General features: G+C 28.8%; 13 protein-coding genes, 1 long non-coding RNA gene and 1 pseudogene across 25 annotated transcripts; 8 read left to right on the top strand and 7 right to left on the bottom strand.

The window, feature by feature from the left end:
- Positions 1 to 4,609: 4,609 nt before the first annotated feature.
- On the top strand, positions 4,610 to 16,868 carry LOC114929479 (uncharacterized). Its single transcript, XM_029301034.2, has 15 exons — positions 4,610 to 4,694; positions 5,646 to 5,775; positions 8,613 to 8,728; positions 9,459 to 9,549; positions 9,627 to 9,768; positions 9,840 to 10,082; positions 10,163 to 10,407; positions 10,505 to 10,630; positions 10,760 to 10,850; positions 10,940 to 11,891; positions 12,435 to 12,878; positions 13,384 to 13,515; positions 14,154 to 14,339; positions 14,440 to 14,585; positions 14,702 to 16,868. The coding sequence occupies exons 2-15, from the start codon at positions 5,713 to 5,715 to the stop codon at positions 14,812 to 14,814; spliced, it is 3,090 nt and encodes a 1,029-aa protein (XP_029156867.2). The 5' UTR covers positions 4,610 to 4,694; positions 5,646 to 5,712; the 3' UTR covers positions 14,815 to 16,868.
- Positions 16,869 to 17,151: 283 nt separating this feature from the next.
- On the bottom strand, positions 17,152 to 31,192 carry LOC114929491 (cilia and flagella-associated protein 47). Its single transcript, XM_085483152.1, has 25 exons — positions 30,945 to 31,192; positions 30,230 to 30,367; positions 29,931 to 30,156; positions 29,186 to 29,283; positions 28,927 to 29,078; positions 28,651 to 28,707; positions 28,214 to 28,476; positions 26,858 to 27,243; positions 26,259 to 26,646; positions 25,901 to 26,186; positions 25,332 to 25,657; positions 24,494 to 25,008; positions 23,881 to 24,160; positions 23,263 to 23,546; positions 22,452 to 22,697; positions 22,203 to 22,377; positions 21,831 to 22,066; positions 21,424 to 21,766; positions 20,855 to 21,013; positions 20,463 to 20,676; positions 20,031 to 20,249; positions 19,160 to 19,356; positions 18,710 to 18,935; positions 18,059 to 18,220; positions 17,152 to 17,294 (listed from the first exon to the last, which is right to left on the bottom strand). The coding sequence occupies exons 1-25, from the start codon at positions 31,190 to 31,192 to the stop codon at positions 17,152 to 17,154; spliced, it is 5,967 nt and encodes a 1,988-aa protein (XP_085339278.1).
- A 2,435-nt stretch (positions 31,193 to 33,627) lies between these two features.
- Positions 33,628 to 38,757, bottom strand: LOC146723112 (modular serine protease-like). 4 transcript variants are annotated; one of them, XM_085483045.1, is made up of 8 exons: positions 38,563 to 38,757; positions 38,034 to 38,279; positions 37,812 to 37,931; positions 36,346 to 36,674; positions 35,938 to 36,198; positions 34,950 to 35,381; positions 34,029 to 34,330; positions 33,628 to 33,736 (listed from the first exon to the last, which is right to left on the bottom strand). In XM_085483045.1, the coding sequence occupies exons 1-8, from the start codon at positions 38,754 to 38,756 to the stop codon at positions 33,632 to 33,634; spliced, it is 1,989 nt and encodes a 662-aa protein (XP_085339171.1). In that variant the 5' UTR covers position 38,757; the 3' UTR covers positions 33,628 to 33,631. The 4 variants fall into 4 exon arrangements, with proteins under 4 accessions (XP_085339171.1, XP_085339168.1, XP_085339169.1 ...); XM_085483042.1 differs by having other exon boundaries at positions 38,034 to 38,250; positions 38,567 to 38,757; XM_085483043.1 differs by having other exon boundaries at positions 36,409 to 36,674; positions 38,034 to 38,250; positions 38,567 to 38,757.
- A 2,306-nt stretch (positions 38,758 to 41,063) lies between these two features.
- LOC114929480 (transferrin-like) lies at positions 41,064 to 48,430 on the top strand. Its single transcript, XM_029301037.2, has 9 exons — positions 41,064 to 41,245; positions 43,623 to 43,859; positions 44,472 to 44,768; positions 45,370 to 45,530; positions 45,826 to 45,935; positions 46,367 to 46,759; positions 46,875 to 47,338; positions 47,698 to 47,813; positions 47,924 to 48,430. Exons 1-9 carry the CDS (start codon positions 41,188 to 41,190, stop codon positions 48,248 to 48,250), a joined length of 2,163 nt encoding a protein of 720 aa, XP_029156870.1. The 5' UTR covers positions 41,064 to 41,187; the 3' UTR covers positions 48,251 to 48,430.
- A 1,052-nt stretch (positions 48,431 to 49,482) lies between these two features.
- On the bottom strand, positions 49,483 to 50,876 carry LOC114929495 (uncharacterized). Its single transcript, XM_029301060.1, has 4 exons — positions 50,693 to 50,876; positions 50,426 to 50,588; positions 49,975 to 50,188; positions 49,483 to 49,886 (listed from the first exon to the last, which is right to left on the bottom strand). The coding sequence occupies exons 1-4, from the start codon at positions 50,694 to 50,696 to the stop codon at positions 49,614 to 49,616; spliced, it is 654 nt and encodes a 217-aa protein (XP_029156893.1). The 5' UTR covers positions 50,697 to 50,876; the 3' UTR covers positions 49,483 to 49,613.
- A 1,798-nt stretch (positions 50,877 to 52,674) lies between these two features.
- LOC114929484 (uncharacterized) lies at positions 52,675 to 54,622 on the bottom strand. The gene is made up of 4 exons (XM_029301043.2): positions 54,465 to 54,622; positions 54,172 to 54,321; positions 53,791 to 54,076; positions 52,675 to 53,226 (listed from the first exon to the last, which is right to left on the bottom strand). Exons 1-4 carry the CDS (start codon positions 54,599 to 54,601, stop codon positions 52,798 to 52,800), a joined length of 1,002 nt encoding a protein of 333 aa, XP_029156876.1. The 5' UTR covers positions 54,602 to 54,622; the 3' UTR covers positions 52,675 to 52,797.
- On the top strand, positions 52,964 to 54,910 carry LOC114929486 (uncharacterized). Its single transcript, XR_003819253.2, has 3 exons — positions 52,964 to 53,027; positions 53,808 to 53,902; positions 53,997 to 54,910. It is a non-coding gene; the product is annotated as an uncharacterized LOC114929486 (long non-coding RNA).
- A 2,692-nt stretch (positions 54,911 to 57,602) lies between these two features.
- Positions 57,603 to 61,011, top strand: nmdyn-D7 (nucleoside diphosphate kinase homolog 7). Of its 3 annotated transcripts, XM_029301058.2 has the most exons (11): positions 57,603 to 57,857; positions 58,049 to 58,126; positions 58,212 to 58,338; positions 58,406 to 58,572; positions 58,666 to 58,824; positions 59,218 to 59,422; positions 59,490 to 59,610; positions 60,242 to 60,366; positions 60,445 to 60,558; positions 60,648 to 60,755; positions 60,822 to 61,011. In XM_029301058.2, the coding sequence occupies exons 3-11, from the start codon at positions 58,222 to 58,224 to the stop codon at positions 60,852 to 60,854; spliced, it is 1,149 nt and encodes a 382-aa protein (XP_029156891.2). In that variant the 5' UTR covers positions 57,603 to 57,857; positions 58,049 to 58,126; positions 58,212 to 58,221; the 3' UTR covers positions 60,855 to 61,011. The 3 variants fall into 3 exon arrangements, with proteins under 3 accessions (XP_029156891.2, XP_085339218.1, XP_085339217.1); XM_085483092.1 differs by having other exon boundaries at positions 57,603 to 58,126; positions 58,222 to 58,338; XM_085483091.1 differs by lacking the exons at positions 57,603 to 57,857; positions 58,049 to 58,126 and having other exon boundaries at positions 58,133 to 58,338.
- A 2,328-nt stretch (positions 61,012 to 63,339) lies between these two features.
- LOC146723111 (uncharacterized) lies at positions 63,340 to 66,702 on the top strand. Its single transcript, XM_085483090.1, has 7 exons — positions 63,340 to 63,410; positions 63,639 to 63,842; positions 64,103 to 64,225; positions 64,399 to 64,583; positions 65,156 to 65,285; positions 65,663 to 65,961; positions 66,043 to 66,702. Exons 1-7 carry the CDS (start codon positions 63,382 to 63,384, stop codon positions 66,237 to 66,239), a joined length of 1,167 nt encoding a protein of 388 aa, XP_085339216.1. The 5' UTR covers positions 63,340 to 63,381; the 3' UTR covers positions 66,240 to 66,702.
- A 969-nt stretch (positions 66,703 to 67,671) lies between these two features.
- Positions 67,672 to 89,582, top strand: Oatp26F (Organic anion transporting polypeptide 26F). Of its 3 annotated transcripts, none has more exons than XM_029301012.2 (13): positions 67,672 to 67,915; positions 71,186 to 71,238; positions 77,678 to 77,897; positions 78,958 to 79,126; positions 81,152 to 81,290; positions 81,652 to 81,829; positions 81,933 to 82,035; positions 85,636 to 85,757; positions 85,895 to 86,158; positions 87,137 to 87,338; positions 87,448 to 87,598; positions 87,707 to 88,089; positions 88,193 to 89,582. In XM_029301012.2, the coding sequence occupies exons 2-13, from the start codon at positions 71,194 to 71,196 to the stop codon at positions 88,377 to 88,379; spliced, it is 2,163 nt and encodes a 720-aa protein (XP_029156845.1). In that variant the 5' UTR covers positions 67,672 to 67,915; positions 71,186 to 71,193; the 3' UTR covers positions 88,380 to 89,582. The 3 variants fall into 3 exon arrangements, with proteins under 3 accessions (XP_029156845.1, XP_029156848.1, XP_029156847.1); XM_029301015.2 differs by lacking the exon at positions 67,672 to 67,915 and adding an exon at positions 75,736 to 76,008; XM_029301014.2 differs by lacking the exons at positions 67,672 to 67,915; positions 71,186 to 71,238 and adding an exon at positions 76,015 to 77,244.
- A 287-nt stretch (positions 89,583 to 89,869) lies between these two features.
- Positions 89,870 to 92,650, top strand: LOC114929470 (uncharacterized). The gene is made up of 2 exons (XM_029301016.2): positions 89,870 to 90,274; positions 90,466 to 92,650. Exons 1-2 carry the CDS (start codon positions 90,203 to 90,205, stop codon positions 91,585 to 91,587), a joined length of 1,194 nt encoding a protein of 397 aa, XP_029156849.1. The 5' UTR covers positions 89,870 to 90,202; the 3' UTR covers positions 91,588 to 92,650.
- LOC114929489 (uncharacterized) lies at positions 91,874 to 95,400 on the bottom strand (annotated as a pseudogene). The gene is made up of 8 exons (XR_014924761.1): positions 95,194 to 95,400; positions 94,455 to 94,607; positions 94,111 to 94,338; positions 93,775 to 93,948; positions 93,523 to 93,653; positions 92,971 to 93,068; positions 92,165 to 92,447; positions 91,874 to 92,049 (listed from the first exon to the last, which is right to left on the bottom strand). The product of XR_014924761.1 is annotated as an uncharacterized LOC114929489 (transcript).
- A 1,675-nt stretch (positions 95,401 to 97,075) lies between these two features.
- LOC114929468 (uncharacterized) lies at positions 97,076 to 121,320 on the bottom strand. Of its 3 annotated transcripts, XM_085483025.1 has the most exons (14): positions 121,176 to 121,319; positions 119,930 to 120,119; positions 119,123 to 119,473; positions 118,653 to 118,902; positions 118,232 to 118,345; positions 115,595 to 115,684; positions 103,845 to 103,934; positions 103,217 to 103,339; positions 102,638 to 102,964; positions 102,103 to 102,327; positions 101,107 to 101,922; positions 99,624 to 100,217; positions 98,438 to 98,575; positions 97,076 to 98,147 (listed from the first exon to the last, which is right to left on the bottom strand). In XM_085483025.1, exons 2-12 carry the CDS (start codon positions 120,112 to 120,114, stop codon positions 99,969 to 99,971), a joined length of 2,820 nt encoding a protein of 939 aa, XP_085339151.1. In that variant the 5' UTR covers positions 120,115 to 120,119; positions 121,176 to 121,319; the 3' UTR covers positions 97,076 to 98,147; positions 98,438 to 98,575; positions 99,624 to 99,968. The 3 variants fall into 3 exon arrangements, with proteins under 3 accessions (XP_085339151.1, XP_029156844.2, XP_085339152.1); XM_029301011.2 differs by lacking the exon at positions 98,438 to 98,575; XM_085483026.1 differs by lacking the exons at positions 98,438 to 98,575; positions 103,217 to 103,339 and having other exon boundaries at positions 121,176 to 121,320.
- A 1,734-nt stretch (positions 121,321 to 123,054) lies between these two features.
- On the top strand, positions 123,055 to 133,051 carry LOC114929477 (uncharacterized). Of its 2 annotated transcripts, XM_029301029.2 has the most exons (4): positions 123,055 to 123,338; positions 125,375 to 125,886; positions 125,983 to 126,483; positions 127,168 to 133,051. In XM_029301029.2, the coding sequence occupies exons 2-4, from the start codon at positions 125,549 to 125,551 to the stop codon at positions 127,466 to 127,468; spliced, it is 1,140 nt and encodes a 379-aa protein (XP_029156862.1). In that variant the 5' UTR covers positions 123,055 to 123,338; positions 125,375 to 125,548; the 3' UTR covers positions 127,469 to 133,051. The 2 variants fall into 2 exon arrangements, with proteins under 2 accessions (XP_029156862.1, XP_029156863.1); XM_029301030.2 differs by having other exon boundaries at positions 123,055 to 125,886.
- On the bottom strand, positions 132,293 to 136,202 carry noi (splicing factor 3a subunit 3 noi). The gene is made up of 3 exons (XM_029301044.2): positions 136,104 to 136,202; positions 135,805 to 136,017; positions 132,293 to 133,703 (listed from the first exon to the last, which is right to left on the bottom strand). The coding sequence occupies exons 2-3, from the start codon at positions 136,015 to 136,017 to the stop codon at positions 132,414 to 132,416; spliced, it is 1,503 nt and encodes a 500-aa protein (XP_029156877.2). The 5' UTR covers positions 136,104 to 136,202; the 3' UTR covers positions 132,293 to 132,413.
- Positions 136,203 to 144,179: the final 7,977 nt, after the last annotated feature.

The following is a 144,179-nucleotide window of genomic DNA, read 5'->3' as shown; positions in this document are numbered from 1 at the left end:
ATTTCAATAAATGCATGCAAAGAAAAAAAATAAAATTCACAATTTCCCTAATTACATTTAAAATCATAAATTGCAAAATAATTCTATATGATTCTATATATCATAATAATCTTTTTTTTTTTAATTTTTAAAAACGCCCTTGCAAACTCGTATAATACGGTAGTTGTACGAAGACATACACAAGTGCTTCCTAGAAAGTTCAATGGTAAATAGACGAATATGGATATATGTATACCATGCTGAATAGCGATTTGCGTTGTTGTTGATCTTTGTTGTAACACACATTCGCTTGAGTCACTATACGCTTCAGTTTCATGTAAACGCGCATATGCGTACGTAGCTTAAGATTGCGTCCTTCTATCCTTGTAATACTAGTGGATTAAAACAACATGTATCGTGAAATGTGAGCACGGTACTCGCAGTATGAACAACAGTGTGTGATTTATCTCATCTTTCTCTCCTCTACGTAGTTAGATCCCGTATTTACCGGTTACCTACATGCTCCATTTGTACTAAAATTTAGCAGCATCGTTTCGCCATACAACATACAATGCTCATCATGCAAACAATGATTCGCAATTTTATGTGAACATGAATTAACGTAAATTAACTTAGCGTTGTTAAATTAACGGATATTAACCTAGTATGTTTTATTAATTATTCTAAACTTTTTAAAAAATTTAATAAGAAAATTATTTTGAAAATAGGCAAATTTTAAATAGCTGTAACTTTGTGTCAAGAAATGAGAATTTCAATTCTAAAGAAAGATTTTAAAAGTTGAAATATCTACTTTTGAAAAGTCACAGCTGTTTTTCATTTAATTCTTTCAATTCTAGTATTTTTTATATTTTACGTTTTACAGAAAACGACGTACCTAATGAAATGAAAAATTTTTTTCACTTTGTAGATGTGTCGCATACATAAGAAGATTTGAAAAAATTTTTCGACATTTTCACATTAAAGTCTGAAGTTTTCCCTGCAAAATCATTTTTTAAGATTTAAATTTCAATGTTTCCTTATGAAGTTATCGCAAATTGAAGAGAAAATGTCATTTTCACTTTTATCGTTCGTAACTCCGTTAAAAATCATCGTACAGCAGTTTTAAGAATGGATTTTTAAAGCTGAATCTTTGCTCTATAGTATGATATAGTGACTGAATTTTTTTGTAACTCGTTAACTTTTTACAAATAGGTGAAAGTAACGAAGAAATTCGCGACTTTTCACGTAACTTTTTTCAACGTTTAAACAAATAGCAGAAAGCAGAAAGCGAATTTCTTTGTTATTTTCACTTATTTATATAAAGTTCGTGAGTAAATTATAGTAATTATATATGTATATTTATATATAGTAAATTTATTAAACAGATTAAAAAAATTTAACAAATACAATATAAGCAAAAAATTTTTCACATAACACAAATTTTTTATTAAATTAACATGCAAAGAAAGAGATTAATTAATAAAGAATTGATAATCTGATTAAAGATGTGAAAAAGTGATGTAACTATATATATTTTAAATATATTTATGAATTTATTGAAAAAAATTATAATTTTTCTTTCCTGTGCAATTATATTATTTAGAAATTTTGTGATTTTTTGCAATCTGTAATATTAAAAATTATTATTGCTATTATGAAAATCATTATATTTTTTATCAATAGTATAATTTAAATATTTTGAAATTATTATATATTGTAATTAATATTTTAATAAGAGAAATACATTAAAAAATGTATATAAAAATTTGTAATTTTTGAAAAAAATATAGAAACAGGTTACTTATAAAATCAATAACAAATTACTGTACAAAAAAAGAATGATAAATTGCTTTAATAAATTTATTTTCCAAATCATGATTAGGAATTAACGAAATACAATATTAGGTACGGTATATATTTAAGAATTTTGTAATACAATATAATTTAGTGTAAATCATATGAAATAACAGTAATATTATAAGTATTATTATTAATTATATCCTTCAAAACAAAATCGTTTAAATCTTTCCTCGAAATATGTACATATGCCCGCAGGTATGATTCATTTCAAACTGATAATGTGAATTCCTGGAATAATTAAATGATTGAATTACTTATTATGTATTTCTATCTTGACAGCATTTCTAGACTAACACAATGATAACTAAAATAAACTAAAATTAAAATATATTGGATACAGATGCAAATACATATATGATTACAAATAAAACAAATTACTATTTGTTTATTCAAAGATACTGTAAACTAGTATTATTTTTTAAGATAATAAAAAATGACATGATATATTTTTCTCATGTCATACTGAATGATTCAATTTTAATATTTAAAAATAAATACAGAATGTTTGATACAATATTATTTATTTTAAAAATATTATTAGAAAAAATTGACTGAAACTAAACGACATTCCATATGTGTAAATAAAATTGATGAATGTCTTCTATTAAAAGTTTTTTTATTTTTTCTTCTTTCTATCTCTATATAAACATGATAGCTGATTATATAATTTCAACAACTTCCAATAGAACATTATATATACATATATATATATATGCTATGTTAAAATTGTCATAAAATAATTGCAACATCGTCGATATAATTAGAACTAATCAATTATTACATCAAATGCTTCATAATATATTATATAATATTAAATGCTTAATAATTATAACATCAAATGCATAAAGCTTGTTTTCAATAAAAGTTGTATAGCAAAATATATAAATGATAATTTGTTATATCTATATATATTCAATCAAAATGAATATATATGGATATAGAAATTCGCTATTATAAATTTTGCATTATGTTATGAATATTTCATCTCGATATTTATGCATACAATATGATTTAACTAAATAAATCTAAACGATATTAATAATTTACTAATATATAGTAAACACAGTATCAAAAAATTACGTAATTTTATATATATAATATTTTGCATGCTCTTCCTTTTTCTCTCTTTTCTCTTCTTTTTTTTTCTTTTTTTCTTGTTTCTCATAAATAATACTGTAGAACAGCGAGAATATTTTACGTTAAGAGACATCTAACTTGTGAGAGCTGTTAAAGAATCTAGATTATATGCTTACTGGCGGCACACCGTGGCTATTTGCTGCAATTCAGAAGATTGGAAGTTTTCCAACAAGAAAACAGGTAAATACACTGTTATGCAATATTAGCTATTGGAGAATTTTTTTTAAGTTCTGTGATTTTTTTATTTGATAGCCAATTATGTGACATTGTGTTTATGAGTTCTTGCTGCGTGTTGCTATTATATATACTGCTTTACATAAAATTTACTTAAAAAATTATATATTTTAAATTATATAATTTTATAATTTTAAATATATACATATATGGTATTTTATTGACATATATGAATACATAGTGGAACTTTAATAATATTATTTTATATAATATGATATAAAATAGTATATAAATATGGTATTACATATTATTAATGTTAGATCATTAAAATTTTTTTAAGTGAAATTGTGTACTCTCTTAAATTTTTAAATTAAACTATATTTAATTAAGTGTTTTACTTATCTAAAATATCTTTTTTATATTGAAATTGAGACAAAATAAATATGTTTTCTTTTTATTCTTACGAGAAGTGGCAGATATAAAAAAATTATCGCAAGACTTATTATTAACATCTAAAAATTATATTTTTCAATTTATAAAAAGTTTTATATCATTTTTGTAACAGTTTTATTCCCTTGTACAAATCTCTCTCTTTCTCTAATATATATTAATTTCAGGAAAATATATATGCTACTGATTAAAGTCTGAATCGCATTTATTGTTAATTGTTAGACTTCTTTGTCTTACTGCGCTTGCGTAGAGAAGAAAATCCTACAGTTCAAGAACAATAGGGTACAGGCAGGACCGATCCTAGCGAAGGTCAAATGCGTGCCCTACTTTCGCATTTTTTTTTTTTAAGACAGGATATGACCGCACTGTACTGCGACCGGCTCCTCAGGGAGAGTCAGCCTGCGGGCTTTGAGGGACTTGGTCCTGATTCGAAGGCCAGGACTGCATACCAAACGCTAAAACCTGTCTATAGTTCTTGACCGTTTACGGGATATTGTTCACACGCAACTTTTCTCGCATTACATCCGTAGCCTGAATCGTTTCCAGTCTCATTCCTCGAGGAGCGAACCTCTGTCCAACACCCGCGCTTCAAAGAGAGAGCCGGGTTATTAGTTCACCTCTCTTCATCCCTGAGGTGACGTGCAAAGGGATCGGAGCACCCGCACCTTTCCCTACCATCTCGACCTTTGCGGTCTTAGGCCGTGCACAAGATCTCTCTCTCTCTCTCCCTCTTCGGTTTAATATTTAATATTTTTCCTATTGTGCACAGGGCCTTAAAGTTTTACAAAAATTGAAAAACAAAATCCCAATTTGCAAAATAATAATATGTAAAAATAATGAAGAGAAAGTGTAAAATTGTTAGAATTGAATTTGAACGCAACAACGGGACCAAATGTGGATTTAGGGCATGGGCGACGAGCGACGAGGTATCCAGCACTGCGCGCATGCGCAGCGCTCGGAGCGTACGGTATAAATGTGTGTTGGAGGTAACCGCGTCAGATACGTGCGGGCTGTGCGTTGGTGCGCGTGGATTCTCTGGATGAGTCTTCGCAAACGTGGTTATCACGTGTACTCTCGCCGGTTGCGATTCACATGTGTGTGCAAAGTAATTGGAGGAAAAGAGATAGTGTTCTCGCTATTATTTACGAAATATTGGTGCTAGCGCGTCGCGTTACGCGAACGAACGTTATTTATATCGCAGTGCCCGTGCTAAATTATACGTGGGAAGCCGAGGGCTGCCGGTTATCCGTTCGACAGGCTTGCTCCTCTCGGCCGCATTATACACGCTGCTAAACGACGTTAAGCGACGTTAAGCGACGTGCCGAGTGAAACGGTAAACGATGATCCATTTGTACCATTCCGCGACATCGAATCGCTGCTCTAATTTTGGTGAAATACCGCCGTTGATTTCTGGAGGCGTGGCATTTGGACGCGCGACGTGGATAAACGCCGGCTTTTCTTTCTCTCCCCCTTTCACTTGCTATATGCATATACATATATACACGACGCAAGCGCGCGTGCACGCAGAGCATACACATACGTTCTCCTTGCATGTGGAGTCCTCGCGTTCGTTACTTACATATCGCGCGTGTACATATATATGTATATATGTCGAAATTATGTAGCGAGTTTTTGACATGAAATTTTGTAAGGGCCGCAAGTGTGTGTCGTGTGTCATTCGGCATTGATATGTATCGCCGGGGATATAACGGTATCGCCGCTCTTGTTCCCACAGCTGGTTCGCTCTGGCACGAAACGGTGACCCGTTGGCGCGACGAGTTTAGCGCAACGTGCACGCGTTTATATTGTAAAATACGCAACATCGACGCGTACTTTGGCCATCCCTGTACGCGTGTCCGTTGCCAAAGTGCGTCCGACGTTCACTGTCGATAGTGTCGATCGGTTTAAGCCGAACACGTGTGTTCTCTCGCGTCACGCTTACATCCTACGTTGCACATAACCTAAAACGAACGCGTGATTCGAAACGTGCCCGAATCTCTTTCACCGTATACCGACCAGATTGTTAACGAATGTTTCTCTTTTAGTGTGTTATTTGTATCGCGGATACATCGCTCAGTGACGAAGCTCCAATCTGAATATTGTGTGTGTGCCATGGAAACGGAATTACAATTCTTAAACGACTACGATTATAACTACAATTCATTCGAGCACGAGGTAAGATTTTCAAGCCGTTGATTCATTTTTTACCGTCTACTTCTCAATTCGAGATGATATTTCATCTATTTCAATATTTTATTTTTAAAGCGATGACGAACAAATCATTTTAACATTATGATAGTTCGTTTTATCCTATTATCAAGAACTACGAATAGCTTTTCTTAACTAGCATTACGATTTTACAAAGGACGCTATGGCATATATCTTTTAGAAGAAGTATTAAATTATTTTACTTTATTTGTCTCTATATATGTTTTAAATAACATCATCTCAAAAAGAAAAGGGATTTATTTATTTCATTCATTTCATATGTTGAATAAAAATTGGATTTATATGAAAACACACACACACACACACACATATTGTAATATAATTTTAATAAAAAATATTTATGTTTTTTTATTGTATTGAAAAAGTAGTTCTTATGTATGATAGAAAATTAACAAAATTACATTTACACTCGCGATTATAGAGATAAAGAATGCACATGGATAGAATAATATGCGTTTATAAAATTACGCGGTAATAAAAATCAAAAATAAAAAAAATAAATAAAAAGAAGATAAAAAGAATAAAAAGAAATATTCCGGTTATATTTACAATTCACATTCTTTAGATATATATTGTATCATGCTGTGAGGGAAAAAAGCAAAACTATAATAGAAAAGAGAAAAGTTTCACTGTTTGAAGATTAAGATTGAGAAAATTTACTTTGTCTAATAAAGATAAAAAGAACACAGAAAAATTTTATCTTTGTTTGACAAAGATAATAAAATCCATCCGTTCACAAAATTGTACAAAAATATATTATTTTAATATATTCATTTGTTAAATATATTTTCTTTCTACAAAAATAATATCAAACAATTGAACCAACAATAAAAATAAATCATGTATGTATTCTATAAAATTTAGTTCTTTCATATTATATTTCAATTTCAGATTAAATTTTTTTAATTTAAAATTAAATGTTTTATTCATGAAATGCAATATAATTGTTTATTTTGCTTATATATTTGCATCTTAAATATAATTATAGAATATACAAGATATATTTCCTAATAAAAATTTATTTGAAACACACTTAATATATAATATATCAATAAAGATGATACAATTGAGAAGTAACATCGATTGATATTTTATATTATGGAAGCAATATAACGCGTGCTCTCTCCAAAGGCATGTAGATGCATTCAGAGAATCATCACTCATTTACGTTTTAGTCATACAATTTTTCTCGAAACTTTCTAAAAATGGTAAAAAATACAACTTCTAACAGAAGACAAAGAAATTCGGGGGAGGGCTAAGCTAACATATTTATTGCACAGTTGGATACTTCTTACAATTAGAAGTCGTTTTTTAAAAGAAAACATTTTGCCTGTCGTACTTTGCATTCGGTTATCCATCATTTGTTTATTCTAGATAGACATCCATTGTTCCATTTGAAATGAATGACTTTTGGTTCAAAAAGGATCCCATTCATATATACATAGACACTAAGGCAGGTCCTTTGTGAAATGGTCATAGGTTTAGAAATAGACGTTTGATGGATATCTGAACGTGTACCATGTGCTGGACATATGTATATAGATTAGATTGTACTAATCATATGTACAATATATATATATATATATATATTTAAGTACTTTTGATCTTCTCCTGTACATTACTCTAATTATATTATATTCAAATTCTTTACATATTGTATATTGTATCAAGGATGTATATCTGTAGAATATACAATATATTATATATAAATGTATATACATAATTGTATATACACAAGTATATTTTAATGTTTTATGGAATATCTCCGTGTTCACATAATACGTGTAAAGCTATAATAATAAAGATAATAGTTTTTTAAATTGAGAATCAAGTTATTGATTAAGCTTATTAAAAACTAAATCAATCTCCAATTGTTACTAAAATTCAGTAATCTAAAGTACTTGTATAATAGCTTTGCAACTTGCGTATAGATGCATGCTCTACTTTGTTGTGATACGCGTGATTTGACGCAAGTCATAACACTACGGTGTCTTTTAATTTTTTATTGCTAGTTAGATTTTAGTGTGTATTAAAGTTATTGCGAGTGATTGAAAATAAAAAGTATATAAATATATATAAGTTTCTCTGCTTTTAATTAATTATATATTTTTTATTATTTACAATAATTTTATTTAGTAATAATTATTTACTCGAAAAACTTAATTGATTTTGATATAAAGTAATAAATGTTTTAATTATAACATAAAATAGGATATTTATGAGATAATTTGAAACATAGTATTGCCAAAAATTAGACAATTTTGCTAAAAATGTGTTTCAAAATAGAATTAAAAAATTCTTGCAGATGTATTCAGCAAAAAAACTTTATAAACATTTATCTAATACATAATTTATATAAATATCCCGTTACGTTTTATACATAAATTTGTCATAAAAAATATAAAAGATGCGACATGCTGCGTTTCTTGTATAGACAAGAGTAATTTAGAATAAAATAAAAAAGAAAGCATTTTTCTTTATGCACAGTCATATATATAAATTCGGATAGATATCAATAGTTGTAAACTTATTCTTTCTATTGAATGCACAATCAATGATTGCAGTTAAGAAAAAGAAACAAAATAAATTTTATATACAGTTTAATTTAAATAAAAATAAAGTATAACTAAACAAATGCTAGCATTATTACTTTAATAAAATAAAAATTGTTAAATTAAGTAATAAGGCTGATATTCATTTTGAAAATATATAGTAAAAATAAAATCACAAATAGTAAAATACAATAGTAAATACTTTTTATACTATACAAAATTTATTTACAGACTTTTATGGAAAGATTTGATAATGAAGACTTTAAAAATATTATTGAAAATGATTATGATGTAGACACATCTCAGCCTATTACTTTGAATTCCATTTGGAACGACAATGAACAAAAGTAAGTACACTATTCTTATTTAAAAATATATAATGTATAATGTTATGTAACGGATCAATTTATTTTAACTATTAATTGTTTAATAAACGAGACATTTTTCATAAAAAAGATAAATCTTATAAAAATAAAACGTATTTTGCTCGAAAAAATCAGCTTTTTTAACTGGAATTATATGATTTTTGTTATATATATATATATTAATATTTTCGTAATAATTTTGTACATAAAAGTATTAATTTAATAACATTGAGTATTAATATGAAAAATAACACTTTACAAAATGAATAGTTTATGATATATAATTACTTAATTACATTAAATAAAGGTTGCATTTGTGTAAGAATAAAATTCTCACTTCGTTGTATTAATTAGTTTGTAAAAATTTCTTCCAATATTTTAATGAAACAGAATGAATATTTTACAAAATATTTCAAAATATTTCAAAATGAGAAAAAACTGATATATGTTAAAAAAGTTGTATAATTCCATTTAAAACGCAAGATATCGTAATTTTAATAGAAAACAAGATATAATAAAAGTAATTAAAACTACATATATTGCTCTCGAAATAAAGTGATTTTTATTTAAAATTTTATTTAGAAAAATGTCTTTAGTGAGATAATTGGATTTGATTTAAAATAAATTAGTATTTTTTATTTAAAAAATAAAACAATGTACATATTTTATACTGTGATGGATATGTAATATAAATGTATTTAATTATTTACAGTACGGATATAGATGTATCTGCCACAAATAGTGCAGTTCCACAGCAGACTGAAAATTGTGCAATGCTTCTCACAGAAGATCACAATTATAAGGTATGCAAATTTTTTTCTTTACAATCAATATATTTTAAATTATATTTAAAATTATGCAATTTTTTTCTTATTTTTAGACAGCAAATTTAGAATACAGAAATGTTAGAAATATGAATTTACAATATGATCTATTACAATATGGAGAGACTGAAAATTTCTTACAAGAAGTAAAAAATCTAGAACCTGAATTAAAATTAGAAGAAGACAGACAAAGAATCGGTTTGTTATCAGTAATTGTTGTATATTTCTTTTCTTATTTTTTTTTTTTATGTAAAATGCATCTTTTACAGTTAATTTTGAAGAAGAAAGTACCTTTAACATGAATACATATAGACATGGGATTAAAACTGAAAAGAAAGAAATAATTAATGATCTTTTTCTTGGATTATATCAAGAAACACATGAGCTTGAAAAAGAGAGTGCAAATAAGAGTGCAAGGAAAAGAGAAAAGAAAACAAACGAAAATATAAAAGATAAGCAAGAGGACCAAGAGAATTGTATAGATGTCGAAACTATATCAGATGAAAAACCAGGTATGAGAATTATAATAATTCATACAGATACATAAAATTTACTGAAAACGAATAATTTATTAAGAATTATTTTTTACTAGTATTACAAGCTCGTAATATAAAGAGTTTGTTAGAAAAATTTGAAGCCTCTGAAAATCCGCGTAAGAAGCCGCGTAATAAGTCGACCATCAAAAATGATTTTCTACCCGCCATGAAGCCGAACACAATGCAACAGATGACTCAGAAATACCAAAATCAAGTATTAGAGAAGCTTCCTTCCCAAATTTCTAATCAACATAAGCGTACGTCAGATTATGTCTCAAAAGAAGTAATTGATAGGATAAAGGTCATTATTTACTTTATAAATATAAATAGTAAATAGTCTATTGTGATAATATGCAAACAAGTTTAACAATTTTTTTATTCTGATTGTTAAATTTTAGGCCTCAGGACGTAAAAGAGCTATTGCAATAATACCCGCTATGCCAAATGTACAGAATAAAAGCCGTAATAGTAATAATACACAAGAGGTTGGAGCCACGTTTTCTCATAATAAAGTTTTAAAGCAAGTAAGTTTTACAATTAATATTATTACACTGTGGTGCAATATTATACATTTAGCATGTAATTTGGATAACAATTGTTTGTTGCAACTTTTTTAATGAATAAACAATCCATTAATTATAATGCTTTTTTAGGTAACAAGTGATGCTAAGATAGATGATAATTTAGTACAATTGGATCATGATTATTGTATTGGCTCTGCTACTAAAAGCTGTGATAGCAGTAGTAAGTACAATGATGGATAGACAATAGTAATAGTGAAGAGAGAGACTATTTTAATGAATAAAAACAATACATTTATTTAATTTTTGCAGAATTTACGAAAGATACATCTGTATTAAAATTAAACCAGAATAAAAAAATGCTAAAATGTAATGACAAAATTGTAAAATGTCATAACAATAGCAATTTGAAGAAAGACAGTGTGGAAGTAACTGATATATATGATACAAGTAAACTAGCAGTTTGTACTTCATTACAAACTGATAAAGAAACGGATAAAATCAACGAAAATAGATTCGAAAAAGGTCACAAGGACTATCAACAGAAGATTTGTGTAGAACAATCTCATCTCTTAAAGGATTCATTAGCTATTAAATTACCTAAGAATAATGTAATAATTCCAAACAAATCTTCTAATACAGATTCTTCTGTATATATAATTCACTCAGCTTTAGCTAAAAGTATCTTACGAAATGATCCTAAGAATACTTTACAAGCGAATTCTAAAACGCAGATGATTTCTGTATTGAAGAAACCACCACCAAACGCATCACAATCACTAAACAAATCACAATCATCGTTTTTAAAAAGTAACTCTGACGAAACTACAGTGACTACTGCTACAAACAGTTTGAATAATAAGGTGGAGAATATAATTTTACAAGATATTAAAGATTTACCTTCAGACGACCAAATGAAGAAACCACCGTTCCGTAAAAAATTGAATTTGGCAGAATATCGAAATAGAAGGGATCAAAATCGTAGTGACAATAGCAGAACAAATTCTCCGATACAGCCTAAAATGTTAGAGTATGTTCATCATGCTTCGACTACGACAGAACCAATTAAAAATGATCCTGAGAACCCAATTTGGTGTGAGAGGGAAATTGTTCTTAAATCAATCTTCAAACCCAAGTCAGATATAGACGAAGAAAAAAACAAATTAAAACCACTTATGTGCGATGTAGGAATACAGACATATGAAACTGTATTTGAATTTTCTGGAAGATCATTGGTAGATACTGCAAAGAAAAATGATACGAGGTAATATATTAAAATCTATTACACAATTTTTAATAAAAAAGAGGATTTGTCATTTCCTGTAGTTTTTTAATGCTGAATGTCGGCTTCCAAATTGAAAGTCACGATATAATTTTGAGACCAGATTAGAAATTAGAAATTGTTGACAAATCAATTTAAAAAGATTACGAGAAGTGACTAATTTTGTTTGTGTTAAAAAAATTATTTTATGTTAAAGCTGTGATATTAATATATTTATCATTATTATTGTTAGAAAATTTATTAGAAGCTATTTATTAGAATTTATTTATGACAAGAAATGTTTGAAATATCTGTTAAAATTTAGATTAAAGATCTGATTAAAAATCAATTGTCTTAATTAAACTATAAAACAAATTTTTGTATTAGATGTATGCAACAATAAACTGCATGTGCATTTTGGAAAAGACTAGAAAATTGGTTAATTTTATGTATATTTCTTTTTTTCTGGCATCTAAAAAAAATTTGTGAAACTTACAAACTTCTACTTACTCTGCTTATCATAATTTATGTAATATCACATTACAGAGAGGAAAATATGAAAGACATAAAACAAAGATCCTACAAAAAGGATAGATTCTATAGGAGATCAAGTCGGTCCAGATCAAAAAGTAAAAGCAAAAAGAGAAACAACAGTGAAATTAGTAGGAGCAGCAGGAGCAGAAGCAGGAATGGAGACAGAAGCAGAAGTCGGAATAGCAACAGTAGTAGTAGAAGCAGAAGCAAGAGTTGTAGTAGAAATAGAAGTCGAAGTATAAGCAAAAGGAAAAATCACTGTAGAAGCAGAAGCAGAAGTAGATCTTGCAGATGCAGCCGTCGACGAAGAATCCGATCCCGTCGACGCAGTTCTGTCAGCTCGACCAGTAGTTGCTCGTCTCATTCACGTTCATATACGACATCTACAAGATCAAGATACTCTAGCTCGCGTTCTAGATCATCTAGATCCAGATCGGAATATTCTAGCTGTTCAAGGTAAAGAGAAAAGAAATTAATATTACAGATTAATTTATGTAATTGATTATAGAATGAAAACTGTCTAAAAACTGTACTACATACTTCGATCAGTTTACACAATTTTCCACATATACGTTTTAATTTTAATGACAAATACTCTAACGAATATGATTAATATTGCTTTTAAAGTGAAAATAATTAAAAAAAATTTAAGTAACATTTCTTTTAAAATAGTTTTTCCGTGAAAAATTAGCTAAAAAATTAAATTTATTATTTATTTGCTTTTCTAAAGTTTAATAAAATTATAATTATATTAATAATTAATTAACAAAAAAATTTGTTTTTTACTTTTAAAAAGTATTATTGCTTTTATATTTAATTAAGAGAAGATTCTTCGATATCTGATTTATCAAATTCGGCAATTTCTTATTAAAATTAAAGTAAGGGAAATCTTTATAAGTTAAATTTCAGATCAGAAGTTTTAGTAATAATACATAAAATTCTCAAATGAATGTTATTATAGGTCTTCCTCCTATTCGAATTACGGAAGAAGTAGATGGTCTAATCATCAGAGGAAAAGCAGCAGCGATCGCGAAAAAAGTTATGATAGATATAAAAGGCATTCCTACGGTAGTCATCGTTACAAAAATTGGAGGTAAAAAATATATTTTTCGAGATGATTTTTATAGATTTACAAACAAAGATTTAGAATAGTTGGGGCAATGGGACAATTGTCAGCAGTAATTTGGATATTATTCAGAACTTATAAAGTCTTGCTATATATAATCTGGCATACTCGGCAACACGTCAAAGAAGCAGAAATTCTGAAGAATAAGTACTCGTACGAATCGCAAATAATGATGAGATTTTTTTCCAAATTTAAATCCACATTCAAATTACGCATTTACTCAGTTTGTTATTTACGAGTACTTTTATCATTGAAAAATAATCATACTTGATTAGAAACATTACTAAATAATTAAAAAGTTTATTTTTAAATTTATTTGAAAAATACGATTTATTTTTGAAAAAGGTTCTTTAATTTTCCTTTGTTAGTATCTCTCTCTGAATTAGACTATTGAAAATGTAAACGTACAAATAGAATGTAATTTTTAAAAATTTTATTTAACTAGTAATTGTTTCGATTTAAATGTATGATTCAGTGAAAATAATATGGGATATTAATGAATAATCAAAATGAAATATTACTGTAGCCTAGCACTAGCAATAACTAAGAAAATGATTAAAGACATCTTTTATCTTTGACTAAAGACTCTTGTAATTTGTTGTTAGATCACCTGTACGCTCTTATTATAAATCCTACAATTGGTGCAATAGAGAAAAACAAAGGCAAGTGGAAGAACGAAGAGTGATATATGTGGGACGTTTAGATGAAAATACTACCAATGCAGATTTGCAGAAAAGATTTGAGAAATTTGGACCTGTTGTAAATGTCAGTATACATTTACGTGAGCATGGGTATGTATTTATTAATTGCTTTATTATTTTTTTAAGATAATATCTTCCTTGAATTTATAATGTGTTTTCTATTTTATTATATATTAAATATTTATTTCAGCGATAATTACGGTTTCGTTACTTTTAAATATAAAGACGATGCATATGCAGCTATAGAGCATGGCAATGATAATCCCTCTTTACCTACCTATGATTTAAGCTTTGGTGGCCGTAGAGCATTTTGCAAAAACAAATATTCAGATCTTGGTAAGAAGAAAAAAATGCATATATACATATATAATGCACACTTTATTATATGTTTTATCATCTTCAATTTAGAAATTGTATGATAAATTATATAACGAATATACTTTTTTTTATAGATGATACGGTGAGTAGGTCACCCATTAGCAAATCGTCTCCAATAAATGAAGAAAATACTTTCGATTTTCTTTTGGAGGAAGCAAAAGCTAAATTGCGTAAAAGAAAAGTTTGACGTATGTACTATCTAATAGTTATAAATTATAACTTAAATGATAGTATATAAATGTTATTATTGAAATATATCGAAAGAAAAGAGGCATTTTTATTTATACAAATGCATACATGATACAGAGACATACAGAAAACAGTGCATTTTGTTGCTGTTCCTTTACCATAAGAAATAGCAAGTGTTACAAGTATGCAAGTATTTAAAATTTTTGTGCCGGTTAAGAGATAATTGAAAATAAAAACTATTGATCTATGAACTATTGAAGAGATAATTGATTCGGATCTTTTAATACACGAATAACACACGAATAGTTTAATATTCGTGGAATCTTTGTTGCATCGACTTTTCTCCGAATCTTATTCAATTTTCCGAAAGCAATATAAATCAGTTTCCTTTGATTATATCGACTTGAACTAGTGTCCGCACGTTCCTAGCAAATATAATGATATGGTAAAAGGCAATATTTGCCTTGATGTAGTGATATATTATATTTTTCAGACTCACAAAAGTATCGAGAAATAATGAATTTCTTTCAAGAAAAAACATATTTAATTTGAGCTCGCAGCAATGCTAATATCCTTATAAGAATATTTACAACATTTTAATCGGTTTTTATTAATTTTTTGACTTTTGTGGAAACATTATTTATTGTTTATTTCACAGTTATATATTTTGTGATTATTTTAAGTGAGATATCGCATTGCCGTATATTTAAATATCTATTTTTTCATCTCTTTTATTTCCTTTTTGTAATTTAAAATTAATCGAAATATCAGTGTGTATATTAGAGCTCAAATTTATCATTTGTCCAATCGTGATAGGATTTTTTATTCAATTAAATGGTAATAAAGAGGAGAATTAGACAATGGATTTAATTGTATGCATCTAAGTTTGTAATAGATTTGGCGACAGAATTCTTATACTATAAAATGTAGGTTTATATATTTAGAACTTAATTATTTTAAAATATTGATTAATATATTGATTAATATATTGATTAAAGACAGATTTTTTCGATAAAAAATGAAGTTTATTTACAAAGAAAGGATAAGAAATGTGAATTAATCAGTTATAATTGTACATATATACATATAATATACATGATTTTTAATATTTATCTTTAATTATCTTTTAATATCTATCTATTATATATTGACAATAATTGTATATAAATTAATTAAAAGGTAGTTATTAATAAAAAATTCTGTTTATCTCAAAATTCAAATTTTTTTAAGAGCATATTATTAAATTGTTTAATTTTTATCGAAAAAAATCTGTTTTAAATTAATTTTTAATATGGCATAAAATCGTATTTAATTAATCAATACCAGCGCGCGCGCGCACGCGCACACACACACACACACACACACATTTATTTATATAAAATTATCCAATTTATATTATAATGAACACATACAAATTTATGCTTTGATTAATTAAATAGAATTATGCCATATTTAAAACTTTATTAAACTTCTTATTTTTTTTTATTTTTATAAAGCGATTCAATAAATAAAGTAATCTTTATCTTAAAAAAGAAAACAAAAATCTTTACTGCTATAAAGATAAATAGAATTGAGAAAGAAACAATGCTTTATGTACAAAATACAAAATAGAGTTATGATGGCAAGCAAGAGAGCGTGCGCGCAAAAAATAGTTGCGCAAAATTTACACACAAACAAAAGTAAAGCAAAAAATAAACGTGTTCATCAAGAAAAGTCTTAAAATAAAAACCAGTTACACTTTTTTCATAGACTTAAAAAGAGAGGCAGTGTATAATGCAGTTAGGCATTAATTGATGTAATCATAAGTGATTGGTAAATCATCTAATGATTCCCATCGATAGAGTGGAATTAATAAAAGATTATATACGCGCGCGTATATACTTTTTTCAAATGTCATAAACTACATCTTTCCACGTTTTGTTTTGCCATTATAACTTCTTGTTTTGTATAAACAGAGTTTTTGTTACAATTATTTTTTAATAAACTTGAATATGTATATGTACAATTATTATCGTCAATTTAGATATATTAAAAATCATGTATATTATATAATTATGTTTATTATTAATTAATTCACATCATATCTTATCCTTTCCTCGGACACAATTCTAAACATTAAAGCAAAGAATGAATCATAAATTACGATAATAAATAAATCATTCTTACATTAATTCATATATACATAAATAAAAAAAACGGATTAATAAGTTAATGAAAGTCAAAGTTTACAGAAAGCCCATTTTTCTTACTTGCTTTTTTATATTAATCCATATATGTGTATATATATATATATATATATATATATGCAATTATTTATTATAATATTAACTTACCTTTATGATCGCAAGCAATTAATAATATACATCCGAAATTCTTTGCCATCCAGAGATGTGAAAGTAATAGTAGTTTCGTATAATGGAGGAGTCGTTGGTAGGACATGTATGCTCATCGGAACTTGTTGGTAGGACGGTCTTACATCTATAGATTTATATATGTAAATATAAATTAGAAAGGCATCCAAAAGTTTTTTCTACTTATAATATTATATGTATATATTAAGCTTTAGAATTCTGTAAATATTTTCTGATGCAGATAAATGATTTTTTCTGAACACACTTAAAATGATTCAATTCTATTTATACATTTCTTTACTTTTAGGATTGTATTATATTAATTTTTAGCAGAAGAACTTAGTTATTTAAGATAATATATAGAAACAATTTAGGAAAAAATTGTCTATAATTTATATATAAAATTTATTTTGATAATTCTGAAAAGAAATATTGTGCACGCATTGTTATCGTTGATAGATTGCAATAAAAAATAATGAGAAGAATTACTGTATCTATATTATATTTTTCAGAAAAAAATATAATTAGATGATGTGAAATATATAAATTATACATTGTCCGGAATCACATATATAATTATATTTGGGATATTATATACAAGAAAAATATCGTTAGGTTTTTGACAATGGTTTTAATTGTTAAGAAGCTTTGAAAATTTATTTGACAAAATATTTTGGATTTGACGTAATATTTTGGATACTGATAGCGTTTTGATTTGATTGTGCAGTGATTCTTATTTTTTTATTACATTTGTATTTGTGTAACGCTATCGCGTCATTTGATTTTTGTAATCTTAAAAACAATTGATATAATTAAGTGCAGATTTTTAAGTGTATCCTTGTAGATGTATAAATCCTATGCACAATGTAAAAAACATATTTTAAATCTTACCTTGTATAGTGAAACATTCTGGTACAACAAGAGGACTCGATTTGTTTGAAATCGTAACTTTATATGTAACTGTGGTATTAAAGATATGAACAAATTCCAAAGCCGTGGAATCGATATCATTTCCCATTAACCACCGTATTAAACGTAGTTCGATATATGTACCTAAAATTAACAAAAAAGAGAAAAACTGTAGTAAACTGTTACATGCTTGACGTAATGACGGCTAAAAAAACATATTATAAAATGTATATATAGGTTTTTATTTCTTGACCAAACTAACAATAATTATTTATTTTTTTAAAAATACGACTTTTTTACCATGTGGTTGTGGACCTTTTCAAGTAAAATAATACTAAAAATCATACATATAACAATAATTATCTAAAATCTACATAATTTTCTACTAACGACTTATATAAAATATCTAAAGCCATATTATAAAATGTCTAAAAAACGATAAAATGTCTTGTAAGTCATTTTTTTATGTCATCCTTTATAGGAATATGCGTTGTCTGATGGAGAAAAAAATTATATGTATATATATATATATATCTTCCTTATACATATATTTCTTAATATATATATATATATTTAGAAGATCCACTCAATATAGGATCTTTGAATGTTACGTGCTGATTCATATTAGTATACCTAAGTATTTAGACCAGAACTGACGTTCTTTTGAGTTAAGAGTTTTTTGAAACATTTCAGACACACATTTCCAGAGCTGAGCGTTTCGTGATGGTATAAGTATATTAATATTAAACGGACAAGTATCTTTTATTCGATTTTGTTGACCTGAGCAAATACATTCTCCTTGAATCATCCACTCGACAACGATGTGATCGTTGATTGATGTTTGCCAAACGGAATTTATCTGTAATAATTATAATAATTTGCGGATAATTTCATAATTTTAAACTTTATTTTAATCGAATTTTTAACTCACTCTAATTGTAAAATACTATAAATACATTTTGATTTAATCTATATTAGTTCACATTTCGTGCTGCTTATAGATGATTTACAGATGACTTTCGTTTTCATAATAAAACTTGAACTCACACGACTTACAATCAGTCATATTTATTAAGTATTTACTTGAATAATAAAGTCACCAGTTTTTGCTTGAAAGATCAACCAAAATTTTCGTTGCTCGGGTGCAATGCACGCTATACTGATCGATAAATACGCTTTTGATACGCCTTCATCGACGACTATCGAGTTCTGATTCAGGAAAAGCCTTCTCGGTATTTTTCTAACACGCAACTCACACCATCGTGTCATTTTCAGATTTGCTAAGAATATTCAATTTACAACTACATTGAATAACTGCATATATATCATAAAATAAAGAATATAATAAATTAATGTGGAATATGAAATCACTAAAAGATTATGAAATTGTAATATATATTTTGTAAATGGCAAAATAAAGCTTCGCTGACTAATTCAAGTTAGAGAACTTTTAATTTTTATTATGATTAAGAGTCAAATATCTTAATAAAATGATTAAACATGTATATAATCTATTTTTTTATATGTAGCTTTCAAATTTTTAAGTTAAATATTATAGATTATAATAGTTTAAATATTATAATTTTGTTATTATGGTAAAATATGTATAAATAGTTGAAATTAACTAATTAAAAAATTAAGAAATAAAATTTTATTTGTTTGCACTATTTAAAGATTAATTTGTGATAAGCCTTATTTTTAATTGTTCAAAGCAATTGATGTCTTAAAACATATTCAAATAAACACATTTCATATTATTTTAGAGTATTGAACATTGTAAGAATTCTGAATAAGTTTGTAAAAATAAAAGAAAATAATATTTGACAAAAATAATTATTATAATCTTTCGAACTATGAAAATTGTGATAATTTCACCGTGTAATGCAATAATTGCAAGGTAAATTTTGAAGATCTTTGCGATGGCAATACTCATAGATTCTAATTATATTCTTACAAGGATGGCTCGGTTGCTCTTCTGTCATCCATATATCGTATTCTGCCGCATTTCGATAGGGTATATTGATTTGCAAACTTGTGTCAACAATTTCATATAGTTTGCTTTGTATAGTGTATTTGTTAGAAATTTCTAAATTATCGATATGACTTTCCAAAACGATCGTTTGGTTTCTTCCAAAATGTGATCCAACAGCATATCCACAAAGTAATAAATATGCTAAATTCAATAAATTCGATATTAAGTATATGTAAGAATTTAAACTTGCTCTAAATCGATTTTAAATAATTTACAAGATATTTCGCCTAAGTTGACTAAATATCAAAAATTTTTTTAAATATTTCAAATGTTCAAATTAAATGAAACGTTTTCTATAATCTGCAAAAGAGTCGAATACAAAAAAAAATGTTTTAAAAAAAAAGCTTGTTTTACCTCTACTTTTCTTTATTTTTCTGGCATGAAATTGTATTTGTATTTGATCACTACTGCGAGCGTTTAATCGTAAAATCGATACAGGCTTCAAGACTGTAAAAAAATAATTGGTATTGTTTATGAACGAAAGTAAATAATTTACAGTGTTGTCCGTCGGATTCGAAATGCTCAATTGCTTTGTTATAGTATGGGAGAGCGGGCAATTAAATTTAATCTGCAATGATAATAATACAAGTTAGATGCGTTGAAACTATACATTTCTCTATAACACTACCTCAAAATTTAAAGATCTCTGTATATTTTAGTAATGTTAAATATAAAAACTAATATATTAATCTTCACAATTAATTGTTGATATATAAAATATATTAAATTATGAATTTTGTACAAACCTTCGCGCGAGGTACATATGTTGGCAATGTTTGAAAAAGATAAACGACCAACATTAACATTTGCACTTGATTCGGATTAATTAGTTGCATTGGCGTAATCATAAACCCAAGGCGAATCTTTCTCCAAGCAGTGATCAAACAAATAGCATTGTGCAATGCCTGTACATATGAAATTTTAAATATGGAAATTACATAATATGCAAAGTATATATACATAAAATTATATCGTAATTAAAGGTTAATTAAAGACTGAAAATTCTCAGTATCGCTCTAGAGATTCAAACTATTTTTTGTCTTTTGATAAATATTTTTATCAAAATAACTTAATTTTTTGCATTATCTCTCTCATTTCCGAAACTGACTTGTATTTACTCATACATAACTAGATCGTTGCTGGTCATTATAATTGAAAATAAGAAAATTAATTGCGCTCTATTTCAATTTATAAACTTAACTTTTGCTTGTCCTCGTGAGATAAATTACAATTTAAAACAGTTTTTTAAATCATTTAATACGCTGTTAAAAATAATCAAGCTCAAAACTTTGATCATTATTTGATGCTGAATTACCTCTTGCTCGTTCCTTGTACAAATATATAAATTGCCAAAATATTCATTGATCAGGAAGGGACAATAGGCTGCTGTAACCGTGATTAATACTAAGCTATCCGACAAATCACGATGAAAATTTTGGATCGCACGATGTTCGGCCACATCCTTCTTCTCTCGTGGATTCAAAATTACACGGCGATCAGTCATCCAATTTCGTACACGTTGTTGCTCGTAATGATACTGCAACCAACACAATAGAAATCTTTCTTCCAGGCAACAGTTATCTGAAGTGAGTTTGTCATTCGACAAATTTACAATATTCCATATAGCTTTCTCATGGAGTTCGTCCTGTCTTGGCATGCTGTAAGATATAATTCAGAAATAATTGTACATTACATGTACAGATGTAACGTGAAATAATTAACCTGGATGTAGATACAATTGATCCCCACTTTAGTGTGGATTTTCTCGAAGAACGCGCTGCAAAGAATGATATTGTGTCGAATTTATGTTTATGTATTCCGCGGAGTACAAAACACTTATACGTTTGCAAAATTATGTCCAACCAACATTGTTTGCTTCGTGACTCAAATAATTGTGGAGATAATCGTTCGCATTGCATTTCGATATGGCTATTATCCAAAAATTTCCTTTTATATGTCTGTAATATTATTGTTAACAGATTTTTGTAGAAACAATTTTATTTAATTAAAATTTTTATATAAAATATAAATCTTTATCTAAAATATATAATATAATATGATATAGTTTTTATAATTCTGTAGTTAAAAACTCACATTATTTTGTATGATGTCAATGCTAATTAAATAATCGTCGTAACTTAAGAGATATTGCGTCGAAACATGAATTAAATACGCTCCATGATGTAAGAGAAAATCGAGCATTTTATCATATAACTGGATGACATGATTTATTCTTTCGATGTCATTTTCCGGTAACGGTTGTTTTAATCTTGAATAAGCAAGTACAATAATATATCTAAGAAAACACATACATTGAATAAACGTATATATTGTCAATATTACAATTCTCCCAAATAATTATGAATTTCTGATCCTGCGAGTGATTCGAGTACGTCGATAAATGACGGCATAGTAGTTTTAATTTTCTTTTTAGAATTTCTCACACATGACTTTTTGTTTACACAGAAGTTTGAAAAAGCTGTCGTTATTCCATGAGAAATGTTTAGATAAAAATGAAATTTTAACGGGTTCGAATATATCCATTCTTCCACAATCGTCATTACTCTCTGCATATATTTCTCACAAGAGCTGGTAAATACATATAAATAAACATAAATATAAATTATTAAAGTATATTTAAGAATCGCCAGAAAGAAGAGAATTAAAAAGCAATATTCTTCTTTCGACCGTATTGAACAAATAATTTATTTAATCCACATCACAACGTTTCGACCATAGTTTTGGTCCTTATCATTATTATCCTTATTATTATAAATATAAATTTTTTATAACAAGAAATATTGGTAAAGCAAGTCGTTTGAAATTTTATATGATATGTTATATTTGTAGATTGTAGACGAATGAACTGAATTTATTTCATAAGAATTCTAATCAGGAATGTTAAATTAATGTCTTTTAATAATTTTTTAAGTTGTAACGTATTAAAATTAACCAGAAATATAATTATCTTAGTTTTTGATCAGAGTAAATAGGTCTCATTTATATTAAGCTTGAAAAAAAAAACAAAATTTAAAAAGCTTCGAAATAAATTATAATTTATCCTGATTATAACTTGTCAGCTTGTTTTAAATTCTTATAACATATGTGTAAATATAATCTTTCTAGTTTCTATTTTCTATTTTCTAAAATTTACCTATTTTGATCGTCGGTGGGATAATGAGGATGCAGCAATCTTTCGGACTGCCTGTGATTACTCGCTCTGACATCGATAGGAAGTATGGAATGTTTTTTACGAATCAATACGTCGTTATATTCTTCATCATCATCATCCGCTGCCCATTTTCCATTTATGTTTTTATTTATTTTATACTTATTAGAGTTTATCTCTTCATTTTTATGCAAACTGTATCTATTATTTTTTTGAATGAAACTTCTGCTCCGATTATCAAAATGAGAGATAATACTGAATAATTTACTCTGAAATTAAACAAATATAACAGAGCAAGTAATTTTGTTTTTACTTACATAATACTGTAAAATAATGTATAAATCGTATAAAGTCATTTTTATCAATTTTAAAAAGCAAAAAATAGAATAAAATCAATGCAATTTTTGAGAATTCAAAGATGTTGTTTCTGATGTTAAAGTATATAAAAAAAGAATATTAATTGCTGAAAGAGAGGACCGTTTATTCTACAATGTAAGTATAGAGATTATTTTTCAAATATAAATCTGAATTCATCGTAATTGTATTGATTTTAGTTTAAGATTTTACTGTGAAATATTCGTTGTGTAAAAAATAAAAACGCACGCGTCTACGTGTTTGAAGTATTTCTTCATCGGTTTCGGCTATTGTGCTATCCAATGGATATGAAATATGCTCTTCCAAATATTTATCCGTCGTATATGTCTCACCAAAGATGGATGATTTTATGGGATATATATATGTCGTTAACAAATTATTGTCCGCTGTTGCATATACCGTTAAAAAACACATAGCAAGTTCATGATCGTCCCAAAATTTAATCGTCGAACAAAACGATATCGGTTGATCACTTTTGAATATTATTTTTGCTTCAAATTCCACGTATCTTTTTGTGTAATAAAAAACATTATATATATATATATATATATATATATATATATATATATATATGAAATGTTTAGTTGACCGAAAAAATTTTTATGAAATGATAGATTTACAATATAAATATAAATATGAATATGAATATATGTATATACCTACATACAAATATATATATGTATTGTATGTATGTATTATATATTTAATACATTGTATCATATAATTTTTCACTTTATACAATATAACATTGTTAAATTATAATTAGTAAATTAGTTTTTGACATTTCTTTGGAGGTAAATGCTTTGAATGTTTGAAAGCAGAGAATCTACACACAACTTACGGTTGAGGCGAGATGATATTGCCGTTTGGGAATTCGATGCGTAATAACTCATCTTTATAATCACCATTGCATCCTGGTGTCATCGAGAAGTTCGACCGTATAAACGTCATGTTATCAAAGTGTCTTGCTTGGATTTTGAACTTTTCTTCTATCACCGTACCGAGAGGAACAGGCGTGAAATATATCTTCGTCGGCTCGACGTCGATCGAACTGGCGGGAAATTCGCCGTTGAGATGTAATTTATTGAATACGCCGTCGTTGAGTTCACCGTGAACGTATATCGGTGCCTCGACACTAAAGCTGCCACGTTTCCTCGGTTTAAACTTGAGAACGAAGAAGACACTGCTGCCAGGACATAAGATACAATCGATCGAATCGAATGTTTGTTTGATTTCTGCACCATGAGACCACTCAATGGTAAATGGGCAATTCGCTTCGTTAAATTTTTCGATTTTTATTGATATCACTATGTTTCTCGATGTTATCCGATTCTCTATAAAAAATTCTTCGGACATCTAGCAATGAAAATGAAACAATATGTTACTGTGTAATCAACCAAATAATGGTTTTAAATTTTAAATTATGTATTATCTGATAAGTCAACAATTGCAGTATCTTTTATTTATTTTTAATTATCTTTAGTAGAAATCTCATCAATATATATGGTCTTAATAATTTTAATATGATAAAAATGATAATTATTCGATAAAAAATAATTTTATTTAAGTTGTAAAAATTTATTTACTTTTTTCGAAAAATTTTCTATATTCGATCTTTCTCATGTTTTATCAATATATGTATGCATATATATGTATATTGTATATACATATAATCTTACTTTGTTAATTGCAGAGTTGAATTGAAACATAAGCTTATTGAAGAAAACGATACGACCAGCAGTAGTACAATCAATAAATATTGTAGGTAGAGAGAGCTTATCGAGCAATGGTGTTAAAGTAAAACCCGATAAATGTTCGTAATGAGTTTGGCGTGATTTTAGAAACTCCGAAGGTCTCATGCTCTTTGAATTCAACATCGATACCGGACCAAGCAGCTGATTTATCATTATCGGCAAATAAAAAGCGTAGCTGGCCAAATCAATCGGTAGAAAGTGTAAATAGAGATTTTGACTTGCACCTGGGGCGATGGTTATCCCTTCCATACCTTTTTATTCATAAAATACTTAAAAAATTGGAATAAAATAATATTTTATTTATGTAAAATTTTTAAATTTTTATTAAATTGTCTATGCTGTCTATTTATCAAGTCTATGCTGTGTTAAAAGTACTAAAGTAGTTATAAATTGTAAAAGTATTAGGAAAAAAAAAAGAAAAAACATTTCATACGATAGATGTCATAAGATATTGTTCTATATTATTACTTTAAAATATTATAGAGATTGTTTACCTATCTCCGAGTTTTTATCGTTTGCCATCAAGAAGACGCGAAATTCAGGATATTCTTCTAGCAAAATTTGCAGTTTTAATATTGTTGTCCCAATATTTATGGCTGTTATTGGATGAATTTGAAAAGCATCGATGTTGACGCGTTTTATATCTATACGTTGCGGCAGAATTTTCAATCGTGGAAATGATACAGTGCCGTTTATTCTGTACAATAACCGTAGACATCCTTGAATTGTGACAGGGATTGCAATAGAAAAACGACAACAAACGTCGAGCGTAAGACAAACCTAAATATTTATTGTTTATTATTAATGTCATGATATGTCTATTTGAATTTGCTAGTATAGTAAAGAACATACTTCAAGAACTACAATACCCCGCGGCGATATCTTCCCTCGTAATGGATTAACATCGCAGCCACATATCAACGATGCATTATCTATTTCATACGCCATCTCATTAAATTCAAAATTTTGGAGAACGGCGATTACTTTGGTCGGTAAATTGAGAGGTATTTCACCAAGATTTGTACTATCATTTACGAATTCAACCCTCGGTCGAACAAATCGAGGAACATTGAGCTTCAGAGGTACGCAACTTCCGCTTTCGCATATCATTATCGCTTGAGCACTATTAGTTTTAGCGTTATTAGATTCGTAATACACATAAGCGCATAAAGTTGCGTTTCCGCGTACGGAGCCTGATCTCGGTTTTATGTAGAAGCCAGAAGCAGTCGGTATTTCCCATCTGTAATAAATTTTGTAATTTGCATTATATCTTGAACTAAATTTTTATTTAGCAACGCTTATCAAAATCGAAAGTAAAACAGAATCTTTCCCTCTATTGATGTGTCACTCTTTAACTTACGTGAATTCTTTAATTAATTTTCAATAAATACTTCTTTTAGAGAAGTGATTTATTATGATTTATCATAGGTAGAAAAGAGAATACATTTTACCTAAAATATATCTTTGCGTCTAAGTTATTTGTAATTCGAATAACAGAGGCCATTGGTCGATAAACGTCCTCGGCTGACCATTCCTTTTCAAGTTCAATCTCTCTTTTGTCGATGTACAGCTGTTTGCGAACGACATTGGCAGTAATACTAAGTTCGAAGGAGTGATTATCGTTAATCATGTAATTGATGTATCCGTTAAACTTGCCAAGAGCATCTGCTAGATACTCGACGAGTCTCGTTGCCATCGAATTTGGTTGCAAGATCATCAAATTACCTTCCGGGAAACGGATGTACTTGGACGAGGCACTCATTAATCGTATCATTACTGGAATATTGTTTATATTTTTTACAACCAAGCGTTGATAGTTGGAGCTATTCGGTGCTACCTATCAATTACTTAGTGTTCGTCATCAAGATATATTTAATGAACATTTTGTTGGAATCGTCACTCTTGTTCGATTACCATGCTTACCATGCCAAAAGCGAAGGTAGTCGGAAAAATGTGGATGTTATATATTTGTAAGGGCGATAAAGGTATTAATATAATTGCATTTGTTGTAAAAATTGATTTCTCGAGAGAACATCTTTTGAAACAATCCGTAAATTTATCAATTATTTTCGAATAATTTTTATAGAGTGGTTTCCACTTGGGTGGAAGAAGAAGGCGTTTCATGATTTCTTCATCGTCATTTGCTTTTGTGTCTGTGCCTGTTGACGAACTTCTTTCGTCTTTATCAAAAAGAATTTTAAAATATTAGACTTGAAATATTTTAACTTAAAAACTTGCGTATCGATCAAATAATTAAACATGGACTTACACAGAAATTTATTTTTGGATTTGATAATAATATTCACTGTACATTTAACGGAGTAACTTCCAACTTTCATTTTTTCAAGACATCTTCTCGCTCCAGTCAAATTGTAAGAATCCGCTATGACATTGAATAACAGGTTAAACGAAGATTGACCTATAAGAAATATTTTATTCAATTTTGTTAATTTTTTATTTAATACTACAAATTTTAAATATTAACAAAATTAAATTATATAAGCTAGAACAAAATAAAAACATTTGAAACAATACTTTTGCATATAAATATATATAGATTGTATATAAAAAAATATAAGAATATATATATTTTCTTATAAAGTTACACGTTTGAAATAGCAAAAAATTTTCTGCAAAGTGTAACTTCCTTGAAAATTCCACTAACTTTATTGCATTACGCACCGGGACTTGAATATCTGTTAATTGCTAATATTTAAAATTAAATTTATATAAGAGAAATAATTACTACTTTCTTTGCCGCGAACTTTAATAAGAATTTCGATGGACGTGTTCGACTTAAGTTTTACCCGATTCGGGCAACAGTGTGCAGTTGCGCTTGGTACACATTCCACATATATCGATGCAATTGTAGAAGGATTTGTTAAACGAAGTACGCGTTGTGATAGCTGGCCGACTATTAAGTCGCCAAAATAGAGGCTATCAGGTTCAAGATGCAATTGTACCGTTTCCACTTCACCGTAAAGACAAAGCCTTATTATATCGCCGTTTCCTGAATCAATATTTGATGCGCAGGATGGTGACAAAGAAGAAATTTCCATCATTGATTCTTCTGTTAAAGTATGTTAAAATAAATAGTTGAATATTACATGATTATGTAAGAGATTATGTATGAGATTACATGATTATGTCTAGAGATGTTTAAACAAAAATATTTTACAGAAAATATACGAGTTATATTAATATATTTCTTTTAACGCATAAATCATTAGATATCATCACTCACGTATATAAATTCTCTGTGACAAGGTATCTGTGCCCGAGTTCCTTACAACATCAATCCCTGTGAAACATTATTTAAATGGAATTTTATATTATACACACATAAATATTAATGTATAAATATAAGTTTTCATAATGTGCGCATGTATATAATTCTTCATAATCTTAAATATATATTATGGTTATAAATAAAAAAATCAGATGAATATGTAGAACATTCTTTATAACTAGGAGATATCAAAAACTATGAATATAAATTAATAATACAAAATAAACGCACTCATGTTATCATCCAAATCTCTTTCTATACAGTCTACTTTAACTATTTTAATAAATGCCATAAAATCTCTATTCTCTCGGTTTTTGTATACATTTTCAGATTCTTTTTGCTGTTTTTGTCTCCATTGCGATAACATGGTTATTGGTGAAAATCTATAATTTAATATATTAAATATTATTTTCTTATTAAACGGTATATACTGTTTCTTTTCATAACAATAAAGACTTTATATCTATGACAATGCGATAATCATACTTACTTTACTTCGAAAATGACACCTTGAAACGGATTCATGCGCCCTTCAAGCGGACAAATTTCAAAGGCACTGTAAATCGGATTGTGTTTGCGATCGATATCCTGTAAAAATAATACAAATCTATTAAAAACATAATGTAAGCGCGTATCTGTTACGCATGCGACAATCAATTTAAAATATCAAATAATAGAGTATATATCAGATAATATTTTATCTACCATTTAATTTTTAATTTATAAGATCTGTATAAATCTAAAAAATCTAAACTTTTTATTTTTATATTTTTAAAAGTTTTCATCCCAAATTTTTTTAAACAAATGTGTTTCTACATTTTTGTTATTACATTATAATACAGATGACTAGATTGTAAATCCTTCATCCGTATTTGTTTTCCTAATAAATTACTAAGTTCTATGCTAATTTTTAATCATTTTTACTCGATATATTTTTTTATTATTTACATGTTCATATTGCAAAACATAGTAACAAGTAATTTCAAAAAAACAATATTTGAATAGATATTGAAATAACTTTATAACATATTTATTCAAGTTAATTGAGCGAAGAAATTCTTCATTTCTATTTAGACGGTTCTTTCTCTCATAAGTTCTAGATATAAATTTTAAGAATTTTAAATAAGAAGATTGATAACTAGTTTATATCTAAGAGTCTTTATCATATTAATTTTAAAAATTTATCACTAACTGGAATTTCTAATTTATTTAACAAAAAAACATTTATTTCATACTCGAATGCATTTCATTTCGTTATCGAGCTCGCCGAGAACAACATAACTGGAGATTCGAGACGAAAGATTTCGTAGGACGAAAGTATCGTATCTGCTGGTATTTTCTATCGTGGGTGAAAAATCGATAAGGGTGATGTCTCCGGTCGTATTCGGATGATAAACTACTAATCTCGGTATGATGACATGTACTTGTATAGGAACGCGTATATTTGGAGTAGATTTAATCCTATAGGAAAATTCATTTTTAAATATTTCTTACAATAACAAACATTAAGTGATGAGTTCAGAGAATATCTTACCAAAATTCGCTATAAAAAACGCCCTCGTTTCCGCCCATTAATTCGATTTGAAGTTTCACTTCTTTTTGTGGTTTGATTCTTCCATGAAGAGGCTTTACTGTTATGTCCAAATCATTTTGCCCGAGATCGATCAAGAAGCTATTAATTTATTTTCAAATTTATAGAAAACTTGCTTAAAACTTTACTTAAAATAAGTTTATTTGAGTCTCATTATTTTTAAAAGTTTTTAATTTTACTTTGAAGGATTAAGTAAGTTCACAATCAGATAAGAGAAGAATATGCCTATACATAGAATAAATCAATAGTATAACTTGATTCTAAATAAATAATATAATTTTTTGACTCAAAAGAGTTTTATCAAGTATCTTTTAAAAATGTATTCTTATATACTATAGATAATAAAAATTATAAAAAAGATTTTGACGTTGTTCTCTTAAAGAGAACTAATTTGCATTTATAAATAATATAAATTGTTACCATAATCTGCATTTTATAGCTTAATTTAATTTAAAATTTCATGTTTATAAAGTGTATATATATTTATATGTTTATCAAAATTTGTATGTTATATGGACTGCAATATTACATTATATGTCTCAATAAAGAAATTTAGTTAAAACAAAAAGTTATTAAATTACTATTTTGCGCGAAATTTAATTTTATTTCTAGTCTCTAAAAACATTTTCGATATACATATATTGTATAATACGTATACCTGGTACTTTTATTTCCTTCATTATGAATTGTTAATATTTTTAAACCGGACGAATAACCAATGTCAATGGTACCAAAATCTATCGATTTTGGCTCTATGCTGATATGTCCAGTGGCGAGTGTACATATTGCGTGATAATCAAAAATCTTTCCATTGATCTCGATTGGAATTATTGCGTGCAATACAGATGGTCTTTTGAAGGTATAAGTCACGCATGTTGTTATGCTTAGTCCAGGACTTATCCGCATGCCACTAGTTAAAGTTTTTACTTGAAAAGCCTGTTAATAAATTCTAGTTTGATAATAAGTTCTTATTTTGACAAGAATAAATTATAATTTATTTAAATTATTAGTTATTTATTTAAATTTTTAATTATTTATTTAAATTAGATATTTACTAAAGAGCTAGGTTGACGAATTCTGATAAGCGCGGATCTATTTCCAACGTTTTTTATAGTAATACGCTGCCGATATGTCACTCCTTCAAAAGCTTCGTCAAATTTTAAATAACTTGGTGTGATATACACATTATCGTACTTTATACCAATTGCTGATTTATTCATAGCGGATGCTATCTGTATTTCTTCTCCTTCTTGCATAAGAATTGGTTTTGTATTCTAAATGTAATCGCACACATATTTAAATGTAAAACGTGTAAAAATATTTCTATTAGCGTAAAATTGTTACGTTTTTTTATTAAAATATTGTTTAAGATTTGTAAAACATATCAAGTAATAATCAAAGTAATAATCTGTATATCTGAATTTTATTTGTAAATTCTTATACATAATGGTAAGATTTATTTTCACATTTATCGTTATATGTACATATGTTTCGTATAAATATAGAATATTTTAATTATTAATTTTATCGAATGAAATATATTATATATAATGTAATATAATATATATATAAATAATGTATATAGAATTTGTGTTTATTAAATAATATACTCAATAATATAACTCTATAAAAAGTAATTTTTTATTACAAATGTAAAAAAAATTTATTTTTTTATTTGTTACATAAATTCCTTGAAAAATGATATTAAATATAAATGTAATGTACAAATGTTAACTATTTTAAATATATAAAAATTTTAAATACCTAAAAAAATTTGTTGTACCATTTTTGAAAAATTAATTTAAAAACATTTACGAGATATATTTATATCTGTACTTGTCGTATATAAATTAAAATACGATTTCTTTGATTTTATTTTTATTGTGATATTTAGATTCTATCTAGCTTGTGAAAATATTATGTTTTAATGTTTTTATTAGTACTTACGGCTATTAGTGAAAGATTTTTCATGCTGATGTCTAAATGCATGAAATTATAATATCATATATAAGTCCGTATATAATATATAAGTATGTATATATTCACGATCAGATAAATTATACACTATAATGTTTCTAATTGTGAAACTTATTTTTGTTTTGACATATTATCGATATTAATATTATTTATAGTTATATTTATCTAGGGAAATATTCTTTTGTTTCCCAGAAAAACAAATAAAAAGGATATAGACATAGGGAATATCATGGTGTAAGTATTATTACACCATGGAAAATATATTCAACTAAATAACACAAGCGCGCGCTTTGCGCGCGAAAATGTGGATCCTTTCCATCAGATTAATACATCCCACACATCTAACACACTGCGCGGCTCACGCGAGACTAATTTTCGTGCGGGGTATCGCGAGCGCGGGACCGATGGTCACATGACCAGTGGTCACATGATCAGTGGTCACGTGACCATCGGGCCCGCGCTCGCGATACCCCGCACGAGAATCAGTTTCGCGCAAGCCGCGCAGCGTGATGGGTATATGGAGTGTAGAGTCTCGCGCGAGTCTAATGAAAGTGTAGATATTTATTTAATTACAAAAGATTTTTGTAGAAAATTTTATTACTTTGTTTATATTTTCTGTAAAAGATTAAATATTGAATTTTTATGCATTGTATAATTAATTGTTATATTTTTTATGCATTGCTTGCAATAATAATTTTTGCATGCATGCGTCGCAATTTTTGAAATTTTATATTATTATCAAAGAATAATATAACTTCACTTTGCGTGCATAATTATATTCGGTTAGATTGAATGAAATGAGATATATATATAAATTTATAATATAAATATATATAATAATATAAATTTATGTAGCATATATATTATATATATATATATATATATATATATATATATATATATGCTACATAAATTTAGTATTTAATAAAAGTATTTATAAGCAGATTTGTTAATATAATAGAAAGTTACAAATAAAAGTAATTAAACGTATGGAGACGTGCGAGTCTAATGAAAACGTGGGTATTTTGATCGAAAAATTTTTGTCGAACATTTTATTTTTTTTGTTCGCATTTTCTGTTAGATATAAATATTGAATTTTTATGTGCATTGCATAATTAATTAATGTATTTTTAAAGAATAAAAATGTTATTTAATTAATCGATATACATATGTATGTGATTGTATCGATGTATAATATTTTTGTTTTATTTAATTAGTCGATATATATATATAATATATGTGGTTGTATCGATATATATTTTGTTTGTAGTAGTCAAATTTAATTTATAAACATGTTTTATTTATTATATGGTGATAAATTAATTGTTATAAGAAATAATTACATTTAATGTTAATTTATCACTGTTTTTAAATAATAATATCGTCTGTGTTTGGTTGTCGATCTTGGTCAGGTGGACCAATTATTGGTATACTCTCGACGATCTTGTTGATCCAATCGATGTACATTGAGACCTATATTGTTAAATAAAGAGAATGATTTACTATACTAAATGCAAATAATATTATCCGAATGGAATCACATTAATACATATATATATATATATATATATATATATATATATAGTCATATTAATTAATAATATATACATAATATAGGTTTACAAAAATTAGCAGATATCAGACTAAGAAATACAGATTTACGGATAATTTAACATACATGTACAGATGTATTTACATATGTATAAAATCTTGATATAATTTAATATGTTCGATACTAATGTTTGCAATTCTACATTTAGTATACCTTTGTGAAAACAGTGTAGAAATTGGGGTTGCACATACTAGTGCCTAATCTTCGTGGGCTTACAGAGACGACTCCATGAATTTCCCAGATGCTAGAATTCAATTGCTCAAGTACCAATCCTCCACCGCTATCTCCATTGCATACTCCGGTGCCATTTGCCCATCCAGCACAAAAGGATGTATAAGTTAAATATTTCCAAAAATCTCTATTTTGATTTTGGTGACATTTATCATCAGAAATAATTTTCATCGTAGTTACCCTCAAGACTGGACTAAATGTATCGTTTTCCGTTAATCCCATTCCTAGAAAACTTTCAAGATTGAAATGACAGTAATTGTCAGGTAAAAGCTATACATGTAAATAAATATCAGTTCTCAATTAGTAATTTTTATAATTGTATGCAATTTTTTCAAATACTAATAGAAATATTGTATCTTTTTACAAGACTAATGCGTCACAATTGATTCTTAATCAAACAATTGTATATTTTCTTAAAATAGTTAAAATAAATTTATTTAATATAATTAACGATATATAATAATAATTGATTGAAATGATACATGACAATAACTTTTTCAAATGATTTACCTATTAGTTGTGCTTTATTTATAATTTTTTTACTAAAAATTAAGAAAACATTTAAAAATTAAATATATTAAAAATGCTAAACTTAACATGATGATACCAATATGATCAGTAAAAATGAAAAAAGATAATCAATTTTCTTTTTCTTATTCATCAAAGGATACATACTTACTTTTGATATGCAAAAATTAGACGGTTTTATTCATTGTGCTTTGATATTTGCGAACAAAAAATAAGAGTGTATATATCAATAATTTTATTTTAATATTTGATTTTATTTTTAATTGATTTTTTCTAATTAACATCTATCACATTTTTAAATTAAAATAAACTTACCTGCCACCAATCCAAATTTGCCGCTTTGCTGATATTCCATCAATGTCGTGTCGATGTATGAAGGAACGCAAACGGGTCTAACAACCGAGTTAATGATCACAGCTTCTTTTAAGATTAGCAATGCAATGTCTGAGCCGTAATTACTCTCGTGATCTTGATATGCACTTTGCAATTTGATACTTTTTACATCTATCACCTGTGCATTTTCTCCTGCTTGATTTAAATCACTCGAAAGGATTCCGAAAGCAACGCGCACTGTATCCGCCGAGGTCTTCCAAATACAGTGACCAGCAGTTAACACAACACGTTCTGCTATTAACGTGCCACCGCAAAAGAACCTCCACTGACCATTATCGTGTGAAAAGAGGGTGGCTTGCCATGGTAGTGTCTCTTCTTTCTCGACGCGCCATCCCTTAACAATTAGTGCTGCCGCTAAATATTTTTTCATAGATATAAAAATTAAACAAGCCTGAAATATTATATATTTTTATACAAAGATAACATTTTTTCTTTCATATTAAAATTAAAATTAAAAAGTTAAAACTGAAAAGTTAAAATTAAAAAGTTTAGAAAAAAATGTATTCTATTTAGATACTAAATATCAAATGTGTCAAAAATAAATAAATACATGTAAATATTAAGATTAACAAGATATACAATTTTTATGTATAATCCTAATTGCAGAACTATTTAATAAAAGAAAATCTGATTAATTTTGACCTTTTTTACAACGAATTCTTTCAAAAAAAGTTTAAGGGTATATTTTGAATACAATTAAACTTTTTCAATACGTCACATGCTGTAATTAACTTTAAATAATCTTTTTTATAATTTTAATTTTAAATTTCTCAAAATTGTAACTTGATAAAGCACACACATTTTAAAGGTCAAAATTATATTCAACATCAAAGAAACTACAAAGAATGGTTTTGTTTTTTAAATTGAATAATATTTCTGGTAAAGTTTTCTAATATATCGATTGCTGAACCTGTAGAATCCCTTATTCCACAAATAGGAATGCAATTCAAAAATGGTTGACTCCAGGTACCATCGTGAAGGCACATAACACTAGCGGACCCTTTGCTACGCTTATAGAATGTCGGACATTCAAAGAAAACCCGTGTGCCGACTGGGAGAGCTCGATCGCAAGGCAACCATCCTTTATGAGAACCCCACATCGCCTTACATCGTTTAATCGCACCGTATGCTTCAGAAGGTGCCGGACATGTCATTTCTTCTATTTCGTTTTCTGAAATATAGTATGTACATATATTTTTAGTTGTGTCATAATTTCATACTATAATGCTATATGTAGAAATAAATCCTTAAATATGAATTATATATTAAATAAAAAGTAATTCAACTATTTTTTGATTAATAAAAAATATGATATTACTAGAAATACAATTTGGGACACTGGGAAACCAGCGGTTATCCTGGCAATAAATCCTATCGGCACCTTGCAAAGAACCTTCAATGTCACAAGTATAATCGAGCCATGTGAATTCGGGAACAATCTCGCCCGGCCGACATCTTAAACATCCGCTCACATTATAATGCGTTCCTGCTTTTGCAGCAGGCAATCGACAGGCACCTTCGGGCAGCGTTATCCCGCATAAAGACTCATCCTCGTCACTCCAGTCATAACAATTTAACCGAGAATTACATATAAATTCTGGTCGAATACATCCACCGTAAGTGCAGCGAAACCAATTTTCAGGACATCTATATAAAGAATTTTAATAAAACTATTTTATAACATATAGAGGGTTTGTCCGGAAAGTAATGCGTCGCATTTTTTTAAAAAAGAATTTATTGATCGCATAGGTAAAACAACTTAAAATTGTTCGAAGTATGACCCTTCTGCGTCAATACATTTTTGCCAACGCGATTTCCATGCGTCATAAGATTTCTGGAACTCCTTGACTGGGATGCTGTTCAGGGAGGCCGTCGAAGTAGCTTGTACGTTGTCAACCGACTCGAGCTGTTGTCCTTTGAGCTCCCTTTTCAGCCGAGGAAATAAAAAAAAGAAATTGGGATTATCTGCACAGAGTTGCTTGAGTTCTTCACAAACTTCCACTCGGTGTTGCTTTTGCGCATCGGTCAACACTCTGGGCACAAGTTTTGCGCAAATCTTCCGCATGGCCAAGTCTTCCGATACAATCTCGTGAACAATCGTTTTCGGCAAGTTCAATAATTCCGACATTAAGCGAACATTCATTCGACGGTCTGAATTCAATAATTGGCGCACACGAGTCACATTGTCGTCCGTTCGCGATGTTGACGGGCGTCCTGCGCGGGCCTCGTCGGCGACCTCCTTCCGACCTTCTCTAAACATCTTGTGCCATCTGTTTGACTGCGATTTGGAAAGGCAATCGTCCCCGAAAACTTTCTTGAGCATTTCAAAAGTTTCCAGCGGCGTCTTGTCCAGCTTCACGCAAAACTTTATCGCATAGCGTTGCTCTATCGTTCTCTCCATCACAAGTTCGACGCGACCACTAAGCAGAGGTTCACAGAATAAGCCGTCCTAACCCTCCAAGCGCATGGAAACAATTGAGCGACCTACCGTTGGAAAGCTAAGGGTACCCCCCTTCCTCCCCAACCGGTCCCATCGCTCTGCGATGTATAGTCGCGTCACAAAAAAATGCGACGCATTACTTTCCGGACAAACCCTGTATGGTACATTCTAAAGGTTGGATGTTTTGCTATAAGCTCTTTTATTTCTATACAACAATGGATATTGTATATGAATATTTTATCTTTGATATAACATAATTGATTCTAAAAATTGATTCTAAGAATTTGTGAACGGGATATTGAAATTATTCTACTGGATTTAAATCAAATATTTAAAATACGTACTCACGTATTTTACACATTTCCGGATTTTCATCAGATGCATCTATACAGTGTCGAATACCGTCACATATTTTATCTGTTGATAGACATTGCTGTCTATTCTCACATGTAAATTCTTCGTCTCTATGCAAACAGAAAAAAAAATAATCTGAATTTTTATATATGTATGTGTGTGCTAATATAATTATTAAATTAAAAAAAAAATTAATCAATTAATCAACTAACCGGCATTTATATTGTGAACATTTATCACCTTCGCAATTGATAGCCGCGCACATATTTGAATCTTCATCGGTGCTATCGATGCAATCTTTGACACCGTCACAAATCACTTCTTGTTCAATACAACCTCCATATAAACATCGAAATGTATATTCGGGACATGGATACTCGTGACAAGTTATTGCATTTTCATCGCTTTCATCCGAGCAATCTTTATATCCTGATAGAAAGCGGAACATATAGGTTTGTCTTTGCCAAATATAAAATAAATTTTTCTCAAAATAGACTTATTTCCAATTTTTATAATTTATTAATACTCGCACGCAAGTCAGAGGACTTGAAGACATCGATTTTATATTTGGTCAATTAAATCAATAAAAATCTAATAACGAATTTAACTAATGCGTATATAGTATTTCTCATGCGCATTGTTATATAATCAGTAAAGATGTTAGAATAAAGATTTTGGAATATTTTTTTTTCGGCTGAAATCGAATAGTTACAATATTATTAAAATTAATGTGACAAATACAGACCGTTGCACACATCATCGAGAGATATGCACTCTCGATGAATAGAAGAACATTGAAATTCTTTATCGGAACAAATGTCGTTAGAATCTCGATCACAACCGACCTCATCACTAGCATCTATGCAATCTATTAAACCATTGCATCGCGCCGTACGATTCACGCATGCGCCATAGCTGCATCTGTACATATACATGGGACAGCTGCAAAAAAGAATTTTTCATAATAACATGTGGAATATTTCTAAAATTTATTATCTAAATATTTACAATCAATACATTTCATTAATTGTATTAATGAGAAAATATGATATATAAATATGAATTTCACATTTTCTTCGATATTAAAAATTTATTAAAAATATACTTATATATGTATATCTTTACAGACTTACAAATATAAAGATACTTTAGTGGAAAGATTTCGATATAAACCGTTAAATACGAAGAAAAGTTGATAAAGATTATTTTTGAGATATATGTATGATATCAGAACATAACTAATCATAAAATTAAATATTGAATGATGTATATATAGATATGATTTACGTACAACTTTAAAAAACTATAGAGAAAACATTTGCAATCTTTATCTCTTTTATCTCCAGTTAAAGGAATATGACACTTTACGATATTCTTTATTTAATGGCAATGAAAATTAATAATATCTTCTTACACAATATGACGGCACAGTGTTCCAACTTCATCTGAAGAATCAGGGCAATGTGGAATTCCATCGCAAGCATTCACTAATGATATTACATTGGCGTCCACGCAAACAAATGTCAATGATGAATACATTTGGTCACTTTCTTCCGTAGTAACATATATTCTGCTAAATCCTATTTGCAAATGTTAACAATTGTCGTAATTACATTAACATACTTTAACAATACCATTAATAGTATCGTTTATAATTATACGTACAATTAGTACTATACATTTTATTATGTACAATCATACCGAGAATCGCTATAATCAGCATCATTAATGCGATCATTTTTAAAGAATTTGTATTTCTGAAGATCAAGATTATTCTTTTCGTAGACTTACGCGAAAATGAGTAAGCGTTCCTATATGTACGCGTAATTACACCTAGCAATTATTCTGACACTCGTCTGTGCATAATTTTTATAGTATTATGGAAAATTGATTTTTTGTTTTTAGTAATGGAATATTTTATGAATGTTATCTTGTTATTATCAAGAACAAAAAGGTCTAGGGTTACAAAATATACGTATTTGTAATTCATAAAGATATTTGCATTTTTTTCATCATTTTTTAATCAACTTTGTTAGAATATAATTGAAGATTCAGAATTAAATGGATTAAATTTATAAAATAATATATATGATCGAATTTTTTTGTAAGTGTAATTTCATACTTGTAAAATAAATTTTATATTATAAATTATAACTTTAGTGTATATATATATATATATATATATATATATATATATATATATTGCTTCAATTGTCAAAACTTTATCTTTTATATTTTATTATGTATGTACATACATACATACCTATAGTTTCGTAAGAGTTTACTCAACTATCATGTATTTAATCAAAAAAATTACACGCATACCTATATTTGTAATTATTGAAAAATTGTTTATATTGCCGATACTCTTATTAGCCAAAATGTTGTAGATTAGACCTGTATAAATGTAAATACATCTTAAAAATATATTAGAAATATATAGTACATTGTTTATCTTGTTTAGATTACTAATCTAGAAGTCTTGTACAGATTTAAATTCAATTAATGAATGTTTCTTTCTCAAAGAAGCTCATCTAGTCATCAACGTGTATACTAACTTTCGCGGAAAGTTATCGTCATTTGATAAGTGGATAATACGTTGTTCAGTATCTGAGAATATAGTATCACGTCACATTATGAATCAGCGTCTTTCGTCATAAAATAATTAAAGCTAATGTGTACACGGGAAATTCTAAAAATGTTTATTGATAATTCTAAGAGAGGAAAATACAATAATAAATCTAAAAATAAAAAATCGATAAAAAACCGATTTAATTATACATTTTATGTCTGGAATTATATATAAATAAAATTATAACTTTGTGATTATATAAGAGTTTTCTCTTTTATATACATATATATATATATATATATATATATATATATATATATATTCACAATTTATAATTCGACATAAAGTTATATGAATAACATATTAGAAGAAACTAATATATATGCATATATATAAGATTTGTTTTTATATATATATGATATAAAAGTATAAAATTCTATACATCGGAAATTCTACATTGAGAGAGCTACAGGCTATAGAATTATAAATTATAAAATATTTGAAATAGAGATTTATGAGATAAAAGCCACATTGTTTTCACGATTATTGCTTCACACTTTGCGTCAACGATTCGATTGTCGAAGGATAGGGCAATGCGATTGCAGAAGTGATCATATAACAGTATATCTATATACAGGGCGTGTGCGTTCGTTATCGCAGGTTTCTTATCATTTGGTTCGTGTGAAGAACCAAACGACACACCTAGTTCCGCTCTTGCTATTCGCGATAGAAAGAAGATTCGATTGCTGCGGCAGTTTGTATCAAACTGTTGCTGAATTGTCTTCAAATCGGAGATGAGAAATATCGTTTGGATTATTCTGCTTTTTGGGGTTGCATGTGCGCAACAGGATTGTAAGTAACCTAATTTATTGTATACTAACTAATATATTATGTAATATAAAATATTTTTATTTTATATTTTATAGCTCAATTTTATGACGATAATATATAGAATTCTATGTCAATTCTAAAAATATAAAAACTAAACTACACTAATTAAAATTAAATAATAAATGTCGTATGTTTTGTGCGCGTCATGATTTCTACCAACGAAATTAACTTTTAGAGAAGTATTTATAATAATTATTTGCTTATACATATCATATTATAAATATATTTATGTACATTTAATCTTTATCATGTTTCTCCCAAAATATTCTAAAAATAAAAAATTGCTTTGCGTTTTATAAACTATTATATTGAGAGAGAGAGAGAAAGAGAGAGAGAGAGAGAGAGAGAGAGAAAGAGAGAGAAAATAGCAAAGTTGATAAGAAATTCGCGATTATATTGCTTGTAGCATATAATAGAATCATACAGCAAAATATGGTTCACATTTTAAATAATTTATGCTAAAAATACATTATTTAATAGAATTCTTTAAATATTCTACAAAGGAATTCTTAATTATTTTCCTCCAAAAAATAAAAGTCAGAATTAAATATATATATACATATATATTTTTCTATATAAAAAATATATTTTTATAGCATTATATTAAAAGTTATTAATATATTAATGTACGATTAAACTCCAAGAAGTTTTAATCAACTTGTGATAACGTTTATGGCATATTTTTTTGCATTATTAGACACTATCAAGTATCAGATAAATAAATATCTTGATAGTGATTGAATGATTTCATTAAAATTGAAGTACAGAGTCTCATCAATGTACGATTATATTAGATTCAGTTATTATTTTATGGATATATTATAGATATGCTTTTAATAACTATATAATATATTTTACATTTCGATGCTTTTATCACACATACACACATACACGTATACACAATATTACGCAAAATCTCTAGGTAATGTATGTATATGTGTAAAAGATTTGATATATCAGTATCACTGCAATAAAGTTAATCTGTATTTTTTTGCTAGCTCTATCGATTTTTTATATAATATATAGATTACAGAAAATTCTTGAATTTTTATAACTTTCATAATGTACGTTTATTACAATATATTATATTATAAACAGACACAAAATTAGACAACTTAAATTTATACGGTAAATACGTAAAATTAAATTGTAAAGATAAAGATAACGAAAAAGACTTTAATAAAAGAAAGAATACGAAGTAAATTATGAATCATACATTTTTTCCATACATTAGAAGAGGAAAATGTCGAACTCGCGATCTTAAACCACGTTCACGTAAACGTCTTCTAATTGTTTGATCACTGATTCTGTGAGAGAGATCTTCATTAGCAATTTGTCGCGCAATCATCGTTGGTGTGCGTTGAATATCGCGCTAATGCTGATGATACTTGCAAAAAAATGCATAGATAACTTTGATATGACGTAACTCTGCCAAAACAAAAATTGTACGAACTTTGCTTTTTTTTAAATTTGTATAGGAAAAAATCTATATTCTATGAAAATTTGGATAAGATTTACGAAAAAAATTTATTTCACCCCGTAGAGTTCGTCAAATTTTGTAATTTTTTGAAAAAAACACATTGCACCTTCCTTTTTAAAGGAACAGTGGAGAGAGGGGGAGAAGATGAAATCAAAATCGAATAAAAGTTTCTTAAAGTATAGAGACTTTACCTTTTAAAACAAAAAAAATTTGTTCAAATACGATAATTTTTCGCGAAGATACGCTTATTTGAATTTACGCGAAATTTTGATATTTATTGCGTGTTGTGATAATTTTTTTGACCAATGTATGTATATTACATTATAAAATTAAAATGTAATTTTGCTTAAGTAATTGTTTAAAAATTTATTATATCATTATTGTTATATGTTAAAAATTTAAATTTATTTTCTATATACTATTTTTACAATTGATATATATATAAATAAATATATTTAATGAAATACTGATATACTGATTGTAAATAAAAATCAAATATTTCTATTCTCGACATAAAAATTTTCCACAACATAGATAAATAAAGAATTATTTGTTTTTACGTGTTTATAAGTTCAGAAAATTAGACAACTTTTATTTTACTTTTATGTATTCTCATAATTTTTCATAAATATTAAATAGCTTTATATATTAACCAAAAAATTTGAATTGTTATTATGTGTTAATTAATTAAATTTTTATTCTTTTTATATTGTCTTCTTTAATTAAACATTTTTTTTAAACTTTCATAGCACTTTATTAATTTATATTGAAAGTACATGCGCGTTTTTATGAGCTTTAAGAATATAAAAGAATTATTTGAATTGAATTTATATATTAATTAAATTTTAATTTTTTCAGATAAATTATGCGCACCTGTAGATACAGTAAGTGATGACGCGTGTTATGCTTTGCAACGAGGGGAAAGTAAAGTATCGTGTTTGCGCGTAGCGGATAGTGCCGAATGTGCTATTCGCTTAGCACAAGGAACGGTCGATTTTGGCGTTTTCAATGCGGAAGAACTCTTGTTGGCATTTCAATTTTATCCGTCAGACATTCTACCTATTCTTCAGTTGAGACACAAGGATAAGCTGGAAGGTAATAAAAAAACTTAAAAAAATGTGACAAAAAATTATTTTTAATTGTTTTTAAGTGCAGTACTATAATAGATCCCCTTAACCTTGCAAATACATCTTTTGAAGATTATAATGGCATAAGAACTATTAAAAAAATTTAAACTATTGTAATTTTAATACCATTTATAATGCTATCAAATTAGAAATATATAGTATTATTTAAAAAGTATTGAGCTACCTTAAAATTATCTTGATGATGATTACATTAAAAAAATTGTTTATATCACGCATTTATCTTTTCGAACAGTGCAACTTTTTTTAGATATTTTTTTTTTAAATTAACAGAAACATCTTGTATAATCTTTTTTTTCTTATTACAGATTAAATAAGCAAATAAAGTATTACGTCTTTAAATAAAAAATAAACCGTAACATGCTGAATCGTATTTTTTAATAATAATGATATTGAACGATGTTGATATGTATGTCGGCATTAGAAATAATTGCAAAATGTATTTCTAGCAGAAGAAATTCTTATTAAAGGCAAAGTTAGAATTTAATTATATGTCATTACACATTGTAATGATAAAATATATGTATACATATGAGTAAAATGTATTATTTAATTTTTACAGATGAGTTTGAATTCCAAACTGTGGCAGTGGTTCCTGCAGATTTAACGCAAAAGGTCGTTAGCCCTGGAGAACGTCTTAAACTTTTAAAAGATGGTGGCTTTTGTCATCCTGGTTTTAGTAAATCTCAATGGTGGAATGATTATATTCTCAAGTATTTTGAAAAAACGGTAAATCGTCCACATTGCCAAGAAAATGTAACTGTCATCGAAAATGAAATTAGAAGTCTTAGAGATTTTTTTGGAAAAGCTTGTAGGCCGGGTGAATGGTCCGCTGACAATTCTATCGATGAAGAATTAAGTAAGTTAAGAAATTAATATTAAAAAAAAGTTTAATTATAAATTGACATTAAAATATTTACACATTAAAAAGATTATTACAGTTTTTACATATATTAGAGATTGAGATTCTGACAACGAATCGTACTTATTCTTTTAATTGTGGATTGTTTTGTTACGATTTTATATTATTTTCAACAGCCACTGATGATATATGTATAAAGATATAATGTTACATATTTATATTCGATTTAAAGTAATTCAAATTACTGAAGAAAAAGTCAAGCTATCCATGTACAAAGTATTAAGATAAATTGTATTTTAAAAAATATTACGTAAACAAAATACACTCGCGTGTGCAGTAGAAGCAGAATTTTCAACACGTGTATATAAACTTTAACTAACTCTTTAATAAATAAGTGATGATTAAAATCTTTACTCAGAATCATAATTTTGACAATATATGTATATCAAAATAAAGATGATTTGGGCTCATTCCCATTAATATACATATATTATCCTTGTTAACAATTTCAAAAAAATTAAAGTTATTAATATATACATATAAATGTTATATATATATATATATAATAATAATATTTATTTTTTATATTCTTTTACAGAAAATAAGTATCCAGAGTTATGCGCTCTTTGTGATAATCAAGCAGCTTGCAGTTACAATAATAAGGAAAAACACGGACATTTCGGAGCACTGGAATGTCTAGCTCGTCGTAATGGTAAAGTCGCATACGTAGCGCTTAGCTATGTTCGTGAATACCTCAAAGTAAGCGAACATTTCGTTTTTAGAATACAGATATTATCTTTAGATTTAATCTTAGTTTTCAGAATCACTATATAAGAATCGCACTACATTGATATATATATATATATATATATATATATATATATAATTAATATATATAAAAGAATATACATATACATATATGTATATGTATATTCTTTTTACATATATATATATATATATATATAATATATTCTTTTACGATATGTATCTGTATTCCTTATAATTATATTGATTATATTTTATTACTTTACATCCACATTATTCTATGTTTCAGACAAATGCGACATTCCAGTTTTTATGTCCAAATGGTAACCTTCTTCCTTTAAGCAGCGAAACTCCTTGTGCATGGCTCAAACAACCATGGAGCGTAATCGCAGCTAGAAAGTAAGTGAATAATGATATTTATAGTTTGCAGCAATTTATACAAAAAGAATCAGAAGAGAAAAGAATCTTTATTCAAAATTTAGATACTTGAAAGTTATGTTGCTATTTTACATTTAATATTTATCTATATATTTTTAATCTATATGTGTATGCATGTACTTATATATATATATATATATATAAGAATAAGAGAAAAAGATTTATATCGATGATTAAATTCATAGAAATAACCTTTTTTTCAATTTATATTTTAATATATTTATTTTTTACATAATGTAATGGTATTTATATTCTTTTGAAAAATATCTAAAAATATTTATATTTATATCGCAAAAAAAATTAATATGATATAGCTTTTACTGACAATTATTTTACATACTAAAATTTTTTTTTCAAAATAATTTGTTTGATTGTACTTTTAATTTTTTTAGGGAAATTGCAAAACTTCTTAAGAATGATTTGTTGAAATGGCTGAAATCGCCGTTTAAAGAAAATGATTGGGAAATTGTTCTGAGTAAAATTATACAAGAGGATAGCTTGGCTGTCGATCTTACGGAAATGTCTCTGTCTACGTACTTAAGCAAAGGAAGAGAAACCGATATCTCAAACATTGAAACCTGCGGTACAACCATTCGTTGGTGCACGATTGGTGATTTGGAGACCAATAAATGCACATGGGTAGCGAAAGCAGCGAAAGCCCTTGGTGTGGAACCGAACATTTCCTGCATTAAATCAAATTCCACATTTGAATGTTTTCGCAATATAGCTGAAAATCGAGCGGATATAATAACCATTGATTCCAACTATGGTTATCTAGCGCGAACGTAAGCGAAAATAGAATATATCTAGTAAAAAAGAAGAAGAGAAAAACTTTGTTGAAGAATACATATATAAAATTTATTTTAATATTATTTTTGACATTCTCTTTTATTTATGCAGAGTTCATGGTCTATCAACGGTTTTGTATAGCGAAACTGAAATGGACAAGAATAGTGTGATAATTGCGGTAGTGCGCGAGCCTAAGGATGACAATTATCCAGTAAAAAGTTTTCATGATTTAAAAGATCGAAAAGCATGTTTCCCGGAATATAGCGGAATTAGTTGGTTAAGTTTCATCAATATTGCAAGGACGAATAACATTATTTCATCTAAGTCTTGCAATTATCCATTATTGGTGTCCAAACTCTTGTCTGGCGCTTGTACTCCCGGGATAGAAGACGCCGATCACTCGCGCATTACTGTTCCCGCAGATATATCGTCCAAGCTCTGTTCGGCATGTCGGTATCAAAATAATACTTCTTGTGCAGTAAACGAAACTAACCGCTATTATGGTGATAAAGGAGCCATGCAATGTCTCAGCGAAGGAGCCGGCGATGTGGCGTTCGTCGAGGCGGCAAATATCGGTATAAAACAATGTATTTTTATAGATATATAAAAAATGTTATTTATTTTGATAGATATGTTTATAGATATACGATAAAAACGATTGAAAACGTTTATATATTTATTTAAAGTTTTAATTCATTAAAATATTTATAACTCTCATCTTTTTAATTCAAGATCACAGAATTTTACTTATTTTTTAACTTTTAACTTCATTTTTTTGAACAATATTCCTTTGGATTCATTTTTGTAATGTTGTTTAAAAGGCTTATTGCTGTAATTTTTTATTTACTGTTAGGAAAAGTATATACATTTACTTTGAAAAATTCATAACTTTTTTCTATGTGATAATTAATATTTGATTGTTATTATTTTATAGAGAGAAACATCGATTCGAATAGATATCGTATCTTGTGCAAAAATGGAAGTTTGGCTGAAACTCCAGGATTCAAATTTGACGAATTTTGTGCATTATCAGTAACAATTGATAGCGAAGTAAGTCTAATTTTTCAAGAATTATATTAATATATACATATGTATATATGTGCATGTCTGTGTGCGTGCTGTTATACTGTAAAAATAAATAAATTGCAATATTCTTTTAGCTTGTTGGTCGCAAAACTGATATGCAGATTTTTAAGACGGATACTTTCGAGGCTTTGTTGAAGATAGAAGATTGGCTAGGATATCGCGTGAGCGCTCGGAGACCAATTTACATTTATGGTCCATTCAATGGCACGTTAAATCTTCTCTTCAAAGATTCTACATCCGGTTTAGTTTCTACATCATCGACAAAGAAATCAGTGCTTGCCTATAAAGAACTTTTTAGTCACGTAGAACAATGTTCGATTGGTTCTTTTGCGACCGCTAATTTCGTCTTTGTTGCTCTAGTTGTTCTTTATCACTTTCTTTTCAATCACGTACATTATTAATTCGAATTGTATTATTTGAATATGTACGAAATAGATATAATTATTATATATTTTTAATTAATAATTATTATACATTTATCAATTTTTATACCATTTCTAAAAGATAACAACATCAACCACTATTTCTTTACATTACAAAATAGAAAATAAAGACAATTATTACTTTTCTATTCATTAAAATTTCCATTTATTTTTTATACCTTACACCTAATCTTTTCAATGTACATATATGTATATAGTATTTTTTAACTGAATTGCTTCTTCAACTAATTTTATACATATACATGTATATCATTTTGATTATACATGTAAAATTTTGCTTGCTACGATAAATCCATCGTTAAAAAAATATGGTAAAAGGATTTATACAATATAACATAATATATCAAATATGTGTGTGTGTATACGTTAATACAAATGTTTTAAATAAATAATTAATATATAAATTAATTGTACATGATTTTATAGTTTTTTACAGTTTTGAAATATGTTATATGTATAAAATTTATATACTTGTTATACTATTATGCGCATTTTTATAGATAAATTGACGTTTTTCATAAATATAAAATAATTTAGAGATAGATTTCTTAGTGAATTAATTTCTTTTAAATATGAAAACAAAACAATGTTTTGTTAGTTTTTGAAGTTTTAAGGCATATTTAGCTTTGTGTAAACTTAACTCATAATAATATTATTAATAATATAAGAATATAATAATATTAAGTTTCACTATACCAAGCGTATATATAAAATGAATGACGAATAAGAGTTACTGTATAAATGTTAGAACAATGTGAACTTCTTACTTTCAATTATTGTGAACATACTTTTAATCATAAGAGATATCTTAGCAAGCCATAAAAAATTGATGGCACTTTTATGCAAACTTTCGATGCAAACTTAATTCTTAATTAAACTTTATTTAATTGCATGTATCTTATATATATATATATATATATATATATATATATATATATATATATATTAGTATCTTATACATATTTTAAATAAAAAATATAAGCTTATTTATTATATAATTATTGTTTAAACACAAATAATATACACAACACAAATACACACAAAAACACACACATATCGAACTATTTTATCACTATTAGTTTGATAAATCAATCAAGATCAATTGCATATTTTAATAAATAAAAATTATATTGTATCTTCTTTAATTTTTTTTGATAATTAAAAGTATAGTTAAGTTTGAGTAGAAAATTAATGATAGATTATGTATCTTCGTGTTAAAGTATTTTACTCTTAAGCTGTTCGTATTTTCATTTCTAGTTCGCATTTTTGAAAATTTATTTTATCGAAATTATTTGATCACTCTTTGTCTACTTTTTATTTGCTAATGAGTTCTTCTTTTCACATTAAAGGAATGATTAAAACAATCGATATGTTCAGCGTCAAGAGCTTGGATTATCCTCTGAAATGTGGTAGCATCGAGACCAGCGAAAGATCTGTCAGGAGCTGCGAGTTCGCACGAAAGTGAACGACGTCTTCTTCGTCGTCGTCGCCGGCGAAATATATCATCAAAATAATCATCCGTGGTTGGTGGATTTACCTTGGCATAGTAGAGAGCTGCGAAGCCGCTGTAAATTAGCAAAGCCGCAGTCGCGAGCTGATGCAAGCGAGAACACGTTTAATCAAAATTATATTATTATAAAATTGAAAAATTAAAGAGGAAAAATTTTGAATCATATATATACTTGAAAAACAGCCCAGAATTTATAGCTGCCTTCGTTTATTAGAAAGTCATAATAGCCGGCCCAATAATCCACAACTTTCGGTTGACTTATTGCTTTCATGTCACTGTGATCATTCTCGTCATCGTGATTCATGGTGTCATCGCTATAATGGTCTTGATAGTCAGTGTTATCTCCTCTAGTACTGTAATCTTTTGATCTATAAGCCTTGCTTTGTCTGTTAACAAAATGTAACTTATTATTAGTAATAATATAGACTAATAAATCGTTAGTTATCAACTATTATTTACGTGTATGCTTTTATTTTTATTTTTTTTACATTAAAAATTTAACAATTACGCTCGATTAAGAATCAAAGTAAAATGACGAAAAACAATAAAGTTTCATATATATATATATATATATATATATTTATATATAATATATTATATATTTCATATATTTATATATTTACCTTATAGGCTCCGCAATTGTACCTAGCTCCAGATTTTCTTTAGATATTCCTGTTTTTGAAATCAATTCTTTCATATCCTTAATCTCACTCGATACGATAGAGATGTAACAGATGCAAATTAATAACAAAATAAATTTACAGATTAATCCGTTGCTTACCGAATCTGAGAAATTAATATATATTATCCATATAGTGAAAATATGTATAATTTATAATAAATATATAAAAAATAGATTCTCTTACTCTTACTGTAAATAAAATACTGACCCATGTTAATCTTTAAAGTATATGTATCGTATGTTTTCTTTTTAAATACGCGCGATGGGCATCATTTTACTTTAACAATTGTTACAATGCACTCTGTCACACACAGTAAAAGCTTTCACTAATTAAAAGTAAAACAATGCAAAGCTTTGAAGTGGAAAACCTTTAGCTATCAAGTCTGTCGACAAACTAAACGATTTCTGAACCTAGTTTCAGTACCAGTTTTGTTCAGTATTTGCGAACCGATAACTGTATCGACGGTAACGTTAAGTAAATCCCTAAGCGCTAATAGCTCTAATTGTTACAGATCTTATGCATCGCTTAGAGGTAGAATCTGTCAAAATATTTAGCATCGAGCTTGATTGATAGAAGCTAGAATAATGCTGAAGGTATTATTCATAAGGCGCAAAATTCTTAAAATCATACACATACACACATTATCCAATTATTATAGTTATACGCTGCTATATGTGTTATTTAAAATTCGTTACATACTTTTATGACTGTCAATTTCAATTTAAAAAAATCAATGATATACCAAGGAATAAGTCGGATCGAAATATATTTATTATAATCATTCAGATCTTTCTTATTAGCATATTTTTAAATTTTAATTCCGTTGTAATGAAATATTCTAGATCGATGATAAATCTTGTTCTTATTAATAATTAATTGTTTATTCAATCTGTATATATATGTATATATACATACATATATATATACATGTCCTATAATTCGCGAATCACCTTTCATGGGCAGATAGAGCGTGTTAAACTGAATAGAAAAGTTCTGTATCATTTTGCGATATTCGCAATAATTATTGAGTTATTAACTAAAATATCTAAACGAATGAGCGGGTAGATAGCGGTAGGCCGGACTCTGTGTGCATGTCGGATGACTTATTTGTTATATGCCGCTTAGTATCAAAAGTATCATCTTACTTTTCGGCGCTACTACATTGGTCGCCGTTCTTTGCATGACACCGCCTCTCGATCAAATAATGCTTTCTACCTGCTTATTCGTTTAGATATTTTAATAAATAACTCAATAATTATTGCGAATATCGCAAAATGATACATGAATTTTCTATTCAGTTTAACACGCTCTATCTGCCCATGAAAGGTGATTCGCGAATTATGGGACACCCTGTATATATATGTATATACATATATATATTATATATATATATATATATATATATATATATATATTGTTTACATAAATTATTTTAACAACATGTTTATATTTGATGTAGTAGGTATTATAATGCGCGCATTATATGAAAGCTTAAAGAACCGAAAATTTGAATGATTATAAGAATTTAAGAAATCAGAAATTTGATAAATCTAAGAGAATAATATAATTTCACAATTTAAATTGATTATTTAACCATTTCTTTTCATAATAATCTAAGTGAAAAATAGATTTACATATCTGAAAAGCATCGTTTATATTTCAATTATCAAATGCAAAGTTATTATATAGCACCTTGTTTATTTTGTTATATTTGTTTTATTTGTGAATAAATAATTAAACGAATAAAGAACAAAAATCAATTATAATAAAAAAAAAATAATAAATATGGAAGTAATAAAAATAGCTGTATCGTAGCTAATAAGTACAATTTTCTTTTCTTTAGCTCTCTCTTTTTCCGCAATTCATCTCAAAATATAAATATTAACTTAAAATTAAACAATATAAACTTATTTTTAGATACTTAACCATTACTCGATACATCATTAATTAGCATATAGTCTAAAAATGTCATAAGTTATATATGTATATACATTATGCATAAATATACATATATAATAAACAATAATTACATATTTATTACAAACATTATCTCAACGATACATTTTACGTTTTATAAACTAATTTAATTATATCAATTATTGTTCTGTTAGTTTTATTCAAAAGTTTTCAAATATATTTTTACTTTATTCTTTTTAGGAAGAGAAAATAACAAATATTTACACATACAATGGCTTTTTCGGTATTTTTTCACTGGTAATTTATTAGTCTTTGGAATTTTTATGTTTTGGCGAATCGTTCTATTCCTTCAAGTATTTTTCAGTAAAAGACCATCATCCTTCATTCGAATCGCTTCACTTATGTGTTGCAGCTTCTGCTAAATTAGCCGGAAAGTTGATCTTATGTCTGGCGATGCTTTTCAATACAAGCGCAGCTATGTATATGATAAAATAAATGCTAAAGTATAGAGGTATATACCAAAGTTTTTTGCCTATAAAGTAATACGAATATGGTCTTTTATCGAGTCGCTGATCATTCATTTCCGGTTCTTCTGTCGTTGTGGATTCGTGATGATGATATTCAGGTACGTTTTCATATATTAAATCGTGTTCATATGGATCTTTCTCCGTGAATGATGGTGAATGTTCATAATAGTTGACGAATTTCACGGGTTTTGATCCAAGTTCGTCATTTTCATACGAAGAAGCACTGTCGTAATTAAGATAGTCACTTTCCTGCTCGGTGTGATACTTATTCGGTGGTGATTTATAGGAATCTAGAATCTATTCGATAAAATTCAAGTTATATATAAAAAAATATTTAATGAGTATATTAAAATAACCGTAGTTGTGAGTATATACATTACAGAATCTCAATATTCCATATTCTTAATATATTTATTCTTAACATTTATATTCTCAATCTTCTGTAATTCTTAATGTTCATATTAACATTTTCTTTCTGCTTTGCTTTCAATTTTACATTTGTCACTCAATTACACATGCTTAGAATGAAAATACCATGCATAAAGTGACATTTTTATTACGTGATGCATATATTATTATTAGAATAATATATGCATCACGTAATAAGAAAAGTAAAAACTAACAATAAGAGAAAAAATCGAGATTGTTCTTGAGAATTGAGAGATTATTTGGCTCCATTATATTAAGGATATTATAATGTTAACGTTATACATATATTATATATATTATAGTTAATATAATAATATTAACTATAATAAAAAATCAGTAAAAAGAATAAGCTAACTTATTGATTTATCTATTAAGAATAATTATAAATAATAATGATAAATATTTTTGATGTAAAATATTATATTTACATACCTTTTTATCATCCGTAGATGGATATTTGCTAATCATTGGTTTAGATGATTCATCATCGAAAAATTCTGATGGACTGTATTCGTACATACCAGAGAAGATTGGACCGAGAAAGGTAGATGAATTTGCATTTAAGGAATTTTTTGTATCTGATATTTCTTTCTGTGGTTTTCTATTTGCATGTGCAACGTTATGCTCAAAAATTGCAGGTGGATGAAATCGATGTTGAATCAATTTTTTGCTTGTAACGTCTAGCTTGGCTATCATGTCATTATCCAGCGTAGAATATCTACACATAAATATATTAATAATCAATAAATTATTGATACAAGTTTTTATATTACTGTTATATTCGCTGTTATATTTCAATACTTGAATTTTTACTTTGGAGTGATTGAATAATTAATTGCTTCTCCTTTCTGTAATTTTGGAGCCTTGATTGGCATATAAACAGGTGATACTGTGATAACAACATCGGTTATACTTCTCTCTTTATTTTCGTTTTCCACGCTCCTATTGCTTTTCATTGATAGCCTAAGTGCACAAATGTTTTTTGAGATATTCAATCCTTATAAAAATATTTTTAAAAAATATCTGATTACATTTGATTATTAGTAGTAGAATTGAAATTAGTATTGATGTGTGTGTGTGTATACACACACATATATAATATGTACCTAGTAATCCACGGAGAAGTATCATGAGAGCTTCTTGCTAATTGTCCGTTCTTCGATACTCTTGCGTATGACATTATTTCTGATGACATAACAGAAGACAAGTATAGAAAGAGAACCAAAGTTAAAATACGTAACATTATACTTGCTGATCGTTGAAAATGAATGACTATGGTCCTGAAGCGAATGTCCTCTATATAGACTTATAACTGTAACTACTATTTGAGCAGTCGGAAATATATTGTCTATATACATTTAGCATTGTTAAAGACAACTATCGGATGCTTTTGTTATTGTATAAGTTTATACATATATTGTAGATAATATCTTTGTCATATGATACATTATTCATTCTCAGCAAAACGATGCCAAATTAAACAATGTTAATGCTTATCATAAATTATTATTTTATGATTACATGCGCGCGCGCGCGCACACAACGTTATATCTCTGAGACTATATATATATATATATATATATATATATATATATGCACATATGCATATACATACTATGTACATATATATATGTATATGCATATATTTCAACAGTTTCACAGACAAAACATATTCAGTCAGTGCAGTCGTGCTAAACAGCATACATGTCGCTTGACGAAATCGTTCTAATTTAATTTACAAATCGTAACACTCCGGTATGAAAATATTTGTATTTGTACGTAACAATACACAAATTGTTTCTCATTATCAATGTCAGGAAAGAGAATATATTATATCGATATATGATGATAAAATTCCCCTAAATGATATGATAAAATTCTATAGAAATATATTGTATGTATACCTTATGTACAGTATATGTGATGTGATTGTTTTATGTATTTTTATTTTCTTAAATTATATTAAGGTTATAGAAGCAAAGAATATATAACTTATTTTTATTTTAATGCAAGAAATACATTACATTTCGTATAATATTTATATTACATATAACAATATATAAAGCAATATATATTACACACATTATATATTATATTGTATAACATTATATTACATTATATTATATACATTATATAACATTTGTGAAAAAATATATTGATAAATATGCTTAAAAAGGAGTTTGAATTATCTACACTTAATTTATATTATGTATTATTTGTCTGCTTTATTTAAAATTTAGTTTAATAAAATAATTATTGTTCATATTTTGCTTTTTTTTGTTTTTATTTGAATCGTATGCTAAAATTGCTGTTTATTATCAATTTATGTTTTTAATTTAATTTTATTTTATATTACTATAGCTAATACTCTGTAAACTTTGTTTATTTGTTTTTATTGACAACTTATTATATTATCTTACAATTCTTTCGAAAATTCCTTATTATTTAAACCATATCATTTTCCATCGAAATATTTTTGTTCTCCTTTATTCATTCGTTTTGTGGTTTTTCATCGAGATGGATATCATTTTCATGCATATCAAAATTATTCTGTGCATCGATATTTTTTGATTCCTTCATTTCCACGACATCGTCATTTTCGGGTTGAGATCGTTTTTTTATATAAGTCATATTAAATATTAAGAGACACGGTAGTGTCTTGTCTAAGTCCAAAAAAGAAAAAAAAAGACATGCCGTGTCTTTTTACGCGAGTCGAATAGTTGAGAGTACTCGATATTTTCAGTTCACATATAACCACTGAATGGATTGAGTTATTTCTAGGCTTAATCGATAGCTTGAGTATGAATTATAATATGCCGTTATTATTTCCGGTAAATCTTGTAGTTCTTGAAATATATATATATATATATATATATATATATATATATTTATATATATATAGTAGGCACACGTATAGCGACAATAGCATGCTAGTCGATACGGAATTATTGTGCTTGATAAATTTAACACTTTGATAAAACAAATGGTTATACTGATTGTCAAACAATTTACAATTACAACATTACAAAAACGGGGAATAAATAATTATATTGTATTGTGCATATGATTGTACAAAATAAGCTAACTTTCAAAGAAATATATTAAACCGTTACATTATTATTCCTGTTTTAGCACTTTTTTATATTAGTATCATTTTTATAATTATTTATATAAGATTTGTTAAAAATATATATTATCTTTGTGTGTAATCATATATATTATTATTATATGTTATTATTATTGCATGTTCATATTATTATTATCATATATATGTTATTTATAATAATTTATATTAGATATAGCTATTGTATGTATTTTCTTAAATCTTTTTTAGGGCCGGCTTAGGACATTTAAAAACAAAAATAAAACAATGTATATAGCAGCTATTTGCAGGATCTAAGAGATCGACTGCTGAAATCGAATCTGTTTGTGTGTATTGTTATACCTATATCATTATCATATACATATATACATATATAGTAAAATTTATATCCAAAGGAAACCGAATAATATTTCATTTCGATGCTTTTATATCTATCTCTAAATTTTTCCTTGCTCATACTGACAGCTAATTCATATATTTTATATTCAGTTTACGATGTTTCTTTTATTACCATAGTTACTGGCAGATGCTAATACACAACTAGTAAAAAAAACTATCAAAAATTTCCTTTGTTCTGATTGGTCAATCATATGCTATTCTACTTTGACGGTAGATTTTCGAACAAGCTCAATTACATGGTGCATCGAAGCGCCAATCAAAAATCGTTATATCCTGTGTGATGTCTAGAGTCTTAATTCCTATTTAAGGAATTGTAAAAAATGTGTAAATAATAATATTTTATACAATAATTATATTGTTAGAAATTTTGTAATTAGTTATTCTTTAGGTTGATTAATAACTAAATTAATTGAAGTTTGTCAAAGTAATCATAGAAATCGAGTTGTGTAACTTGTATTATTTGAAGTAATGTATTAATGTGTCATATATTAACAATATTATTGGTATGTCATTTCATTATATTATACGCTTATCTTTATTTTTCTACTATTCCTACAGATTTCTATAATTCTATACTATAGATTGCTGCTAAGCAGCGCTTGCGGAATAAAGTTAAGAAGGTTGTGGTAGGGGACGACGGCCATGTTCCAGTTGAAATGTAACAGCGTGTATATGTGTTAATAAAATACTAAGAAATCTGTCGATGTGTTGTTCATAAATGCATTCCCCACTACTATCGCTTTTAGATTTCATATTTGCTATAGTAAATGCTGGAAATCTAGCCTTAGACCATATAGTACATTGACTGCGCATTGCCCTATCTTTCCATTGTTCAGTTATTGCCAAGTTAGGAGAAAGAGACAGAGATAGTTTGATCATATGTGTGACAAGAAAGTTAACCCTTCGAGGGACCAACGTAGCCAATCGCATACTGTCCTTAGGCTTTGTCCCTGAATTCGGCAATAGCCCCCTACCACTAACGCAGTCCAAAGTCCAGGTACTATATGTGAGGTCTGTTCTTTTCAGCTGAACTGGCTACACTAGTTCAGAGGTTGTCTTTTTGTTCGACATTAGAAGGAAAAAGACAACCTCTGAACTAGTGTAGCCAGTTTAGCTGAAAAGAACAGACTATGGTCTAAGGAGCCTAGCCGTCTAGTTATACTATAGAAGTCTTTGTGATTATTTCAGACATTCTCTTGAACACAATATCATTATATATATGAAATAAATAAAATTGTATTGTTTCAATCAAGTTGATCTTATAATGTAAGTTTAATCCATTTGTGATTTCTATGAAATGTTTTTAAGATTTTTGACATATTAATAACAATATATCATCAATATACAAAAGTCGTTTCAAGATGTCTACAGATTACAGCGACAGATATGTATTTGAAGCTGAATGGTACGACAACGTTGCTTGCATACTGAAAAAATTTTATCTATATTATTATCCGTCTAACAATACTATCGAATTGGTATGTATTAAATTAATACAAATTAATTTGCAGAAAAAATTATTTATATAATCTATGTATGTTTTAGTTTGATTTAAAAACGAGAAAAATCTTCCTAAAAAGGACAATATGTGAAGGCATTAAAGTTAAAGATTTTTATATTGGTGCTGTAATAACAATATTTTCAAGATGTATAAAAATTATGGGTTATGCAGATAATTATACTAAAATCAAATTAGAAACACAACTGCAAAAGTAATGGATAAAGGATTTATTTTATATTTTTTATAATTTTATGATTTATCAATTATAAATTTTTATTTTATTGAGACAATTTTATTTTTCTAGATTTTTTATACTTTTGAAACCAGATATTATTAATAAAATGGGTGAAGTAATAAAAGATATTACAAATCATGATTTTCAAATTACAAATATAAAAATGATGCTGTTGACTGCAATTGAAGTTACAGATTGTAATTTTATAAAAGATGCAACTGATAAGATGTAAGTATAATGAAATATATAATCCAACTAAATAAATTGTGATGGATGTACTGGAGGATGTTTAGATATAATCGAAAGTCTAGACATTCAAGTCAGGCACAATCCAAAAATTTTTTTCCTCCAAGTCCCCTTAAAGATGGGTGGAAAAATCGAAAAATGTATTGTAACTTTCGGAGACTTTTTTACATATCGAGAAAAAGATTTTTTCAACGATCTGTGAAAAAATCGAGAATTACAATACATTTTTCGAATTTTTCCCCCAACTTTAGGGAGCATTTTTGGACCCATGTTTATACAAATTTCTCTTATTTTGACCTCTAGAATACGCTCTTAAAATCTCTGACATAGTTTTAGAAACACCCTGTATATATATTATAATGACTAATTTTTTAGGTCTATGATAAAATATCTTACCTCTGGCCCTGTTGTTGGTTTGGAGCTATTAGGGGAAAATGGTATAATGAGATGGCAAGAATTAGCAGACCCAGAAAATTGTAAACAAGCTTATTCAACAACGACATCTTTATCAAGAATTTGTGGAAAAAATGAATTATATAACTCTGTGTATGGATCTAAGAACATTGAAATGGCAATACAAGTATGAAGTTTAATATACAGTTTATAATCTAAGAATATTTTGATTTTGTCATCTGGTATATTTTTAGGAGTTAGGATATTTCTTTCCCAATTTAAAAAATAAAAATAAAGGACCAAAAACTTCTGCAGTTCTTCAAAATTGTACCTGTTGTATTATCAAGCCACATGCTGTACAAGCAAAGCTTCTTGGTAAATTGAACATTTTATTAATATATATTAATTGTGTAGTAATGTAAGTAACATGGGCGTCCGCAGAGAAAGAGCATTTGCACCCCTTTGGAATCAGTTAAAAAATTAAGTATTCATTCTCCTTCAATAAACACTGGAAGTTATTGGCATATATTTAATACACTTCTGTATGTAAAAAATATCAGAATTAAAGAAAATAAAAAAAGCTATGACCTTTCGGAAATAGAGATTTCAAGCTTTAAAATCTTTTTTTAAAATTTTATATATCATTTTTCGTACCAAAGTTACGGCTATTTAAAATTTGTCTATTTTTTGGACAATTTTTTTATCCTTTAATTATTTTGAGGAGTGTATTTAAAAAAATTAAAATAACAAAAAAATTAAATTTAAAATAGTTAAGAAAGAATAAAAAAAAAGAAAAAAATTTTAAACATGTCCCCTCCTGGAAAAAATCTTGTGGACGCCCATGGTAAGTAATGAATCTAAGTAATAAAATTTTCATATTAATCTTTGTAGCACTATATCTGACACACATGATACATATTCTTATAAGTTTAATAATTAGTATTTATAGCCAGATATGGTTGACGAAATTATTACTATATTCTTATAAATTAATCTTACAATATAGGTCCCATTATTGATGATATTCAAAAAGCAGGCTATATCATTACTGCAGTACAACAATTTCGTATTAATTTAATTAATTCTGAAGAATTTCTAGAAATTTATAAAGGCGTGCTTTCTGAGTATACTGTATGTTTTCGCATGCATTTTACATTTTATTATACAGATAATTTTTGAAAAAGAAAGTATTCGTAAATATTTTTATAGGCAATGGTAGTTGAATTACAGTCTGGTCCATGTATTGTTATCGAAGTAAGTCATAAGAATGAGGATTTCAACATTGTTGCTGATTTTAGGAATTTCTGTGGTCCAATCGATCCGGTATGTTATATTACTTTGCTTGTTATTCCTTTGATTATTTTCTTTTGATTATCTTAATTATTTTGTTTAATATTATAAATATTTGATAGAACATTGCGCGACAAATCAAACCGAATACACTTAGAGCCAAGTATGGGAAAACAAAAGTACAAAACGCTGTACATTGTTCTGACTTGCCGGAAGATGGTGTATTGGAGGTAATTAAAGCTTTAATCATTTTTGTCACATATCTTATGTAATTTATTCATATTAGATTTTTTCAGGTTGAATATTTCTTTAAGATATTAGAGAAATAGTTTAAGCGATCAAATACTTGAATATACCACATTTTGTATGATATGAAAAAAATAGTCAATTTCAGAGTTCAATTATTATTAAATTTATATTTAATTTAAAAAAAATATTTTTATACTCTTTTGTATATGTGATGAAATAAATGTATTTCTTTTCACAAAAAAATGTACATAATTTTTTGTTAAAAAAAGTTATTTTTTAAAAATAAATAAAAAAGGCGCATGTTTACAAAATTATACAAAAAATATTATTTTAATATATTTATCTACAAAAAGTTATTGTAAAAAAAGTAACACTTGATATTTCTCATGTATTTTCAACATAAACTGAACTCGTCAATATCACATTTATTTGAATTTTGTAAGTACATCCTGAAGTACATATCTGATAACTATTTCGTATTTAAATTTCTTTTACGTACGCATATAAAGCCTACAAAAAACGACTCATAAGATCAAGTGTTTAGAAGCACGTGCGTAATTTATATCGCATAGGCAGGATAAAAAATGACGCGATAGCCAATCAATTTACTGCTTTCCATAAAAGTAAAAGATTGCAAATGTTCAATATGCAGTTTGAATTTCAAAGGGATCTAGAATATATAATAAATATAAGGTTCTGCCAAGAGAGTAACGAGCAATTAATTTTGGAGACCTCGCACAAAGGGCTGCAAAGTTACAAATGCTGACAATGCGAAACAAATTTTCAATGTTTATATATAGGAGTACATCGATCTATATTACAATTAAACACGGTTTTCTTAAACGGAAAAACTATTTTTTTACGTAAATCGATTTCTCATAATATTCGGCATAAGAAGTTATAAGAGTAAGTTGGCCACAACAAAAAGTGAACAGTTTACGAGATATATTATACTTTACTTTTGACATACCTATATATAATCTTACATGAACTATGAAATATCTCGTAAAATATTTCATTTTTCAACAATCTTATCTTAATACTTGTACAAAATAATGACAGAAATCAGTAAAAAAAACATATAGTTGTTTTTAAGAAAAAAAAAATGCAGTTACTAATTTTAATTCACATTTTATGCAAAAATAATAAAAATAAATTCTTAATATTTAAAAAAATTCTAAATTTGACCTTTAGAAAATTACACAAAATTAAAATATTATTATTCGAAGCATCGCTTTAAAGTGTATGTATTGATTATGTTGTACTTATATATTACAAGTACAGAAAATCTATCATATATGTAAGGTGACTATATAGTATATATAAATTTTACGGACAGTATATATCGAAACACAGCTTAACAATCGAAGGCATAATAATTATTAAACCTATTTTTATTATATAATTTACTATAGATTTTAATAAATTGTGTTTGAAATTGATCAAGCAAACCTTGACAACCAATCTCTCGTGCTAGGCAACGCACGATCATTTGTATTTGTACAAGACAACGTGTTTGACTGGCATGCACGCACGTACGCACGCATGAACGAAATGCGGTTTTGACAGCTCTGACTGATCCAGAGTTGATGCAGAGAAAACGCGCTTTCGTGATAGCTCGTAATTTTTGACACGTGATCACATTTTATAATTGAATTTAATAATTGAGAGTGCCTCCCTTATCAGATAGTATATAGTAATCCACAATCCTGTTTGAAACACTGAACGCGTTTTAATTAATGTTTCTACATGAGGTTGCAAAAATTCTTGCTTCGTTATTTTCCACCAGGTAAGTAGACGACAATATTGTCGAGTGTGTTAATGAGATGATTTGTTTCTTGTCAAAGTTCAAATTTATTAGAGTTTATATCGCTAATTGCGATAATTAATTTTTTCATTATTTTCAGGTCCCAATTTAGATATTGTAACGTTAAGTCATGTGTTTTTCCAATATTTTTTATTATCGAAGGGAGAGCTATTCTGTTAATATTTTTTTATACTTTTAACCAGGCTCTTTCATTTTTTAAAGAGTTTAGATCGCTAATTGCGATAATTAATTTTTACGTTATTTTAGGGTCATTATTTATATATCTTAACTTGACGTTAGATCACGTGTTTTCCTAATATTTTTTTTTATCGAACGGAGGGCTATTAATCTGTTAATATTTATTAATATTATTAACCATACTCTTTCATTTTTTAAAGAACCAGCCAATTAGCATCGCGGAAAAGCGACAACAATAAACTTCAAAACATGCGATTATCGTCATTACATGCCTCTTCTAGAAATGGACAAATTAAAAATGTTACTAGAACCGATCTTGTAAATGTTTCATTAGTTCATGCATGAAAGGATATTGTGCGCAATTTTTACTTTTTAATAGTTTATTAGATATAGTTAATAAAAATTTCTCAATTATTAATTTCACATATCGAAAAAAGCAAAACACAGACATTGTATTTTAAAATATTATCATTAAAATTAAATTAATTAACTTAATAAAATTTTGTAAACTATATAAATTCATTTTATAAAATTTTATTAATTACAAATTTATTTCAGGTCTCGCATTGGAGTATACACAAGGCGGTGATGTCAAAACAAAAATGATCGATTTGTTAGATTTATGTGCTGGGTAATAAAATATTAGTCTTTCATTATTACTGACAAATGTTTTTAAGTAAAATACGATGAGAAATGAGAAATTGGAATTTTATTTAGTATTATTATTTTATTTACTATTACTATTGCTGTTTTATTTTTATTTTTGCTTTTGCTTTTATTTAAATATCGAATTATATCTATGTATATTTGATGTATGTTTTTGGAGTAAAGTGAGAAAATTACACAATTTACTTTACAGAACGGACATAAGAGCATTAGCGGAGAGTATAAAAGCGGCTGAACCTGTAATAACCGAAAGTGTAATGGACCAGTTAGTCGAGACTCTGCAGAAACTACAGTCTAAAGTTTGCAATACAAATTCCAAACGTTATTATAAATACAAAACCTTACAGACCCATCTTTTGCCAGTTACTAATATAGCATTCGATAAACTAGGTAAAAGGTACTCTATATTAAAGTTGCTTAACTGATGAAATATATAAAATTGATAAAATTACAAAATATATGAGGTTTTAATATTATTTATATATTCCAATACATATAATATTTGATAAATCGATTAAAAATCATTAAGAAAGTATAAGAGCTATTTGATATTAAGAGTAAATATATGTGCAAGAATATATAAATAATAAATATAATGCATCAGCTAATTTATTTGAAAGGACAATTACGTAATTGATACATCCGTTTAATCGACAGATGCTTGACAGGCAGCTATGACCGAACTTGTAAAGTTTGGGACATTGACAGTGGAACGGAGCTTTTTACTCTCGAAGGCCATAAGAACGTGGTCTACGCCATCTCCTTTAACAATCCAACTTCGTAAGTTAGTCACGATAATCAAAGTTAGTTTGCGACAATATCGGTTCGAGTTGATAGTAAGATGGCACTTGTATAACTTATAGCAGACTTATTCTTTTTATATGCGCTTTATATCACACGTTCGTTGTAATGCGATAATAATTAAATTAAATCTATTATCAATATTGTTTTAGAGACAAAATTGTGACTGGATCTTTTGATAAAACGGCAAAAGTCTGGTGTTCGCGGACAGGTCACTGCCTCGCGACTATGTGGGGTCACGATGCAGAAGTAGTGGTGGCTAAATTTTCACCGACGGAATGCAAGCTCGCGACTGGTTCTATCGATGCGACGTCAAAAATATTCCATATAGAAACTGGTATTGAAAATATTGCAGTGTTATTTCACATAATAAACACGCGCCGATACATATGGCTTGCAATCGATTGAATGCGACACAGACTACTGTCGAATCTATTTCTCGATATGAGAACAACATGGAAGCAGTTAACGTATCCTCTCGCGCGCGTTTTTATTGCATTTGATTATTACTGACAATGAGTTATTATCTCAATGGCAATCGATTCGATATACTAATCAAGCTAAAATTAAGAGCGACTGAATTGTTGCAAAAAATTTCCGAATTTTTAATTGTTTTTGAAAAGCAATTTGTAGTTTAAAGTTTAGAGTTTAGAGCATTAACAAAATATTAACTGCCATTGATTCTAGGAATAATTTTATAGTGGTATACATTTATAAAATAATTAAGCTCTATTTTTATATTTTTTTAAAGTGAACAATATTAACTAATCAAGTGTCTTAGTTTTACTATCTAATCATTCGTTAATTAAATTAATTTATCTGAGATACGTATATTTTTTAAAAAATAAAGCATTGCTACTGATATATATCCTCTTATATGAGAAACACAAACAGATTTGGATTCGACAGGTGAAGAGTTGGGCACGTTGAGAGGCCATACGGCGGAAGTTATTGCACTACATTATAATGATGATGGAAATCAAATCATATCAGGTTCTTTTGATGGGACGGTGAACATCTGGGATACAAGAATTTTTGCGTAGGTTCTCTTTTTCTTATTTTATACTATCTTATCTTAATACTATGCCTTAAATGCAATGCTTGACTCGCATATTTATTATACAAAATAATATAATTGTTATTATCAAAGATTAATACAACTGCTTGACACTTTTACCGAATCAATCTTTCATTTATTTTAAATATTGTAATATTACTTGTATTTTTTCTTTTGCCGTATCATCTGCTGCTTATAATATTAATTAGTGTTATTATACAAGTCTTATATATTATCTCTATATTTACACATATAGAACTGTATTTTTTAAAATAATGTTTCTTACACGTCAATGTTATATTTCACACGTCAAATGTAGAATTTGATAAAAAATGAAGTTGTTTTTAACTGATGATCAGACGAACGGGTGCGTTAATTGGACATCATGCAGGATTGTCCAACTGCCTTTATAATTTCGATTGCTCGTTAATTGCATCATCTTCGATGGATAAAAGCGCGAAGATATGGGATGTGAGAATGAATTCTTGCCTGGCTACCTTGCTGGGGCATGACGATGAAGTCTTGGATCTCGCTTTCGAGAATAATGACAAGAAACTAGCAACAGCAAGCAGCGATACTACTGCGCGAATTTGGGATATAAGCAGCAATTTCCAACAATTGACGCTGATGAAAGGCCACCGAGAAGAAGTTTCGAAAGGTAAATTTCTTATTACAAATAAACGTCCTGCGACTATCTCATATTCATTCCAATGTATTTCAAATTCCCATAAATTTACAGTTTGCTTCAGTCCAAACGGTCATCAACTTTTAACTGCCTCCTTGGACAGAACAGCCAGACTATGGTCCACAGATGACGGTTCCTGCTTTCAACAGTTAAAGGGACACACCGATGATGTCTTCGCTTGTGCATTTTCATATACAGGAGATAGTATAATTACTGCTAGCAAAGACAATACTTGCACGATTTGGAGATGATTCGATTGGTTTCAAGTATGCGCTTAGTTTTTACTTATCGCTCTGTTTATCATTTATGTTGTATATTTTTATGTCATCTAAATCTTTGATGCATGCAATTTATCGTTTTTCGATAAACAGGCGAACAGGTATATAGCGACATCAAACGCTTCCGCATTCTAAACTAAAGTAATATCAAACATTTTGAAAATAACAAAAAGAATAATATTGTTGAAGAGAAAAAACGTTGATGCAAAATTATCATCATCTTGCATATTGTATTTATACTTGTATGTTTGATATAAAAGCGAGATTAAGTTTTATCATATTATAATTAATTATTAATATTTAATAATAAATTAATAATAAATTATTAATATTTAACAAACAAAATATTTTATTGGCAAAATACAAAATTCTGTCAAGAAAATATAAAAATTTGATGCTAAAATAAAATAACTTATCTTTAGTAAATTTATTTTTTATCAAATTATTGTTTTAATTTCAAAACAAGAGCGAATCAATTTATTATTATAATAAAATAATTTTTTTATTATATTATAACAATAAAAGCGCGCGCTACGCGCGTGCCATTTCTCACTTTTGTATTAACTTATAATACTTTAGAATTTGCCAAAAATACATTTTTCTAATATTAGTTTTAAATGTTCTGATTTGAGAAACTAATAATGCTTGAAAAATTGCTGCAGATAATAGTCCAACATTAACTATTTGTAAGTAAACTTTATACACATTTGCACGTGTATATGTAGATACGATTTGACGTGATGGATATGTAAAACTGCAAGTCATCTTATAAATTCAGTTATATAGCAAGTCATTTTATGGATGCAGTTACATATCATTAATAGAAAAGATAAAATTGAATTTCTGATCTCTTGTAATAGATTTTAATCTCTTCCAAATAGTAGAGTTTAGATTTTAGAATATGTAGTATATCAAATATAGATAATTACATAATTTAAATTTTAAATAAATATGTAATATAAATATATAATTAACGTTAAAATAAATTTAAATATTTGTTACGTAATAAAATAATTATCAAAATAAAAATTATAAAATAAGATAAAAATTACACAATTAAATTAAGTACAAATTTCGTAAAATGTTGCAATAAATGTTATATAAGAATTGTTTATATATGTATATGTAAATAAATAAGAGAATATATAAGAAATAAATAAGAAATATGTAAAAGAATGGGTGTAATTATCACAGAGTTTATGTATAAAAGTAGAATATATATATATATATATATATATATATATATATATATATATTGTCTTATAAATATAAATATAAATACATAAACATGATGTTAATGTATTCAATTGTGGTCACGTATGAGAGATGTGCATATCGAAAGTGTAGCTATCTATGTACACAGCATCCCCACTCTCTGAAGCCATGTCACCGCGACTTGAGACTACGTAATGTTCAGTCAGTGAGAGTCCAAGGCAGTCGTTTCTAACTCGTGATCTCGCTTGTACAACTGTTTGTAAAATATAATGCAATGCGTGAAAATTCTTTGGTTCTTAAAGATAGATATCATAATGGATATCACCTGTTATAACAAAATTTTTAATAAATCATGTGTCGTATCGTATCGATATGGATTATAAAACTTTATTTTTAATCAGAAACAAGATTCATCTCTAGATATCTTTAAATACGTAAGTATGAAGTTATCTAATGGCAAATAATATAACGACATCGTCAGCATTATAAAACATCTTATAATATAATTATAATATTATAAATTAATTATTATATATGTTAGAATTAAAATTTAACATTATTTGCATATATTAAAATTAATGTTACATTATACATATATTAAAAACGCATGCATAAAGTTATGGTAGTATATAATATTATTAATTGTTGACATAATATTTATAACAAATTTACAGCGATGCTAAATATATAATTATAATAATTTTTTTGTAAGTTGTTGCAAAAGTATCATGTCAGACATTGAAAGAAAGAGAAGAGTGATTATGCCATATTGTATTCCACGTTATAATCTTCCTTTTTATTATAAATCTATGGTTACATTAATTAATTATATAACGATGCAAAAAAGACAGACAGATGCAAATTAATTAACGGAAGCGCCAGTATCCATAGAGAGTCGTATAATTAGTATCACTGAATCGGAACCGTTGCGGTACGGCGCGTAACTTACGGTAATTTTTTCAATGCTTTTTCTTGCGTTATTTCAGTATCTTTCATGGTATTATGCTATACGTATTAACAATTACATTAAATCTTCATAGTTTCTTCTTTGCTACGGTTATAAATGTAAACATTAGATCACATTAAAATGCTTTATATTTACTCATGCGAAAATTATTATTAATTAATTGAAATTATTATTTATTAATTATTAATAATTATTCAAATTTATTGTAAGCTTAAAAATTAATGTATAATAATTGTTTCATAGAAATTTGGTTTTATTTAATTAATAGATATATTTGTTCTTAAGGCTGAATATGCTGTATCTTTATAATCTTCCAGAATAGGACACATGCTTAGGTATATAAATTTTATTGCTTAAAATGATATATAAAATCATGCTTGAAGAATGCTGATTATTCCTCCTCAAAGATCTTGGGTATATATACACACACGCATATATACATATCTTAAATATTATACAGGGTGTCCGGTAACTAACGGACCAACGATCACAAATGGATTCTTTGGTCAATTTGGGAACGATTTTTCCTCAGCGAAAATGTCGAAAAAGATCATTTTTTACAACTTTCCAATATTTGTCATTATGTATCTTTATAACTAAGCCTCAAATTAAAATTTTATTATAGTAAACTCTACCTGAAATTAACTGAAGAATGTAATTATGTTAGACTTTTAACTCCAAAACGTTTAGTTTTCAAAAAACCCATTTTTTTTCAATCGCTTATAACTCGAAAATTATTGACTTCTCAACATTTTTGCTAAGGAAAAATCGTCTCCAAATTGGCCAGAGAATCCGCTCTTAATCATTGGTCCGTTAGTTACCGGACACCCTGTATACAGGGTGTAACTGAAAAAAACATATATGGAGTACACTATCAGTGTACTATCAGTATCACACTCTTTAGCAAAGAAGATGCTTTTCCTTCAGCAAAAACTGTTGAGGGTGGTCAAATTATTTTTTGCATGTTCCCAATACTTGTCATTATATATCTTTGTAACTAAATGAGCCTTAAATTAAAATTTTATTAAAATTGACTCTATCTAAAATTAATTAAAAAATGTAGTTTTGTTAATATTTTAACTTCACAAAATTTAATTTACGAGAAGCCTTTCTTTTTCAATCATTTATAACTTAAAAATTATTGGTGTCTTAACATTTTTACTGAAGAAAAATTGTCTCCAAATTAGCCAGAATATCTATAATGGTGTGCTCCATATATCCATATATATTTTTTCAGTTATATCCTATATAATATAAAATAAACTTAAATTTCCGATAAAATATATATTATTTAATTGAACATCCTTTAATGGATGACTATTATATAAATTTGAATTTGATTCATATACCATAAAGTTAAATTTAAATAACATACATTCGCGCAGGGTGCATAATAATTTAATCGTGTATATTATCTTATTACTTTGACTGTTCTGAACGCTATTACGCTTTGTTTGCACCTATCAACGACCGTCTTACTAACAATAAGATCTAAGATGGTGTTCATATAAATATATGATTGATTTATGAACATTTTTTTAACGTTTAAAAAAGGTGTGTGTATATATGTGTGTAAATATCTAATTGTGTGTGTATATGTATATACACAAAGTATCTCATTTTTAATTATATAAACGGTATGTTCAATATTTTATGTATTGGCTAGTCAGGTCGAATTTTAATAAATCACTTTGAAATTTATTCATAATTGGCGACTTTATTCTAATTATTTGAGATTTTAATTATATAATTGAAATTATTATTGAAATTAATTTTTGAAAAGAAGATAAATATATCGATATGAAGATTTATTTTGAAGGACTTTTACCTTAACATAATATATTGTCATAAATGATTCATAATCATAATTCTTAAAAGATTTTAATTGTAGTTTTTATTTATAAAAATTATAAACAAATAAAGCAAAATATACACATAAGTGTTAAATTCGATAACCTGAATATCGAGTACAAATTCTAAATACCTATAAGTTCTAAATATTTCTACGTATATTTATTGTGAAGTGAATGCGTGTGAACAAGGCAAGAAGCTCCGTTCCTCTCACTACATTTCATATCAACTTTCTAACTCAACCTAATTCAATTTTAAAATGAAATTTAAACTTCAAATAACACGCTCAGTGAATCGAAAATAAATTAATAAAGGATTCAATGTCGGAGAAAAGAAAATTAATATACACTTGTGCATACATGTATACACACACACACACACACATGTTGAAGATTTATTTGAACAGAAAAAGTCAAGAATAAATTTTTCAATTTTTTGTAGTAAGCAATGGATAATGTAAGGTAAACATTATTTTTTATTTAGGCTCCAATTTAATCTAAATTCAATTATATTGAATTAAAAAGTATATATAAAGTGTAGAGAATACAGGAAGAGGAACAAAACCCGTTTTTCCTCCACGCATTTACTTTTCAATAAATATAAGAGACAATATACAAGAAATAATTTCATTAAGTTAAAATAATTAATATTTTTATAGTAATAAAATTTGTAGATATATATATATATATATATATATATATATATTTGTACTTCAAATATACAAAGTATATTATTATAGCACTATAGCATTTATAACATAGTCTGTCGTAAATATACGAAGATAAATAATAATAATAACGCTATTTGATGAGTTATTAATAAGGACTACAAATTGTAATAACTATATTAAAAATATTAAAATTTATATAATTATTATGTTGTACAGATTACAACATGACTGGAATAAACAATCTAGGCTACAATGACATCGAACCAATTGTAAGTTGAAAATATATATTAAATAATAATTATACACAATAAATATAGTATATATATATATATATATATATATATATATATATGTACATATATTCAAGATTTCAACATTGAGATATAAGTGTGATAGAGATAATGAGATACATTTTTATGTTTTAAATTTTAAAAAAGATAGACTAGATAAGAGATAAAAATAAAGTTTATATTTAATAATTTAAATTTTATTTTAAACAAAATTATGATTTATAAAACTTATTTATTATTGAAAAATGGATAGTTTTATCAATAATATACTAGATAATATAAAAGACATAGCGTAAGTAAAAATTGACAAAAGTGAATCCAAGTTTAACGACTTTGATTTTGACTTATGTATATCTAGGTCATAATCCTGAATTATTTTCAAAAAGTTATAATTGTTATTTATTAATAAATTATTAACAAATAATGCAAAAAAATAAAAAATAATAAATAATAGTAAATGAATCAAAACAACTTGACTGGCATGTAAATTCTTGAATTAATATCCGATATACAACGTTTCGACCATTCAGATATTCTCATTTACGTTTTTAAAAAAAGAATCTATTTTTTAAAATTTAAAATTGTCACTTCATGAATATCGAGAATTTGATCTACGTTACATAAATTTATTCCAAACGCTAAGAATTGCATCTTGATATATTGCGTAAACTATTTTCTTCAATAAATCAATATTAAATGAAAAAATACACACATCATTACTCTCGCTCTTGTAAAGCTCTATCCTTTATTTTGTCTAACTTAAACTTTTGCTAAACTTGAACTTTATTTTTATCTCATGGACGATAAACCAAGAGTTTACCACCGCTCGCGCGTGTATCGTTTCGCGTGATATTCTTGAAAGAATAAACAACTACTACATAACCCAGCGCATTTTACCTGTCCCAACGATGCTTGCGTCCGTGAAAATTTGCATCCGCGCACTTCGAAAATTTGCATGAGTATATATAATGCGAAGCTGCCGGCAGATTCGAGATATTGTAGCGCTCCTCTTAAGATAAATTCAAAAATATGGCTTAAATTATTGCTGTCGTATTTTTTATTTTTATGCTGTTATAGAAACGCTTAACTTAAAAAACAGCAATTTAGATTACAATTAACCTTACCAACTTTAGCATCAGATTATTAATTCGACGATTGCATTTGTTAAAAAAGTTTGCAATAAATTAATTGTTTTTATCTTTTCTTTAAAACAAAAATTGTTGAGCCTTATGTATTTTTGCAGAAATAAAACAATCTCTGTTAAATCTGTATTCGTATATATCGTAGGATATTATTCGTTTTTCATAGCCATGGGTTGATTGGCTTTGGGATAGTTAATTTCGTTGGTTCTGGTTTTTGCGATTAATGCCTCCGGACTTGTCCGATTGAATGGTTAATTTAAAAAATCAATCTAGGATGAATTTATACAAAAGACGTATTTATTGATAGAATTTTTATAATAAGACATGTGTTAGTTAATACGACAATTGAAAATAACAATTATAAAATATAGCAAAGTTTACTTTATATCTCGTCTCTCTTTTGATTCGGAAGTCCGAAGCTCTTGAATAGGACAAACTGAAGGGAAAACTTGGTTTTGCCTTTCGTTTCTATTGTAAAGCTTTTTTTGATAACATTGCTTGTACGAACGAGACAGTTTTGTGCTAGCTTAAAAAATCCAGAAAAGCGGTCCGAGCTTGATTACGCCGGAATTATGAGAAGTAACGTCGCGCGTCATGATGAAAACGTCGAAGAGAAAAATAATGATGAAAAAAGGAGCTCGCGGAGCGGAAATCGCGGCATATTCTGGCATTGTCTCAATTAATAGGTCGTACTCGAAAGCTCGAAGAATTATGAAAAAGTAGAGAAGCAGAGAGAGAGAGAGAGAGAGAGAGAGAGAGAGAGAGAGAGAGAGAGGTATATAAACGGGAGAAATTTAAATGGCAAACAGAGTCATTTTTATGTTGTAAACAGCCTATTGGCTCTCTTATTTGCTGAGAAATCTTCACAAAACGTGTCGACATAAAAGAATATACGTATATCCTACATGATAGGGAAACGCGTACAAAGCTCTTTTGAGACTCTCGTTTTCACTTTGAACAAGAAAAGACTGAAAAGGAACGCTAACAAAAGTGTATTTTATTATACGCGAGCATCGGTATGTTTGTTGCTTTTTTCGATCAGCGAATAACTATTGACTATTGCACGGCTAGAAAATATTTTACAAACTACATAGGAGTATAAAGGGTTTTTATTTAATCGATAAAGAAATCGACTATACATCGTGACTAGTGACTAATGTCAGTTATTATATAAACGATACAAAGAAGTGAGATGTATAGACCAGTCATTTTTGAATTTTTAGTCACTGTATAGGCTTTATGACGTGACTCGCATTGATACTCGAGGGATTAAAGAGCACAATGTGCGCATTAAGAAGTGCAACGGAAGGTTTTTTCGCACGCGTAAAAGCAAGAGGTAACGTTTGTTGCAATGCGACAAGATTTTATATTATGTATATGTATGTAATATCAGAATTGAAGATTAGTTCAAACTTCTATCTTACTCTTTTGATTTATGTTTATTTGTTGTAATAAAAATTACTTTGCGCTTTTTTTAAATAAATAAAAAAAATTATTAAAAGCTTCCTTTTAGTCTCCCTCCATATAATTCGCCTGAGCTCGCCCACGCCCTCGAGCATCGACACGAGCCGTTGTTTGTCTACTGTCATTGGCGCCGCGATATATATTCTGCACGAATGCTCAAAAGCTTCGCGCAAATTTATTTTAATATTTATTTTATTCAACAAAAATTGCATATTTGTCATTGGATGATTTTTCAAGTACATCAATTGAAAAATTAGTTTTTTTAAGCGCGTTAAAAGTTTTTTAAACTCCGTAAAGTTATTTAAAGAATAAAAAATAAACGTAAAACGTTTTTCTGCACAATACATACATTTTGAAAAAAAACCTCGACGCCTATGGGATGAAACGATCGCGTAAGAGACAACGTCCGTTCGCTCGTCTTTTCGTCGAGCGAACTCATACCCTCGTACCCCGTACACGGCAGTCTCTCTCTGCAAGCGGAAGCCATGAATCTTTATTAAATCCACGAAAATGTCGAAGCGGTCGCGTGGCTCTCGTGAAACGTGTGCCGCTCTCTCTCTATGGTCCCCAAAAAAGTATTTATTCCTCCCTGGCTTCTCTTCTTCGTGCAATGTGCGCGATTTTGATTTACTTTTTTTTTTTTGGTTATTTACATTGTGCAACGCGCCACTCACATATACATATGTTACACATATATTATGCGTCATAATGCGATTTTTTTATTAATTATCTTTTATCATTTTTTTACTTTCTGTGACGCGCTGTTCTCACCGAGCGAATAATCACGAAAATTGTTTGTAAGGCAAAAAATGGATTTATATGATATTTAATTCATTATGATAAATAACCGTTTCCACACGACGGAGATATATTTTTCATTCTAATATTTATATAATTTCTGATTGATTAAAAATTGTATACTTACGCATAATTTGGTCAAGTATTGTATATGTGTGTATATATTATCTCTTCAATTATATTATTCTATATAATTATTTTCTATTTTATTAATCACAAAATATAATATAAAATAATAGAATGTAAAAATGTATCAATATATTTATATCTGATTCATATACACATATAAAGTTGCACGATGCGTCGCTCGATGATCTGTATTTTGTGCCAGTCTCTTTAAAAAGTGATATTATCAGTGATTTATTTCTGATCTTTTTGCCTCTACGCGTGCTGGCGTTATTACCATCATAAATTCAGGCATGTCCACGATGTATTTGATACATATCTGACCTGACTTGACCCATTCGCTTGTCTTCCAATTTTCATCTTCCACGCATTTTAGAAATTCTAACATTTTTACAAAAATAATGAAATTTTTCTAATCAATATCGTTCATTTCTTCCTAGTTATTTTTCACACCGATCGCTCTCATAATATTCCAACAGACATTAAATGGTTGCGATAGATAGAAAATTTTTACAGTAAATAAGATAGATATAGTAAAGAAAATATGATTGATATCTGTGGAAGTCAAAGCTCATTCAATGATAACAGCTGAGACACGTTATTATTTTCATCTATATTGTTTTCCGCATATGATATTGAAATACTTTAACTGATTCAATAAAATTATCAATTTTGTAAATTTTATTAATTACTTTTAATCTCTCTTTATACACATGTACATACATATGTGTCACTCTGATTTTTAAAAATTTAAATACACAAGATTTTGACAAAACAGTTTCTCAATTAATTTTATATTTAACAATATAATATTCATTAAAATAACGAGTTAAATCAAATGAGTGAACGGGTAAAGTATATCGTGCGCTAATTTTATGCTTTATCTATTTCTTGCAATATTTATAATAATAACACCATTCTATAAAAAAGTCATTTTTCTTTAAAGCTGATAACGAGTGTCCGATAATTAATGGCTGAAATGTCGCGTCGTAAAGTCGATCTTGTGACTTATACATCAAACGTTTATTAGACGGCTTTGTATAAGAAACTTTACCTTATTATGTGAGGTACATAAATTCTTGCAAAAGTTAATAAACTTGATCGCATTTAAATGACGGGTGGAATCGGGTGGCTCGTTCGTCTTAACAGTGAAGCAACAGCTAGTAAGGATGGTTTATGGCGAGTCGAAGAAGAGGAGGAAGAAGAGTCTAGAATCTAGGTAGGAGATATAATGATAAAATAGAGAAAGAGGGAGCAGAGAAAATATGTTTGTGTGTGTGTGTGTGTGTGAGAGAGAGGAGGGGAAGAAAAGCAGAGGGAGAAAGGGTATGTCTACATCTATAGTATAAGAGCGTCGGTGGTGATATCAGTGGTAGTGGTGTACACACCGCGTTTAAGCTCACGGGGAAAACTGTAGAAGCGCGAACGCGAGCTTGAAGCGCGGGTGCGGACTTCAGTCGCGTGCGACATACGCTCCCGGTTGCCACGGTCCGTAACGTTCGCGTTGACTACGATTCGATTCAATTGAAAATAAATTGACGTAAAGATGAATGTTACCAATGTAACGTGCAGAATTGATTTATCGTATGAGCTATTAATATTTTCAAATTTTTCTTCATTAAACGGATTATTTACGTAATAAATTTGTACAATACGAACACAGTTTGAGTTGTAATCGGGATTCGGTGAATCGAGACGATAAGCTAAAACCAAAACAATATGTTGCAACAATAAAATACAACGTGAGTGATATACATATGTAAGGATCGTAGCGATAATGCAGAATGAGAACGTTACGTGACTTTCGATTTTTGCACTGCATCGAAATTAACAAGATCAATGAGATGGAGCATAATCCTGGTATAATTTGATGGATTATTTACGTTTTATTAGTGCATCCCTGTAGAACGAAAAAATTAAAGTTTTACACAGATACTGTCAAGAGAGAGAAAGAGAGAAACGAATAAAAAGTGCGAGATAAAAATGAAAGTAAGAGAGCTATGTGGACAATAATCGTGCGAATGGAAGAAAAGTAAACAAATCTCTTTAGCTTTGAAAAGTTTCAGACAACGCGATAAAAATTTTGTATTGCTTTTTCCATTTTTTGCAATAAAGCATTTTATACGTTTAATGATAAAGTTAAACTTGTATCAAAAGACGCGTTTCTTATCCGCATTGACTTCTTTTAATAAAATAAATTATAAAAGTTCTAATCTTTGATTGATTAAATAAAAATAATTTGTTTGATATCATAAATTACATTATAGATGTTAATAAAATATTTTTGCTATACACACTTTAAATTAATAAAGATTTATTAAATTTTCGTATACATAAAATCGATTCTTGCTAAAAGTTTAAACAGTGATTAGTGAAAATTAGTGAAATATATAGATTTTTGTTACACGTCTTGAGGAAATTGTCAATAATTATGAGGAATAAATTTACATTCAGCGTGAGTATTATTTACGTATTTTATAATTACAATTCTTGTTTTTCATAGATTTGTTATATGCGAACAAAATTATTTTAAATATAAATTTTAAGATTTAGTTTGTAATCATTAATATATATTGTATATATATATATATATATATATATATATATATATATAGAATAAAATGCAAATGAGATCGTCGGTCATAAAGATTGTATAATATATTTTTTCTTCTTCTACTTATGTTTTAGTCAATCATGTTATTTTGCGCGCACTGTGATTTCATTGAATTTTAGTGTCACCACTTTACTACTTTATCATTATATTTATTCTATATATCATTTTATAAAAGCTTTATAAGGTTTTTTAAGAAAATGTCACATACATGCATCACCAATAAAACGCAAATTTACTTATGTAATAAAAATAAATAAGTCTCATTAATTTACAGTCTGGAGTTTCGGACATGCACGAGACTCTTTCTAGTTTTCCGGAACAGTTTGGAGATGGCCCGAGAAAAGCAGAAATAAAATCAGAAATTCTGAAGGAGCCTGATAAGATCACGGACAATCTAAAATGCGGTTGGTTCTGGTTCAGACCAATTTATTTACAGAAATTTCGCACCGCAAAATGGGCGCTTTTCTGGTTATGTTGGGCCGGGGCTATGCAGGGTACGTATTATAATTTAATGACTTTATCTATACAAATTGCTTACAATTAGTATGGATTTCATTGCACAAATTTATTAACGGATCTATAAAAGCACTAATAGCAATCAGCATTTTTAATTCATTCTTTCGATTTTGTTATTAGTATTAGCATGTAAAACGTTAATTTTTCTTTGAAATATCTGTTATCCAAGATTTAAAAATTTTTCAAGGTCTTTTGTTTCAGACACAGACTAATAAGAAAATAAAAAATTGCATTTTTGTCGACATAATTCCTTAATAGCGTTCGACGCGATATATTGTAATATTATATACTGTTGACCAACGCTAATAGCCATATGTTTGATTGTAATTTTAGAGTTTTCATACATGCTATTGAAGATAGGTGCAAAAATGTAAATAACTGGTGATAATAAAAAATTGAATTTATTCTATTAATATAAAAGTAATACGTTTTAAATACGTATGTAATATAAAAATAATATATGAATATTAATGAAAAAAAAAAAAAACATGTTAAAACAAATCCATTAATTACTGAGCAACATATAATTATCCAGACAATTTTGCAATATAAAGAATTATTATTGTTATTATTATTATTATTAAAAATATTCTTATTAACATTTTTCTTGTAAAATTATTATTGTGTAAAAAATATTGTGAAAATATTATTGTCTTAAAAATTTGTAATAGATTAAGTGTTTTTTTGACAAAGCATATGATTCTTTTTGGACTTAGAATGTATCTATTAAAATGCATTCTAAGATTGCTGTTTATTTAGTATTTCTAATATAAGAGCGAAAAAACAATGCAATTATTATAATATTAACAAGTTTGTAATATTATATACTTTTATTATATATTTATGATATTATACGCAATATATATAAATTTAAATGTTTATAGCAACATTTTATAAAATTAAAATTTTTCAGCAATCATCAAAGTATCCTTTAATTAAAAATAAATAATGAGCTTTGAGTAATGAATATTGCAAAGTTTCTGCAGACATTGCAAATAAACCATTTGATTCGTTCATTATACTTTCATTATATTTTAGGAATGGTCGTGAATGGATTTGTAAACGTTGTCATAACGACAATAGAAAGAAGATTCGGATTAAAATCGTCAGAAACTGGATTGATAGCGGGTGGATATGATATTGCTAGCTTCCTTCTTCTTGTACCAGTAAGCTATCTTGGTGGCCGTGCAAAAGCATCGAAACCAAGGTACTTACGCATGTCGCCACAACGTCATTAGTCTTATGCATTAATATGTCTTAATACCGACATCTCGCTTCTGTATGATGATTCTCATAAATATTAATTTTTATGTTAGTTTGTTTGAAATTGTCGACGTTAATCTATATTTAGTTCTTATAACGACGCTTTCGAACTTGTATTCGCACAATCGATAATAATGGATAGTTGTATGAAAATCTTAAACTTTGACGGTAGGCATATTCAACTTTTTATAAAATTATTCTACTAATTAAGAAAAATGATATACAAGAAAATAATAAGGGATGGTATATATAAAACTTTTTTTTAGTCTTATAAACTAATATTAAAATACAATTATATACCTGTAGATAATAAGGTATATAAAATTTAAACTAGATATTTACTAAAATCATTATATTATTAAACTTAAATATTTATGAAAATTTATTTTTTCTTATTTATTTAATAATTTCGAGATTTTTCTTTTTATTTTTTAAATTTAATTCTTTAAATTTTATTAAGGAGCATGCATTGTATGCCTTTTAATATTGCAATTTTTAATACAAGATACTTTGTAAAAAATAATATAGGAAACATCAACAAATTTAGTCATATCTTAAATTAAAATACTTAAAACCAATATTACATAGATTAATATAAAAATATTATATAGGTTTACATACAGGAATCGCAGTATATATCGTACTTTACATAACACACACATCTAATTTAATTTTTTAATCACGAGAAAAGTAATAAAGATAAAGAGAGATAAAAGTAAAGCAAATTTCAAAATTTATGTTAACACGAGATTAGTACTATCTTTAAGGATGAATCATAAATAAAATTAAATATACAGGATGTTTCCTAAGTACAAAAAACTGAAGGAGATATTCCTTGACTTATTTTATGAAGAAAATCATATGTCTATATAAATGACTATATATCGACTATAAACGTGTCCTTGTCCTAAACTGTTTTGTTTTCAAAATACAAAATGTCAGAGTTGTGAAAAAAATATATATAAATATTGAAAATTTCGAAAACATTTAAAGATATTTTATATATATTTGGTAGGTATATATAATATTAAGAACCATTTTCCAGTAAGGATAAAACATTTTTAAATCCATTAAAAAAATCTGTACATAAGGATAATCAAATTAAGTTTTTTTAATGAAAAAATGGTATGCTACCGTTGTTCAAGTTATTCAAATTTAATAATTTTTTAAAAATCCTGAACTAAATCTCTACAAAAGTTACCTCTTATGAAACAATAAACTGTTTTTGAGTTAAAGTAAAAAATTATAATTATGTGTACATTGTGAAAACTCATTTTAAAACTGATAATTATATATGTATATCAATAAACCACCTGCTTTTTTCTGTTTGATATTTCGAAGATTCGAAGTTCAGTGTGTCTAGTCAATTTATTTTCGCTCCACTCTCATATTTTTCATAATTTTTCACAATTTTGACATTTTTTATTTATTATTTATTTATTTTTTAATTAATTTTTTATTAAATTAAGTTAAGAGTACATATTTATAGGACCTTTCTTTATAAAATAAAAGTCAAGGAATATCTTCTTCAATATTTTGTACTTATTTAAAAAACAGCTTGTATGGTATATAGAAGAATATTCATTGATTTAGATGAAATAATTTATTAAAATTAAATCATAAAAACTTTCAAATTTTTCAAGGATTCAATACAAATAAAAATAGACAATAAATTATAGGCTTTTGATGAGTAAACTATTGTAATTAAACAGAGCAAGTTAATTTTGATAAATTATAGTATTTAATTATTAAGAAATAAAAAGATGTCGATTTAAGAGATTTATGTTGGTTTATTTTTTTTTACATATATACGTTCTATATATATGTATGTATATATATATAGATTCTTTATGTAGTAATGCGACTTTTTAATTTTATTTATGATTCAACCTTAAAGATAGTACTAATCTCGTGTTAACATAAATTTTTAATTTATTTAATTTGAATCAGATGTTTTGAAATGTCGTAGGTATATCGGCGTAGGGATTCTAGTCTTAGGTATAGGAAGCCTGTTGTTTGCATCTCCGCATTATCTTGCTGGACCATACAGAGGAGGTCAGCAAACAGAAAACGTATGCCAAAGTGTTACTAATATGTCGAGTCATTCGGTAAGTGACTTGAATATTATTTTAATTTAATTATTACAGCACATATCTAAATTTTTTATTTTTATATTCAGTTTATTATCATAGTGATAAGTTATTACATATAATCGAGAAGAGATTAATACTCTTTAATAATAAACGTTTATATATATATATATATATATATATATATATATATATATAAATTTTCATTAAATTTGAAACCAAATTTTCATCATACGATAACAAACAGAATGCATAATTAAAGCGTGCGTGACTGATCGAAACTTGTTTGTAATTTCGTGCTTTTCTCGATTTCCACTTCTATTCATGTAGTTTGCCTAGTGAACCGACGACCAGATTTATCATTATTTCGGCCACTCAGATATCCTGCACGGATCAATCTACCGTTCCAGCGGAGCTAGAACCTTACAGTGGCGTGTACTTAACCATATTTCTGGTAGCTCAGCTGTTACATGGTGCTGGTGCGGCACCTTTTTATACACTCGGGGTGACATATTTAGATGAAAATGTTTCAAAAAAGATGTCTTCAGTGTATTTAGGTAAGATACGATCTAGCGTATATATTTTAATATTATATATACCTATACATATATTTCTTTTATTGATCAATTTCAATATACAAATAAAATATATTATTGTCAGGTATTTATTATACTATGGCCATAATAGGACCTGCATTGGGTTACGTTATCGGTGGCGAACTTTTGAAAATTTACACGGATTTTCTTACGGTAGATTCTACGACGTAAGTATTTTAATATTTAAATAGCTAATAGAGATGTATATGTGCGCGCGCGTGTGTGTGTGTGTGGACCTTTTCTCTTTTTTTTTCAAAAATAGATTTATATTTAGAAAAGAGAAAATTATCAGATGTAAAAAGAAAAAGTAAATGTTCTATATAATTTTAAACGATCATTAAAGAAAAATAGGAAAATACATGTAACACACAGTGCCATTGGAATTCGTTTTTTCTCATTGTCACGCTATAAATGTATTTTCTATTTTTTTTTCTGCTAACACGCGAGAACACACGTTTAGTCGTGCGTCAACGCGGCAACTTTATTAAATTCTCGCGAGGATTTATTGGCTGTTTGCACCAATCTGTCTGACGGCACATACAGCACATATATAACCGTTTATACGGACATGATTACATATATGTGTTGACATACAGTTTTGAACAGAATAACTCACTGATCTGATGATATGCAAATGTGCATATTCATCATTTTATAATTAGTATTCGAAGGACTTATGTGTGATGATCTTTCTCACTTGTAAAAACTTTAATTGCGAAATACTCTTACAATTAGTAATAAAGCATTTCAGTTAAATAATACGAGTAAAATAATAAAATTTAATATAATCAATTGTCTTGATTGCCTTGATTAGCTGATTTCTAAGAGTATAATTATAAAACAATGTAACATTGGCTTCTATAATATTATATATTTGATATTTAAAACAATTTATTATTTTTTTTATTTAATTTGATATTTTATTCAAGAAATATGAAAAACGTGAAAACATATGCTTAACACATTAATGTTAAAAATATTCTGCAAGATCATTATTGCGTATAATGGGCCGATATTAATAGCGCGTGTAATTTCATTGATATACATATAATATATCCCATAGAGAAAATGTCAAACGATGAACCAATATTTGACGATGACGCCGATGTACTCTTCAAAATTGTCGGTTCATCCCCCGGTACTTAGGATACAATCAAGTTCCATTTGTCTACGCGTCTCCCCGTGGATTCTCCCCTACCATCCCCTTCATCAGCTGTTGAGTCACTCTACCGGGCGAGAATCAAATTAATCGTTACCAAAGCAACGATTTTTATACATATGTGTAACACACACAAACACACACATACATATATTATTTATGTATGTATACAGGATGTTCCAAAAAAGTCACGACCCTTAAAATTCTCGAAAAATAGAAGTTTTATAGAAAAATGTTTCAGATAAAAGTTGTAGGGTTTAAAATGATTTATTTAATGATCCTCAGTTTGACCCTGGATGATGTCGCCAAAATCAGGGCAAGGTCACTTTAAGTTTTTTAAATGAAATGCCTTAACTTTTTTTGTGCATATTCTTTTGTAGCTTACCTCGAGAGCTTTTTAAAATACTATAATTTATAGATTTTGCGATATCCGTTTCGAAATTATCGAATCTTTTATGGTAAAATGTCCAACCAACTAAGGCAAGCTCGATCGTGGATCCAGTTAACTAACAATAAGACAAGATCGGTCGTGGATCCAGTCAACTAATTGTAAGACAAGATCGGTTGTGGACCCAGCTAGCTCAAATCTTGCCTTAGTTGGCTGGATCCACGACTAATCTTGTTTTAGTTGGCTGAATATTTTACAATAAAAAATTCGATAACTTCGAAATAAGTATCGCAAAATGTATAAAATTATAGTGTTTTGAAAAACTCGAGGTAAGTTACAAAAATATGCAATAAAAATTAGGGCATTCTATTTAAAAAATGTAAGATGACCTTGCCCTGACCTTGGCGATACCATTCAAGGTCAAATTGATAAGATTATTAAATAGATTATTTTAAACCTTATAACTTTTATTTAAAACATTTTTCTGTAATTAAAAAATTTATATTTCTCGAAATTTAAGAAATTTAAGAGACTTTTTTGGGACACCCTGTGTGTGTGTGTGTGTGTATGTGTGTTTGTATGTATTTTATATATATATATATATATATATATATATTTATATATATATACACATACACACATCTATGAGTTTGCCAATAAATCAAGTTTCGATTTCTTGAAGATAATTTTACAAGAATTCGTCATTTTTTCGAATATAGATTGATGTTCAGAAAAAATATCGGCTATTTATTTTCAAAGCTTAAATTACTGTTTTAGAATTTAATCAAATATTTATTCCATTTATATGTAGAATATAATGAAAGAATGTAATAAAAGTAAATCATGTGCGCAGCTTTACATATTATATGTATACATAAAATGGCATTTTTATAATTGCAATCAACCTTTCTGTTTTACAAACAATGCAAGAAAAAAAACGCAAAAATAAGGCGAAATTATTCGCGTAGGGCATTGTCCTCCTACTGTTGCTCGTGAAAGTCGTTATACATGTGCTGCGTTTAATTTCGCAGGTAAATGAAAAGTTTTGCCGGAGAAACAGCGGCAGATGCAGTTATAGCCTCAAGCTGGCGAGGAGGTGAACGACTCCTCTACGTATATTTTTCCCAGATTTCCGCTTTCTCACTTTCGAGTTCCTTCTATGATAAGTTTCATTGTAACTACATATATTCGCGTACCATTTCAAATATAATAGCTAGTAAATAAATCGAGCGTTATATAAGTTGTTCCAGCTTTTCGGATTGGATATCGATTCTTCCAAATCTATGGAAACATACATTTGTAAATTTTCAATTTTGTATGCTTTTTTGTCCACCATATATTTTGTTAGGAAAACATCATACAATATATATACAATACAATACATTTTACGATTAAAAGATATATTATTTTCATAAAAAATTGATAACGTCCATACAATGTTTAACAGCACACACAATCGCGTTTGTTATCGATCGTTTGTTATTAATATTTATGTAAATAATGTAGGTAATTTGTAAACTTTCTATTTTATAAAATCTTTCACATTGTGAAAAAATGGATGTCTTTTTAACAAATAGAAAATAATTATCTTTTTTCTAAAGAAAAAAATATTTTACATTATTTTTGTTATGATTAATCGATAATTATATACATTAAAAATTTGTTCAAACCTGTTTTCACGCATCAAACTTTAACAAAATTGACAGAATTTTGTTTAAATAATTATGCAAGTGCCACGCAAAAAGAACTTACATGGTTAAAACATTTCGTATTAGCAATTCGTAGACAAAGTGATATAAGCCGCAGTCAAAATTTTTTAAATGCGCATATTTAAAATTAAGTCATTGCCAGACGAAAAATTATGATACATAAATAATAAATTCATAATAAAATATTTTAAATGTTTATTTCTCTCTTTCTCTCTTTTTTAAAAATTATTTCCTTTTTTTTAGTTAAAAAAGTCAGTCAAAAATGTATTTTTGTGTTTGATTCATTAATCAAAAGATACAAAATCGAAGAAACTAATCGATAGTCTAGTTTCGATCTTTTTCTTGAATATTTATATTTATTACTTTTATAAGAACATTAAAAATAAAAAATTCATATAGAATTCACATATATGTAAATAAAAAGAATGAATTTTAAACTTATGTCTAAAAACAAGATTTTCCAATCGATTACAAAATTTTAATATTGCATTTTGAAATTGTTAAATTTTAGAATTGGACTAACTCCTGATAGTAATGTCTGGATTGGTGCATGGTGGATTGGATTTTTGGCTGCAGCTGTTGTTTGCTTCATCATCGCGGTACCTGTATTGGCATTTCCAGCAATTTTACCTGGTATGATTATTTTTATATTTTTTTTAGATATAATGATTTTGATAAAATTAATTTCGATAAAATATCGGTAAAATCTAAAATATTCACGATATAATTTTTTATATGAAAAATATTTAAAAAATGAATGATTTGTGTAGGATCAGAGGAGTTAGCTAAGGATAAGGTGTCAGAGGCACACGACAAATCGACCCGATCTCCCACTACGGAAACGGGAAAAGTATTTTCCAAAATACGAGAATTGCCACGTGCTTTAACCGAATTGCTTGGAAATCCAGCATTTTTTATGCTAAATTTAGCAGGTGCCAGTGAAGGATTACTAATCGCTGGATTTGCTGCTTTTCTGCCAAAATTAATTGAAAATCAATTCAGCGTCAATGCCAGTTCGGCTGCATTACTAATGGGTGAATAATGCACAATTAAATTAGATAAAAATTTGTAAAGCTAGATGCAATTTTCAGTACATGTATTAAGACTTATAAAAACTAATTGTTTTTAAACAATACGTTTGTTTTTAAACATTTTGGTCACAACTTTGAAACTTTTTTCAATAATATAACAAGTATTTTAATTCAGCAAAAAATTAACACAATTAACAAGAAGCATTTTTTTTATAAAAAAAGTCAAGAAATAAAGTAATTGAAATCCAAATTGTATGTCCGCCACAGTGTTCTTCCAAAAACATACATAATTGCATTCATAATGTGATGGAGAAAACTATAAATGTGAAGGTATAGTGAAAAATTTATAAACTTGATTTATCGGTTGATGATGCAAATTTGAAATACACATATATATTATAAAATACGCAAAATACACTTCTTGATTCAATTGACAGTCACTCTTTACTGTACTTTTTGGAAAAACGCTACAGTGGAAACTTAGACCCTAATTATTTTATTTTTTGACTTTCTCAAAAAAATGCTTCTCTGCTGTATTAATTTCCTGCTGAATTAAACTTGTACTTTATCAAAAAAAGTCCAGACCGGTTGCAACTGAAACGTATTAATTATATTTTTAAATAATACTTTTTGTATGAAATCTTATTAATATATGCATTAACGACTGCTGGTATTTTTCTTTTTATCTGACTTATATCTATACATATAGAGCTTTGTTAGATTAACATTATTTTATACAACTAAATTAATAATTATACTAAGTCAACATAAATATAATTCTATGTATGCGCGTATAGTGTCTTGTGGAATTATTTATATAAAGTTTTGGAGATGCGTAACATAATGAAAAAAATAATAAAATAAAATCAAAGAAAATAACGCGCATAAATTAACTAAATAAATTTTTGATAAATCTTAAGAAATAAAATATTAATTATTGAATAATGAAACAATATTTCTCTCTTTCTCTCGTTTTCTTAGGCTTAGTAACCGTACCGGCAGGAGGCGGCGGTACTTTTCTCGGTGGTTATTTGATAAAACGTTTTAATTTATCCTGTTCTGGCATATTGAAATTTTGTCTATTGGCTACGGCTGCCTGCATCGCTTTTACATTATGCTTTGCTCTAAATTGTCCGAATATAAATTTCGCCGGATTAACCGTTCCTTATCAAAATATCACGAGGTTTGTACAATTGATACATAGATTTATCTAATAACTATGTATTGATAGATCATGAAGGTGGCTCATTCGGTTGCATTTTTTATTACTTAAATTGTGATATCTTTTACAGAAAAATTTCATTATCTTTGGAGAACATCTGCAATAATGGTTGCGGGTGTTCCAGATTACAATTCGATCCTATATGCGGTGTTGATGGTATCACATATTATTCACCTTGCCACGCAGGATGTTATCATGAAACATCGATAAACGATGTTAAAGTTAGTGTCCAATTTTATCTTCCTGTGTTAATTATATATATTTCGCGTAAAAATGGCTATATCTTACATTTTAGAAACAAGTTTTATGACGTTTATTTTTTTTTATAGATATACACGGATTGTAGTTGCATACATTCACCCGCAATGAATTTAACAACTGAGAATAGTGGCGACATTGTTTATTATCAAGCTATCAATACCACATGTGAAAGCACGTGCTCGTACCTATGGTTGTTTATCGCTTTGGCATTTTGCAATATGTTCATGACCTTTCTATGTACAATGCCAGCACTCTCATCTACATTGCGAGTCGTACGGGACGATCAAAGATCGTTTGCTTTAGGCATACAATGGATCAAAGTTCGAATTTTGGGAACAATACCAGCACCTATGGTATTTGGCGCTCTTATAGATGATACTTGCATCTTATGGAATGAAACCTGCGATGGTAGAGGAGCATGTCTCGTATATGACAATTATTATATGAGCAGGTAAGCAAATTACACGATGCTCACGTAGCTCGTATGTAAGATTTATGTGTCAGTTTCCTGGATTCAAATTCGATTTGTGTGCTTATACATACATATTTTTTAGATACATGCTTGCTCTAGCCTTTATTGGAAAAGCAGCTTCGCTTCTTTTCTTTTTCTTAGCATGGTGGACTTATATTCCACCAGGAAGTAAAGGCATCGATCAGAATTCGCGGCAGCAAACTACAACTACTTTAACGCTAAGCGATACATCTCAAGAAGTTCAAATAATACCAACTACGATAGCATAAATTTCGATTGCTTTGTGATTTAGAAAATTATTCTCTTAGAACTACTACTACTTTATAAAAATGATAGAAATAATTACAATTTATTACATGGATAAACAAAATGTTTTAGCATATCTTTTTGTAGTAAGACAACTCTGAAGATAAGATAATTCCAGTATACAACGAGTATTATCACAAATACCTAAGTAAATATTAAGATGGAATAAATGTTTATATAGAACATTTATGTTGATAGAACGCACATTAAAACGTGGAAGTATGGAACGCTTTTTTATGTGTTAATAAGGCTCCTGGCTCATTGCCGACTATGTTGAAATTGTGATGTCAGAGCCAAAAAAAATACACGCTGAAAATTCTTGCGTGTCATTTTTAAATAAAAATATATTTTGATGAAACACAATTTCAGATAGTTTTAGCACACTTTCAAAATTGTCCGAAAATTATTTTTTCCCTTGATAGCCAATCAACAACCATAAAATAATTGTGATATCAGATTTTGTCATGCGGAATAACTGCGCATGTGCAAAGACTGGGCCTTATATTACAGTCATATTTTACAGCTATTGATTTATTATAAAGGAAAAAAATAGTTTTCAAACTATCTTAAAAGTGTACTAAAGCTATCTGAAATAATTTTTCATCTTTTAATTTAAAAATGCACGAAAGAATTTTTTGTACTTTCTCGCCTCTGTCATCGCAATCTAACATGGTCGCGGCGAGGATGCTCTAATAGCCTTAAATACATAACAACTTTTGATAATCCTATACTTAAGGTTTAGAAGTCAATCAAAGAATTAAAACGGATTCTGATTACTGTGATAAATATTTTACAAAAACCAAAGTTTTTAACATCCTTCCAAACAAACTATGTGCTGCATAAAAGCATAGACCAATTTGAGCAGACTAATTTTTCTTTTTTAAATGAAAACTTCTAAGCCTTATTTATGATAAATTTGTAAATTTTTGTAAACCTAATGTTTATAAATTGCCAATTAAAAATTAATCCTATATTTCCTATATAATGATAAGTATATATATTGATAGTACTCTATATTTAAAACAAAAACCACCATTTACATAACTTTTGAAGATATACAATATATTACCAATATATCAATACTTATTTGATGGTTATTTTATATCGTCGATTTGATATAAAATTTTTACTGTAATTATTTTTGTTAAATAGAAGAAATATCAATATGTCTAGATTATTTATACATGTCATAAATAAAAAAACTGCTGAGATATATTATCTAGATTAATTTTTTATATGAAATTGAATCTTTTTAAAATCATTGAAAAGGACGAAAGATATTCTAAATGCTTCAGTTAGAGAAAAAATCCGTACATGATGTATTTTAAGGTGGAGTATTTCTAAACTAGAGCATCTAAAACATTCTTTCAATGATATTATACACACACATATTAATATATATATATATATATATATATATATATATATATATATATATTAAGCTGTACTGACTTAAGGCAATAATTTGTTTTTTCATCGATTCTAATTTTTAACATGGATCGATCGTATGCGTATTTGCGAATATATTTTTAAATTATGAAGGCAGGATGAGTAGGATATATCAAGTAGATTGTCAGAAAAGAAAGGTAAAAAGGAGGAGTTGAAAAATGGAAGGAGAAGGGAAGGTTAGAAGCCATAGACTCATCCTCGCGATACTTTCACTTGAACTCCTTCTATCGCCGTGTAAAGATCTTCTAGACGCTGGGAGCTGTATTCTTATTGTATACTTTTTGCGGAAAACCGAACTCGTATAATAATCTTTTAATAATTCTAACATTTCACAAAAATGATATTCTACTGGATTTTACAATTTTATCTTTTACTATTCGTCGTCACTGTTCACTCTAGAGAAGTTTCTGTAAGTAATAATGAAAACTTAAAATATTACGCAATATTATATTAAATTTAATTCTGTATATCAATGTTATAAAAAATGAGAAACTACATAGCTTTAGAGAATGATACTATTACATAATTTCGATTTTCAAGAATTATGAACAAACATATTGTTTTCAAGATGCAATTCAATTATTGTTATTGTGTTCGCAGAATGCCACGCCACCAAATGTTTCGACGTATTTTTCTTGTCTTAATCGGCCTATGGGATTTTATGCCGACATCGAAACAAATTGTAAAGTATATCACACATGCGATGATCATGGAAACAAATTTACTTATCGATGTCCTGAAGAAACGGCTTTTCGCCAGGATGCCTTAATATGTGATCACGTTCATCTCGTTGATTGCCGAACCATCACTTATCTGTCATCACAATTTCAAAACGAGGACGCCGAGGAAAATATGCATACAATGCCTTTGATAAAATCACCAATTGTATCCATTGATACGCTCGATAATCATCGACAATCATTTTCACGCTCCTTTAGAGTGATTCAACAACCCGACAAAGTCAAATCTAATAAAGTTCAATCTGGTTTTGTGTTCAGTGCAAGTTTATTCTTAAGAGATAAGGCACGAAATCAAGCTGAACAAATCACCGATACTTGTACGACGTGCAATCCTAATTCGAAGAATCACATGACAATTTCCACTTCTCGATCGCTCACTGAACAGTTCAGTTCATGGAATTCCCGTAACGACAAGTCAACTCCATCAAGACCATCATTGCCTTTATCGACAGCGGAGAGTCGCGTTTTCGCACGAGATAAAACCTCCAAATACATTAATCATTCATTTGAACCGACAATAAATTCTTCACTCGAGAAAATAATAGCATCAGAAGGTAATCAGCATTCGCCTGCTCTGCATGAAAAGCCTCCTTTCTTACGTCACAACAGTGATTATCATCCATATTCAGAGACTCTAAGATCGATCCAGGCTAATACTCATACGCTCAACACAAAGTCCACCACGGAAATACCCGTACATGCTTTGACGCTCTCCTTAAAGCCGTTAGTGCCAAATGAACTGGAATATGACCCTTACTACCCTAAACAGCCTACGTCTACTGAGACATATTATACACCCAGCAATCGCAATAAGATTAATATGAGCATTCATCTTTCTAATCAGACGCCATCGATAATCGCGCAATCCGATTTTTTCGAAATCCCATCTATACTGCCCGATCTGAATACTTTAGCAGATTTGGTCGATCGTCGGAAATTTTTTTATATCCCGCGCACAAACATCAAGTCGATGCGCCATTAACTATTAAACTATTTAATATTTATATTTATAATATTATGCAAAATTATTGCTTTATTTTGCTACAAAATAAATTATACATTGCATTCAATTATTAATTCAACATGTTGTTAATAATATATTGTTTGTGATTTATCTTATCTACAAGTGGTCTAATAAATATTGAGTACCATGAGACTAAGGGATTCCATAAGAGTTTTCATTTCTTAAAGTGGATAGTACACGAGTATCTTCTATGCTGAAAAAATTATTGATGTTAATTTTATACGAAAAATTTAATTTTAGCATGTTATCGATATTGCCACCTGCTCAAATTTCGATGCCAATTCTCCATGAATGGTGTTAAAAGTTTTCCTGCAATTTGCTGAATGTTTATTGTACTTCGAAATATCTGAGTTAATGCGGTTATTATTCTATTTTTATTGTAATATTTTACTTGTAAGCGTTTAATTGTTGACATAAGCCCTGAAAGTAACTATATCTATATATAATACATGTTCCATATACCAAATTAAAAATAAATAATTAAAAATACAAAAGATTAACTAGGATAGCCTAGATTCTAGATCTATTTTCTCACCGAAATATGTGACTGTGAATGGTAGTATAGTAATTCTTGCAAAAATTTTATTTCTAATGAACAGCGACACTTTTCTATAAGGTATCGAATATATTCATTCTCTTGTTTAAAAAATCTTATATTTTTCTGTAACTCTTTAACTTGCGTTTGCAGCTGTAGTTGTATAACTTCTTCCCTCCAACGTTCAATATTTATATCTTTTTTTAACTTTTGTATGTCATTATACATCTTCGTACTTATCGTTTGATTTGAATTCAAATAAAAACTTAATTCTTCCAACTCACTGAAACGTATATATAATGTAAATGCATTTTGCGTAATTGTTTTGCCGTTTGTTTAGAAAAAGATTATGAAAAAGAATTGATCATGAATATTTTAATCTATATGAGATGCCTAATAACTTTACAGACACTATATTAAGTACTGAAGTACATATAAATTCTTATATTTTTTTTAAGTTTTCGATAACAAGTTGACACTAAAAAATTCGACAAAATCAATACTATAAAAGTATTTAAAAAATGTACTTTACAACTTGTTCAAAAAAACTATATAATTACATGATAAGATATAATTAAACATTGTCAATAGTGTTCATTTTATGGTTACCATTTTACAAAGCAATTATAATTAAGAAATATCATATTGATGAGCAATTATGTTACTTCTTGACATATTTTATAACACCTTGGATAATGATAAATACATATAGAGCTTGTTGGATTAAAATTGAAAAACTTTATATTTATTAATACTTGGCATAAATAGAAAATAAATATTCTACGTTTAAACAACGTTTTTAATACGTTTTAATGAAGTTTTGTTTTAGCATAAACGCTGATTTGATGGAGACTTCGCTTTTGGTTTCACCTCTCACAAGCAATCCACACGCGCATGGACAGAACTAAAAAATAATTCCGTACAATTATACAAATTTCCACGTTTTTCTATAACATACATTTTTTCTATATTTCTTATGCTATATCTAAATTGATCGAATATGCGGTAAAAATTGTATAAAGAATTTCCTATATCATATCTGTGCTTCAATTTAATAGCGATTCTTTTCTATTTTCTCAAGTTAGATTTTTCTTTTATATAAAAGTGAATTAAAGCGAATTAAGATTATATTAGATTGTAACGCCAAAGACGAGGAGATGCACGCTAAAAATTCTTGTGTACCATTTGTATTGTTAGATAAAAAGATATTTTGATGAAATACAACTTCAGATATGGCTTTAGCACACTTTTAAAATACTCCGAAAACTATTTTTTCTCTTAACCATCAATCAACAACCGTAAAATAATTGTGATATTAAACTTTGTCATGCGGACAATAAATTAATAAATTAAATTACCATTTCGTGAGTAAGCGTCGATGCATCTTCAGTGGAAGAAATTGTAGGTGAGCCGTATGCAATTCTTGAATTTTGTTGCGTTAACTTTGTTGGTTTTGACATTTTGATAATATTATACTCATATTTACTGTCTGTATAACAGTCAATAAATAAATATAAATCTATTATGCTTATTGATGGATAGTGCTGCTGATACTTTTATATATTTAGATTATATATTTAGAAAGTAAAATTTGTTTCCTTTTAACTTACCAACATGTCTTAGCATTTGAGTTATATTGTCTTGCCTTTGCTGAGATTCAGTTGGACATACCTGGCAAGCAGTTTTATCAGAAGAAATTTGTACAAATAATAATTTTGATTTTAGTCCGCTTTTATTTGTATCTACCGATTGAGTCTTCGAAATAATTTCTTCTTGTCCTTTTATATGGGTATAAATATAATATATGATTATAAATATAATTATTTATTATGAGAGTAAATAAAAATATTTTATATTTACAAGTAAAAAAGAAATGAGTAAATTAAAAATATTTTAAAAAATAAAAAAATTATTCACAAACATTAAAAAAATTATTGTTGTTTTTTCTTTTTTGGCAGATAACCTAGCTTTGTATAGAGTCATTTTTAAAAAAACGCACTATTAAATGCTTTCAACATAATGTTACAATCGCGATTATGATAGTCTTTTCTTTTTTCATCAAACGCAAGTTGTCCCGATTCTTCCGAAGGGTTCTTTAGGTGAAGTGCAACGCCACAAAGTGCGCAAACCGAGGAGGATGTAGTCGCAAGGATTAATCCTGATTCATAATGTTGCTAATAAAAATTATTTTCAATTAATGCCGTTACATTCTTGATTTCTTTCGATCATTTTTTATCTTTGTCATGCATTCAACACAGATGTACTTATTTTAGAATAAAGCGTTCATTACTTTATCACTCCCCTTGTATCGTTTTGAGTCAGGATAGGGCACTTGGAAATCTGGATCTCTCTTCCATTGCTTATCTATATCATTTACAACCAACTGTATCAATCTTATTGCAGGTTCCTTAATTGCTTGCAGTAAATCATGGATTGCCGTGATCTGTTAGCAGTTCATTATTTTCCTCTAATAGCTCAACTTTAGGCTCTCTCTCTCTCTCTCTCTCTCTCAAGTAGTTATAATTATTAAGTAAATTCAATTAAATAAAATTTAAAAACTAAGAAAAAATCATTATTATATTTTAATTCACAGAACTATTAATTCACAGAAACTGGGCGCTCTAAATCTATAGGAAAATGAAAAAAGCAAGAGATTTTCTACATTACATTTAATAGTATTATGTAATTCTTAATGTAGAAAAAATATTCATTATTTACTTTAACTTACATTACTCTTCAATTCTTTATGATTTGATAGACTATATAACAAAATCTAAATTACATATATATTACAATAGAAAATAAAAGACATAAATTCTTTATATTAAAGTCAATTTACAAATCTTATATTTCAAGTACTTTATATTTACATTTTCTCATTTTTCTACAATAATATTTAACAAATTATTAAACATTAATGTTTTTCTTTTTTGAATTCACAAAGTTAGACATTTTATTTTTAAAGAAAGGGTTAATATTTTATATTAGAAAAATATGTATATTTATATATATATATAAATGATACTTACTTGTTGATCATGATTGCCATCAAACCTAGACAAACGGTAAGGTCTTTTTAATTCCTTACAAAAGTGATATGCAGGACAAAATTGCATTTTAGATAACGAATCTATCGATGAATCACGATTTATTAACACTATGCTTTGTTTCGATGGAATCTCAATGGTAAGAGGATTGTATCTTGTGATATCTTTTATATCGCGTGTCGTTTCCATCGTTTCTAATCTGATATAAATTTAACTTGATTTAATGTAGTAATAGCGATATAATATAGATGATAAGTTGCTCTCGAAGAGACGATAACTAGATGAGTCTCGATAATATCGAGCCATTTTTACATGATTTTATATCATTTACGACCAACAAATTTTATATTATGTCATTTTTAATATTACTTCTGTTGCTTCTTCAGTTGAGTCGGCACAAAATTTGAAACTCGACGAGTTTTATTTTAGATGGCAGATTTCATGATGTAGTTATATTCGTTCAGTACTCTAATCTCATTGTCAATTCTCAATTTGTTAAAATTTTTGTAAATAATGGCTGATTTTTCTAAAAGGCTAGTAATTACTACACTAAATACCGATGTAAATAAATCTGTGAATGAAATCCATAAATCTAATCAAATGAGTTATTGGAAGCAAATATTAAAGAGCTACGAAAAACGGACTGCCTTGTTGGAGAAGAGACGCAGTGTACTCATAGAAAGAATACGCTTCATGGAATGTACGTTGCCTTCTTTGCTTGTGAGTGCCACTGCTTATGGCAAACGAAAAATTTTCGAGGAACAGTCGAAAATCCTTGAGAACACGTTTCAATCTACTATTCCAAAAACTTAGTAGCTATATGTTTGAAAAAGACAATATAGACAAGCAACTATTAGGTAAACAAGAAGAAGTAAGTAATCCATTGTCTAAAATGTGTTATAACTTTAGTTACTGTACATATAAATGCTATAATAATATATAGCATAAATTTATACAATTTTTACTTTATCTTATAATTTTTTTCATATATCTATCATTTTTCTGAAATAATAACACGTACGTATAGTTTCGCGCCGCATCCTCTGTACATCCACATAGCCGAAAAAGTCCATATACTTATACATACTCGTATAATAAATATATACAGGTATAAATAATTATGTCCACATATATTGTCTTTTTTTTCATGTATAGTAAGAAAATAATAATAACAATTGGAAAAACAATTTGAAGAATAAGTTTTACATTATTTTTCAAAGAAAATATTTTTATTAAAAAAAATTGAAAAAATAAAAATATTGTTTATATATATATATATATATATATATATATATAATTATATAGACATATATGTATAATTATATAGAAGTGATAAATTTATATGTAATATTACATATGGGTAATTTTTTCACTTTAAATTTAACATTTTTATAAAAATATAAAATTGATTTTTTTATTATCTTTTATATAACAGATAAAAATTATACAAGAAAACACACACACACACACACACACACACACACATATATATATATATATATATGTAAATATATTTTATATATGTTTGTTTATATTTGATTATGTATTTAATTATATATTTTTTCGGGACTTTTTCGAGGCTGTTAAATGGTTTTCTATGTGCGTAAATAAAAAGAACTTTTACTTTAATTTAAATTATTTGTTTAAAAAATCAATCATTTAAAAGAAAAACAATACCATAAAACAGATGATACATTTTATTTAAGATTGTCTCTTATACACATATGAGAAATAAAATCAACTTTATGATACGAAACAATTTTGAGCGAAACGAATCCTAAAAGATTGATCAATCTTGATTAAATAATTTTCATTTAAAAAATTTATGGAGAATAAATACAATAAACATTTAAATATACACACAAATGTTTAAACTTATTTATTGTTACTCAAAATCAAACATGCTAAAGCATGCACATTATGTCCAACAATCGAACAAAAAGTAAAGGACTAGAGGCACATCCTAATATATAACGCATTAATATACATACATTATACACATACATGTATAGGCGTATATAAATAATTCATTAAAATTAAATGCATAAGCAGAGACGCATATTTTTCTACGTATATATATTTTCTCATATAAAGGCACTCGCGCACATTGAATTGTTAGTTTCATAAGATTTTGTTAAAATTCTACAATATTATTCGACAAATTTGATTACATATATACATACATACATATATATATATATATATACATATATACATATATACATATATATACACTATTTTATCACGTGAAGTCAACGAAACAGCTTTACAAAATAATTCACAAAAAATGTTAAGACAAGCGAACTAATTGAAGAATTATATTCTTTATAATAGATACATATTTATAGAACTAATCAAACAATTCTTCAATAATCGCTGATAAATATATAGTAGAATCTTTGTTTTCAGTGCGAAACGACACTGTACAGATATATTTTTGTTGATCGAATGCATACTAACATTATTAATTGCATATTAATTTGCAATGTATTATATATTTGCAGTATATGTCATTTTATATTTGTTCTTACGTAATCACATTTTTGTCATTTTAGCATATACAATAAATTTCAATGTATGGAAAATTCTATAGATTCTTTATAGATTTTTTGTGTGATTACCGACACAAGAACATGTTTAGCGCAATTTTATATCAATCTGATTTTTTCTAAGCGTATTTTTATCATAAATATTATTAAATGTGTATAAAATTATTTTGCAAGAACTCTTTAACTTATATCCCGCATGGAAAAGAATATTTAATCTACGGCTTATTTGGCACTTGATTTCACAGTTTGTAAATGTTAGTCGTGATACGGTAGATGAAATACGCCGAACCGAGGGTCACCAGAGTTCATCTGTAAGCGCCCTTGTTTTTTTAAACGTACCATTTCTGATCGTCACTTGGGCCACCAAGTAGCGCCAGCCGTATTGTCCTAAAAATAAGAATTAATCATTTACATAGAAATATATAGACAAGCCGTACTTATTGTCAGCACAGAAATTAAATTGTTAGACCAGTAACATCAATTATGTAATATATATGCTTTATTCTGTTTCTGAATATAGATCACGTAAAATTTACGTCGCGTAAATGCATAAATTTAAATTAATATTATTCTCAAAATTCAGAGCCCGTATTTTGAAACGACAACAAAGTTTATTACATTGCTCTACTTATTAATATTAACAAATATTTTGTAAATACAAATTAACGTTAATTTACTTTGTTCTTGCCACGAGTTCGCTAACGGGTTTATTGCCTTTTTCATGGAACTCGTGGATGAATAAATGGAATCGGGAACGATGAGAGACAAAGAAAAGCCTTTTCTCACTTTTATCTCCAACAAAAGTAAATCATTTGCTGTAAAATATATAGTTGATGAAGCAATGTAATATCATTTCTCATACAGCACAAAATCTTTTAACTGCATTGCAGCAATCTTTCAAATTGTATAATACAATTATGATCAGACATTGTAAAAATATAAATATGAGCAAATATAGCAAAATGTTGATAAGATTGCAACAATATTGTAGAAATATTTCAAATATACATTACAGAATATTTCTATAGTAATTTTGGGATTGTTTTGTGTTGTATGAATCTTAATTCTTTCATTATTAAAGATGATACATTGTTAAATATTTATTATATATAAAATTAATTTTATAGTAATTACATAGCGGTTTCTAATATATATATATATATATATATTAGAAACCGCTATGTAATTACTATAAAATTAATTTTTTAGTCGAAATATGTTGTACTATAATGCATTATGGCTAATTGTAATAAAAGAGTTAAACAATATCATTAAATGTTAAATTTTTATGCATATTTTTTTTCAAAGCAAAACAATGCAATTTTAATTCGAAATAAGACTAATGCCAACTATTATTGATACTATTATATTTTTCCAGAAATATGCTCATGCCATAGGGATCAATTTCGCGTGAGATGAAGAAAATAGAAGAGAAGCATTAATCATTATCATCATCAACTGACGCACACACACACACACACATTAATATTATATTATAATATTATATATTATATAAATGGAAACATATTTATAAAGAGTTATTACACAGTTCGAATTGTTAATCGAAATATACTAAATATTGTTATAATTGAAATATATGAAATATTAAAAAATCTTGATAAATATTCCTTAGATACATAAGAGAAATTGTAAAAAGTATATTAAACTTGATAATCTTGAAAAAGTTAATAATAATAATATATTCTCAATAATTATATTGATATGTATATGTATATACATATCAATATCCTTTGATATGTATATGTATATATTATTCTCTCTTTGATACTTTTTTCCTCGAATCGAATCTAATACTCATTGGCTGTCTTATATATGTATATATATATATATATATATACGTACGTTCAAAGACGTAGATATGTAGTCGGTTAACTTGTCTTCTTCTTCTCCCCTCATCACCTCAACATCCATATTTTTTTTCCACGACCTCGGTCTTCTGTTAGTCGTTATTTTTTGGAAGCCGTCGTTTCTTTATCGCGTGAAAGAAGCACGAGTGCTAGCTTCTCTTTAAAATTACACATTAATTCGAGCAAACACTAATTTTCATTTACGACGCGAGCATAATTTTTTTTGGTATAAAAATGAAATTACAGCAAAAACTTATTAGACGTTATCGAATTTTTTAAGTTACGCTTGTCTTATTAAAGTTCCTTATTAAAGGTTTGACATAGCACAGCCGCGTAAAAATTATACGCAAATTTCCTGATATAAGATCAACGGATAACTTTTTCGCTCTAAAGAAACATCGCGAATAAGCTTGACATCTGGCATTCTCGCTGTTTTCGCGGATCGTATTTCGTGTTCATTATTCTTAATTCGTCTTCGTCTAACCTTCTTTTCTAAATTGCTTTTGGCAAGATCAATAACGACTGGTTCATCGAGTTCAGAAAGTTCTGCTTCGACTTCCTTCTTCTTCTTCTTTAGAGATACAAGTTGCTAGAATACAATGTGTGATTATTTACTATTTGTTAGTTTAAATGTATATAAAAGTAGATATTTTTGTTATATAATATATTATATTATATATTTATATATAAAAATAAATAAAATTAACACTTTGCCAATTGCTCTAATTATGCCTTGCTAAGTGTTTGGCACTCCCTCCCCCCTCCTATTTTCTGCAAGCTATGTATAATAATATGTCAAATTTTTAATTTCTATAACTTCTTTAATATAAGGATTAATAAAACATAAAACTCGAAATTCTCCATCTTTTGTCGTCGAAAAATTATAAATTTATTAAGAATTTATATTATATAGGGGGAGTTCCCTTAACGCCGGACGGCACCTAATACCGGACATATATCATGTCTATGTAAGTAAAAACGCGATTGAATGGTTATATCGGTGATAGGGCAGTGGAGGGGATAGTGATCCCTATCACCGATATAACCATTCAATCGCGTTTTTACTTACATAGACATGATATATGTCCGGTATTAGGTGCCGTCCAGCGTTAAGGGAACTCCCCCTATATTTAACTTAAATTTAGTCATTTTATTATATAGTATATATATTATACAGGATGTCTGACATAAGATGTCATACTGAAAATATACAAGTAGATCTTCTTATTTGGAGACAATTTTTTCTTAGCAAAATTATTGAGGCATTAATAATTTTCGAGTTATAAGTGATTGAAAATAAATACATATTGCATAATATATCCGTGAGTAGATCTTTCTGAGCAATTGGCTATGTGTTAAATTAACCAACTTGCATTATCGAAGAATCTTAAAAAGTTTTACAAAAGTTAATTGAATAAAAAAGTTAATTTCAGAAGATTTGAAAAAAAGTTAAATTATAATTGATATAAATTACATACAATGACATTGCATTGCTCCTCTAAAGCAATTTGTTGATCAAAATTTTCGATATTATCTTGATCTTGACATCGAGGTATAATTATATTATTCACCCATGTTTCTATGGTTTGAGTAAATCGTGTGCAATTTGTATCTTTCAACCGATCTTGCATATCTTTCAAATTCTCTGAAATTTCTAGAACTTGATATTTATTATCCTCCTTATTTTTAATTCGCTGCATAATAGAGGTCTCATCTTTATATTTATCGCCAAAATTAGATCCCACTCTATTTCTCAATTTATTCTCCAACCAATATATCTTTTCTGTAAGTCTATAATTTTCATCTAACAACTCCTCTTCTCGTTCTTTCGACAACTGCTTTTCTTTTTCTCGATCTTTTTCGGTTTCTTCGTAAATTTCAAGTCTTTCCTCGAGCTCATGAACGCGCTCTTGGTAGGACGTCAATTGAACTACGGAGTCCATTGTCGATACATCAAAATAGATCTTAGATGAATCGATCGGATGAAAGATTGATGTTGTGGTCTTAGCACGTTCCTGAATTCGAGTTCTTAACTCTTGGAGACGCTGTACTTCCTGAAGGAGTTCGCTGGACGGTACATCCGTCTGAGTACTACGACTGGTAAGCTCAACTTCGAGTTTCTCATCGTCCTCGTGCTCCTCTTCTTCAAAAATACCGCTTTCCTGAAGAGTGAGCGGAGGTTTACGCGATAATACAGGTGACGCGGATTTTACGGGGTTCATCAATGTAGCGTTATTCGTGTAAGGTATTACGGTCGCCACAGCGCGATTTCTCTGTTGGTTTGATAGATGAGCCTAAAATATCGTGCAAAAAAATTAAAAAAGTGTACGTGCAAAAATTATTATTTAATAATAATTCTACAATAAGCAATAAATATTTTTTTATAAGTGTTCGATATTATATGATTTATATTATCTTGAAAAAACTCGTGAATAACTCGATGTAATATTCGAAACAGACATTTTTTAACTCACTCTGTTTGTGTGAATGGGTTCCGGAGAGACCATGCCACTATCTACCACGTGATCGAAACTATCTCTACGCACAGGTACTTCTTCCAGTTCCAGCAGTCGAAATTCCAAAAGCTCATTTTGCTCTCGTATTTCTGAAAGTTCCACTAAAAGTGTTGCTTCTCGCTCTTCGGCAGCTCGAAGTTTATCATTCAATTCATTCATCTCCTTATCATGACCAGCGCATCTCTGCCAATAAAATACAGATTTTTTAAAAATTTTAAGTACAGATATACATATATAATTTTATATTTAATTTTATAAAAAAAATTAATATATTTTATATATATATATTGACTTAAATTATCTATATGTATATATATAATAATTACAAATTAAAAATAACACTAAAAGTTAATTCCTATCATCTTGTGTTTTAGTGAAGAGTAAAATATTCAACATTCCTGGATAATAATTGATCATGTACAATATTATGCAATCTTAGAAACAAAAAAATTATAAAAGATATTGTATATATATATGTAAATAAAAGTTATACCTCTTGTAAGAGTGCTTTTTCCAAGTCACAAATTTGAACTTTGGCACATGAAAGTTCTCGTTGCTCTCTAAAGAATTTGGACTGTAACTCCTCGATCTCAAAAAGAACAGCCTCGTATGCTTCTTTGGTAATACCATTATTCTGCCATTGACCGTAACCTCCAGGCTGTGGTGACATCGAAGATGGAGCACTTGATAAAGCACTGTCATTATCTTCATGATCTTCTTCGTCATCGACTTCGACAACCGGCTCCAATTCAAGCCATTGTTTATAAAATTCCTCCTTCTTTTTCTTATTTGATAATTGCTCCAACTTTCTTTCTCTTTCCTTAACAAAAAAATTTGTTTTTACACTTTCCAAATATTATTTCGAACGAGGTGCCTGGCTTAATGTGTGTCAATAAAAAATTTGTTGAAATATATTGTACAATCTGAAAATATTGTATCGTCTATAGATGCACACCTTCTTAAATATGGTGTCATTAATATTAGTGTACAATACACTATATAATATATTAGTGCAGTATTATTGTGTAATAACATTGATTGTATAAAACCGTATTTAAGAAAAGTACATTACCTTAACTGTTTGTTTAAGTATTTCGATGACTTCCTGCTGTTCAAGTGCAAGTTCACGAAGACGCTCGACTTCAATTTCATTTATAGTTTTGTCGGATTCTACTGCGCGGACATATGACTCCACCTTAAATAATGCACCACCTCAATGGTTTATATGTCATTATAAATCTTTATGATTTAATAAAAGAATTTACTAAATAATTATTAAGAAATAATATATTAAAAATATTAGCTTAGTTTAAATCGATATTTTAATACGCGTACTAACAATATAAGTACTACCAAAGTAGTACTGACCAATTATCGGGCTAATCATTTCTGTAAAAAATGAAATATGTTTATGATTGGCTATAGTGTAGTACTTATGTATATTAATTGTTAGTACGCGTATTAAAGAATAGATGTAAACTACGCCACATATTAATAGAAATTATAATTATAATACAGAAATAATTAACGTTGCAAATAATATTAATTTTACACACATACACACACACACACACACACACACACACACACACACATATATATATATATATATATATATATATATATATATATAAGCATTTATATCAGAGAAATTATTTGTAAAAATGATCGTACATGTTAAGAAGGTGATAATCACATACCGTATGACCATCGTCTGTGAGAATCTTCTTTCTTATATAAGATGCTGATTGTATTGGTTGGTTTTTCTCATTTCCCCGTAATTTCCGCATCTGTAACATTATAAAAGTAATTGAACTTTAACAGAATATTTCTAGGATAATTATTTTTGCAAATGGAAGAATATGTTCTGTATTTCAAGCTGTGCTTTATAAAAAGAAATCTGAACAAATTAATTTTTACAGAACAATTAAATATGTACTAAACTAAATAAAAAGTATATTTTGCAACTTTTGCAAGATATTCTAGACGAAAAATTTATGATTATATTAATATAAAGTAACGATATTCGACATTAATAAAAAATACTATTATATTTTTGAACATTATTTACAATTTCATAATCATTTTTTAGTTATAATCATTTTGCTTTGGTAAAAGTACTATTTTAATTATTTATAAAACATTCTGTTAGATAAATAGCTATTAAATTAAAAAAACAAAACGTTATTATAATGTTCTTCTAAATAAAAAATTAAGTGACAATTCTTAATAGAAAGAAGTAGATCTATTGCAAATGGTTTTAGCGAATCAGTTTTTCGAGTTAATATCATGATCCGACGCGATATATGCAACAAGACGGAAAGGATCGCAAAAAAGAGGAAAGAGAAGCAGATGAATCGCACTGCAATGGGTTACGAGAGAGTCTTAAGTGCCTGAGACTGGACCGTTAGCTTGGCCCCCTGACATACAGCCATAGTCTTTTTCTTCTTCTCTCCTGTATATACTCTCTCCCTCTCTTTCAGCTTCCTTCCTCTTCAGGTGATATCAACCTGCGGCATGTGTATGTAAGAGATGCGCCGAGAACCGATTGCACCTTGTACACTTGCCGACCGCGTTGCACGTGATGATGCACTTTGCGCCATATATGTAAATCGTAGGACACGCGCTCGTTGTGTGTACCAGAGTTTCTCCTCTCTTTGGGCCGGACTATATCGGATATAAGACATATTAGGACAGGTGAAACGAGCGCGTCACGCATTACCGTTATCTGTGCTTCACCGCTCATCTCGTCTCATGTCGTTTTATGTATGCTGACGTTTCCTTATATTTATTTGACATCTGTACAATTATTGAAACCCGCGCTAAAAATAATTAGCAAGTTCAATGAGTGCAATAGTAATCAATGCTACTTTATACCTGCATAAATGATAAAGCTGCATGACTGAATTTTGTTGGCAAACGTACTCGTATAAAAAAGAAATTATCCACATTCTCTGTGAGTCTTATATATGTTTTACATACATGTATATATACAAAATATGTTGTTACAGATAATTTAAAATTTCCTATCTGAATAAAGATTAGGTTTATATACTTTTAATTACCATATAAAAATTTAAATTTTTTTTAAACATTTTTTTTGTATTTGATATTAATCCAATAAACAACATTTCCTGTATATTAATCGAATCGTTGAGCAAAAAAAGTGTAAAATAAAACGACACTATATGTCATATATTTTCATAAAATGTAACTTTATTATAATATTCTTTCGTATGGTTGAAAAAAAAACAAGAAATATAAATATATAAATTCTTATTTATGTAAAAATAACTATTATATCTTTGAAAAAATATATAATTCTTATTTTAATTTTATCTTAAAATTTTATGTAATATATTATCTATTATTTTCATTAACTTATATCATTATTTCACATTCAATGGCCTTGACCATAATGTATAAAATTTCAAAAAATGTTTTATAATATTGAAAATTAAGTGCACAGACACTTTCTAGATTGTACATATAGGCATAACATTTCTAAAGAGAATAACGTATCTATAAAAAGATGGCATGAGCATATCCATAATATCTATAATATTGATCTGTTCAGGATCACACTATTTATTATACATTAATATTTCTGTAAACAAATCAAATTTGAAAAATTAAGTTTTTTGATGAAAAGTCTCGCATGCAGCGTTTTGACTCACACCATTCTCACTATGTAGTCTCCCGTCTCACTTTCACCGATCGTTTCTCACCCCTGCTTATTAAAATCTTCGAGAATCGCGACTACGCATTTTTGAAATGGCTTGTATATTTCTAAGCAATTTTTTGATATAATTCATAAAATTAAACTTCTATGTGTTATTAATTTAAGTGACGAAATTAAATAACGCATAAAATATTGATATTATAAATATTATGTATATATAAGAAGAAGCTAACTTTATATTGCATAGTTATGCAATACATAAACATTTTTTAATATAAATTTTATTGTAGCGTTTTTAGAAAAATGTTCAAAACAATAAAATTTGACTTTAACATTATACAGTAGAACATCGATAATCTTGGTGCTAATAATTTAAGTGTCCCCCCTCTCTCTACAATATGTATTTTCTGCAACTCTAAAATTGTTTCTAACTTTCCAGTTATTCATTTATTCATTTATTTCATTTATTTAGTTATCTTTTTCTTCCGTCTCCTTTTACGATAAAAGATATAACCGCACATATATTTCCCATATATGCGTGACACAAATAGAGACATACATATGTAGATGAAAGATTGGCAGTAATATGCATTTGCGTTTGCAAATATGCGATTAAATAAACTCGCATTGTTTTGAGAGTACCTCTAACTTTTTTTTTCGAGAATTTTTTTATTTCTCTAGTTTACTTCTTGAGCTAAAATTATTGAATTTTTAGTATATACTAAAAATAATGTGTTGAATTATAATTTCTCTTTAATAATTTTTAATAAGAGCACAAGTCTTTCCGTAGTGTAAAATTCACTGATGCAAATTAATCAAATTAAAGAACATTTTTAAATATAAAACAATTATTTCTCTCAAATAATGATAATTAAAAATTATATAATTATGTTCAAATTTTTTAATACAAGTTAAACAGAAATATGTATGACAAGCACTTTATTTTTAGAACATATTATACAATTAAATATACAATTAAAAATAGAAATTCTTTTGAAGAATTTTCATACAAAAATTTTAATAATATAAAAAAATTAAAAGCTTTCATTTTTAAATTATTTAACTTTTTTAATGTTTTTAAAATTAATTTAAAAAAGTAGATTATAATTAGAAACAATATAAAAAAAATTTAATTTTTAAAAATAATCAAAATTGTTTTAGAGAAAATATAGTTAAAAATGGCTATGTAAAAAATAAAATTTTGATTTATATTTTCAGAATTTGTGAATATTCTTTTGTTTTAGATAAGTACAGTAATTTTTATCGCAATAAAGGAGGAATATACATGTCTGCTCTGGCAAGTATCGCATTCATAATAATATACAAATTAAATTCTCAAAAGCAATTAAATAGGTACTAATTAAATAAGTTTTGATTAAGAGCAAAATTTATTTAAAAGTTTTTAATAATAAAATATGTAATTATTTTTTATTTATGCAATCATAATTTGATATTGTTAATGTTAACATTTAAAAGAGATATATTATAATTTTATTGCATACGGGAGCTTAACAAGTACCCACACAAACATAATATATTAAGAGAAAATATATGATTTATGCAAGCATTTATACAAACTTTTAATAAGAGCGTAGTAAATTTTCAGCTCTCTGGAAAACTGATGAATTATATTCATTTTATACTGTACAGAACAATTATTCGTTTCTTGTTAGTTGGAACTATTTAATCTCGTATACGTTTGTTGTATTCAAAGTATAACTTTAGCTTTCAGTATCAGTTTTTTTATGTTTATTGCATATTTTAGCTTATAAAATCAAATATTACTAAAAGGCACAAATGACGCGTATAAACGTATGTAAGTAACAAATTATTCTCTCTATGCATGCGCTCGTTACGTTAAGAAAGGAACCTATTAATTAGGCGTATACGCCCGTCGTTGCTAAGATATTATTAATAGTACAACCGCAATGATTGGATTGGAATTATATAGCATCACATATACATGAAGCTATGTAAGCATTATTTTCTCTCATGCCGTTGCAGTAACAGCGTTCCGTATCTGTGTAAATGTGATGCCTCAAGCATCATATATCGTGCAACTTGACTATGAACTTGGAGCTCTACGTGATTATCCCTTACATAAATGTTTTTCAGTGATGTTTGCTATATACATATATGCGTGTATGTATATAGTATAACAATAATATTTTGTAACAAAAATTATAAAAATATATCCACATAATTCTAATTTATCTAAAGTATAACAGAACGCAGAGGTAGCTACGTGATAGCTACTTTAAAGAGATTATTTATGACCACTCATAAACTTTTATACATCATACCTTTTAGATCACTAATAGCAATACTAAAAGTGATGCAAAAGCAGTCATATCTAATTGGACAAAATATATAGATTATGCATTCAAGTATACTATAAATCATTGGTGTATTTCTTATTTTTATGTGTGTGTGTGGGTGTTTGTGTTGTGTGTGCACATATAAAAATTTATTATATTATTATACACATTTTATTTTTGATTGTTTTATTTTTATTTTAAGATATACATTCATCTCTTTTCATAATAGATATACATTTATCTCTTATCAAGAAAGACACAAAGGTAACGTATATCGAACTCTATACCCAATTGCATATGACTGCCTTTGCGTTACATTTTTCACCATATAGACTTATTAACGATCTAGTATAATATATAGAAATCGATATTGTTCTATTATAATAATTTAATATATAGAATTGTATGTGTGTGTGCGTATGTGTCGAAATATGTATATGAATAAATATGAAAAGTTTATCGAAATATTGTATAACTAATTTCGTGAATACAATTTTTTGTTTGTATATAGTTTTGCAAAATAAAAAATAGCAAAGATTTGTTGAATGTTTGTCGATTATTTTTCTTATCAATTCATTAGCGCAGATTTCTGTATAAAATCAAGGATAAAAGAAGCGAAAGATATGTAATTCGACAGATAGAAAAATCATCGAAACAACGATTCTCCAATCAGTATGATTCGATAACGTAGTCACGATTTCGATATTGTACGCTAATATCGAAACCGCGCGCGTTCGTGCATTGATATATCATATACATGCTCGTATCTCTGCGGTGGTTGTGGAATTAAGAACTTTCTTTCGAAAAGTAGCTCATCGAAAGCGGCGATATCATGCGATAGTGTCGACAAGATACTTGCTTACCAACACGCCGCGTGCTGTCTCCCCGAGCTCTACCGATCCTAGAAAATTCAAGATAGAATCGAAGGGAGAACGTGGTCGTTCCACTTGCAATCGAGACGAAACGAGGAAGCGCATCCGGCGAAATAACAATTCCGTTTAAAGTCATGAAAGAAATACTGCCGCCTTTCTCTCTTCGCCTTCTTTCACGCGTCGCGGAGTCATTGAAATTCATCCCGAATGTTGCCTCGAAGGAGGACAATGGAAGATAGGTAAATGTTTAAGGCATACTTATGTATCCATTTGTGCCTGTATGCATATTAGGATATGTAGATATTCGCTTCAGATAAATAATCGCATAACTGCGGATACGTCTTAATGAATCTATTATAAATTTACATGTTTTTGAATTTATAATTTTAATTATTAGGTGCTAAATCGTTTCTTCGACCTAAAATAATATTTAATCTTTATTGTCTCGATTTATTATTGTCAAACCATATACGTTTTGTTTTTTCTTTAATCAATCTTATTTTTTCACGGAATTAAATTAAAAAGTACTACTATATTGTTCGACACAGCGAGAAATGTTATATTCTATATTTTGAAAAATATTATTGAAAAATACTTTTTTCAAAAGTAAAATTTTAAAATACACAATTATCACTTCAATGTATAAATAAACATAATTATATAAAATATTATAAATTAATAAAGCACCGTGTATAAGCACAATGTATAAACTGGTTTATACACTGAAAACAGAAAGTTGTTAACTAAATTACGTTCAACTAATTACTATTTTGTTAAGTGAATATAGGTATATATAAGTATTTAAGTCAAAGACGTTATATTAAAATTTTAATGTTACATTTAATTTAAATATTTCTGTATGTTTAATTAATAAAACAGTAACAACTTTTTTTATAGTTATTTAATAATTTAACGATAAATCAGTCTTAAGTCTTGCATATAGTTGAAATTTAAGCAAGGCACTATACATAGTGACATTTTATATGTGTCAATATGGAAGTTATCAATTTTTATGTAGCAAAAGAAGTAATACTGCTGCGCAAAATAAATGAAGAATATGCTATATCACATCATGCACGCGTGTGTACATGCAAGTACTCGCGCACACAAATTACATAAGACGTTTTGGTCTCTCTAATATGTCAGTGAAGCTGGCATAGCCATTTTAATACAATTACATTCATACATAAATTCAATGCTCTTTTATTGCTAATTTATTATTCCGTTCCTGAATTTATTATTCCATTCTTAAATTTGTTGTTCCGTTGCTTCAACCGATTAGGCTTAGCAATGTGATATAATACTTGAAATAGCTAACTTTTCTAGAACTTTAACTGTACATTTTTCAAAATTGTGACATGACAAAAAAATTTGGAAGCCAAAATTGTATTTACAAATAAAAAAATTACGAGACATAATTATCCTTTATCTCTAAAGAGAAATTATTTTTTTCTTTAGATAGAATTTTATGTTGAGCTGATGTGTGTTGTATGTTATTCATAAAAAGTAGAATGAAAAACTAATTATTTATACAGATAAACTTAAGGCTGCAAAAATTGAGATATTGTAAAATAAAAATACAGAGCAACAAAATAGAAAAGGCTATTCATAGAGATATTCTGTAAATTGGCAATTTAAAGGTTCTCTGCTGATATTAATTAATTCGGAATAATTTTTAACGTGAAGATATTATTGCAAATGATAAACAATAAAATCAGGAAGACTTTATTTATCGAAATATTCAATAAATTTGCAATGTAAAAAGATTTAATACTTATGTGTAATAATTAGAGGTTTCAGTTTTCGAAAATTGGGAATAAAGCAAACAAAAATTAAAAATATAGCAATAAAATTGTATTGAAGGAATATGGTTTAGTTTTTCATTTTTTAACTTTTTCTGTTCTTTTTTTGTTTAATTTGGTAACGATTAAGTAAATATTTATTTTGATTAATTAGTTAATCTCTTCTAAAACGCTTATTTTAACTAATTGCTTCTTATTAAATCTCATTAAAATTTATTGGAAGCATGCTAATTTATGGATATGGATATAATTAAATCTACTTTTATTCTATTTTGAATTCATAATAATTTCATAAAAAAATTTAATTACAAAAACCATTGTTGCAACCGTTCGCGAAATATCCATATTTTCTACTATTTTTCTTCACGATAGCATAGCGAGATTGTTCCCACGGTACGTCGACAACATGCAACTCAATTTCTCTGAGAATGCGATCGATTCCACGCTTTATTCGTACTCTACTCAGGGACAAGAGAAGGCGCCGATGAGTGAAGTAGCGTGAAAATATTTAATCTCGATGCAGTTTGCATGCGAATAAATGTGTAGGAGCTATCATGGTTAGCAATGCAAATAAAATAATAATTAAGTAAAAAAATTTTACTCAATGTTAATTATTCATAATACTTCCAAGGACTAATTTGCTTAGCATTATAATAACTTCAAAACAATGACGCTTGTCTTATTTTAATAATTAACAAGTAAAATATGTAAAAAGAGTTATCCTTCAAATTTCAATCAAACTTTTAAAGTTTTGTAATTTTTAAAAATTAATAATCTTTAAAAAATAAGTTTTCAGTGTTATCGTTAATTCTACAATATACTGTGTTATTAAATCCCTTGCTACTGATACATGTGTACAAGTTGCATGTACAATTCACACACATATATATATATATATATATATATATGTAATATATATGTAAAATATATGTAAAAGTATATGTGCAAAATATCTCTATACAAAATATTTATGCAGAAAAGAATAATTAATATGATATGCTAAAGTCGCATTCAACAAGAAAAAAAAGTATTATAATATCCTCATAGTTCTCATAGCATTGTTTGTGATGATACATATATATATTTTTTTTCTGCATAAATATTTTGTATAGAGATATTTTGCACATATACTTTTACATATATTGTTGCAAATTGATAAAAAAATTACCAATGTTTTTCAATTACTTAAAAATTAAGCAAATAAAAAAATTATCGTAATGTCTTTATATATGCAGTAAAAAAATTCTGTTGTGATAATTCTATGTATATACCTTGTGTTTTTTATTTTCGTCAATTATTTTTTTACAAAAATTTTTTAATCAATTTAAAATCTATTTTTAACAAAAATGTTAGACAAATTATTTATTGCAGTTCTCCAGAGAATCTATAATATCTTGTAAAATGTAAGTTTTAAATTATTTCTTTAAAATAATTTATATACTTTTTTAAAATAAATTATATCTAAAATAAGATAGACAATAGTTTGACAAGTTATTTGACTGTGTAAATTGCGTGCACGTTTATATGTAACATACTTGATCAATTTAAAATCGAACCATTAAATATGTTTATATATATATATATATATATATATATATATATTTTTTTTTTATTTTTTTTTAAAGAAAATCTATTGTTAAAAGATATTTCCGAGGAAAAGAGAAAACTCAAAAATAATCAGAATTATTTTAAAAACTATTTGATTAAATTTTATATTAACTTGAAAAACTCTCGTCTTCTTTAAAGTGTTCTCCTCTTGATTCACACGTCCCAATGTTTTTTCCACTGCTGCAAATATTTCTAAAAACTTTTTCGTTCGAGTCATGTTTTATATGAAAGAATGAAAGAAAAGTCACATGGAGCGAAGTCAAGTGAATAGAGTGGATGAGGAACCGTTATGTTTCTCAAAAATTTTTTAAACAAACCATCTTTTCATAAAAACAGCTTAACAGTTGTTTCTAATCATTCAATCTCGTTCCAAATAATATAATTTTTGGTTCTCTCGTATGAAACATGACCTAAAAGGAAAACGTTTTCCAGAAATGTTTCCGCAGCAATGGAAATAACGTTGGAACAGATATTGTATCAAGAAGACAATACTTTAAAGATGACTAGAGTTTCAAATTAGTAAAACTTAATAAAACATTTTTAAAAATAATTTTAGTTGTTTTTAGACCCTCCTTCATATACATATATATATATATATATATATATATAATATATATATATATATATATATATATATATATATATATATATATATATATATATTTCAATCTCTCCTCTTTTATTTCATTTAAATAATACTTTAAAATATAAAATATATAATCATAAATACACCTACATTTCCATAAATTATAAGTTCGCGTAAACACAATGCTATACAACTATAAATACAATAAATTTAGTATCATAAATGGATTCCTTACAATCGTATATAAATGAGAATAACAAAAAATGCGTTCACCCTTACCTCGTCCTATACAAACCCCATAAAACGTAAATTGATCTTGAGAATTCATATAATAAATATATGAAAGAGACGAGATATAGGTTTACCGGGGTGTATACATATATCTGTAACGATACGCGAATTTTACAACTTTAATCGTATGTCGCACTCGAGCATACACGGGAAAGCACGTAACACGTCGAAAGACGATGCGTACACGGTCCACGTCTAGACCAGACTGAAGCGCGAGTACTTTCAACGAATGCGAAGCCTTCCATACTACCTGCCTGCGGAGTCACGAACGGATCCGTTCTTTTCATTCCATTCGGAAAGTTACGGACGGATCCTCTATGCTGAACTGGCAGAAATTTAAATCTGAGACACAATCAAGTATAAGAATAGAATCGTAATTGCTTCCCTTTCTCTCCCACATCGGCATGAGACAATGTCACTTTTTTGTGATGTTAGATATTATATATTGTTATATTATATTATCATGTTTATATGATAAAATCATGAATGTATACTTCTTGTATGTGAATATACAATTTTGGTATATTGTTTGGTATTAAGATAGTGCTATATCAAGTATAGATGTATTTTTGTATAATAAAAAGAGAAAAGCAAAATAATGATTAAACTATTATTATTGAAAGCTTTTATTTATATTTTTGATACTAAAAAAATATTTGAACAGTGGCTTAATAAAAATTATTAGCAATAAGCTGTACGTTTCTTTTAGAAAGATAAAATATATTTAGTATTTGATTAAACTTAATGTCAAAAAATTAGGCAATTTTGCGAAAACTGAAATATATATTTTTATTTTTATTTTTTTGTATTACACGTGCAGGCAAAGTGGCACTTTGTGTGCGTGTTTTCTGTGCGAAAAGCGGCCGATTTCCCACGCCGCCATCTTGCGGTGTGCGATCGGCCACCTCGCGCACAGAAAACGCGCACAAAGCCACTTTGCCTGCACTTGTAATACAAAATAGTATGTGTATCACGTGCGGATTGACAATTGTTCACTCGTGTGGGGTGGTCGCACTCGCCTTCGGCTCGTGCGTCCATCCCCCGCACTCGTGACCAATTGTCAACTTTCCGCACTTGATACACAATATACTATTATATCTCAGTTTATAAAGCCGTTGCCGGAGAAAGAGATGTTTTACGCTTTTACCGTAGACTCTGCACTACCGTTAGCTCGATTAAGCGGCGATAAAGTGAGAAAGGGTGGCAATTATATTATACGGCATGTAACTACAACCTTTTAGCTGCGACCGTTTGCATGGCCTTTAAGTTCCTTTGAGATGACGAAGACATGCAATGCACAATGCGAGCCCGCGAAGCATGTCTCGCGATGTGACCCGATACATTAACCTGGTGATATCGCGCTATCCGAACACCTTCGACTAAAAGCAAACCATCAAGATACACACTCGTCAAGAGTGTCTACTCATCGGTTTCGGTGATTTGTAATTGCTTCTTTGAATCGCCTCTTTATACGCCTTGATGAAAGTAAAAATTGTTGTTTAAAAAATACCAATCGTATTATCAACACAATTTTTGAAACGTATTCAAACATTCAAGATGTTTTGAATGATTTATCAATCTAAATCGAGTTCCGATTTTTGGGATAAAAAATTATTTTTAACTTTGTGTAACTTGCGGAAATTTCGACAAATCAAACATTCTTGATTAAAAAATTAATGAATATATCAAAGAATTATCCATTGATTGTATAGAACAATTTTAACTAAAAAAAGTTTTTTTAACAGAAAAAGATATCTGTGATTTAGAAAAAATTTTACCTTGTGTAAAAGGATAATATTATACATAAATTAAAGAGATAGGAATAAGTGTATATATACATATATGTATATATATATAAATCAGACATTGATTTTAATTTTAAATAAGTACCTACGGTAAAATACTTCTAGGAGTATATATGCTGTGTAAACTTACACCGGAAGTCGCACGATATGATAATCGCGTGCACTGGTACGGTCTCCAGGGTGAACCGTTGGATTGTTCGCACGACGGCATACTGCCATCGTTTGTATTTGAGAGCAAAAAAAAGACAACACAGAATTCAGAGCAAAACATGTCGTAAGAACGGCGAAATAAAGGCAAGCATTGAAATTATTTGTTCAGTTCAAGATGCGTAAATCAACGACAAGCACACGCACATGCACATACACATCTACAGATGCATAGAGAGGAAAGGATATATGTATATCTTTATTGTTAAAAATCTTATTTTAATCATTTATGTATATGAAAATGTTTTGTTGAAGTAGAAACACCAATAAATTACTCACCGTATTGTGCTTCATTGGCGTTAACTTTCGACGTTTCAAGGGTTTCGATAATTTCTCCATCTCTCGGCTTTTGCTTCGTAGTTCATCTATCTGCAAAAATTTGCAAAACTTGTTTAAATGCGGTAAATTTCTTGCTCGGTTATACGTGTGGCGAAAGTTGCAATGAGAAAAATTAACACAGCCAGCAATCATCATGAGGAAGAATGGGATACACAGAGCAATGATGAAGAAGAGGGGCAACGATCGGTCCCTTTCGTATTGCTTTTCAGCTCTCACCTCGTCCCATAGCATAAGCCAGGCTTGTTAGGCTTCAGAGGCCATTTGCTTTTATCTCGTCTGTATAAGTGGGATGAGAAAAAATGCCATATTACTAGCCACGCGCTTCGATCTCTTAAGCGTTCGCACATATATATACGCGCGTGCGTTTTGTTCTGGTTACACCAGTTGCGCAGTTTCAGAACAATAAATTATTATCGAAAATATTAAATTAAGGATTATCTACGTAATCGTAAGAATTATGATCTAAACTAGTGATAGCTTTTTCTAAGTGAGTGATTATTTTAATATTCAAAACGACTCTTTATTATTGTTTATAATTATTATAATACAATTTTCAAAACAATTAAAGATTAACTTTAAAACCTGCAAATTTTATCAATTTTAAAAAGCTAGCACGGAGGGTAATTTTTCTGGATTTAAAGGACATTATAAAGGATGAAAAGTTTCAATTTTTAAGTGACTAGGATTTTATTTTCCGCCCGATTAATTCCTAGGCATGATAAAGCCTATTTTTAGTACCATTTTAAAGAAAAAGTTTCTGTATCAAAACTTATATGCGATAATATTTTTCGCTTTATCCTTGTTTTTTCGTAGGAGTCATAATAATATAAGTAAATCATGAAAGTTTCAAGATTTTTACACAATCTAATTTTAATCCTCACAACAGTTCAATGAAGCGGAAAATCCTAGTCTCTTCGAAGTCGAGACTTTATTTTTTAAAGAGCATTCAGAGAAATTGTTCTACGTTTTCGAAGGTGAGATACACTGATTTCTATGTATAACTGAATATAGCATAAAATAAAAAATGTTATTATTTGACAGTTGTGAGTTCTGTCTACAAATGCGTGTACCGAAATATTGAAACATTTATATTGCACGCCTATTAAAGACCACGTAAAAAAATAATGTATACATAAGTGTATATCTTTCGTATTAAATAAAAATATTTAAGATTTTCAGCTGACTCATCTATATTTTCAATAATGACTATTATTTGATGTTTAAATTAATTTTTATTAAAATCTAATTCAACAAATGAAATTCATGACTTTAGTTTATTTTTATTTAGTTTCTCTATGTACTAAACCAGCTTAATCTCTTTTTGTTACGATTTTCGATATTGGGTTCATCATCAAAAGATATGCTATATGAGTTTGTTGGCAATGCGGCAAGCAACTTCGTCAAACATCACTGGGCGAGTTCAATTTTAAATGTTTGTTAGAAAGCAGGAAGTCTAATATATCTCAAGAGGTTACACGTCGAGCTAAGCAATGCGAATAAGCATTTTGGATTAAATATACATATAATGTCTGCAATGCGAGATAAAGACAAAACCAACAAAAATTAGAAATAATTCAAAATAAATTGGGAGTAAATACTATTTCTACATACATACGTCGAGTTATAATTATAACAACGTGATTGATTTACAAGTAAAAGTGAATATGATAAAATTATGCTAGATAAAATAATTTTGAAAAATATCAGAAAAAGAGAAATCTTCATAATTCAAGATAGAATAATAAATATAATATATTAAAAAGAAAGAGAAAAGACATTTAATTTCTATTTTTTGACTTAATTTATCCAATATTATAGCCGTCATAGTTTGTATATACATATAATATAATAATAACGTAACTATAATATACTTGTAAATTGATATCATAATTGTAATAATCTTCATATTTTATCTTGTCCTTAATGTAGTTGAATCTTTGATTCTATATAGTCAAAAAATTCAACAAATTGAAACACATAATTAAAAAAAAACGGAATTTGTTTTTATAAGTATTTAATTGTTCTACATAAGATATACTAAATGATTTATTAAAAGTTGATATTTAATAGTATTCACTTATCGCATGACATCGTAAGAATTAAATCTAAAAGGATGTATTTACATAAAAGACCCTACAATTTACAAACTGTTAAATCATACAAAAATTCCAGAGAGTCCAAGAATAGCGTGAGAAAATCGTGACCATTTTAGGTAATTTTACGGCAAAGGTATTCATCTTTTTCGTTGATGTTCTATATCAAACATTCACAGTAGTAAAATTTTTGTCCATAGGAGTCACTAGATCGGACTATTGCATTTTGGACAGTCTTTTCTAGTTGTCGTAGACTGACACCGCAGGGTAAAATTTTTTAATAAGCATCTTCGAACATTCCCGCACTGACGCTTATGTTTCAGGAGGATATTTTTACATGCCTGAGAGATAGGTTGCTGCTACAGCGAAATTACTATTTTTGCTTCGGGCAACATTATAATCGTATAATTATCGTAGGAACTATTAAATTGTTTAGAGCAATGGTGCTATTGATACTCTCGATATTTAAATATTTTGCACTTACCATTTTTATAGTTTCGTTGCGATGCAATTTTCGTAATGCGGAAAGCTCTGTTTCGTGATTCTCTCGTTGAACTCGTATCTCAGCAATACGAATCTTCTCGGCATTTAAAGCGATCTATATATAAAAATAACTTTTACAAATAAAAAGAAAACCAACAAGATGTAATTTAATATATCATAAACGTAATGGATTAATAAAGCATCTTTAAAAAATACCTACTTGCTTTATTAAAATAATTTATCCAATATTAAAAGATTAGGTTTTTTTTTTAGTAAAAAGAAATTTTTATCGAATTAATTTTTTTAATAAGGAGAAGTAAACCTCGAATTTACTAAATTGGAAACATAGATTATAGATATTTCCATACCTCGTAACAATATGTAACACTTAAATTTAAGAATTTAATAGAGAATTTTCTTACACGCAATTTTTCTTCGAGTTTTTCGTTTTCGGCGTAAAGATTTCGTATTTCTGCTTCTAGACGACGCACATTGTTGTAAGAAGAAGTATTATTTATGAAGTGCCACTCGAATTTTTCTATCATACTTTCAACTTCAGCTAAGTTTTTTGTGAGAGTCGATAATTCACTCTTGTGATTCTCGTCCTTCACGAAATGCGATTTAAATGACGTTGACGGCAACGATGACAATGGTGACACAAAATGAGCGAATCTGAATAAAAAATTGCTTTCAGCGCGCATTTTTATACTAAGATTAAATAATCTTTAAAATTGAATTTTAAATTACAAGTTGATTATTTGGTCATTTTGGTACAAATCTTCAAATTTAAAAATCGGAAATAACTATTAAATAAATCCAAAAATAAAAAACTTAAGATAGAGAGATATTCCTATTTATTATAGACTAATCATATTACTCAGAATATATCTACCTGGCCTTCAACTCGGCTACAATAGGTTGATACTTGGCAGCTTCGGTGATTCTAGCTTCCCTCAGGGCAGCTTCGAACTCCTTTTTAGCAATTTTTGCTGTCTTCCGCTCCTCGTGTAGCTCTGTTCGCACGTTCGCCAGATCCTCGCGTAGCCTTCGCGCTCCCTTCTCTAACCATTGTATCGTTTTTCTCAATCTAGAAGCAGCATCCCTTTCCATGTTTTTTTCGCAGGACGTTCTTGCATCCTGCGGATTTATTGGCATAGTTCGATGCCATTTTTTCTTCAAACGTGGCAATGATGAGACCTTTCTATCTTTTATATCTTCAGATTTCTTTTCGTTAGGTATCTCACTTAAAGATAAAAATTGAAGTATGTACTAGAATGTATTATAATTGTGCATTAAAATTAAATGTGTGTGTCATAATTCGAAATAATATTTCTTAATCAATTAAACCAAATCTACTTTTTTCAAATAAATAAAATTTTCGGCTGCTTATTAAATCAAAAATATTGCACTAATTGCTGAATCAAATATTTTGCTTATAATGTGTTTAAAATTGAGCACATTGTATAAAAACGTTTTTGGATTTATAAAAAATCCATTATAGAGGTTTATTAACAAATTCTAAAATATGAAAATACTCAAATGATAAATTTTCTTTTCTCGCATACTTAATTAAAACTTTTATCCTCATTTCTTTCAAATATGCGATAAAAAATTTGTTTAACCATACAATTTATTTTTTGCTAATAACTAAATACAAGGAACATTCCTTATAACATATAAAATTACGATAAATTCTTACAAATTGGAATTGTACTGTTCATCACGTCGCTGCGTTTTCTTAGGGATGTCCGAGTTCGATATTAGAGATTCTAATCGTCTTCGTTTTCTCACACCTTCCATGGGTGCAAGAAGATTGATTTCAGTCGTTGTTGATTTGTTCGTATTAGTCGGCTTGACGCTATGTCTCTCAGAGGAGCTTACCATCGTCGCTGGAAAAGTATTTATAAACCTTGTTCAAACACACACCCATTTATATATATGTATATGTGTACATACACATACACACACATACATACACACGCGCGCGCGCGCAACACATTGAATATAAATCCAGAATTAAATGTATAATAATAATATTATTATATTAATGTGTGTAATATTATATTTAATAATAATAATAATAAATATAATATAACATATATAAATTTTATATATATATATATATATAAATTAAGCAAATTTGAACAAATAAATTGGATTTTTTCTTGTTTTAATCCAAACTGTAGTGATCTTTCAAATATAAAAAGCTTGCAATCTTTTTAGGGAGGGAGGCGATCAAAGGGGAATATATAAGAATTAAGTTTTAAAAATTGAGATTAATTCCAAAGTAAAATTTTGACAATTGTACTCTGTGCACAATTATTAAATCATAGCAAAAAATTAATTTTTGCTACAACTGATGCACAAAGATCCGCGTTCGGCTCTTACAGCTCGTTTATTTTAAATGTAATTTTTTTGAATTTATTAAGTATTAAACATTTTTAATAATTAAAATCACAATACTTTCATATCCTAAAAATATTACTAAAAGATTGCTCGAAATAAATAGATTATAGAGTAATTAATCTTCTATTACGTAAAAATATGAACACTATTTTTAAAATAAAATTATGCAAAATGTACATTAATATCAATTATTAATTGTCAATTTAAATGTGCCTCTTGTACTTTAACTTCATTTATATACAATGCCACAGATCATGTATATTTTTTAAAATAAAGATTATAAGATTATAATTTTATATTTTGGTTTAGAAATTTGTATTATAAAAATAGTATCAAAAATTTTACATAAGCAAAACATTGTTTAAAGTTTTAAAAAAATAAGCTTCGCAACATGTTAAAAGGTCTTTTTAAGATATTATTTAACGAAATAAAAAAATGTCTTATATATATATATATATATATATGTATATATATGTATATTCATTTCTACAACAAGCTTGAAATCATTGAGAAATGAAGATCACAATGAATAGACTTACCGTTTTCGACGTTTAAGAATGTAAGGATATCTTAACCGACATGTGTTGGATCCACGAAATATATAATTAAATCCGACACGGACGGCAAAAGAAACCCTCCTCGCAAGAGATACCGTCGCCAACTAAAAGAGGCCGAGAACCTAAGCTACGGCTACACTACGGCTTGTAATCGCTATATATGTCAACTACGTCATCTCTTTGGCTCTATTTAGCTCTCATCTCTCGCTTCTCTGTTCACCTACGCTAAATTTGACTCGTTATTCACGTCCCCTTTTATCTGCATGGATTCGATCGTAGTTATTATTGATAACATATCTCTATCAGTAGAAAGATCTATCACATTTTAGTGTAAGCTAATTTTTGCCAACGTAAGAATATAGATACACGAACAGAAATGAATGCCTATTTCAAATATTCAGTTACTCCACATAACATACAATAACAATTATTTTATAGCATAAATAGTATATGCATAGAAATTTTTGAATAAAAATTTAATAAATTTACTATTTTTAATTAATATCGTTGAATTGTAATATAAAAAAAGAGAATTAAGAAAAAAAGAAAACCACAAAATGCGAAGTTATATGTTAAGACACATTTTTTTCTTTATGTGGATAAAATAATTTTATCTTGATAATAATTAAGGTATATCAAGGTATAGGTTAGCTACATAATATTCTAAATCATATTATATGTATATATATTATATGAATATGGTAAACTAAAAAAAATTTACAATTATATTTGAACGCTATTTTTTGATATTTTTTGTCAGTTGTAATTCAACATTTTAAAAGTAAAATATAATAGAACACTATAAAATTTAATAACACTAATTTATTATAAACATATGTTACAAAGTCAATGTTTATTATAGTGACGCTCAGAAAACTGTGAAATAAAAATAATGCCAAGTAAACTTACAATTTTTTAATTAGTTGCTACATTTACTCGTATATAAGAAACATGATTTAAATAGATCAAAATTTTAACGTGTATGAAATGTACATTCAATGAAAAATATTTAAAGATACATAAAAATGTGCTGGAGGAGTTGTTTATTTCTACCAAAAAATGTTTGCAGCAATTGGATTCTTTATTTATACGCAATATGTTTCCTAAAACATAATTCTCAAATTTAAACTTATTATTAAAAAATCTATTGTTTTTATATTTTTCATTTAAGAATTATTTGCAAAAAAATTATAAAGTTTTCTTTTAATTAATTCTATGAAATGCTAACGATAAATAACAAGTATTTTTTAAAATTCCAGTTAAGTATTACATAATAAATATAAAGTCTATAATTATAAGTGTATGGGTATGTATGTATATCATATATTACCAGGCTGTTAGAGAACTTTTCCATAAAATATTTACTTAATTTTTAAAAATTTATCAGCACTCTTGTTGGTTTAAATTTAAATAAATATTATTAGATGTTAACACTATAAAATAAAAAATAAACAATAAATAAATTATGTACACACGGGGAAGACAGAAATACATATCTTAATATACATGAACTTTTGCATGTATTAAACTAATATTTTTATTTTTTATATATACCTCGATGGACGATGCGCCTGAATTCATATGTCAAAATATTTCTATTCTCGCATATATACATATTAAAGGAAGTGTGTATATATTAACAGAAGAGTTAGGATTGTTTTTACAAAATTGTCAAACTAAAACCAAACGATCCAAAGAATTCTTAGGTCTAGATTTGTGAATCTACATTTATATTTGATACTGCTGATAAAAGATTAAAAAAGAATACGGCCGTTAATTTGCGGTAGAAATATCCCCAAGTCGTTTGGGGCGCGGCGAAACTCCGAGACTCGAGAAGAGCCAGCTATCGATCGATTGCGACGCCTGTGCAGTAAGCGAGTCTGAGCTACGATCAACGACCATAGAGCCCAGGCGAAACAATCGCATAGTCTCGTCAACGTAGTTTGCTTTCGAATATAAGGATAGTGTTGTCAGTGTTGTTGCCATTCACGTACTCCAGCCAGTGACCTGTATTTCTTTTCGTTTCGCGAGGAGTCTTCTTTGATTCTGCCACGAAAGTGGCTGATAAACACGCTGTTCATAACAGCGGCATCTTTGGCACGACGAATCACGTCGTCATGTGGCTGACAGTGCAAGATACACTAGGTGCGAGAGTGTTATTGGAATATTTGTGCATATTTATAGAACCGCGCCGGCTTCATTCGTGACCTCGGAATCTTTCGCCAGCGGCGATAATTTTGTGACAATACTCGAATCATAATCGCGCGATAAGAAAGAATTAAGAAAAAACGCATTTCTGACGCAGTTGATATAAATTGATTGAATGCATGTATTGTCATGTAGTTTAATTAAATGTAGCTAGTAACACTACGACACACAGTGTTTTTTTTTCGTGTTGCATGCGAGCGATCATGTTATAACTAACATGTTAGTTATGAAGTTAAAAATTTTGTACACTGTTTGCTGCCATGCGTGTTAGCATGCTAGTTTTCAAAGATAGAATCGGTGCTATTTTTGCTGTGTGATTTGGTAAAATAAATTAAATATGTCATGTCAATTAGCAACGATTTATTATCATGCATTGCTGAAACTAGCATGCTAACAGCATGTAGCGTACAAAATTTCTAGCTTCATAGCTAGCATGTTAGCTCTCATATGGTTGCTTGCATGTGATTATAACACGAAAAAACGCACCGTGTACCGTAGGCTTTATTGCTAGTTGCGACCATTATTATTAGTTTATGAATATGTCGAATTTACAGAAACCGCGCGGAGGCAAGCATAATTACTTGCATATTTCTAATGACAACAAATACTAGCAGCTAATAGTTACCATAGAAATTAATTTTTAAAATATAAAAGCAAAATTTTTTAACAAAATTGAAATAACTTAATATCACTGGAAAAAAAAATTTTTAATTGAAAAAAGAAAATGTATACATTTTTAACATCTCTCACATAATTTTATAAAAATATGAAGATAAAAGAAAGAGATACATGTACTGAATGAGGTTTAAATAATGTACATAAGTTTTATGCGTCAAAATATATAAAGTTTTTAATAATTTTTATATTTATTAAAAATGTAACATTTCTTTTTATTTTTAAAAATTTGAAAAACACGAAAAATACTAAATGTCTTTTTTTGTTCAAATCTGTCTTTGAATTCTTCATTTTCTCTTATATTTTTCGTATATATTTTTCTAATTTTTTTACAATACTTTTTCAAGAATATTTTAAATATATTCTTGATTTAACTTTATTATTATAAAAAACATTATAAAAAACATACTAAAACACATTTTGTAATATTTTATTCAATATTAGTTGAGTGACATATAATAATGAGTGACAGAGAAAGTCAAAATATAACTGAAAGAGACGCAGAAACGCTAATCTTAGGAAAAATTAAACCTTGACTTCAGAGAATACATAATTATCGATTATATATATCCATAGTCTATATACACCTTAGTCACAATAATACTTCCGTTATTAATTATGCGAGTTAAAATCTTTTGCACAATTTAGAAAAATATTAATTTAAATAAGTTAAAAAAATAAATTAAAAATAATACGTTAAAAAATAAGCTAAAAATATTAATTTATTAGGTTTTTATTTTTAATATATATAATCAATATTTAGAGAGAAAAAGAGAAAAAGAAAAAGAAATAGAAAAGAGAAATAAAATAATGGGCTAAATTGCATATGTTTAAATCAATAATTTATTGAAGTCTTTTTATGTGCATGATGTATGAGAATATTTTATATTTCTATATTTTAATGATACAATCTTTAAAACTCTGATACATTTCTTATATAAAAAACTTATATCGAATTTTACTTTCAAGGTACAGATTTCAAAGATTCATTATTTGCTTTCTGCAGTTTCTTAAATTATTGGATATTAAATACTTAAATTATTGAGTATTTTGACAATTACAACTCAAACTTTAATTTCGGAATAATAGAGTAAAGGTGATACAATTGATATAGATACAAATTTTGAATCGATATACATATGTATCTCTCCATTTCTGTCTTTTTGCGATTAAACATTGCATTATATCAGAGTTAATTTATTTATATCATCTTTAATCAGTTTAATCATCAGAAGAACTATTTTTTTAAATCCTGATTAATCTCTCCCTCTCTAAACTATTATATACATCACGTATAGTCATCACATTGAAAATGGAGAAGAAGCGTTGGATGGTCAGCATGACGTAAATTCGCCATTGCAATCATTCTGCAACCACTGGAAAAAAATTGGAACGGCCGAGGCGTGTATAATAGAAACGAAGATAAATAGATGGATAAATAGAAATCGGACATTAACGCAAATGAATGCAAAATGTCCGAAAGCGAAATAAAGTCGGCTTCGCCGATACCCACAGTTATATGTGCTCAATGCTGTAGTAATAGCGGTGGTAGTGGTGGAGGTAGCGGCGGCGGTGGCAGCGGTAGTCTGTCGACCACGCAATGTCCAGCCTTGCAAGTGACTTCACGAATGCTGCGTTCACCAAGTCACGAAAGCGTTACTACCGATTTGTCGCTCTTCAGCGTGTCGTCGATCGCAAGTGATCTGCGCAGCGCCAATAGATTGGTCACTTTTAAATCCTACAGTGACGCGCAGCTTGCGGCACGAGGACCCTCTCCGAAACCAGATTCTCGACAAATTCAGGGTAACAGGTTAGTACTATGTTTATGTATTATTCTTGCACTACGCATTTATCGTCATGCACAAAAAATCATTTCATGTTTATTCAATTATATACATTTTGATAGACCAGCGGATATTCCTGAAATTCTTTGGTTCGAGGAAGAGAACGAGTTAATACGTAGTTGTGGGGTTCTATCATCAGCATTGGGATTGCGTAAGAGCTTCAGCACGAGTGATGTGTCACAGCTTCCTAGTCCAGACGCGACTGGAGCTGGTGGTCTTCGAACAGCAGTATCCGCTTTAGCTCTTGATACTATCCAGCGCAATACCCTATTGCTGGAGCATGCAAGACTTGATCACGCTTCGAGATCTTGTAGCACTTGGGTCGCCGTAGGTGAACCTGTAGCCAGTACGTCTCAGCTTCCTAGCCCACATGGTGGAGCTACGCAAGAACAACAACAGCAACTATCGCAACCGCAACAACAATCTTCCAACACTCACAATCAATCGGTACCGCAACTGCCGCCCCAACCACCGGCACCACCACCACCGCCTGTGCCCTTCACAGGAGCGGATCTGGTCAGATCCGTTAACAAAAAAGTCCGACAAAATTATATACGACGAAGGTTAGTAAAAAACGTTTTTTCTTTCCTTTTATTTATGTTCAAAATATAGATATTTTTATATATAACAGTTGCAAACATATTAAAATATAAAACATAGAACATATTATAAAATATAAAATGTTTATATGCGTAAGCTTTCTATTATAAGTTTCTATTAACAAAATAAAAATAATTGACAAGTTTTAATTCTTTTATATTTAGGATAAACTACATATATATTAAGCTAACTATTTTTATTAGATTATACTGAAATCTCTTATAGTAGCACGCGGTTTGAAGTTGCGAATATAACATTATTTCCACTTTATTCTCAAACCGTGAAATTTTAGGATAGCGATTTTGTCCATACATTATTTTCCATTACATTGTTGAAAAAAAACTTATGATAACACTAACAATACGGCCACATAGAAACACATTGTTGCGTGATTGTACTACATATACTACTATTTCTGGTCACATGTGCTTGACATACATGGAAAAAGCGTTATTTGCAGATTCGTGCTATTATGAGGTTGCAGCTTAGTATATACATATATTTGAGTGATATGATAACTCGCAAAATGTAATTATCGAAGAATTATTAAATAATGCGATTAATTTTTCTTTTTTTAATAATGTTTTATTTTTTTAATAATGTTTCACTTTTCAATATAATTAAATGCTTTATTTGCATCATGTTAGGTTACTTACCACGTATCGTGCTTTGGAACGTCTCTCGCAGAGTGAATTTAACTTAGACCAACTGGAAGCAGCGGCTACCGCGGCGCAGAGTTCTCATGGAACCACTTTATTGGTGCCCGGAACAACTGCACGGGTTCCTAGTACTTCTTTGATTGGACGAAAAGAACGAAATCATGCATTGACAGTCCGGGATGTTGAAAGAGAACGTGGAAATCAGTTGTCTAAGTACGAAAGAAACATGATGATCTTCAATTGGCTTCACACTCTAGACGACAGCGCAGCTGTAGATAGCGTTGAATAAAAAAACGGAAAGAGTCACTATTTCTCACAAGTCTGACTACATGCGATCTATCGTGCCTAAGTCCCTTCTTCGATATCATTTATCGAAAGGACATTTCATTGATGGACACCATATTATCGCATCTCGGAGGATACAGATCGAGTTAATTCGTAAGACTTTAGAATATAGTTATATTGAATTATGACATCATACAGCGAAAGATTATATAAAAATTTCTTCTTGCATCTATTCTTTGAAATAAATTAGTTTCTTTTCGTACACTCTTACAGTTATATTTGACAGAAACAGAGTATGTTGAAGACTTCTCTTTTATACTTTTTTTCTTTATTAATTCCTCTGCCTAACAGATATTTCATTTATTTAGATTCGTTAATACTGAATATATGAACTATTTAGTCATTTATTTGTTTTTATATTTCCTTGGCACTTATAAATTATGTTTTAGGCAGTCAAAAAGAAGCAAGGCAAGAAAAGAATAAAATGTCGATTTATCCTTTGGCATTTAGCAGAGCTAGTTTAGACATACATATATCTTTCATGTGATGATTAATGAATGGCTGTGTAATCTTCTAGTCTATATGTATTTTATGTTTTTTTAATGAAAATAAGCTTCTCATAATTAATTATAAGATTAAGATTTACAGCTGCCTATTAGGGTTCAAGTATCTTATTCACTGCAATCACACAAATGAATTATGATCAGAGGTGAGAGAAATCATATAAATTTTATTCTCTAATTTAATATATGTTGTGAGGTCGTATATATAGTGAGGATACATGAGCTTTAATTTACGAATCGAAAAAAGAATCCAGAAAATTTCCAAAGCATATTATTTTTATTTCGCATACAAATACTAGCATCTAAAAAGCTAATTTATTCCAACTATATATTATTGCAAGAATAAATTATTTCTATATAAAGTATTATAACATTTAGGGATGATTTTATATTATACAATATATGATTCCATTTCTGATGTTATAACCTAATATGACTGCAAGTACGAGTGAGGAACGATAATAAAAATTAAAGGAATTAAAATATAGACATCCGTCCCTTCTCGTCTAGCGACATATTTGTTGCTGTAACGAGTGTGTATCCAAAGTATCTTATATAAAACAGAAGTTTTATTGGCTATATACAAAAAACTCAAATGTGCACATGAATCTTATAACGAATTCGAATGCTTAACTATTTTATACTAGTGCACACTAAAAGCAACTGCATTTATACAAATTTTATTCAAGTGTAAAATATAACATATTAATATAAGCATTTTAACTATAATAAATATTTATTCTCCATTTCCAAAAAAATCTGCTTAAAATAATATTATATTATGTAGCAGCTAGAATATTTTGTGTTAAGTTTTTCATCAATAAAGCTGTTTATCTTACGTAATTGCAGATTTTTCAGCAAACTTATTTATGTATAACAAATATATAGAACTATATATCAGTATACAATAGTGCAGGTATCGAATTCGTTATTAGATACAAATTAAGAGAGAGAATTATTCGACTTGAAACTATTCTTAATGCAATACGAAAAATATACATTTCTTTATGCATTATTCGAACGCTATAATTATAAAATCTGTTATTAATTATAAATATTTTTTTATGTTTATCAGATTGTAGATAAATATTTTATCCTTGTCTTTTAGTTATAGTCTAAAGAAACATATTTGAAACTAGAAAATATATGATTAAAAATACTCCTATGTGGAAATGGGGCCTTTATTTTTACGAGCAACGATAAATTTATGTTGAAATCTTTGATGTTTTATTTCCAAAAAATATATATACATGATGCAGAACGTTTCGACAATTACTTATTATGTCTTCTTCAGCCATATATTCAAAATCTACAAATTATTAAACGAGATAAATATATATATGGAACATTAAATTAATTCATTTTGTTGCGTGGACAAATATCTGTGTAAACCGTGTGTACAATATGTGTCGTGGTGTGTAGACATAGAAAAGTCATAATTAATTAAAATATTATATGTAAAGAAAATCACACCAAAACTATTTTTAAGTTAGAATTATTAAAATCTAAAAACATGTTGTATCATGTTGAAAGTACGAACGGTAATGATATTGATTTTACATGTGCGTTTGTTTTTATATGTTTATCAGATATGGTTATCACAAAAAACATTCACAAACCTTGGAATAATTTCGACCAATCTATCTTATTTTTAACGTATTGAGCTTATTGTCAGTAGTGGAAATATATATATGATGAATCTATAATAATGCACAATCATCCGTAGCATTAAAATCATATTTTCCTGCTGTTTTATAAAACTACTGATAAACATATAAAAACAAACGCACATGTAAAATCAATATCATTACCGTTCGTACATGACGTTCGTACATTTTCGACATAATACATGTTTTTAGATTTTAATAATTCTAACTTCAACCCAAGTAGAACAGAAAAGTCAAAATAATGTCAATTTGACGTCATTTTGACCAAATTTGATCAAAATTATATTATTTTGATTTTCTGTTCTACTTGGGAAAATATAGTTTCAGTGTGATTTTGTTAACACATGTAATATTTTAATTAACTATATGACTTTTCTATATTTACACACCATGACACATTGTACACACGATTTATACAGGTATTTGTCTACGCAACAAAATAAATAAATTTAACGTCCTATACATATATATTTATCTTATTTAATAATTTGTAGATTTTGAATATATGGCTGAAAAAGAAAAGTTTAATAAAAGTATAATTGTCGAAACGTTCTGCATCATGTAGTATATATATTTTTTGGAAATAAAATATCAAAGTTTTTAACATAAACTCATCGTTGCTCGTAAAAAAAATACATAATTTCGTATTATTCGTTTAATTAAAATATTCTTGCGCGAGATTTTTTAGACATTAAAAGTTTGAATAAAAATTTTTAATTTGACATTTACAAGATCAGTTACTAAAAAGTTTAGTAGAATATAAATTTAGAAATTATATAATTATAATAATCGATATTATTTAATAGTTCAGTGTACGATTTATAGCAAAATTCGTGTGTTGAACAGCAAACAAACTTATATAAACTGGAAGAATGTATGTCTTGTGTTAATAAGTACTTATATATATTGTTATAGATACATATCGATAAGAAATTTTTAATCAATGGAACATCAATGTATTATATTGATGAAATTTTAGTAATTGTAAACCAAAAATCTAACAATATTTTACATTTTCAATTTGCAATTAGCATTATAATGACATTCGAGTAGTATACAAAGAGAGATCAATATATGATGCAAGATGCAATTTGTGAAGAGTTCTACTTGTGAAATATTAAATGATATAATACGAGCGATTTAGTATATATTGTTAATTGACTTCTATAATTATAAGTATTCGAAAATAAACTAATCCTCTAAAATTTCGTTTATTCTAAAGGACATATAAGAGCTTAATAGATACATGCTGAAATATAAAACAAATTTATTTAAAAATTTATTTAGAAAAAAATACGCATAAAAAAGTGTATATTTAATTTTATGATACGTGTGTTCCTTAAAAATAAGCCTTCATTGTTCAGCGTAAACAATAAATCCGAAACAATTACTTTTATATTTTCTATACCTGACTAATTGTAACAAAAATACAATAGATTATATCAGTATTATACATATGCGCCGCGAGACAATGTTTTTGAGGTATCAAATGGATGTGCAATCACAATTAATGCGCTTTCATGTATATTAAATGTTCCTTCCAAATATAATATTTATCGCGATAAATATTTATGGTGCAAAGAGAGTATTAAACAAATAATAAGATTTATTAAATATTATCCACATGCATACTTTGTTTTTATTTCATTAAAAAGATAAAATATAAATTTAAAAAAACAGATAAACATATATAGGAACATGACCATATAATTTCTTGTTATTATATAATAAGCAATATAAGAGAAAAAAGAAAAAATATAATATTTACTTTATTATTATAAATATATGTTTAATAGTGAAAGCATAACTTTGAAATTGTTGTGCAATTTTCTACCAAAATGTTTTTAACAGTTTGTGCCAACTTTTAAAATATTGGTTAAATGCATGCATGCTGTTTCTAGCAGTAAATTAACAATATACTTATATTGAATATTCTCATTAGACATTTTTTAACCGCTTTTCTTATGTTAGCCACATAAGATAAATTACATGACTCTTTTTTGGCAAAATTAATTATATATTTTGAATATCTACATTTGTTGTTATATTATATATACTTAATAATATGGAACAATTATAAGAAAAATTTTCTTAGCTTGCATATATGTATATATAGCCGCACAGTGCCCTATATTATAAATAAAAATAAATTTTATAATTAATTAAAATTTATTAATTCACGAAAAGAAAATAATATCGATTAGTATATTTTATTAATTCTATAAATCTACATTATTAAACGTGCAAAATGATAACAAAAAACTAATTTATTTTAATAATTTGCAAGCAAAAAATTCAGATAATTTCTCGTTTCTGACGACATAATTTACTATGATAGTAAAGAACTAAATAGTTTTTCGATTTAATATTAATATCAATTTAATGTAATATTTTCTTTCTAAAGGAATTGACAACTAGGATTTTATTATCAAAAATTTCGTGATCACAAAATCATACCAAAGACAATTATATTAAAATTAAATATGTAAAGATTACACAAAAATGAAACGCATTAAAAAATGAAAAATACATGTATACATATGTGTGTGTGTATGTAAATGGCTTTTAGATATTCATACAATTGAAAAGATTTTAAAATAATTGGAAAAAATGTTTTATTGGGAAAAACACGAATGAAAAAAAAAAGGTTATAAATTGGCGAACTTATGCATGAACATTACAATAAACATTATAATGAAATATAATTTTGATGTATACTTTATAGCAGGCCTTGTCTCTTAAGATCTTCATATGTTTTGCGATTGACTACATTGCCAAGCGAATCTTCAAATTCTTCTTCCTGTTCTGGTTGCCAACGTTCAGCTTGTTTCTGTGCTTTGAGTTTTTCCCACAAAGCAAGAGCATCTTCAATCTGAGTGACATTGGCGAAGTGTGCCGTATTTGGAATACCAAGACAACGCATGCCGTGAGCATGCCTCCATTCCGCGAAGTGTCTCTGGAATGCTTTTGGACCTTTGTATGTGAAATTCCCACAAATTTCACAATTGTAACTGATGTTTAGACCATGCAATTTATACAACCAGTAAGGTATGGGTTTCCCGTCCCAGCCTAAGGGTAAATTTTTTGGATTATATGGCACCTCATTGTCATCTTCTTCCTCTGATTCGCTCGCACTTGCTTCTGCATCAGAATCGCCTCTTTCGCCCTCGGTTCTTGCTTGTTTTCTTTGCACATTTTCCTTTGTAGCTACTCGTTGACTAGATATTAATTCGGCGAGTCTATACGCGTGAGCTTCGAGTCGTGCAATTTCCTTTTGCTTCTCGGAATCTCTGTTCTTAGCTGATTTTCCCTTTCGATTCTTTGCTAATAAGTTGGGATCCAAAGAGGCTTCGCCTTTTGTACTGAAAAGTCTTTGCGCCCGTTCCTCGAGCGTACCTCCGCATTTGAGTCCTAAAGCCATCAAGGCTGATTTCAATCTGTCTAAACCAAGAGATGCTAATTCTTCCCATGATGAGAATGCAGATAATTCTAAATGGGCTCCTACATGAGTCAGAGCGCTTCCAGCTTCCTTGGGCCAACCAGGAAATGTGTTCTTCTCCCAATGAGTTTGAAAATCCTTATTAGCTTCTCCAATCTCTGTACTTATATCAAGCAGAGGTCTCACTCTGTTCAGATAATCTGTCAAATATCCTAATAAAGACTCAACATATCTTTGATACTCTGCATTCTTTCTTTCTCTAGGAATGTCAAATAGATGATCAAAAGTTGATAGGTAAGTAATGTAATCTATTTTTTCTATTCCTTTAAGATTGATGTATTTTTGGTAACACTCATGAAGATCAAGATATTTTCCATAACCTTCTTCATCTGTAAATTCGACAAGATTAGATAATTCTTCTGTTGGGTTTTCTCTCATCTTAGCTAATTCCTCAAATTCGACAGACATAGGAACACTAATTTCATTAGGATGTCGACGATAAAATTCTTTTATCGACTTTAAACGCGAATAAAATTCTGAGAATTCATTTGGACCAGAGAGTGCTTGAACCTAAAATATAAAAGAAATAAAATTTGAATTATTAAGTTGAAATATATATATATATATATATATATAAACTTAAATACATCAAAACCATAAAACTTTCTAATTTCTTTATCTTTGAAATGAAAGATATTTCAAGTGGACAAAGTAATGTTAATGATCATTATACACACACACACACAACTCTGCTCACTCAAAATACTTTTATTTTAAATAAAAAAATTAAAGTTACCTATAAAGCACACATAGAAAGTATTCGAAGAATATCATAAAAGTTTATTGCATGCTAATAACATTCAAAATACATATTGCTATATATAAAATATGTAATAAAAATGCTATTTATATTTGTTTTCCTACTTCTCAATACATACATGAATATCTTTTTAGTTTATAATAAGTATATCTATAGATCTTGAATATATTACAATAGACATAAAAGAAAAAAATTTTTTATTTATTTGTGTAATTTCAAACAATCTATTTTTAATATTGTAAATCTGTTAAAATTCTATGAAAAAGTCCTGCATACACAATTTTTGCAACACAGATTATTACAACTTTTTACTTTTATGATTATTTTACTTTTAAAATAGTAAGTAGAATATATATTGTACTTTGATTTTATCAGTTAATCTATATGCGTTCATATAAGAAACTTGAATAGAAGATAGATATGGCACATAGTGGTAAAATATTTAACATATTTTGATATAGTGTGTTGCTACTTCCAGGATATACTAATTTTCGATAAATAAATAAGATATTAATGAATTTAGTACATCCTGAAGATATATAAAATACTAGAAATAATGTATTTTACAAGAGATGTTATAGTGTATTATCAGATGTTTTCAGTATATTTAATATAGTAAATAGAATATGTGAATATGATGTGCTATTTGATAGATATTTTAATAAGTTTGAGATGTATATTGTATAATAATAATAATTTTTATATAGGTAAATATGTAAATATTGCAAGAAAAAAATACTTTTTTTAATCCTTTGCATTCCAAGAGTTGATATTCATACTGTTATAAATATGCATAGTCATCATAGATAATATGAAAGTAATTCAATAGTTTCATAAAATGAAAATTTTTTCATAGTGAAATTCTATAAAAATGGTAAATTTTATAAAATAAAAATGCTGACAAAAAATTATTAAAGTTATTATTGTACATATTTATTCTAGAATTAATAGTTTTCGAATTATTTAATTGTTAAGTTGGATAGTCAAAAAGTTATTTAAAATTTTGCAACTGCAGATTCAAGTAACAAAGTCAAAATACATAATGTTGGTAAGTGCATAAATGCGCTTAATAAAATTCATTCATTATTGGTGATTCGGTGAATCAATTTGTTTTCTAGATCTAATACCATTTCATTTTTAATTTGAATTAGATATATAAAATGTATATATATACAATAAGACTGATAACACTAAAAAATATGAGGCAACAGATGATAGCATCTATATATATAATAATTCAATATTACAGAAATTATAAGATGAGTATTTAAGTAAGCGTTTCCAAGTACAATGTTGTATCGATATAAATGGTCAATATAATCGATACAATAAATACTTTTAACTTTTTTCATATTGTACATATAAAATTGTATATTATACATATAAAATTTTTTATAAAACTAATTATATTTGACATTTCTTCTCCATTTCTGAATATTTGTTAACTTTGTAATAAAATATATAATTGAGGTAAATGTCGAATGACAGCAAATTCGAAAGTTTAATATATTTTAGAAATTATTTGATTTAAAATACATTAAATTTACATAAAACTTTCACCTCAAAAGAAATTTGCATCTCTACAAAGTTATACTATAAAAAAAGATATTCTATTAAAAAATTATTAGACTCATATTCCTTTCATGTCTCCATTTAACGAAATGTCTTCATTCAACGACACTTAGTATATGACCATTAAGTATATGATTTACACATCAAAACTATAAATAAAGGTTTCTACTTTAAATTTTTTCTATTGTTTAAAATAACAAAAATATTTGAAATTTACAGTGAAAAATTATCTGTTATACCAGTGTGAATATATACATATATAATTTTATGCTAACATACTTCCTCTTTCCTTTGTCCATCTTTATCTTCATATAAATCTTGCAAATGCATTGTACTATCCATAAATTGATCCAATAACATTTTTAGACGATGTTCCGAATTGATATTTTCACGATGGCCCGCTTTTTTGTGTAACATCTCTTTCACCATCGCATCCATCAATCGTTCTCTTTCTTCATGATATCGTCGTTGTTGTTCCAATATCGTTTCCATCTACATTTAATAATAAATATAATTAATTTAAACTTTCACATTAACTCAAAAATAAATTAAGTATAATTTTAATAAAAACGGTATACTTTTTTCCTTTTTCTATGAGTGATTAGGCTTCTCTGATCGAAGAATTTCCTAACAACGCTGTACCATACTATAGCATAATCATAGATCCAGAGAATAACTGAGATCGACTATCTCGCCCTGTTTTCCACACTGCAGCAGCGCCAATAGGGAGAGTTTCTTTAATACAACACATCCATTAAAGGTGCAATTTTATGGACGCTAGAAACCAGCGTCAAATTAAAATCACTAAACTTTCTCTAGATTTAGTGTCAAAAAAATATACTGGGGAATAAAGTTCAGACCGTTTCAACTTTTTTAGCGTGCCGCGAATTCAACAGTAATAGTAATTAACAATGAACGAAGAAGAAGAATAATAAACAATTACAAAAAAAAAGTAAGTAGTAAAAAGTTTAAACCGTTAAATACGATAATAAATTTTTTTGTTATTTTAAGGTCTTCATTTAGATATCGTAACGTTTGGTCATGTGTTTTGTCAATATATTTATTATCACGAGGAAAACTAATCTATTAATATTTTTTTTTAATTTTTTTTATTTTTAACGTTCTATTTAGTTTTTAAGAATTTGAATCGCTAATTGCGATAAATAATTCTGCCATTACTTCACGATCAGCATGTAGATACTTTAAATGAACATAAGACATATGATTTTTATTTCAGTATGTTTCAGTATCGAAAAGAGGGCTATTCTGCTAATATCTTTTATATTTTTTATCAGGTTCTTTTACTTTTTGAAGAGTGTATCGTTAATTGCGATAATTAATTTTATGATTACTTTGAAGTCATTATTTATATTGTAAATCATGTTCATTCGAATCGTTTCTTTCCAATATTTTATATAGAAAAATGAGTAATCTGTAATTTTTTTTAAATTTTGAACCAAGTTCTTAATTTTTAAATAATTTAAACCGCAATTGCGATAATTAATGTTTTGATTATTTTAATCTTTTAATTAAAATATTGTAATGTTAAGTCTTAAATTTTTTTTTTTTTTTTTAATTTTTTATTATCGAAAAGAGACCTACTTTGTTACTTTTTTAGATATTCTTAAATCGGGTCTTTTTTTTACTAATTTTGGATAACTAATTTTGTTAATTAATGAGATATTTTAATTTGAAATTAAATAATGATTTTTTAATGTTTTCTTATCAAAAAGATATATTTTGTTAATACTTTTTATTTTTAACTAACTTTTTATTTCTTATTTATTTTTTTTAATGTAAAACGTTAAATGTAATTATTAATTTATTCATTATTTTAAGGACTTTATTTAGTTACCTTGAGTGAAAGTAACGTACGTGTTTTATTTTATTTTTTTTTTGTTTCTAAAATTGTTATTATCGAATAAAGGACTATTCGTAAATATTTATTAATATTATTCAATATAATCTTTTTTGTTTAAAAACTCATTAATTTAATTAATGAGAAAAAGTATTTCTTTTTCTTTTCTTTTTTAAACAAAAAAAATTGTTAATGTTAAAAAAATTTTAATTTTGTTGTAACAATTATAAAATCGAGTTAAATCTAAACCAAATCGACAACAATTTTAATAAGTAACTTAATATAACGAAAACGTATCTTCAATTAAGTAAAAGTTGTTAACTTCTTTAATCTTGTTGTAATTATTGAAAATTATGTTAAATAAAATATTTACCGTTATGAATAGATATGATGTTAAATGGAATAATAAAAAAAAAAATATCTTGAATAAAATGATAATTCTTGTTGAATACTTCTTCAAATATGTAATATAAAAATAAATAAAACCAAGTACAACGGTCATTTATTTTTAATAAGTTGATCAATATTATGAGAAAGTATAATTAATAAAATATAAAAAGTTGAAAACTTTTATTTTTTTAATTATTTATTTTTTTTTAAATCTTGTAATGGCTAAAGATTGTGTGTAACTTGATTCTAACAGTTATCGATTGCTATGAAGTTGATTAAAATGATAAAAATAAAAAAAAATAACATAAATGGCGTAATAATTGTTTTGAATACTTCTTTACTTATGTAGTTGTCGAAAATTATATTAAACCCGATCTTAAACGTTATTAATATTGAGCAAACTAATTAATATTACATAAAAATCTTTAATGATATAAAAATAAAGAAAAAAAAAATTATGTAATAAATTTTAAGCGACGAAAAGCAGGATAAAAAAATCAGAAACGAGAAAACAAAGCATTGCACTCACAGCACACGTATCGTTAATATAAAAAATATATTTAAACTATTAACACAAAAATCACAATTATTTAAGCCGCACAAAATTAACTAAAAAAACGCCGAATCAAACGTATCAAAAAGTAAAATAACCGGAAAAATACCGTGTCACAAAAATATAGTACTGAATGTTCCACAAGCAACGGTAGTTAAAACGCAAGAAAGACAAACACTTTTCTTTTTTTTTTTTTTTGCAAAGTAAAAACGCACACTGTTCGAAACGACAAACTATCTAAAACAGCGCCAAGGCAGCTTGAAAAAAATTTATATAGGTCTTTATTTCTAGAAAATTCGCAAACATTTTTCTAAATTTATCGTTCGGTTGAGAACTAAATAACGTTTATTGTCATTATTTACTTCTAAATTAAATCTCATTTTTGTTATTAAAACAAAAACTATTTTTGTCACCTCTCGCGCGACCGAAAAAATTACAACTTAATGTATAAAAATTTAAGCACTCATTTCTTGACAGCGCAAAATATCCGCATACACTCGCGCCGGGCTTTTTTTTTTATTTTTTTTATTTTTTTTTTATTTTTTATTTTTTTGTATAATATAAAATTACGCATGTTGCAAATAACACAAAATAATTGTCCGCATGAAACATGTTAAATAAAACAATGAATAAATGTTAAATTTTGAATACAAATAATCTTGTTTTTTTTTTTTCTTTAATTTATTTATATATTTATTTATTTATTTGTTTAATTTCTTTTTTTTTTTTTATTTATTTATATATTTATTTATTTATTTTTTTTTTTTAAGTCAGGAAATTTTTCCCTCAGGGGCACTGCAGACTCATCCCTGTAGTGTACGGGTGTCGCAATCCCGAGGTACCCGAGCTGGAGTGTGTGGTGACGGATGAACGAGGTGCGATGGGCGTGCAGGCCCTAAAAAGGACTTGTCCACTGCACTAGGTGAAGGAAAACACCGAAGATAACACCCGGGGGGGAGGCCCCGTTAGCCAGGCAAGGCAATCTCCTAAGGGGAAGGAAAACCCCCGACAGAAAAAACCAATTTTTCTTTTCAGATATGAGTAGTTCCGAGAAGAAAGCGAACGTTCTGGGTTCGGATACCAGGAACCGGCGTGGGGGGGGGGGTGCAGGCCTGGCTCCCTCCATGTCGTCAACAGACGACAGGTCGTCCACGGATTTGCCGGCTGGGTCCGTGGATTGGAAAGCGACAGCGCCGAGGATCAAGCCGAAGAAGGACGTGGAGGGTCAGCTGATCGAGCTGACCATTACCTGGGAGGGGTTGGGTAAGGATGTCGATCCGAGGAATCTCGCGATCGATGTCTGGCAATTCCTCTCAGATGCGCAGGTACGTGCCTATCGTCAGAGTGACACATATAGGCACCTAAAGGAGCAGGTCCGCGCCTTTGTGAAGAGGTGCTCGCGTGGTGTCACGAAGTTCTGTGGCCGCCACGAATGCATTGAGTACGTAAATCGTGAGGCCTTGGAACTGGAAAGACGAGGCCTGGAAGCTATCCAGGAAGAACCTGACTTCTTTACCAAAGAGGTCGAGGAGTTTCGAGGAGACTCGCCGATGGGTGGAATTCCTGACGTGAGTATGGGTGAAGATGCGTTGGGCGCTGCCTCTGCCTCCCCTGGGAGTTTGGATGGCGCGCTTGACGTGTCGGAGCCCGGATTTCACCTTAGCCCGGTAGAGCTCCTCGACCGAGAGCAGATCCTGGCGAACAACTGCCGGGCTTATGCGGAGGAAGTCGAAAGACTTGAAGCTCGAGTTGCCTCACTGGAGGCTCAAAACAAGAAACTCCTTGAAGATTTGGAGTCGATGAGGAGATTGGCTGCTCCCCTTCCTCCTTCTTCTGGGGAGAAGGAAGCGCCCTCTCGAAAGAGGAAGTCGCGGCGGAAGCGGAGTGGGAGGGCGGACTCCGAACCGGAAATTTCCGGTGAGGGGACTGTCTCTGCGGTTCGGAGGACTCTATTTGAGTCCTCCTCTGATGTGGCTTTGCGGGAGGATCCACACCAGCAGCTAATAGCGCGGGTGGGTCTTCTTATCGATGAGCGTCTTTCTGGGGCGCTTGGGGGCCTGAGGCGGGCTGTAGAGTCCCTCAGGTCCTCACTGGAGTCTCGGGGGAGTGGGGCAGTTTTGCCTGCCTCTGCTCCCTCTACCAGCGAGGTTTCCCCTGTCCTCTCCATGCGTAGGCGGGGGAGGCGGGGTCGTGGCGGTAGATTGGCGGCCTGCTCTCCGGGGGCTGGGTTGCCTGCTTCGTCGGCGACTGTTATGGTTGCCGGTGGGTCGGGTGGCCTGGGTCCTGGGGGGGCTCGGGCGTCGGGCCCCGCGGCTGGCCCTGGGTTGGGTGCGCGTCGGGGCCGGGTTCGAGCTGCGCTGAGTTCCGAGTGGGTCGGCCGTACAACTCGTTTCTACGAGGGGCCGGTTCCTACTCGGACATTTTGAAGGAGGCGAGGTCGCGCGTTGACCCCGAGGAGTTGGGCATTGGCCCGATGAAGATGAGGTTTGGTGTGACTGGGGGCCTGCTTTTGCAGGTCCCTGGAAAAGACACGGCTGCTGAAGGCGGACCTGTTTGCAGGCAGATTGCGGGAGGTCTTCTCGGGAGGAGACGTGGTGGTCTCCCGCCCCCAGAAAACCATGGAGCTCAGGCTTCGTGGTACTATGGGGGAGGAGACTGCCTCGCGCGAGGAGATTTTGGAGGCGCTGGGGTCTCTGGGGGGATGCGGCGCGGGGGATATCCGGATCGGGTCGATTCGGTCCCTGCCGCGGTCCCCCTTGAGCACCCTTTGGGTGCGTTGCCCGTTGGCTGTTGGCCGAAAGGCCTTGTCAACGGGTAAACTTCGTGTAGGCTGGAACACCCTGGAGGTCGAGGCACTTCGTGCCCGGCCTCTGAGGTGTTTCAGGTGCCTCAAGCTGGGGCATGCGCGGGTAAATTGTGCGTCTGACGCGGATCGCTCGCGGTGCTGTTACCGCTGTGGTGTCGAGGGACACCAAGCGGCGGGGTGCGTCGCCACTCCCCGTTGTCCGGCTTGCTCGGACGGTGGGGAGTCGGCTCGACATGTCCTGGGGGGTCGGGGATGCGTTTCGCTTCCCCCTCCCCCCGGGCAACAAACAACCGGGGCGAAAGATAGGCGCCAGGCTCCGGGCCGTCCTGATGGGGGACGACCTTTGGAGATCGAGGCTGCCTCAGCAGCTAAGTAGTGTTTCTTAAATGTTGTAGTTATGTCTTTACTAGGTAGCGGCGATGGGTTTGGAGTGCCGGGGAGGTTGCTGAAAGGTGACTCCGCGGCCTCCTTGCCCGCGCCAGGTTCATGTTTTGTCTTAGTTTCTCGTCTTTCGTCCATAGGTGGTGTGAACATCATGCACCACCTTTATATGTCTTTCGGCCTCTGTGCCTTCGCTGTTGGCCCCTAGAGGGCTGGGACTGTGGCCCTTATTTGGTTTCTTTGTGGACATGTATATGTCTGTATATATGTTTGTCCATATAGTTGGTGACGTCCTGTGACGTCTTAAATGTGGGGTGGGCGGCTGCGGCCGTCTCACTAACCGGGTTCGGCAGGGAGAAGGGTGGGGGCCCTGATCCCATTGCACGTCGACCCAGGGAAGTCCGGGGGGAGCTAGTAGCCCGGCTCCCTTCGATGCCCTTTCGGGGCAAGGGAATGTCCTCTCCGGGGGGATACCTGTAGTATCCTCTCGGGGGATGTGTCCTCTAAAGGACGCCGGTCGGGTGTCCACCGTGATGTAATGCATTAGCGGTTCCGCGGTGGACAACACCCATACGACCAGGGGCTTCAGTCAGGTTTTAGGTCGGTCCCCCGTCCGATAGTCCTTCGGGATACTACGGGCGGGAATCCACCACAAAGCCTCCTGACCCTCCCTCAGGGGTCAGGACGGCGAAGTTTGGTTTAGGCAAATTTCCTGACTTAAAAAAAAAAAAAAAAAAACTGGCAGTTTAATGATCTTTATTTAATATTCACGACGTTTCGGCTCTTATCAAGTGCTAAAACACAACTTTCTATATAGTTAACTTAATTTCTAATCTTAAAATGTGACATGATATAATGTGAAACAATTAACTATTTTTAACGTATAAGACGGGCAAGAAGAGCCAAATCGCGGATGACAATGCGTTATCTTAACGAAACTAAATTATTTTTCGTTAGAATTAAATACCGGTGCACAAGGCATCAAATTTTACTTGGACACGGCCAAGATTTTAAATATGAAATAATCTCATACTTGAGATTTAATTTCAATACCCCTTTAACCCCCCTACGGAAAATAAAATTCGTTAGCATTGTCATCCGCGATTTGGCTCTTATTGCCCGTTTTATATGTTAAATTTATATTTATATTACACAGCCTTGTTAAACTCTTAAAAATAAAATTAGCTATTTTGTTTCACATTTTTATTTTTTTTTTTTTATAGTCAGGAAATTTGCCTAAACCAAACTTCGCCGTCCTGACCCCTGAGGGAGGGTCAGGAAGGCTTTGTGGTGGATTCCCGCCCGTAGTATCCCGAGGGACTATCGGGCGGGGGACCGACCTAAAACCTGACTGAAGCCCCTGGTCGTATGGGTATTGTCCACCGCGGAACCGCGTTAGCATAACTTCACGGTGGACACCCGACCGGCGTCCTTTAGGAAGGACACATCCCCCGAGAGGATACTACAGGTATCCCCCCGGAGAGGACATCCCTTGCCCCGAAAGGGCATCGAGGGGAGCCGGGCTACTAGCTCCCCCCGGACTTCCCAGGGTCGACGTGCAATGAGAGCGGGGCCCCCACCCCTCTCTCTGCCAACCCGGTAAGTGAGGTGACCGCAGTCACCCACCCACACACAAAAACGTCACAGGACGATTACAGTACATAACGTGCACGAAACATGTACACAAACCACCATAGTACATAATAAGGGCCACAGGCCCAGCCCCCAAGGGAGCCCACAACAAGGCGCTATGGCCAACCACAATAAAGGTGGGAGGGTTGTTACTCCCACCTATGACAAAAGACAATAAAACTATGTACAACATAAACTTGGCGTGGGTGAAGAGGCCGCGGAGTCACCTCTCGGCAACCTCCCCGGCGCTCCGTCACCCATCGCCGCAACCTACTACATAAACTTGGCGGGGCAGGGAGACCACGGAGTCACCTTTCGGCAACCTCCCCAGAACTCCCCGCACCCACCGCTACTCACTACGACAACAAAGGACAAAACCGACACTAAACATCGGGGGCAGAACTGCAGCCCGGCACGGGGGAGCCGTCTCTCCGCGACTTCCCCCGCCCCCGGCCACAGTCTACCCTCGTCCACTCCGGGCTCGCAGGCCCCCCATCAGGGCGCCCCGGAGACTGCGCGCGCTCAGCAGGAAGAGTGCCCCCCCCGCTCCTCTTAGGAGGGACACGCACGCGAGCGCAAGACGCCGACCCAACACGATGTCCAGCAGGTTTCCCCCTGGACTCACACGAAAAACACCGGGGCGGCGCCACGCAATCGGCCGCCTTATGCCCCGGTCCGCCGCATCTATAACACAGACCACTTCGGTCTGTTTCAGCACCACAAACATTGGCCGAATGGCCAAACTCTTGGCACCGGTAACATTGGAGGGGGCGGCGGGCCAAACGAGTAACCTCCAAAGTCGCCCACCCCCCCTCGACCGACAGCCTCTTCGCCGACAGCAGCTTCCGCGCCACGCCGGTGGGGCAGCGAATCCAAATCGTGCCATTGCACGAATTGGGAAACAACTTAATTTCCCCAGCCTTGAGGTCCTCCACTCGACAGCCCCCAACCAGGGCAACCTCATCCAATATTCTCTGTCTTTTGACAGAGAACATTGGGCCCCTTAGTCGGATCTCCTCCAACCGAGCGGGGCG

Source organism: Nylanderia fulva, unplaced genomic scaffold, assembly GCF_048542155.1.
Source record: "Nylanderia fulva isolate GAGA-0341 unplaced genomic scaffold, ASM4854215v1 Scaffold23, whole genome shotgun sequence".
In the NCBI taxonomy this organism is placed as follows: Eukaryota; Metazoa; Arthropoda; class Insecta; order Hymenoptera; family Formicidae; genus Nylanderia; species Nylanderia fulva.
This window is presented reverse-complemented; position numbering and strand designations above follow the sequence as displayed.

Excerpts from the sequence above, each read along its gene's own strand:
- LOC114929479 (XM_029301034.2), top strand. The coding sequence starts at position 5,713 with ATGGAAACGGAATTACAATTCTTAAACGACTACGATTATAACTACAAT. Across the intron at positions 8,729-9,458 it reads TGGAACGACAATGAACAAAA|TACGGATATAGATGTATCTG; the intron begins GTAAGTACACTA and ends AATTATTTACAG. Across the intron at positions 10,083-10,162 it reads TATATCAGATGAAAAACCAG|TATTACAAGCTCGTAATATA; the intron begins GTATGAGAATTA and ends ATTTTTTACTAG.
- LOC114929491 (XM_085483152.1), bottom strand. The coding sequence starts at position 31,192 with ATGCGGATAAGTCCTGGACTAAGCATAACAACATGCGTGACTTATACC. Across the intron at positions 30,368-30,944 it reads GAAGGAAATAAAAGTACCAG|CTTCTTGATCGATCTCGGGC; the intron begins GTATACGTATTA and ends ATAAATTAATAG. Across the intron at positions 27,244-28,213 it reads CACACTGTTGCCCGAATCGG|GTAGCACCGAATAGCTCCAA; the intron begins GTAAAACTTAAG and ends AGTAATTGATAG.
- LOC146723112 (XM_085483045.1), bottom strand. The coding sequence starts at position 38,756 with ATGTATATGTACAGATGCAGCTATGGCGCATGCGTGAATCGTACGGCG. Across the intron at positions 36,675-37,811 it reads GAAATGTGTAAAATACGTGA|ATGTCCTGAAAATTGGTTTC; the intron begins GTACGTATTTTA and ends TTCTTTATATAG. Across the intron at positions 34,331-34,949 it reads CAAATTTGGATTGGTGGCAG|GAATGGGATTAACGGAAAAC; the intron begins GTAAGTTTATTT and ends AAAGTTTTCTAG.
- LOC114929480 (XM_029301037.2), top strand. The coding sequence starts at position 41,188 with ATGAGAAATATCGTTTGGATTATTCTGCTTTTTGGGGTTGCATGTGCG. Across the intron at positions 45,531-45,825 it reads ATGTTCGTGAATACCTCAAA|ACAAATGCGACATTCCAGTT; the intron begins GTAAGCGAACAT and ends TCTATGTTTCAG. Across the intron at positions 46,760-46,874 it reads TATGGTTATCTAGCGCGAAC|AGTTCATGGTCTATCAACGG; the intron begins GTAAGCGAAAAT and ends TTATTTATGCAG.
- LOC114929495 (XM_029301060.1), bottom strand. Across the intron at positions 50,189-50,425 it reads ACAATTGCGGAGCCTATAAG|ACAAAGCAAGGCTTATAGAT; the intron begins GTAAATATATAA and ends TTTTGTTAACAG. Across the intron at positions 49,887-49,974 it reads AATTCTGGGCTGTTTTTCAA|CTCGCGACTGCGGCTTTGCT; the intron begins GTATATATATGA and ends CGCTTGCATCAG.
- LOC114929484 (XM_029301043.2), bottom strand. The coding sequence starts at position 54,601 with ATGTTACGTATTTTAACTTTGGTTCTCTTTCTATACTTGTCTTCTGTT. Across the intron at positions 54,077-54,171 it reads AATTATTCAATCACTCCAAA|ATATTCTACGCTGGATAATG; the intron begins GTAAAAATTCAA and ends ATTTATGTGTAG. Across the intron at positions 53,227-53,790 it reads CATCTACGGATGATAAAAAG|ATTCTAGATTCCTATAAATC; the intron begins GTATGTAAATAT and ends TTTATCGAATAG.
- nmdyn-D7 (XM_029301058.2), top strand. The coding sequence starts at position 58,222 with ATGTCTACAGATTACAGCGACAGATATGTATTTGAAGCTGAATGGTAC. Across the intron at positions 58,339-58,405 it reads CTAACAATACTATCGAATTG|TTTGATTTAAAAACGAGAAA; the intron begins GTATGTATTAAA and ends TGTATGTTTTAG. Across the intron at positions 58,825-59,217 it reads AAAGATGCAACTGATAAGAT|GTCTATGATAAAATATCTTA; the intron begins GTAAGTATAATG and ends CTAATTTTTTAG.
- LOC146723111 (XM_085483090.1), top strand. The coding sequence starts at position 63,382 with ATGATCGATTTGTTAGATTTATGTGCTGG. Across the intron at positions 64,226-64,398 it reads TCCTTTAACAATCCAACTTC|AGACAAAATTGTGACTGGAT; the intron begins GTAAGTTAGTCA and ends ATATTGTTTTAG. Across the intron at positions 65,962-66,042 it reads CCGAGAAGAAGTTTCGAAAG|TTTGCTTCAGTCCAAACGGT; the intron begins GTAAATTTCTTA and ends ATAAATTTACAG.
- Oatp26F (XM_029301012.2), top strand. The coding sequence starts at position 71,194 with ATGACTGGAATAAACAATCTAGGCTACAATGACATCGAACCAATT. Across the intron at positions 81,830-81,932 it reads GATGTCTTCAGTGTATTTAG|GTATTTATTATACTATGGCC; the intron begins GTAAGATACGAT and ends TATTATTGTCAG. Across the intron at positions 82,036-85,635 it reads CTTACGGTAGATTCTACGAC|AATTGGACTAACTCCTGATA; the intron begins GTAAGTATTTTA and ends GTTAAATTTTAG.
- LOC114929470 (XM_029301016.2), top strand. The coding sequence starts at position 90,203 with ATGATATTCTACTGGATTTTACAATTTTATCTTTTACTATTCGTCGTC. Across the intron at positions 90,275-90,465 it reads TTCACTCTAGAGAAGTTTCT|AATGCCACGCCACCAAATGT; the intron begins GTAAGTAATAAT and ends TTGTGTTCGCAG.
- LOC114929468 (XM_085483025.1), bottom strand. The coding sequence starts at position 120,114 with ATGGTAAGCTCCTCTGAGAGACATAGCGTCAAGCCGACTAATACGAAC. Across the intron at positions 102,965-103,216 it reads TACTTAAACAAACAGTTAAG|GAAAGAGAAAGAAAGTTGGA; the intron begins GTAATGTACTTT and ends TTTTTTGTTAAG. Across the intron at positions 102,328-102,637 it reads AAAAAGCACTCTTACAAGAG|AGATGCGCTGGTCATGATAA; the intron begins GTATAACTTTTA and ends TTTTATTGGCAG.
- LOC114929477 (XM_029301029.2), top strand. The coding sequence starts at position 125,549 with ATGTCCGAAAGCGAAATAAAGTCGGCTTCGCCGATACCCACAGTTATA. Across the intron at positions 125,887-125,982 it reads CGACAAATTCAGGGTAACAG|ACCAGCGGATATTCCTGAAA; the intron begins GTTAGTACTATG and ends ACATTTTGATAG. Across the intron at positions 126,484-127,167 it reads CAAAATTATATACGACGAAG|GTTACTTACCACGTATCGTG; the intron begins GTTAGTAAAAAA and ends GCATCATGTTAG.
- noi (XM_029301044.2), bottom strand. The coding sequence starts at position 136,017 with ATGGAAACGATATTGGAACAACAACGACGATATCATGAAGAAAGAGAA. Across the intron at positions 133,704-135,804 it reads ATGGACAAAGGAAAGAGGAA|GTTCAAGCACTCTCTGGTCC; the intron begins GTATGTTAGCAT and ends TTTATATTTTAG.